General features: G+C 58.2%; 1 protein-coding gene and 1 long non-coding RNA gene across 3 annotated transcripts; both read left to right on the forward strand.

Annotated features, from left to right (window-relative positions):
• Nucleotides 1–22386: 22386 nt before the first annotated feature.
• Nucleotides 22387–27490, forward strand: LOC110598339 (uncharacterized). The gene is made up of 3 exons (XR_013439764.1): nt 22387–24018; nt 24129–25860; nt 26878–27490. It is a non-coding gene; the product is annotated as an uncharacterized LOC110598339 (long non-coding RNA).
• Nucleotides 27491–38262: 10772 nt separating this feature from the next.
• Nucleotides 38263–107931, forward strand: Bmp7 (bone morphogenetic protein 7). Of its 2 annotated transcripts, none has more exons than XM_040274729.2 (7): nt 38263–39224; nt 64428–64620; nt 84431–84630; nt 97302–97499; nt 103606–103682; nt 104975–105085; nt 107299–107931. In XM_040274729.2, exons 1-7 carry the CDS (start codon nt 38807–38809, stop codon nt 107446–107448), a joined length of 1347 nt encoding a protein of 448 aa, XP_040130663.1. In that variant the 5' UTR covers nt 38263–38806; the 3' UTR covers nt 107449–107931. The 2 variants fall into 2 exon arrangements, with proteins under 2 accessions (XP_040130663.1, XP_005327130.1); XM_005327073.5 differs by having other exon boundaries at nt 38264–39224; nt 84431–84579.
• The last annotated feature ends 31326 nt before the right edge of the window (nt 107932–139257 follow it).

Raw genomic sequence — 139257 nt, forward strand, 5'->3', positions numbered from 1 at the left:
CAGACCCACTCCAGAGAACTCTTCTTTCCTTCTATTCCTGGTTATTTGATAGTTTTGAACCTAAAACTGATTTCTGACCATAAACAATGGGCACCCTGTGTTGGTGCTGGTGTCTGCACGCATGTCCCCATGTGCATGTGCTGTGTTGAGGCCTGACAGTATCACCATCTCGCTACCTCCCACTGTCAGTCCTGCACTCAGCATGCCACCTCCTGGGGATGAGGAGCTGAGTCCTCGCACTTAGGCACCTCACAGTCTAAGGGCAGGCAGGAATCGAGGACAAGCGGGTGAACTCTGGGCTGTGTTGGCAGCATGAAAGTGCCCCGAAGGGATAAACATTATTATCCCCACTGCCAGTGACACACACCTGTAATCCCGGCTACTCAGGAGGCTGAGGCCGGAAGACTTCAAATCCCAGGCCCTGTCTCAAAATAGAAAAGGACTATGTCTGAGTAGTAGAGCATCCATGGATTCAATCCCCAGCACCCCCCCCACACACCCACACACACGTGAATTATCCCTGTTTCACAGACGGAGAAACCGAGTCTTGGGGAGACTGCACCCCCAGTAAGTGACAGCGCAGGAGGGAACCTTGACTCCAGGTTCATGCTCTTGACTTTAGGGTGCGAGGCACCTCCAGGGGTCGGGTTAAAGGCTGTGGCCATTTTGTGGGGTTTCTTTGGTGGCAGAATTACCCCTCTTGCCTCAGTTTTCTCCTCTCTCAGCTGAGGGCCTTTGGCAGGGGTCCTTCACTGATCACCCCAAAGAGAAATAGGCAAGAGGCCGTGGGAGGACAGAGGCGAGTAAGTGACACGCGTGCCGGCTCGGCAGCTGGTGGCCTCCCCACCTCTCCCTGCACTAGATCTCTCTGCCCCACTTCTCTGACAGAGCCCTCTGTGTCATCAGCTCTAGACTCACCCAGAAGCTGCAGCCTCCCAGTCTGACATGCGGTGGGTGGGGGCACGGGGAGGAGGCCCAGTGGTGAAGTGGGGTGACCCAGGCTACACCTGCCATCCTGCAGAGAGACTGCAAGGTGCCCCTTGAAAGGGCCTCACTGGAGTTCCTTCTGCAACAGACAAAAATGGGTTGGCAAGTCCCTCCAGCAGCTGCAGCAGGGCCTCTGCCCGCCAGGTGTCCTGTCTCCGCTCCAGAGCCCCACTCCAGCCCAGTGGCTGCTGCACCACCCCTGCTTCAAATCAGCGCCCGGGGCCCCGACTGTGAGAAGGAACCAAAAAGCACATCATGCCCCTCGCAGCAGCCTCCCCAAAAGGAGCTCCTTCATGCTGCAGGCCACCAGCGCTTCTCCCCAGTCTCACTAGGGGACCGTTGTCCTCCAACCTCTGTCCCACCCCCCTGAACCCTGTCTGAAGGCCGCTTGGGGAAGCCTTTAAATTAGGCACAATTATCCGATTGTCATTGGCACCTCTAACACACACAAGGGAAAGGAGGTCAACAAGGATGAGGCCCTTGGAACACCAGTCGGGAGGACATGGCACTGGTTATATTTAAATGAGGTGGTTTCAGGGCTGGGGATGTGGCTCAAGTGGTAGCGTGCTTGCCTAGCATGCACAAGCACTGGGTTCTATTCTCAGCACCACATAAAAATAAAATAAAGATATTGTGTCCACCTAAAACTAAAAAAATAAATATTAAAAAAATGAGGTGGTTTCATTAGCAGATGTGAGGGACATTTAAAATATTATGGATTATTGAAAGAAAAGTAGAGAAAACACCATAAAACATTCTCTGCTTTCTGAGGGTTTACAAGGCATCTTTCTCTTGTGAGTTTTTTTGTTTTGTTTTGTTTTCTTTTTGGCTTTTAAGAAATTATAAGAATGATACGGGCCTCTCATAAAATAGCCACCTGATTGGGGTGTGCACGAAGCAGGACTGGAAGCAAGCCCCGCCCACTGTGGCCCTCTGGCTCCACCCTCAGGTGCCCTGGGCTCCACCTGTCAGTCACCCACCCCTGGTATCATCCTCCTTCTCCAGGGGCCTAGCACTTGGCCTTCCTCAGCAGCTTGGAACCCTTTGGCCTTTGCTCTTCCTACTCTTCTCCTCCTTTCTCTGTCCACCTTGGCTCATTCTGCTGCATCCTGCAGATGGCCCTCTGGACATGTTACTGAACTGTCCCTTAGGTCTTGCCTCCTGCCTCCCCATCTCACCTGTCTGCATTTCCTGCATCGTAAGCCCCAGGAGGGCAGCAGGCTGTGCTCCCCTGGCAGACAGACAGCAGGGGAGAGGCTGGCTGACTGGATGGCTCGGGGGGCATCTCTGTGACCTGGTCATTGGGTTTCATCCCCATCTGGTAATAACAGCAAATAGTTCACTGATGGTCAGAGCCACTCGCTCTGTGCACAAAGTATCATTCACCTCCTCCCTTTTTCACAAGGGAGAAGGTTGAGGCTCTGAGAAGTAGTATAAATAAAATCCCTGGGCTTCAGGGAGAAGCGAGTGACAAAGTACTGGTCTAGGCTGCTGCACAATATTGCCCCAGAGTCAGGGTGATTTGTACTGATGGGTGCATCTATCTGCCTACTCTCCGTAGCCAGCGATTGAATAATAGCATGTGGGACGTCAAGCACATCAATGAAGGAAATTTAAATCTAATTTAAAAAAAAATATCACCCATGTATTTGGAAGCTTGGGTCATTTTATGAACAGAGGCATGGGGTCCATTTGTTTGGAGAAAGAGAGAGCCCACATGCAGGCCCAGGGTCCCAACCAGCCTCCGTGACTGTCCACTCATGGCCACACTTTTCAGTCCATGTGTCCCCCCACTTGCTTTCCTCCCACCAGGTTGTCTTGAACCCCCCCCCCCAAGGCATTGAATCATTCCATCCATGACGTTTTCAATCCGTTTTGGTAGTGAGAACACCTTTGCAGGCCTTTTTAAGAGTCCAGTAGGCCGTTGTGGACTGTGGTCACCCTGAGGTTCACTGGGTCTCTTGAACACTCCCTGCCGTCTGACTGAAATTCCCTGTCCTTTGGTCCCTCTTCCTGATGTCTCGCAGCCGCACACAGTGTGCCCACAGGTCTAAGATGAAGCACACATAGTGTGCCCACAGTTCTCAGATGAAGCACACATGTGCTGGTAGGTGCGACTGCGAAGCCCAGAGCTGTCCCTGGGCAGCACGCGGGAGTGCGCAGCTCCGCCTCACTAGGGTCTGCCCCGGGGATCTCTGAAGCGACTGCACCAGGCGTTCCCAGCACCAGGGTCCTATTGCCACTGGCAGTGTCCCATGCCCAGCTGATGGGCGTGAAGCAGTGCCGCCCTATGGCTTTTCGTCAGGATGGCAGGCAGGGCACCAGGGTTGCTTTCGTGAGCACCTGAAGACTGTGGGAGGGAGGCACTCAGGGGGTCCCCATTTTGCAGGTGAGGCAACAGGCTCTGGGAGGCAGAGGGCTGGACGTGAAGCCAGGCAGTCTGCTCCCGCCTGTGGCCTCTTGGTCTCGGCTTCACTCTGCCTCCCAGGAGCCCAGGGCCAGCAAGTCAATCCGAGGAGGACCCAGGGTCTAAGATCTAATCGTACTTAAGGCTGTTAAGCAAGCCAAGAGCTGTGCTCACTCTCTCATCCAACAGGGAGCTACTGGGCGCCTGCTCTGTGCCAGTCTGAGAACCAAAGTGCCTCTTTCCAGGGCTCACATCCAGCGTGGGGAGATGCAGAAGCCTGCAGCATCTCACAGGCTCTAGGAGAGCACAGCAGCCCAGGCCTGGGGAGTAGTGTCCCCCGGGAGCTCCAGCAGCCTTCTCCACAAGGGACAATAGCACCAATTGGAATGGAGGAGGGAGCGAGCCACGGGGCTACCTGCAGGAAGAGCTTGCCCTGCAGAGGGAGCACCATGTGCCAGGCCTGGCGGGAGAGCCCCTGGGCGTGTCTGAGGAACCGCAGGAAGCTGTGGGAGGTGGATCCCAGTGCTGCCCCCCAAGATTCCCATTCTCTGGTCATTCAGTCAGTCGGGTGTGTTGGTGCTGCCGTGAAAGGTTTGCTGTTTAGCAAAGTCACAGGTCAGGTGGCCTCAGGATATGGAGGTGATCCCGGGGGGCCTGATCTAATCAGGACAACCCTGAAGAGCAGAGCACTGTCTCTGGCTGGCATCAGACATCAGAGGGCTTGGAAGAATTGGAAGAAGGAGGAATCAATGGCCTCTGGCAGGAGAGGGAGGGAGCCATGAGACTGGGAACACAGGTGGCCTCTCTAGGCAGCTGTCCTCAGTTGACAGCCACGAAGGACCTGGGGACTACAGTCCTGCAACCACAAGCAACTGAATCCTGCCAGTTTCCAGAACAAACTTGGGTCAGAACTCCAGTTCCAGGGGGGAACGTGGCTGGCAATGCCTTGGCTTTGGCCTGAGTGGAGATGGCAGCCTTGCCGCCGGGCTCAGCTCCGGCCTGGAGAACGGCCAGCCCCTGGCAGGGGTTGCTTTCAGCGGCTGTCTTTGGGGCAACTGGCTCTGCAGCTTAAAAACGGACATAGAGGCTGTGGGCCCAAGGGGGAGAAAGAGGAGATGGGACCAAGAGGTGGTGGCTGGATCAGGCAGGGCCGTGTCTGCTGTAGGGAGGATTGGGGTCCCCAGAGTCTGTCCATCTATCCCCGTGTGTATGTGAGTCAGTCAGGGCCCTGCTGAGTGAGGGACAGGAAACCGGCACAGACCACGCCACCTCCAGAGCCGAGCACTGCAGGCCGAGCCGAGGCCGGCAGCTCAGTCTTGCTGTCAGGTCCGGGGGTCCCCATGTCCCCAGCTCTCTGCTCGGCTTTCTTCATTTGTCTTTATTCTCAGGCAGGTTCCTCACCATGATGACTGCAACTGTCACAGCTGCTCTGAGTCCGCCTTTTGCCACCTTGGCAGTCCAACAGAGACTCCGCCTTCCCCCAGTGGTTGCCTGGAAGTCTTGGGGATGGTGTGCATTGGCCTGGCTGGGGCACGTGACCTCTGCAGAACCAAACCCCAAACTGAGAAGAGAACAAAGTCGTGGCCTCCCCTGGCCGGGGACCTGTTTCTGGGGTGGGGGCAGAGGCTGTGGGCCCACATTGAAACCCCCGGGACTAAATGAAGGGCTGTCCTGTGGGGGTGAGGTTTGCTGGAATGCTGTGAGCAGCACAAGAGGGAACAGATGTTGGTGGCCACGTCTGCAGATGTCCTGCAGAGAGGCCAGACAGGTCCCCGCCTCTGGAGCACACGGACGGGACACGGGACGACAGGGCTGCTGTGCAGAGACTCGGAGCCTCCTGCTCTGCTGTGCCCTGATCGCCCCTCGTTATCTCTGTGAGATCTTGGCACTCGCAGCGGGAGTCCTGGAAATAGGACAGAACCTGCCTTTACCCTGATTGTTTACAGGAGAAATAAATAGAGAAAATCGGCTGAACAGATGCTTGGGAAACGGAGCAGCCCTGGGAGGCACATCCAGCTGAGGCTTGGTAAACAGGCACACGCTGCCGAGAGGAGCTGCTCAGAAAGTCAGTCCAAGCCCCAAACAAATGAGGACCTGCTGCCAAATGTGAAGCCAGCTGAGGCTCCCCAGCCAGTGAGGAGAAGGACCCCAGATCCGAGGTCGACTGGGGGCCGGGAGGATGGCCGAGGGTGCTCGGCCTGTATAGGGCTGGGGGCAGGTGCTGACTGCTGGGCCTTCTCGTGGTATTTCCTAAGGGCAGTGTTGGAGATGGCTCCAGGAGGGTGGAGCTGGTTGGCTCTATCTGAGAGCCCCTTCCCCAAATACCAGTAATCTCCGTATTACTGTAAAGACATCTCCAGCCTCCCTCCTTCTCAGTGCATGCCTCTGACTCCATCTCTCCCACCTCCCTCTACTCAGACTTCTCCTCTCACGTGGCCTCCTCACTGGTCCTGAAATACACTGGGTATTCTCCTGTCTCAGGGCCTTTGCACATGCTCTCCCCTCTGCCTGCAGCACTCTGTAACACACACAGCCCTATGGCTCAGCCCCTCACTCCTCTGCTCAACGCCACAAGAAAGGGCAGAGCCAGCTCCATGACCTCTGAGAGGCTCTCTGGCCCCAGCCAGTTGTGACCAGTAGGGCAGAGTCACAATGTCCCAGCACAGCACTGGGGGTCCACCAATCATCGAGTGCCCGACCCTGGGCTAAGGGAGGCACGTGCACCCTCTTAGTTCATGCTCCTGATAATCACCGGAGCAAGTTTGTTCAAATCCTCGTTGAACAGAGGAGGACTCTGAGGGCTGACAGCTGTCCAGGGCTCAGCTCATGTTTCAGGGACGCTAAGGCACTTGCCCTCCAGATGTGGAGCTGGAGAACTCACCGCACAGCCGCCCTGCCACCCTGCTGACCTCACAGCCAGGGTATCGGCCCAGAGTCTGAGGCCCTGGCCAGTCAGTGGGAGCCACTTTCCCTCCCTGACCGTGAAGCCCGGTCATCGAGCTGGGCAGCCTTGTCCCTGCAGGGTGGCTCTACTTCTCCAGCCCCAAGAGAGAGTCTCTGTTTTCTTCTGTGCGTGGTCACACAGGGGTCCAGGTGTGTCTCTGGCTTCTGCCTGGGTTCCCGTTCCCTCTCCCGCTCTGCCCTGGCCTTCTCTCTGGATCGTGGCACAGCTGTGTACAGATCGGGTGCAGGCCTTCCTCTCAGGAGCTTGATCCCGGTTCCAGCCCCACCCCTTACTAGCCCATGGCTCTGAGCACGTCTCAGCCTCCCTGAGCCTCATTTTCCCCACCTGTAAAACAGGGCCTAAATGCATTGACCATATAAAGACATGCAGTAGGTGCTCAATAGCAAGAGCACCCTTGGTTCCGAGGCTCTAGTGGCTCCCGATGCCTCTTCTAAAGCTTTGGGTGTCCTTAAAAATGGGGCACAGTACCATCGTTCCCTCACTATTTGGAAAAGCAAAAACAAACAAACATTGCGGACACTCAGTGTTCAGTGATATAAGATCGATTGGATCCGTGTTTTGCATCCATGCAAGTGCCACGGCAAGACAGGAACCAAGTGGTGCCTGCGTAGAATTTGGAAGAAAAACATAGTAAATTACATTTTGGGGACTTCACCTTCCATAGTGTGTGTTTTTCTAGAGTGTTTAAGCTGTTTTATAAGCTTTTTTTTTTTTTTGTATTATAAGGTAGAGTTCTTTTGTAATCAGAAAAAAATCAAGAAGAGACACCAGTTTCGTGTGATGGAATTCACCTCGGAGCTTTGAATCTCTGTGAGTCTGTTTCCCCACCTTTCCTGGCTCTGCTTCAGAGAGTTTGGGGATCCTGAAAACAGAAATCCTCGCGTGACTGGTGTTTTGGGAACTCTTCATTTGCTGATGAATAAAAGTGGAGTTCAGAAAGTCTCGAGGGAGTGACTGTGGTCTTGCCGTCAGGGCGTGGTGGCCTTCCTCTTGCCCTGCGCGGATGCCCTGCCCACCTGTCCTGTCCTTAGGAAGGTGGCCTTATGTGGTGGCGCAGATGCCCACTGGCCCTTAGCCTCTGTTCCGGAGCAGCCGTGCGTGGGTCGGTGGGTCAACCTCTCTCCAGCTCTGGCTGTGCTTTCCTCTACCCACCTGGAAAGCCATTTCCCCGTGCTTAGCTCTCCCTGTGAAGGCGCTGCCCGAGCTGCGCACCCCTCCAATGCAACGGTCCCTCCAGCGTGATTCCTGCGCTCCACACCCCTGCGGGCTCCCGTCCCTGGGTTTGCCTGCCAGCGCCACGTCGGTTTCGTGAAGAAACACGCTCTGTGGCTCAGACCTTCTGGGTGAACTCATTAGCATGGAGTCCAGACAGGTCACTTTTGGGGGAGAAAACAGCAGGCAGGAAGAGGAGTGGTCACACCTGCTGCTGGTGAGGTTCTTGGCGACTGCCCCAAGGTGACAGGGCTCCTCCCTCTAGTGAGTTTAGTGGGGACTTGGGTTGGCATCTCTTTCAAAAAACCTGGCTTGAGGCTCAGCTGTCAGGAGAGGCTCCCGGAGAGCGGGCCAGCTTCCCAGCCGCAGACGCCAATGAATAAAAGTGGAGTTCAGTAGGGGTGGGGGCAGGTCCAGGTGCAGTCCCAGGTTCCAGTGCACGGGCCCAGGGGACACAGGGCCGCAGGCTGGGGGAGGCTTCTCTCTTGAGTAAGGAGCATGGCTCCCGCTGGCCCGCGCTGGCTGTCATTCAGTGCTCCATAGCTCACTGAGTCCTTGCAAAGGGCGCTGGAGGTTGGCACTCTTCTCATCCTCATTTCAAGTGCCAGGAAACTGAGGCTCAGAGACATTAAGGAGCTTGTCTAAGGGTCTGCAGTGAGAAGGTGGGGGGATGGGATCTGAGTGTTGGCCTGTCCCCAACACTCCAGCATTCATCTATCCAGGTGTTCCCCTGGGGCAGGAGCCCGCCCTCCCCCGCAGGTGAGGCTGCACCTGTGGGTGGAGGGGCCCTCACTCCTGAGCTCAGCTGCAGAGGTGGGAAGAGCCCCAGGCCCCTGGCTCAGAGGCCTCCCTGGTAGAACTAGAGTTCTCTGTCAGGAAGCAGGCCACATCCTCAGGACAGAGGGACATGCCACTCAGCCCAGGCATTCCGGTCTCCGGGGGGGGGGGGGGTACAGACAGGGCCTGTTAGTCACACACCAAGTCCAGCTTCCCTGAGGGAGCCCCGGGAGCCTTTTCTGTTGTTGGATGCTCTTCCTGTTTCTGTCCTGTCCCCTTCTTCTGAGGCCACTCTCAGTGTCAGCCTGCAAGACCTCGATTGCTGGGGCGGCAAATGGTGGTGGTGTGACACCCTCTCTGGGGGTCTTGCCATCTGATCAGCCCGTGAAGCGGGAGGGAAGCGAGGGGGTCCTCGCAACGTCCTTCACATCTCCTATGTAGCAGAATGCAGGCCGGGGGGAACCCAGGGACAGAAGTGTCATTTCTGTTTGCTTTGAGACCCTGCCCGACTCTGCCTGCGGATTTCCTTGGCCGGCTTCATATGGCCACTTCACGGTCAATTCCCTGTGGAGCACTGGAGCTGGACGCTAATTAAGTCCCTGGAATCCTCAAAGAAGGCCGAGAAACCAGGAGGCAGCAGCGGAGGCTGGCAGCGGAGGCCAGCAGCCTGCAGATCACAGCCACCCTGGGGCTCACGTGCCTCGTGACTCAGGACAGGGAGATAATCACAGGCGGATCTGTTTTCCTTCTCCTTATCCATTTATCTGCAGCTCCACAATTCCCACCCTCTTTGGCATCATGTGCAGCCAGGAGGCTGTCCTCCTCGCCATGTGCCGATAGATGCCCCTCTGAATTAGCATCTTGCACTGGGCGGCTGCCGGGGTGCGGCCCTGTGCTTGCACCCTGTGGAATGCCACCTGAGGGTTGTGTTTTCTTATGTGCTGGTCACAGCTAATGAAGTCACATTTGAGGTTATGGTGGTCTTCTTGCCAGCGGCTGGACAGTAGGCATAATGCAGGTGCAAGAGGCCCCTTCCAAGACGTCCAGCTGCCTGCAGAGAGGAATGTGGCCAGTTCTTGCTGGGGGCTGGTCCCTACCCTCACCCTGTGCTGCTCCGAAAGCCAGGAGAGTGGGGTAAGGAGTCCACTCCTGGGCGATCTCCACAGCAGACTGTCAGGATCCCCGTGCAGCAGCTGGGGCACGGCAGGAGCCTGTGGAGTGCTCGCGGCTGGGGGCCATCAGAGCCTGCAGTCTCCAGTGCCAGAAGAGGCTGGCAAAGAGCAACCGAACTATGCATCGCACTTTTGAAAAGATCAGGTGCAAGCTAGGCATGGTGGCACCCATAATCCCAGCCACTTAGGAGGCTGAGGCCAGGGGATCACAAGTTCAAGGCCAGACTCAGTGATTTAGGAGATCCCATCTTAAAAAAGAAAGAATGCTGGGGGTGGAGCCAAGTGGTAGATTGTCCCTGGGTTCACTCCCCAGTACCACTCCCCTTACCCACACAAAGGTCAAGTGCAGACACTGCGCTTCACTAGGACCCTCCCAAGCCTATGCCCAAACCTGTATTCCATGACTTGCAAGCCTCAGGCTGACTCACCTGGTTGCACACAAGGACACGGGCTGGGTGGTGCCCAGGTGTCACGTGCGGTGACGCTTTTTACATGAACTTTAGGCTGTTTGAAGAGCTCCCTGTGAACCGGGAGAGCTCCAACCATACACATCCCTACCCAGCAATCTGCAGGTGACGGTGTCAAGGGCACGCTGCTCTAACTCGCTCGCAGGCCAAGTGCAGCCTCAGGGCTTCTGTACGTGCCCTCCGGCAGGGCACACGCTGACTGCCGGTTCCTTCCTGCTTCACAAACGCTGAGCCTGGAGATGCAGCCAGACAGCATGGCTCCTGCATGCTGCTTATACCGCAGGCTGAGATGCACTGCTCCTTGCAGTTCCGACCTGGGCTGCAGCCTCGCCACAGAAGCGCCCTTGCCCGGGCAGCAAGCCGAAACCTGCCTGGGAAGGGCCCACGGGTAGTCATTACCTGGCCCTTGTCTTTGAACCTTGCGGATGGTGGTGTTTACAGTCTGAGCACCTGGCTGAGCAGACCGGCGTTTCCTGGGGGTGGGCCTCATTTGAGGGGTGAAGCCATCAACGAGCATGCTGCAGATGACTTCACAGAGACATCCGAGGATCTGGCCAAGGGCCGGCATGCTCCCCAGTCCTCAAGGTCACTGATGAACATGGGCCTTGTGGTAGACTCAGGCTACAACATCCTGGGGAGAGAGGGTCAAGTTTATAGTAGTAGCCATCAGTGCTTCCTCTGGGCCAGGCCCTTCTTTAAAACTCCCACGAGAAGGAATTATTATTATCCACATCCCAGGAAAGGAAACTGGATCTTGGGGAGGTTCAGAAACCTTCCTGGATCACACAGCTGGGAGGTCTGGTGGGATGGATGACTCCAGATTCCGTATCTGAGCCTTAACCGGTCCACGATTCTCCTCCTTAGGAAACAAGACCACCTCTGAAGGAGAGAAGGGGAGAAGACGAAGAGAGACAAAGGATGGCAGGTGACAGGGAGTGAGCTGGTGGCCTGGATGGTTTGCCCCAGCCTCCCAGAGGAACCAGACCTGTTGGGCAGGAGGGTCAGTGCATAGCCACCTGCAGAACTTTGAGGGCATATCTTGAAGATGTGGTCACCAAACCAGCTTCAAAAGCAGCCGGTCACGTGCTGCATAACGACCTCGCTGTGCAAACCCCACTTGATCCCTGCAGCCCAGGTGGGTGGTGGGATGTGCCAGGTTTGAGCAAGTGCACTGGGAAGTCCACCCACCAGGAAAATCACCCAGTGACGCATTCTTGTTAATCAAGGGTGGCCGTGTGTATGAGTGTGTGTGTGAGTGTGAGTGTGTGTGTGTGTGTGTGTGTGTGTTCTGCCTTTGGGTATCAGCTTATCAGCAGGACTCCAGATTGCAAGTGATAGAAAACCTAATTGCACAGCCCAACAGAACAAATATTGGCTCATGTAACTGAAATTTGCTGAGTAGATGCTTCAGGCAAGGCTATCTCCAGGTGCTCGGACAGTGCTCTTCTCTGCCGTCTCAGGCAGGCACTCTCCCAGAAAGATGGTGGTCAAGGCTGCAGCCTCGTGTCCCGTTTCTCTGTGGGAAAGAAATAAATGCCTCTCCCAGGATTTCAAAGGGCAGCCCATGCCTGAGTGGCACTGGCTCTGACTCACTGGCCTGTTCGGTGTCCATTGCTGAGCAGTCTCTGTGGCTGGGTGGGGATGCCACCCTCTGATTGGCTCCTGCACACACAGAGCCCCTGCCCCGCCTGAACCTCTTGCTGGCCTGGAGGGTGGTCTCCATGCTGGTCCCCCACACTGCTGAAGCCCACTGCTGTAGGCTGGGGCTCAGGCCACAGAGGAGCACCTCCGGTTCTAGAGACTGGAGGTTCTGGAGCAGGGCACCAGCAGGGCCAGGGAGTGGGGAGGACTCTGCCAGGTGGGAGCACACGTCTGCCTGCTGGTGTGGCTCTTGTGTAGGGAGTGGGCAGCAGGTTGGAGGGGCGCTGTTCCCACCAGCTCTCCCCTCACCCTGTCCCCCCCTCCCCCAAAGCCTCCTGGGGGTCAGAGCTGCAGAACCAGGGTGACCCCAATGTTCAGTCCACATCAATCTCCAAAGAAGCACACAGAGGAGGGCGTCGAACAGGATGAGAAGGCAAGGACTCCGTCTCCCACTAGGACTTTCAATAAACAAAGATCTCATGTCCACACTGCTGCATTTCCAGTGTCACCACGGGAGCCACAGAAACCCTGGCTGTCACTCCCAATGTACCACCTACTGTTCCTCCGGACCCTGAGGGGCAGGCTGTTGCTAAGGGCTGCTCAGGAATCATCTCCCCTCCTAGCTGATCATGTGACCATGTAAGAAACAATAGAAAAAGAACACATCCATAACCTTGCACCCGAAGGAGCCCCGTGTTCTTCCAGCCTCTTCCGTGAGCAGAGGCCCTTCTCCATGGCGGAGCTCACTGGGTGTCTCGGTTGTGCGTCTCTGCGGCTTAGTGTGGAGCCATTTCCCTGTATCATGAAAATCTTGTTGTAGGGCTGCGGCTCAGCGGTAGAGCACTTGCCCAGCATGTGTGAGGCCCTGGCTTCGATTCTCAGCATAGGAATAAAGAAAATAAAGGTCTGTTGATGAGATATATATATATATATATATAACTTCATCATAAAGGCCGCTGTGGTGCAGGGGTTTTTGGGTGGTGAGTCTCGTGCCCCACACCAGGGCCTTGAGATCTGGGCACAGGGGCCTGCAGCCCCACCAGGACTGCGTAGGATGAGTTGGGGAAAGAGTTTCAGGTGAAGGTCGGAATCTCCTCCGTGCAGATGCATGAGTCCCTGTGGGTTGTGCCTTACCCCCAGGCCCCGCATGTCCTCACCTCCAGCTGGGCCAAGGGACACACCGTGGGGGGCCTTGCTCAGAGGATGGCCCTGCAGCCCTGTCCCTGTCCTCTCCAGGGTTCTTTCCCCGCCAGGCCCTGGCTCCCTGCCTCCTGGGTGTCCCAGCTGGGGACCACTCAGCCCCTCCCCACCTCTGGGATGTCCCAGAGCTTTCCAGCATGTTCCCTGTGGCTCCCGCAGTGGTCACTCAGTGAGCATCCTTGGGGCATTGTGCTTGGTGCCAGAGAGACCACAGGCAGCAGAGAGACGTGGCCCTGCTCTCCTGGAGAGTCCAGCCGGGCCTGGTGCACAGATGACCATGCTCACACTCACACCAGGTCCAGGCATGTGCTCTGGGCCTTGAGGGCTGCCCTCGAGAGGCTTCCTCCAGGGCAGTGGGGGCTGACTTCAGAGGTGAGGCCGGCGCTGTGGTCTGACCGATGAGAAGTTACCTGGCCCAGGAGGCAGAGCCGAGCCGTGGGCTAGAGGAACTGTGTGTGAAATGCAGGGCTGGGGTCCTCCCTCGAGAGGCTGACGGGAGGGTGTGTGCCCCTTCACGTGGCACACCCAGAAGGCACTGTCCACGAGGAACAGCCCTCCCAGGTGCCAAATCTGCCGGTACCTCCATCTGGGACTTCTCTGCTTCTAGAACTGTGAGCAACACATTTCTGTTGTTTATAAAGAATCCAGTCTAAGGTATTTTGTTACAGCAGCTCAAACAGACTAAAAATCAAAAGATAAACTAGCCCCAGGCATTAGTCATGCTTTCCTGCAGAGCAAATGACCACAAACTGAACAGCTCAGAGCCACACATGCATATGATTTCAGCCTGTGGCAGGAGTCCACAGTCAGTCTGGCTGCTCTCGGCCACCTCGTTTCTTTGAAGGTTGCTATCAGGCCATTGGCTGGGGCCGAGGTCTCATCTGAAGGCACAGCGGGTGTGGGCTACGTTCCTAGCTCCCTGAAATTGTTGTCAGGATCTAGTGTCTCCCAGGCTGTGCAATCCAGGACCTCAAGTCCTTGTGGTGGGACCTTTCCAAGCACAGAATCCCCGGAAGCCCCCATCATCAGGGGGCAGCTGGTCACATGGAGAGCTACGGTCTCCTGTGGCCCAACCAGCGTGGAACACCCCTACATCACTGCCAATTGCTGTTGGTTAAAAGTAAGTCACAAGCCATCAGGTCCCTGGGGAAGGGTTGCACCGGACTTGGACACCAGGAGGTGGGGATGGGAGCAGAGGCTTGGAGTCAGTCATCTGTGCCCAGTTTCAAAGGCACAGGGCAAGCCAAACGGTGGACTTCTCTGCTGAACATTCCAATCTTGGGCAATGCATGGTGTGAGAGCCCTGGAGAGGAGTTTGACAAACAGAGAAGGTGTCCTGAGTCCTGCTGCTGGTGATGGCTGGCCCTGTGGCCAAGGACCAGCCGGGAGGGCCTCTGGGGTCCCCAGCTTCACGGGGCTGCAGAACTCTGGGACGAGGTCTCCGCCCTGGAGTGGCCCCTCCCTCCCAGCGCACGAGGGCGCCAAGTTTATCATCTGCCCAGAGGAGAACAACGGACTTGTTCCCGTCAACGTCTGAGTCCGGCCTCCTCCTGTTGGATGGGTTCCCTTTGTCTTTCTTTCCTGTGTTCTTTCTTGTCACGAGATGAAACACAGAGTTTATGGTCAGTTAGCTCATTAACAGATAGACATCAGCATGCGTAATTAAGGCCACACCTTAAGATCTGCTCCATAAAGAAGCCCACATGTTTTCTCTTTTGATCATGACAATTTCAAAGACATAAAAAAGTGGAAAAAAAAATCACAAACAAAAGTGAGAAAAAAAAAATCATACCGTCGACACCCCTAGCCCCGTAGCCCCGGTTCCATCAGGAACATTTGACTCAGGTTGCTGTCTCTCGTGGCTCACTCCCCGTCTCTCTGCCACCTGTCACTCCATCTTACCTTCTGGACTTGTTTCAGAATAAGTTCTAGACACCAGTATAAGGAAATATAGTTTTAAATGATATTGTGAAAGGCTTCAGATAAACCTGAAGCTCAGTAGACTAAGGTTTTATAGGATCAGGGTGGAGAATTATGTTGTACACTCATTTACGGTTTTGAAAATGTGTATTCCTGTTTAGGACAAGTGTGTTCTCTTTTCCAACTCATCGAAATACATCTGCTAGGTTTTGACCTAGGAATTTTAAAGTAAACTTTCGGTATGGCAAGTGCAGGTGAAAGATCCTTCTTCACAGCCACTCACTCATTCTTGCATTCACTTCAAAACACTAATTGAAGCTGGAAGCAGTGGTGTACAACTGTAACTCCAGCTACTTGGGAGGCTGAGGCAGGAGGACTGCAAGTTGGAGGTCAGCCTCTGCAACTTAGTGAGAAATCTCACAATAAAAAAGGGCTGGAAATTTAGAACCCTCCTGGATTCCATCCCCCAAACACACAAAATAATAAAAATAAAATATAAATAAAACACTAGTTGAAGTCCTGGGAGGTGTTGGAGCTGTTTGAAGTCCTGGCAGCCTCTCGGAACCTAGAGCAGGTGGACAGGTTGCTGGGTGGCAAAGACACTTGGTAAAAATGTTGGGCAACAAGATGAACCTCTGAAGAGCTTCTCCAGCAAGGACATTCTTGTTTATTGATTGGTTTACTTATTGTTTTGTTGTGTGATGATTTCAACAGGCAGTGAGTTGAAATTCTAGCATTTACAGTTTCTGATAATTGTACCAGGAACCCCAAGATATTCAAATTTGTGAATCTCACCATTTCTGATTTGTGTGGCTCTTCAGGTTCTTGACCGCACCCACAGGCTTGTTCTAGGGTGTAGTGCAAGGAACACAGCAAGGGTCCAGCACGCTCGCGGCCCCCAGGGGACCCACGATGACATCCTCAGTGCCCATGACCCAGAGGGCCTGTGTCATTGCATGAACTCAGCATGGCTGAGAATGCTGTGTGAGGGACGGGGAAGGAGGGGCGGGTGGTGGCACCCCAGGGTGGAGGAACCCATCTGTCGCCTCCAGACCCAAAGACACCATGGTTGGAGCGTCCAGTGATCTCGGTAGGTGGCCCCGGTGGGCTGGTAGCACCGAAATCCCACTCTTGATCGCCTGCACCTCTGACCAGCAGACCATCTCCCAGCCCGGCCCTCGGGTCACCCATGGAAAGCCACACTTGGCCCCTGAGAGTCCCTCTGAACGGTATGTGACAACCCTTCCAGGTCACTGCAGTGGAATCTGACCTCTGCGGCCAGCTCTCCCGGCCAGGCGTCCTCCCACCCTCTCTAGGAGCCCGAAGCCCTTCTCCTGTCCCTGGTGTTGATGGCGTTATTTTTAGACGACAGAAGTGCTGTGTCCTCCTGATAAAACTGTGGAAATGTGAAGGTAGGAAGCAGACCCTTTTCTCCAGAAATGGGCTGTTTGGGAATTTCCTGCCTCTCCTGGTGGCTTTTTTTTTTTTTAAACAAAAAAGGGAACAACACCCTCTTGTTGCTGGGTTTCCTCCTGTCCACTCCAGGCTCACCTCGAACGTCATTCCAAACTGACACCTTCTTTGTCAACAGCTGCAGAGAATCCCACCGTATGGAGGAGCCGCGTGCACGGCGCTAGGGGTAGGTATTCAGGTGGTGCCGAAGCCTTGCTCGCCCAGGCACTGCCACACGGGCCAGCCTAACACTGTGTTAGAGGGTATTTGAGGAATTGAAAAGGTGACGCTGAAATCAGAATTGGAAAAATGGAGTCCCTGGTGAAGTAGGAGTGATAATATTCACCCAGCGCTTGCTCTGGCCCGGGCAGGAGGCACTGCTGGCCCCGTTTACAGTGGGGGAAACTGAGGCACAGAGCTAGGAGGTCAGGTGAGATGACGTAGCTGGTAAGGTAGGTTTCGACTTGGGCTTGTGGACCAACAGACTTCCAGGAAGATGGCATCCAGGTGTGCTTCTGCCAACAGCCATCTCCCACCCCCCATCAAAGCAGGGCCCTGAGAACCGCAGCTCACAGTGACCGGGGCCTTATTTACTTATCTCTTTGGATCAGACCATTGGGATCCTCCAGGCCGCCTGCTGGGTGGGGGCTGTCGTGAGCCCACCTTTCGGAGGAAACCCAGGCACAGAAGTTAAGTGCTCAAGGCCACCCTGCGGGTACAAGGGGACTTGGGGGTATGGCATCTGTTTAATATCTAAATTAGGAACACTTCACCAGACGGTGATTTTGAGATGTCCATGGCCATTTATCTGATGATGCCCTGGAGGGTGGCTGGGCCCAGATGTCAGAGTTGGGCAGCAAACGGCTCCAGGGTGAGGCTCTGATGTCCTGGGGCAGCAGGAGGAGGCCAGGTGAGAACCCACAGAGGTGAGGAGGCAGGGGGGGCTGTGCTTGGAGATAACAAGGTCAGCCCTGTCCCAGCAGTCTGGGGCCGTCCCCTTTCAGCCCTCCCTGACTCCGGTGGTGGCTCTCCTGTGGCCTGTAGGTCCTCCTCGGGGCAACTGGTCACTCACACCCCAGTGCCAATTGCTTTACTGGCTAATGAGATCAGCCCTCCCCCCAGATGTCCCCTGGCTATCCGCATGTGCACCTGGGCTGAGAAGAGGACCGCCGCCCTGAAGGCTTAGCAGGAAGCAGACAGGCTGCTTTCTAAGGAGCAAGTGGGAGTGACAACCAAGACACCTCCAGGAGGGCCCGGCACCAGGAAGTGGCCTTGTTCCCAGCCACTGAAGAAGGAGGCGGGTGGAGTCGCCCTGAGGTGGGCCAGAGGAAGGTGCTGGGCCTGGGATGGCTCTGAGGAAAGGCAGGAAGGCCCCAGGCTCCCGGTGGCCTTGTGCCTGCACCAGGAACACCTGGTCTGATGCAACCCGGAGCTGAGCCCATGCCCTGTCCCAAGTCTGTCCTGGGAACCTGGGTCCTCAGCAGGTTCTTAGTATCTTTGTTGAGTCTTGGACTCCGTCTTCACTCATTCCCTTGGAATGAAGATGGACCCTGAGAACTGGCCAGGGGTCCCCCTGCCCACGGGAGGCTGGGTCTGCCTCACGCCACCCCTGCCGCCCCTCACCCCACCTCTAGCTGCGCCCAGCAGACCACAGCGTGCTCCCCGCTCTCTTCAGGTGCTCCTCCTCTGCAGACACCGTCACCCTCCGGGGAAGGCAAGATCCACCCTCTGGCTGACCTTCCCACCCCTCAGCTGAGACGACCTTCCCCCCAGCTCACCGCTCCTTGTGGCCGAGCACAGCTGCTCCCACAGATGCCTCAGCATGAATTTTTAAAAAAGATGCCCTTGAACGAGATGATGTTCAAACCGGGGGGAAAGGGGGTGAGGGGTGCACAGAAACTTAGGATGATTTTTGCAAATTTACTGTAAACCTAAAATTGTTTCCAAAATAAAAAGTTAATAAGCAAAGTTGTTTGTGCCTCCCAACAATCTCAGTGGGCTGGATTCCAGTCCCCACTGGTCCCATGGGTGGGGCAACCTGGGTAGCCAGACCTACTGGCCCCATGAGTCCTGTAGCCCTAGCCCAGGTGAGTAGCCCCAGCCCAGGTGAGTCCCCAAAATGCACACACTGGCTCACGGATACCCCTGGACTTGGCTTCCAAACACCTAGCACAGTCTGCCTCCTGACATGCTGTTGGGAAGGGCTGTGCTGCATGTCTCTGCATCAGTCAGTTCCCCGAGTAGACCCTGAGCCACCGGTTCACATGCTGGGGCCGGGGAACGGGTCAGGGAAAAGAGGAAGCCCAGCCATGCCGCCTGATCCTAGGCACAATCCCAGCCTGGCCTGACCCCTGAGGAGCTCTGGGCTGTGGACACACTGCAGAACTGGACCAGCCCAGAGGCAGGGACTGCACTTTCAATCGTTGGTGGTGGACTGTGGGCCGTGACACTGGGTACTTCTGTCCCTACACCTGCAGGCAGAGCAGCGTGTCGGGCAGGTGCGGCGCCTGGGGGTGTTGGGAGGAGAGTGCAAAGCAGAAGGGTCTCCGAGAACACGGGTCAGAACAGTGGCTCAAGGTCCAGACCACGGACAGGAAGGGAGGGCAGAGGCAGAGTGGGGACAAGCTGCAGCCTACAGGTTTGGGCTGCAGCCCAAGAGAATTGGGGGCAAAGCCCAGGTCAGCTCCTGTGGCCTCTGACTGTGGTGCGGAGGGTGTCCTGGCCCCTGCATCATGAAGCTGATCACATACCTGCACAGGGTTTGGAAAAGCTGCAGGAGGAGCTGGAGAAGGTAGATCAATATCAGCCCAGCTGCCGGGGACCAAGGAGCTGGGCCAGCAGATATGGTCACCACTCTTTTTCTGTGGGGATGTATTCTGAGAGGCCCAGTGGTTGCCAGAAACCATAGACAGTACCAAATGCTATATATCCTCTGCTGTTTCCTGTACATACATACCTCTGATGATCTTTTTAAATTAAAGCACATTGTAGCTTCTCTTTGGTATATCCAAATTGCCAGCATCACTACTCTTGCACTTTGGAGACATTATTAACATTGAACACAAGTGATACCAGGGCAGTCGGTCTGATAACTGAGACTGCCACTAAGCGACTCATGGGCAGGCAGAATATACAGCGCGGATACACTGGACAAAGGCCCAATTCACTTCTCGGGCTGAACAGAACAGGATGGTGAGACACGTCAACAAGCTGCTCACAATGAAAACTTGTGAATTGTTCATTTCGAAAGTTTTCCATTTTGTATTTTCAGATCACGGTTGACTGCAGGTAACCAAAACTGTGGAAAGTAAAATCAAGGATAAGCAGAGATGCTGGGAACCACAGATTTCAACCAAGTCTTCACTTCACCTTCCAGGCCTTATCCAGGAATCTCTCTGAAGTGTGTCAAAAGATGTCGGGGTTCTAACCCCCAGCACCTCAGGATTTGGAAGTAGTCTGGGTGCACGTGTAGTCAGTTGAGTTAATGAGGAGAATCAGGGCAGGACGGCCCTTGATCCAACAGGACTGTGTTCCTCCTGAGGAGCAGGGCATTTGGACCTGGGCACGTGCAGAGGGAAGATGGTGGGCAGCCAGGGAAGAAGAGGTAGAGCCAGCAGCCACCAGCCAGTCTCACTGGGCTTCGGAACCTGGAAGAGACCGGAAGGACCTGCCTGCAGAGTTCTGCAGGGATCCCGGCCCAGCCAACATCTTGATTTTGAGCCCAGCCTCCAGGACCATGGGAAAAAAACACTCCTGTGGGTGAAGCCCCTGCATTTTTGGAAATGTCACAGCAGACACTTAGCGAAGGGGACCCAGGGAAGTGTGGTATGGCTGGTCATGTTGATGCATCCGAAGCTCCACAGCCTCCCAGGTGACGTCACCTCCTGGTAGAGGTCCCTCGGAGCACCCAGCCTGGCCGGGCCACTGTGGCTCCTTGCTTGGGCGAGCCTCCTGGAGACAGAGCAGCAGACTGGACCTGGATAGCTGGCCTGGCTCTCTGGAGCCTCAGGAAGTGTCCAGAGGGCGAGCAGGCCCTCTGTTCCCTTCTCCCCTGTGGCCCGGAGAAGCACCAGGCACCTTCACAGAAGCACGGCCGGGGTGTGCAGGAAGAGACCCGTGCTAGCCCTGGTGGCATGGCAGCACCCGGCCTGGGGGGAGGTGGCCACTCCCAACAGGCTCTGTCCAGCCATCAGCGACACCATGCCCTGGAGAAGCCCCAGCCGGTGGGACGGACAGCCCCCACCCCTTGCCTCCCCATTTCCTCCCAGGGTTAATTGATCGGGATAGTAATCATCCTCCTATGATTTACGGTTTGGAGGGATTAGCAGGCCTCCGCAGAGCTGATAGGCGTTTATTACCTCCTTAGCCATTTAGGTGGAACCCCAGGAACCTCCGCGGTGCACAAAAGGTGGTGAGGGTTTCTGCCAAGACAACGATTAAAATGACTCACTAGCGTGACAGAGTCCCCGGCCGCCACACAGCCAGGAGCATCGGAGGGACGGGCACTCTTGAGAGCCCAGGAATCGGGGTTGTTCCCTGTTGGGGGGATTGGTGGGCCGGCTGCCTTGTGGGGTGTGGGTGTTTGGAGAACCCAGAGGTCCCCACAGTCTGCTCCTTACTGAATCTTCTGCCCGACAAGCACCACCACTGTGCTGAGGACGGGGCTGGGGCCCTGCGGCTGACGCGTAGTAGGCAGACCGAATGTTAATGGATGAAACAGGGCAGAAAGACCACCTTGGAACAACTGACCACCAGGGTTGGAAAGTGGGCCGCGGTGCTTTGGACTGGCCTGGGTTGGCATGCTCTCTGCCCTGCCCTTGCTGTGTGCCTTGGAGAAGCGACCCCTCCTCACCGAGCCTCAGTTTCCCCACCTGTAAAGCGGAGCCGTACCTGGACTTTGATCCTGGGTTGTGGCCAGGGTTCAGGGAGAGAAGTGCCGCGACCTGCGGGACAGCTCAGGGTTCCACCTGCCCAGCACAGGGACCTGCTGCCAATGTCACGTCCCTGCGGGTCTCTTCAGCTGCCACGGGGCCTGCCCAGCTCCCAGCTCCACCCTGTGCGCCTCCCCCTCCCCCAGGCTGCAGGGTCCTGTTTCCCAGGTAGGGAGAAGCGAGGCTCAGGAAGGGTTAAGACAGAGACTCTGCCAAGGTCACACGGCCAGTCAGTGACGTGTGTCCAATTTGAGCCCTAATCTGTCTGAATCTTTGCCTTCGGTATTTACGAATGTGTCTTGCCAGTTGGGAGAGGCAGGAAATGGGCAAAGGCTTCTTACAGAACCACGAACCAAATCTCTCCTGCCCTTTATCTCATTGAATCACCACGGCAGCACTTCAAAGTAGATACTCCGTCTTGATTTATAGCTCCTTGCTCAGAACATGCTAGTCCTTCAGTGGGAGGATCAGACTTGGGGAGGGAGGGAGGCTTTGGAAGCGAACCATGTTTGGGGCCCAGGTCGCTATGGAGCTGTGTGACCCATGGTAAGCTGCTTAACCTCTCTGGGCTTCAGCTTCTCCACTGGATGTCTTGGCATCCGCCTTCCAGGGTGGTCCCAGGCTCAGTGAGTGTGTATCTCTAGGAAGGGCTCTGCCCAGTGCCTGGTCATGGTCAGGGTTGGGCCTCATTTCTGGGGACCATTTGGCAGCAGCAAACTGGCCACCTTGTCATGGCGCGGGGGACCACACTGATCTATGCGGCTTCGCTGCTGGAAACCGGCCACACTGACCTGACCCCACTGATCACTGCAGCCAGCAACACATCTCCCCGTTTCTTTATGGTTTGGAGATGAGTTTATGTCTCCACTATCTTCTCTAGGTGTGTCTGAGAGGCACAAAAGGAAGGAAAGAGTAGTTGAAGGGTTGGAATTCGAAGCCCCCGAGCCTTTGAAGCCCCAGCCAGCCGCCAGCCGCGGTGGACTGCAGTCACTCAGGATTATCAGGGAGAGGAAGGTGGACTCCAGACAAAGCCCTTACCAGGGCGAGGGAAAGTATGAGAGGCATTTGGTCAGATGCCTCGGCGCCCGGCCTGCCCTGAGCGCTGGCCAGCCGGCTCCCCACTGCGCGGGCCTCCCCACGCCTGGGAAGTTATTGAGTCGAAAATAATTCAGGTTGCTAAGTGATTTCGCCCCCTGCGGAGCCCCGAGGAAAGGAATCCTGTCGTTGTTTAATTAAAAAATGAAGGGAAAGAAGGAGGAAGAGAGGGAAGGAGGGAGGGAGGGAGGAAACGTGGGATTTGCCCGTGGACGGCCCGTTTTGGGGGACACCTCTTCCTATCACCTGCCATTGCCCTTGCTCCACAGGTGCCTCCTCCCTGCCCTGGGGGAGAAGGAGGCCTCACGGGCTGACGTCTAAGGGGACGAAGGGACCCAGCGAGAGTCAAGCAGGATTCTGACCCAGGGCCGGCTCCAGCTTCTCGGGTCCTGTGTCCGTGGGGACATGCCCCGTGCACTTGCTGGACTGTGATCTTACTTATCTGCAAGACCCACAGAGCCTGGTCCTGCCCGGGTGGAGGCAGCCCACCACCACCTTGGAAGGTCATTTGGAGGGCGGCACTTCCATAGGCCCTGCCCCGGGCGGTGAGCAGGGTGCGTGGCGGGCTGGAGGTGCGCACGTGTCCGTGAGTGGAGCTTCCGCAGCAGCCACCAGGCCACAGTGGTGCATCTGTGCGTGCTCCCGAGTCCCCGCCGCAAGCAGAAGCTGTGGGACTGCCCCTGTGTGTGGAGCAGGAACCCGAGGCTCCTGGGGCGCAGGGCACGGGCCTGGCGTGTTCCCGGGGGGCCAGAGCAGCCAGCCTGGCTTGAGAGTCTGGGCCCTTGACCGCCTATCAGTCAAGCATCGGGTATCTGCCTTCGTCTGTTCAGGAAATGTTTACGGAGGTTTTTAACAAAGGTGGTGATGAGGAAGTCACTGTCCACTCGCTGGGGCTGGAGAGAAAGCCCAGCAGGTCAAGGAGAGGTAGGGCAGAGGGCGGCCCTGGAGGGCAGGGGAAGTGGGCTGTTTTGATAGGGAGGCCTGCGAGGTGACGTTGGAGGAGGGGTCAGGGCGGCTGGATGTCTGGGGTGGGTCAAGAGAGGGAAGGGCAGTCAGAGAGCGGGGCAGGTGCGGACTGCAGTGTGGACTTGCAGGGCTGGGGTGGCCTAGGCAGAGGTAGCCAGAACCCTGCGGGTGGAGGAAGTGGGCGGAGCCAGCATCCCCTGAGGTCAAGGCAGCGGGACACGGTGGGCCCCACATGCAGGGGAGAAACCAAGTCGACTGCAGAGAAGGTTCTAGAAGCCCAGCTCCCTCACCGGCAAAGTTCTCTTCACCCTGGCGCCTTCCTCGAGCATCCATCAAGCGCTACCGCGTGCCTAGCGCGGACACCTTCCACTTCCCCTCACCAGCGCCTTCGGGACCGGTGATCCGTGGGTGTGGAGAGGGCGGGCCCCAACAACCCACCAGGGTGGTCCCCAGCACTCCAGGCCCCCTGGAGCCTGCAGAGGAGCCGCTACACCCTCAAAGCAGCCAACACCTGTTGACCATGTCTCGGGGCCAGGAGTGCGCCGAGCAGTGGACACTGTGGTCCACTCCCTGGACCCCAGGGGGGGGCCTTTCTCACTCCCTTTGAAGGGATGAGGGATCCCAGGTGTGGAGCCGAGAGGCAGCGAGGGGCGCGGCTGCCGGGGGTCCCGTGCCTGAGACTTGGACGCTGCCTCTCACCCCGCTCTGTTCACAACCCTCCCTACAGCCTTCCCCAGCTTCCTGGAGGAACAGAGGGTGGTGAATAAATCAATGTGTCAAGTGCGACGCAGGTTCCACGGCAGACGGTCCCTGGCGGTGGAAGCAGGTGCGTCTCCGGGGTCGCGGGGGAGGCTGAGCCCGAGCAGAGCTTGGTGAAGGGCCAGCGCTGCCCCCGCAGGCTGCACGTGAGCCCCCCGTCACTTACGGACTTCACAGGACACGGCTCCGCGTGATTTATCCCTCTCAGAGACGGTGAAGTATCGTAACGTGAATTGGACTCCATCTCCCTGTGTAGCTGAAGAAGATTTAGTGCCACGTACAGGTGAACCCCAAAGCCTTTCTTCTGAGAGCCACAGGCTGCCCGTGGTCCGAGGCGCCTGGGAGGGAGTTGCGCTTCTGGGGGTCAGAAGGCAACTTGGCCTTCCCTGACCTCCGAGCCCCGAGGCTCCAGGTCCTTCCACCCTGAGGTCGGCCGGTGCTTTGAAGGGTCTGGGCACCTCCTCCAGCCCAGGTTCTGGGCCCCAGCCCTGTAGACGTGTGGGCAGACCCCTCGCTGTTGGGAGCTGTCCTCTGCCGCTCAATGCGTTAGCCGTGCCTCCACCCCCGCCCCGCAGATGCCCTCTTCCCACCATGACAACCAGAAATGTCCCCAGACCTTGCCACACATCCTCTGTGGGGCACGATCATGCCCTGCTGGGGACATCCACCTAGATGTCACTCCTGGGAGGCACGGGGCGCATTCGGAACCTCACTGACAATTACAGGGGCAACGTCTCTTGTCCACGTGGCCACTGGCTTTCAGGTGCCACCTGGAGGCCCTCAGTGACGGACCTCTGCCCACTAGGGCTTCGTGGGGTGTGGAGCAGGAGGCCAGCTCCTGGCCCAGTGCAGGGGGTGGCCGGTGCCCAGGGCCTTTTCCTCCCTCTGGGCTCCAGGGTCTTCCTGAGCCCGAGGCCTCCAGACAAAGGAGGCGGCGTGACTCCCCGCGTGGTTGAGAGCTGGGCAGGCCACACATGTCGCTCCACTTCACGGGCCTGCCTGGGCAGTTTCTGGGAACCCCTGTCCCCCCAGACGATGTCTGGCGTCACCGGGCGTGCGTGCGTGCGTGTCTTGGTGTGTGCGTGCGTGCAAGGCACTAACACTTTACAGGCACTAATTATTGAAATTGGAGGGACAGTCCTGCCTCACCCAAGCCCTTCCCCTTTTCCATCTTAGACAAACAAAAGGGCCCGCTCTCCTCTGTGGCGGGACCACCAAGGCTGAGCAAAGGGCCGCGGCCCCTCCCGTGGGCTCCCTCGCGCCCTGCCCAGCTTGGCTCTTTCAGGGCGTCTCAATGAGCGGCCTTGTTGAGCGTCCGCTGAGGCCCAGGCTGGAAGGGACCATTAAACACAGTTTCATCAGAACAAAAGAAGTTTTGTTCTTATTGTCCCCCGGCTGCAGTTTGGACGCAGCAGCTGAAAATCTATCTGGACCAAGCAGCAAAGCCGAATCCAGCCGGGTCTCCGAGTCCTGGCCTGGGCAGAGCTGTCTGGACAGATCCTTGGAGCAGATAATTTACGGCTGAAGCAAAACACAGGCAGAGGCCTTTTTATTAGGCCCAAGTGTTTTCTATTAAAAGCCTTCGGAAGCCCCTGGAAGCTGGAGCTCGGGGCGATCGCCTGTGTGCACAGAGCCCCCACCCGAGACCCTGGTTTGGACGCTGCTCCCGTCTGTGGGGACAGTGCCCACGGGGCAGATGCCTGTGGAAGGAGAGGACCGTGGAGTTCCAGGGCCTGCCCTGGAAGCGCCGTGGGCGGGATTTTCTGCTGCTGAGAAGTGCCACCAGGCGGGGGCATTGGTGGCGAACCTCCAGAACCTTCAGGATGCAGAGCTACCCCAGAGGGGAGCTGCTTGGGTGTCGCAGGGGAAAGTGGGGGTGTGCGGCCAGCTCTGTGGGTCATGCGACAAGGTCAGTGCCGATCATCTTTCCGGCAGACTCCCCCCGCCCGCCCCGAAGACGTCATTTAAAATGTTCTAAGTCGGTTCTGGGTGGCATTGGCCGTCCCTGTATTGGCAAAGGGGAGGTCTTGAGGGGGACTGGGTTCCGGAGATCCTCTCGAGTGACCTCTGAGTTCTCTGTTCAGATGTCCAGATGGTCATCCTGAAGCTGCCGGCTTCGCGGGCTGGGCAGGGCCTAGTACAGTCCAGAGCCACTTTCGTTCAGGCTCCTGGGTGAGTTCAGAGGGGTCAGAGGGACAAGCCACGAAGGCGGAGGAGGGCCCGCAAGAACTAGCCAGAGAGCGCCGGGTGCTGAGCCATCCTGCCTGATACGGAGTAAAAATCCCAAAGATAACTCCATGCCGGCAGGAGTCGCGAGACTTCCATCCGGGCACCAGATGGGCAGAGCCAGCTCCACTTCCCCTGAGGAATTTGGAAGTGCCCACGGAGGAAATATCTTTTTATCGTTTTGGTCCTGGGGATTGAACCCAGGAGCACTTATCCACGGAGCCGCGTCCCCAGCTCTTTTTATTTTCATTTTGAAACAGGGTCTCGTTGCTCAGGGCCTCACTAAGTTGCTGAGGCTGGCTTTGAACTCCCCATCCTCCTGCCTCGGCCTCCCCAGCCCTGGGATTGCAGGTCCCATGGCGCGTGGCTGAGGAAATGTCTTCTGTGCCTCTAGCGATCAGATATGATCCTGAAGAGGGTTGTGACACTTCCTGTGGGTTATCTCAGGGACTCTCCGAGGCGACACGCAGGAGATGAGCAAGAGGAGGAATTCTGCCCGAGATGCAGGAAGCTTTGGGACACCGTGGGGTCACCCGGGAGTGGCGGGTTCTGGTTCAGGCCCAGGGGGTTCCGGCCACAGGTGGATCGCAGGGGTCAGTGCAGGGCTGGACAACATTTCCTGTAAAGGGTGGGATTGTCGATCTGTTCAGGCTCTGTGGACTGCGAGGTCCCGGTCATGACTTCTCACCTGACATTGTAGGAAAAGAAAATCAGCCACAGAGAACATGTAAGCAGAAAAGCAAAGACCACGATTCTCCAATGAAACCTTTCAGACGAACCCAGGCAACTGCAGCTGGTCCTCGGCCATTTGCTGGCTCCTTGTCCAGTGAGGGACCTGGTCCCTGCCTCGGATGGATGCTCGTGGTGAGCAGAGGCAGCCGCTGGTTGCTGACCTGGCATCCTTTCTCCTCTTTCCTGTCTACCACAACTGGCACCGTGCCAATTAAAAAGGCTCACCCTTCTGCCTTCCTTGCAGCTAGGCGGGCCTGTGTGATCCTGTGCTGGCTGATATGTGAGGATAAGATGTGATGATATCAAGAAAGGCCATTATTTTCTTCAAACAGTGGGACAGATTCAGCCAGCAGTTGCCTCTCATCCTTCTTCTTTTTGCCATTCATTCTTACTGGAAGGGTGAGGTGATACCTGGAGCTGGAGCAGCCACACTGCATACCATAGGCCAGGAATAGCCAAGCAGTAAGCTTAAGAGGAGGAGGGTACCTGCAGCTCTTTCCAAAAAAAAAAAAAACTGCATAAGTCTTCCTCCTTGTAGAATCCCCGCATGGAAAAAAGTAAATAAACAATCAGACCCGCCAGTTGGCATGACGGGCAGGTTTCTGTTACAGCCAAACACCATTCTCCAGATTGAAATCCTGAGCTCAGTGCTCTGCACACGGTGAACGCGGGACAAGCACTCGGTGCGCAGTGCTGGTCAGGGGGAGACGGCGCACCCTCTGGGGCGTCCTGTGATGGGGTGGCAGTGAGGTGACGTGTTTGGGCACGGAGTTCATTGAACACCTGTGTTTTCTTTTTTTTGATTCAGTGAGCAGTCGGTGGGTAGGGAGGTGCCCAGGGCCACGCTGACGGCCCCTCTGCACAGTGTTCCCACTGGTCGCGACGTGGCTGTGCCTCTCCCTGGGGCTGGTACCTGGAAGTCGTCCACCACGACCTGCGGAGCCTGGTGCCCAGCGGCCGCTCTCTCCTGCCAGCAGGGTCAGGGCTCGGGCCAGCAGCAGAGCCAGACAGGACCTTCCCTCCCAGCCTCCCTTGCAGCCAGGGATGGCCATGTGACCTGCTCTGACCAATGATGGGCAAGGGGCGGTCCCTGAGCACCTGGGAAAGGTCTTCTCCCCAGAAAAGGGAGGCAGAGGAGGGGCTCTACCCACCTGGCTTCCACCTTAACACCCGGAGCTATGGCAGCCACTTGTGACCTTAAGGTGTCAAGTCCAAAGAAGAAAAGCCAACTGCTGCAGGGGCACACTGTGGGGTGATGGAGACACTGGACTGCCCTTTGCTCAGCTGCTCAGGCCCCCACCTTAGTGCCTCTGGGGCCCTGTCTTCCTCCACCCACATCCAATCCATCTGAGGATGTTGGTGACCTACTTTCAAAACAGACCTGGAATCCTGCCACAGGGCCTTTGCACTGGGGCTCCCTTGACCTGGATGTTTCTCCCCAGTGAGGCAAGGCCTCCTTCCTTGTTGCCTTCAGGGGTCTCTGCTCAGATACATCTTCTCCAGAGGGCTGTTCCTGACTGTCCTTGTCCCTTTCTGAGTCTCTGCTCTGTGTCACCGGCTCCCCGGTCTGACACCCCGTGAGGGTAAAATTCCCACAAGCCATCAGGACTGGCCACGCTGTTCCCCCTGGACAAGCCCCTCTGCGCCTGACCCAAAGCGACACTCACGGATCCTCACTGTGTGAGGATGGAGCAAAGCCCTGGAAACAAACCCAAGAAGACACAGAAGTGGGTTTAAAGGTAGGACAGAGACGGGAGGCGCCCACCCCTGGCCCGAGTAAGCCGCGGTGCCGTCTGCTCTACTTCAGCTGACCGGGCCTGCCCGCCTGCCCTGTGCAGAGCAAGGTGGGCCCTGCCCACGGAAGCCCCTTCCAGGAGGTGTGGGGGGCGGGCGCAGGGCAGTGGGGAGCTGGGCAGGGGCTGGGCCAGCAGGCATTCACTGGACAGTGACCAGGCAGGGTCCCCTGTTGGGCACAGGAAGTCCCGGAGCCTGCAGGCCGGTGGGCCTCAGCGTGCGTGTGATGACAGGAGACAGCCGGGCGGGACAGAACTGTGGGGTGGGTGTCCTGCCAATGGGGGGCGCCGATCCCCAAGGCCAAGCCCCGTGCTGGCCACGCAGCCCCCCCCCACCTGCTTTTGTTCTCTCCCTCTGGCCCCTCCCTGGGCCTCCTGTGACCTTGGGGACAAGTGCCCCGTGCCTGACACGGTGGGTCTCACCCTGGGCACTGACCCCCCCGACTCAGGGTGAGCAGGTGGCCGAGCCCCCTCCACCGCTGCCCTGCTCCAGGGGCTGAGGCCTGGGGGCCTCCCGGCTCTTCCCCTCCTGGGTCACGAGCCAGCACCGTCCACCTCTAGCCGTGGCAGGGCCAGCAGTGCTGGGCAGCCTGTCTGTGGCAGGACAGAAGGAGGCCAGCAGACAGGCGCAGAGGGAAGGAGACAGTGGTGGCCCTGGCCCCGGGGCCAGCAGGACTCCCCTCTGGGACACCACTCTGGTGGACATCGGTCCATCCCGGCCCCTTGCTCTTGGCAGACTGGGGTGTGGCTCAGGGGAGAGCCCTGGTCTGTGTCCAGCACCACACGCACACACCCAGACAGGGACAGAAGAGGGCAGCTGGGGGCGCCCCCCGCTCCCCACCACACAAGACGTCCTGGTGGGGGGCCTTTCCTGAGTGCGGGGCAGGAAGCCCACGGGACAGGTGCGGGCATTCTGAGGACCTGAGAGGAAGGGACAGAGCGAGAGAGTGGACAGGGGAAGAGGGTGGCCCAGGGGCGGCCCAGAGGGCGGTGGAGTCCCCACCTGCCCGCGCTGTCCAGGGCTGGGGTCAGAGGAAGGAGCTTGCTGGCCACGCTCACAGCGCCACCGCTGAGTCCCGTCCCCTGTGTCACCCGTGGAGACCTGCCCGGAGACGGGCCTGGCTTCTCATCTGCTGGGACGGCTGCTCGGCGCCTTCCCAAGGCCTGGACCCCTCGGCCTGTCCCCGGCCGGGGGCCACTCCACCGGTCTCTTCCCTTCTCCTTCAGACGTGGAAATGAAAGAACCAAACGTCGGCAAATTGAATTTTCTGGTTATAATGAAGCTTTTGAAGCCCGTGGCGCTCCCCTCTGTTCCTGGGCCCCCCCAGCACCACCACATGGCGCCTGGGAATCAAAGCAAGGCCAGGGCACACAGCCAGGGACGTGGGGGACGTGGGGAGCCTGGGGGGGGCGGGCGGTTTCTACTGGGAAACCCTGGACCTGAGCCGCAGTCCCGGGGTGTCCAGGTGGGGGCCACCACCTCCTCTGTGAGTCTCCTGTGTCTGGGGACCGCAGGGGCTCCCTGGGACGCGCTGGGCAGCTGGGCCCGGGCAGGCCCGATGGAGGAGGAGACCAGAGGTGGGCGAGGCCCTTGTTCCAGGTGGGGAGTCTGGGCCGAGGATTGGGGCCCCCTCACTCCTCCCGAGGAACGAGGGGCACAGTGGTGTCACTTAGACGTGCGGGACCTGGCTCCGGGAGCCACCAGGCCCCAGGGGAAGCCCGCGTCAGAAAGCGTCTCTGGACCGAGCGCCCATTGTTCTGGGGGCTCCCTTTGGACCTCTGTTGCAGCCTGGGCCTCGACTCTTGGTCACCTGGCAGCCTTGTTCCCAGACCTGACTCTCAGAGAGGCCTCTGCCTCCTTCCCTCTTGGCCCCTTGCCTGGCTCTTTGTCTGTGGCTCCTGTCCCTCATTTGTTTCCTGTCTGTCTCCCTCAGCTAAACAGAAGGAACCTTGCATGTCTTTCCACAGCTGCTACCTCAGGGCTTGAAAAGAGACGTGTCACGTGGTGTGCATAAGAAGTGCACATGAGTGAATCAATGAATGAATGAACTTCCAGGGTAGCTGGGCACAGGCACCCAGGGTGTGCACTGCACAACTCTGGAGGTCACCATTCTCAAAGATGAGAGAGTGGCAGTGATGATCAGAGGGTGTCAAGTGCATGAAGTATACCTTCTGATATGGTGGCCCATGCTCCTTTATGATGCCAGCCTGCTTGTCATCTGCTGTGGCCCCACTTGTCCCACTCACAAAGCCTCATTTTCATAGAATGTTCTACCTCAAAAGCCCCAGAGTCTGATAACTCTGATTCCTGGTCTTGCTTTGAGCAACACCATTGGTCACTCTGCCAGCTCGGGATGGTGGCCCTGAAGTGACACCCTCTTGGCTGATCATTTCTGCCTGGGAAAGGGGCAAGGCACAGAGTAGAGTACACAGGGCTGTGCGTCTTGGCCGAGCCTCTGGCCTGTGTGCCTGCCGCATCGAAAGAGCATCAGGCTGCGGGGTTGGGGGTGCCGGAGGATCACAGGCAAACCGCACAGCCCCACAGCAGGTCCCCGGCTCTCAGGAGACGGCGTGAGTGTGCCAGGGGCCCACATCAGCTGACCCTAAGGATCGCCTTTCCCGACCCGTGAAGGGCGAGGGTTTACCAAGGGAGGCGTGAGCGATCAAACCACAAAGGCAGAAAAGGATGATTAAAAAAACAAAACAAGGAGCTGAAACCCAGCGAGGGAGGTGAGAGAAGGGGGAAGAGCAGAGAGGGAAAGAGGCACAGCCTCCAGGACCGGGCGGCTGCTGACCCAGTTCTGTCCTGGAAGTTCTCTCTAGGTCTCCACTTCTCCATCTTTAAGGTGAAGGAATTTGCCCCGTGCAGTGGTACACACCTGTCACCCCAGCGCCTTGGGAGGCTGAGGTGAGGCAGGAGGACCTCAAGTTCAAAGCCAGTTTTAGCAATTTAGTGAGATCCTGGTGCAGGATAAAAAATAAAAAATGGGCTGGGGACGTGGCTCAATGGTTGAGTGCCTTTAGGTCCGATCCCTGGTACCCTCCCAAGAAAACCCCTCCTAAAATGACAGAGCGGAGCCCACAGATTCGCAGGACTTTGGTTGTACCCATGACAGCTTGAACTGAAAAGTCCTAGGCGGGGCTGGCTTCAGGCACAGCAGGCTCCAGGAGCTCACCAATGCCGTGGGTCTGCTGCCTCTTTTGCTTCCCTGTCCCTATCACTTGTTTCCAGGTGGGCTCTCCCTGGAGGGAGGAAAAGTGCTTCCACACTCTGACCTGGCAACCCCTGTGGGAGGGAAGGACTCTTTCCTGGGAGTCCCAGCAAAATTCTAAAGTTGAGTCTTGCTGGCCTGGATGGAATCACACGTGTGCTGAGCCAGTCACATGCACGGGCTGGAACTGGCCCACGCCCACTCTTGAATTGGGGAGTGGGGTGGGGTTGGGGTTGTCCCACCTGAAATACAGGGACTGGGAGTGAGATGTTGGGGGCACTTCCCAGGGTGATTTCTCTGGCCACCCTGGCCTCCAGCCCTGCTCTGTTTAACCAGAGAAGCTCGGTTGCTGTTTTTGTGTGTGTGTTGGTGTCTGTGAAAACCTTCCCGATCAAAAGTTTGAGCCGCTGTCAAGGGAGATGGGTCAACTTGATTGACAGGACTTTCACCACCCCAGCAGCTCCGTGCCCAGGGCCCCTTCCTGCAGGCGGCAGCAGCCATCTCAGGCTGACTGGGCCAGAGAGGAGCTCACCAAAGGATCTTGGGGGGCTCCCAGAACCCCAGAAAGGCCAGGGAAGCAGCCTGGGGCCTCTGTGGCCGGGAGCATGGCCTCTGTCACTGTCTGGCTTGCACCAGCAGCTCAGGAGGACGCCTCTGATTGGCTGGGACTTCTCACAGGCCAGCACCCAGCGGCAGGGCTGGCTGGGACAGCTTGTGCCGTCTCCCACCTGTTCAGCTCCTACCTTCCTCGGGGGCAGGTTCTGCTTCAAAGACGGGGAATCCCCAAACCTAAGGAAGGATGTCACTGTCACGGAGGAGGGAGACGTGAACACTCCTGCTCCTCCACAAGGAATTCTGGGTGTCCATGTCTCTGCAGAGAGGGGGTCTCGTGGAGCAGTCACCAGGGCCTGATCCGCCTCTCGCTCTGTGCCCCTGAGTAAGGAATCGGACGCAGCGACCTTGAAAAGTGCCAAGCTCGGGGCCAGGGGCGTGGGCGGGTGCCTGGGGCAGGGTCTGGATCCATCCTTCAAGCCCAGCAGAGCCCCCCCTTAGGCCAGGGGCCCACTGGACTTGCAGAACCACACCAGTCGAAGTGCCTTCTCTGACATAATAGTTAAAAACAAATTGAGTTCGATGTTAACACAGAAATGTTGAGAGGTGTCACACGCGAACTCAGGTGGCCAGCTGCTCTGGCAGTCAGAACCGTCTGGTAACACTGGAATCACACCCCTGCACTCACGGCCCAGATTGGAGAGGGCTCCAGGTTTCCTGGTCCCCCCCATTGCATCCAGGCTGGTACCCCTTGCCACCTATCATTGCATCTGTGCCCACGGTGCCCTTCGGTGGAATTAGGAGGAAGCACGTCTTCCTAGGGCTCTCCAGTGTGGGCCCTGCGTCTCTGTGTTGGCTACCTGACTGATGCCTGTAGACATGGAGGTGCATGACTGACTTCCGCTAAAGGAGGGATGGGAGAGGGGCTCAGAGGCACGGTGGGCATTCATCCAACACTGACAGGCCTCTGCTAGCACAGGGAGATGTGCCAGACACACCCTCTGTCTTGGAGGCCCTGGAACCAGAGGGTTTTCACGGGGCATCAGTGTGACTTCAGGCAGGTGACCTCCAGTGTTTAGCTGGGATTGCTCACCTGTCCAGTGTGGATAATAATAGTGAATATCTTATAAGGTACTTGGGAGGGACAATCCTTTGATTTTTTTTAAAAAAAATCTAGAAGTGGAGGTGCAGATATTTAATTTTCAATTTGAAGTCTCCGTTTGTTAGGGGTAACCTCAGAGGTCTAGAGCTTTGCTCCTCAACACAGTGGGAAGACAGCAGCTTCAGCAGCCCCGGGGATCGGGTGGCCAGTGCAGAGTGGCAGCCCCACCCAGACTTCCCGCAGCTTGCCTGTGGGAAGCTGCATTTGAACAGATCCTGGGGGCTCCCAGGTCTCTAAGCGCCGCTGAGCACCTGGGCTGTGCAGACAGATGTGGGTTGGGATCCTGGCTCGTCCTGGGGTTGTTATGGGACTTGAGAACCTCGGCCTTCTCTTCTGCCTTCTGGGTGATGTGAGGAGCAGAGCAGGCCACTGGGAGCAGAGGAAGACGTGGGCGGAGGCCTGTAATCACAACAGGAGCTGCTGCAGGAGCAAAGGAGCAAATGATTCCCGCAGGCCAGGGGCTCTGGGTCCTCTCTTGGAAGGAGCAGAGGGAAGGGCTCCTTCCTCAACTGCTCCAAAGACAGTTAATGCTCCAAACCAAACTGGGCTTTCTCCAGTAGAGGAAAGAACAGCGGCCATGACGGTAATGAACAAAACCGTGGCTCCCCTGTGCGCCATCCCCTGGAGACCCATGGTGACATGGCCTTTCTCTGGACTCCTGCCTGTATCTGTCTGTCACCTGTCTTTCTGAGTTTTCTATTTGGAACTGGCCACTGCCACAAGTGCATAAGGCCAAGGGAAGATGTTAAGTCTCTTAGTTCACTGTTTTAAAAATTGTGCAAAAAGCATCCCAGAAGGCGCAGGCACCAGGAATCTGCATCTGCGGTGAAGTGAAGGCCTTGCGCGGGATGGAGAATTTCGTGACAGGTGTGCTAAAACAATTTCCTTTGCAGGGTGGATTTCCTGGCTGATTGCAGGATTTCCAAAAACACAAGGATTTCCAAGTGTGTGCAGGAGCTGGCTCAGAGGTCCAGGTCATCTGGCCCTGGCCAGGTGGGGTGGGTGGAGGGAGTAGACTCCCAGGCCCCCTTGGCTGTGCTGGGTGCCCCCCCCCCCCCGAGCCCCAGGCCTGGCTGAACTCCCCTCTCTTTGCCCCGCTGCAGATGGAGTAAGAGTCCTGCCTTCCTTCCGAGGGTGAAGATGAGGTTCCCACCTCGCAGAACGGTGTGTGTCAGCAGAATTCTTTTCTTCTTTTTATCGCCTTGGAGACATATGCTGACTTGGTCAAAATCACTTCTGCAAGATGTGACGGATGACGGATGAAATGAAAACTCCTGGCCCAGCGCTGGGAGGCCCGCGAGCCCGGGGTGTGGGCCCTGGGCTGGGGCCCCAGACACAATAACACCCCTCCCCACTCCAGGCCATCTTTGATCCTGGCAGAGGCAGGCCCAGGTGTGGAGCAGACTGGGGCAGATCGGATTACGGCCCTGGAGCCCAGAGCTGGGTGCCCTGGCCTGGGGAGCCACAACTGGGGGTGTGCCGGCTGCTGGGGAAAGAAGACAGGCCTGGGGGGGAGTCCCTGGGCCCTGGCCGCCCTGAGCTGGGGGCTGAGGGCCACAGTGAGGAGGGGAAGGCCACGATGGCCCTTTCATCTCTGGGCCCTTGTGGAGCACCGTGGCTCCCCTCTGAGTCAGGACGGTTTGGCTTTTCTCTGCTTGGCTCCTGCCTGCCCCTAAGCAGACCGTCATGAGAAGTTCTGTGGCTGTTAAACTCAGGAGGCTGTCCTGATAGGTCGCGTTCCTCCTTATCCAAGGGGTACGCGTTTGTCCGGGGGGGTTCTTGGTGCCCGTAGTTTCTGAAAGCTCACAGCAGTCTGAGGAGCCAGGTGCTTCAGGTCCCCGTGGGAGAACTGAAATACACCAGGCTGCCCCCTCCCACCCAAGGCTTTCCCCCAACAATCCTGAAGCCTTTCCTGGTGCCCCAGCTCCCACACCAGCGCCAGCTGCCCCTCCGCAGCACAGTGCTGGCCTGAGGTTGGCATCTGCACTGGCTCACAGGCATTCCCAACCGTCAGGCGCAGCTCTGGGGACTTCTTTGGGGGAGGAAGCAGAAAAATGAAAGAAGCTGCCCCTCCCCCAGCGTGATCACAGGGAGATAAGGCTAAGGAGGGGGTGCGGGAGTTCAGAGGGAACCTTATCTCCCCAGGGCTTGGGTATGGAGAGCTCCTGCTCTCTCATGTCTCCAGAGAAAAGATGCTTCTCCGAGGGGGTGAGGGGCCTGGGAGTCTCCCTAGCCAGGACCCTGCACGGCAGCCCCAGCCAACCCCCAGGCCCCTCCCTTCCTTAGGTTTGCCTGTGCTGATTGCCATTCACTCAACAGGTAGTTATTGAGCACCTGCCATGTGCCAGGCGCAGGGGAGATGCACAAAGAACTCCAGAGCTTGCTGCAAGGCCTTCCCTGCCGCTCAGGGAGGACAAGACTGGCCCCGGGACAGACTGGCAAGCATATGTAAATCATATGTAAATTGCAGTGCCCAGGGTTGCTGCCCTGCAGTGGACCAGCCTTACTTGCCAGTGAGATGCCCACAAGAATTGGAGGGTGGGTTAAAAGGCAGAGAAGGCTCTGGAAGGAAGCAATCTCTTTGTCCGGCAAGCCAACACTGGGCACAGGCAGGGCTGGGCGGCAGGCCTGCTCTCTGTCTCCACATCCTCTGCCTGGGATGCAGGTCAGTGGCAGCCCACCCCCATCGCCTCACCATTTTCACCTCCCCCTCCCTGTTGTCACTTAAGACAGGCTGAAGTGCCCTGGCTTTTGAGTTGCACATTCTCTGATGGACACTGGACACCAGTGACACTCCTGCCCCTCCCCAGTAGTCTCTGGGTCAGATCTCCTCACTGCACAATGCCATACCTGGTGTGCCTCCTCTGCCCGCTCCAGCACCCTTTCTGGAGAAAGGTGATGGACAAGCACACCTCTGCCCCAGTCCCCAAACCGAGCTGAAGGCTCCTGCTCCGTCTTCTGGGCCTGAACTCGTTTCTCCATGGAGGCCGCACACCGGCCCACTCTCCACTGTGTCCTCCTGCCCAGCACTGGACTTGGCAGTGGGACTGGCCACATAATGTTTGGGGTCTAGTGCAGAATGAAAATGGGGTCCTTGATTCATTGTTTATTAAGAACTGCGGTGTGGTGACTGTGCAGCAGGAGACCAGGGCAGCTGCACAAGTTGCAGGCCCTGGGCCACCCCGCCTAGCCTCGGTGCTGAGGGAGAAGTCAGGAGCGTGGGGTGGGAGCGGGCCTTTCTGTGGGCCTTGACTGGCCAGGAGCTCAGAATCCGTGGAGTCTCCCAGCCTGAGGCCGATGTAGGAATGGCTGGCGCCTGCAGACTTCAGGTTGCTGCTCCTAACCTGGCCTCAAGCCTCCCAGGCTGCCATGTTATCTGAAAAACCCAAAGGGAGACCCACAGAGCCTCATGCAGGCTACCTGTGCTCAAGGAAACTGTAAAAGACCAGGATGTCTTCCCCAGCCCTCCTGCTCCAGTCCCCAAGAAAGGCCTAGCCAGAGTGTCCCCCAACAAAAGCCCTTTTCCCAAGCTCAGTCCCTCACTGATGGCGCCAGCCTGCCCCAGGATTCTCCATGGAAGCCCAGCTTCTGGGGGGGGGGTGCACAAGGGTCAACCTGGGGTGAGGTTCAGTCTTACAGACCAGGAAACAAGCTCCATGGAGAGGTGATGCCCTCAAAGTCCCCCAGAGCAGAGATCTTCAGTTCTGAGTTGTGAGGGGGTCTGCGTGGTGGGGTAGGCCAACTGTCCTTTGTGATGGACAGAAGATGAGAGGGAAGAGGAGGGAGGTCTCTGGGCTCAGCCCCTGGGGGGCCCTACCTGCAAAAGCTGTGCTCTGGCAGGGTCTGGGGCGGACTGGAAGGGTGGGCTGGGGGACCTGTCTCAGGTTGAGGGAATGGTCTCAAAGCCTGGCAGGGCGTGGGGGACAAAGATTTCTCTTCTGCACTCAATGAATATGGAATGTGTGGCCACAGTGGCTCCCAGGTTCAAGGCACCTCGAGCACAGGAGCTCCTGGGTTTCTAGGGAGGGTGACAGGAGGACAAAGACGACGTCATTCCAGACAGTGAGAGAAATCACAGAAAATCAAACAAGTGTACGTGGGGTGAGGGGAGGAAGCGACCTTAGCTCTGCTGGTCCGAAAAGGTCTCCTGCAGGAAGTGGCACCTGAGGGGGGGGGGAGGGGACCGAGAGAGTTCCAGGCCTGAGAAGGGCCAGCGCGAAGTTATGCTGCGGGAGCTGTGGAGGGGTCGAGTGTCGGGAGTAGGGGGAGTGATGGGAGAACCAAGTGACGAGTCGGCGCCAAGGGTCGCCGCTCCCTAGCAGCCAGCTCCTATTCCCGCGCTTCCCCCCAGCTTTCCTTTCCCCACCGCAGCCCTACTCCGTGGGTCGGCTCAGACCTCCTTCCTGGTCCCAGCTGCGAGTCCCAGGAGGGCAGGGCCGGCACGGATTCCTCCCTCCGCATCCCCACGGCTATCGTTCCGGTACTGGGCACGCGGTGGGCGCTTGGTAAATATTTATCCAGCGCACTGTAAGGAATGAATGAACCCATTGGGCACAACTGGGGGAGGGCGGGGCCGAGGGCAGGTGGGAGGCCGCCGGCGCGGGAGGGGCCCTGGAAGCCCGTCCTCCTCCACCTCCTCCTCCTTCCAGGCCCCAGCGCGTACCACTCCGGGGCTCCGGACGCGGCCTCTCGTGCGATCCAGCGCGTGCAGGGCTGGAGGGGCGATTCCGGGCTCTTGCTCTCCGCGCTAGAGGTCGGAAGAGGGTGGGTCGCCCGCGCCCGAGGGCGAGGGCGGGAGAGGAGCCGGAGGAAGGAGCGCTCGATCGCCGCCGCCTCTCTGCCTCCCCGGCACTCGCTCTCCGGACTCTTAGGTTTGCTGGCTGCTCCTCCCACCCGCGCCCGCCTCCTCGCTCAATCGCTCGCTCGCTGGAGCTGGTTTCCAAGCCCTGTGGTGCGTCCCGGCAAGTGCGGGGCGAGGGGCCCCGACCAGCGCCGAGCAAGGGGCGGGGGTCCGGGCAGAGCTCAGCGGGCCGGGGAGTGGCCATGTCTGGCGCGGGCGCAGCGGGGCCCGTCTGCAGCAAGTGACCGAGCGGCGCGGACCGCCGCCTACCCGCTCTGCCACCTGGGGCGGCGCGGGCCGGGGTGCCGCGAGCCCGGATCGCGCGTAGAATCGGCGCGATGCACGTGCGCTCGCTGCGCGCTGCGGCGCCACACAGCTTAGTGGCGCTCTGGGCGCCTCTGTTCTTGCTGCGCTCCGCCCTGGCCGACTTCAGCCTGGACAACGAGGTGCACTCAAGCTTCATCCACCGGCGCCTCCGCAGCCAGGAGCGACGGGAGATGCAGCGTGAGATCCTCTCCATCTTGGGTTTGCCCCATCGCCCGCGCCCCCACCTCCAGGGCAAGCACAACTCTGCGCCCATGTTCATGCTGGACCTGTACAATGCCATGGCGGTGGAGGAGGGCGGCGGGCCCGACGGCCAAGGCTTCTCCTACCCGTACAAGGCCGTCTTCAGTACCCAAGGCCCCCCTCTGGCCAGCCTGCAAGATAGCCACTTCCTCACCGACGCCGACATGGTCATGAGCTTCGTCAACCTCGGTGAGTGAGGGCAGGAGGGAGGGGTGTGCATCTGTGTCAGGGACGCTTTGGGACAGGGAGGGGACCTCTTCTTACTTCCAGCCCGCCCATCTTTCCATTCCTGGCCGTTTGCAAAACCGCAGTGCCTGACCGAGGGTCTCCCACCCCGGGCCCCAGTGGACTCCAAGCTGAGCGCCCCCTACCCCACCCCAGGTAGTGAGGGCCGGGCTCAACTTGGTCTGTGGGGGTTACTGGGAGGAAGGGATCGGTCCGAAGTCTCCTCGGCATTATGCCGTCGGCCCATCTCCTGGGCAGGAGGCGCCCGCCCGCCCCGCCGCGGCTCAGTTCAAAGAGCCGGGCTGGGTCATGTGAGCTGTCCCGGGCCCGCGCGGCCCGCGCTACCTGGATTTAAAGGGCCCTTTTCGGCGAAGCTGCCTTCCGGCCCCTCCTCGACCCCTCGGAGGCCTGCCTGGCCGGGGCATCGCGGGCGTCGCACTGCCCTCCCCGCCGGACAAGCCCTACCTGCTCCCTCGCGGTGCGTCCGCCTTAGCCTGCTGCGCGCCCCGAGCGCCTCCGGCCCCTCGCCCAGCCGCCGGGCGCCCACCTCAGCTCTCTTGGCTGGAGCTGGGGAAGAAACGTTGCCATTGCGAGCTATTTTAAATATTTAATGATAGGTCCCGGGCGGGCAGAATCCATTTTCAGCGTTTATCACGTGTGGCGCGCAAACCACGGGTTTTAGCCCTGGAGTGGCGCGGGATCTCCGAGCAGCCGCCGCGGGGGTGGCTGGGGGGCCTGGTTCCCGACCCCTGCCTCAAGGACCCCGGGACGTGAGGCTGGGGCTGCAGCGCGCCCGGGTGGCTCCCCCTCCCTCTTTGCTGCATGTTCACCGGACTCGCTCAAACTAACCCCCGGCAGCGCGCTGTAGGACTGACGATCAAATATTTGGTTTCCGAGATAACGCGCCCGGATAGTGCTGTTTCCTGAGCCTCTTTCATTCTACTTGTGTAACTTGCTGCGAAAACCCCGAACTAAGTCAAGAAGGCAAACACGCCCACGGGCGCTGTGTCAACTTGGAAATAATGTTGCTCGGAGCCCCACGCTGGGCACCTGGGGCGTGGAGGGGGCGCTCCGGGAAGCGCGGGTCCGCCTGGAGGCTTCCATTCCAGATAAGGTCCCTGGGGTTCCCGGGAGCCCATTGTCTGTCCTTAATAATAGTCAAAATCAAATAGTGAAATGAGGTTCAGCAAGCAAGGGGTGGGGGAGGATGAGTTGCCAGAGTAACTGAAGGTTGACACTAAAGCAATCAGGTAAGAATGAGGCAGCCCCCTATGATCTGGTTCACAGCCATCTTCCAAAAAGTATGGGAAAGCGCAAGGTGCGGGCTAGTGAGGTGACACTTGCTCTCCTACATCATCCCTGCTCCACTGGAAGAGGACTTGGTGAACTGGAGAGAGATTTTACTGGGCTGGGGGCGGGGCTTAGGGTGATGGGAGCTTGGGTCTGATTTTTCATTGTCTGTGCTGTTGTCTTTGTGAGATTTTAACCTGTGTATTTATTAGCAATAGCCAAAACCAAAGGAGAATTCTAAATCCATGCATATCAATACAATAATGAATGTCAGAGTTCTGTAGTTTTCCTGAGGCCAGGGTTGAGGAGAGTCCTTTCCTGGGGGAGGTGTGTGTGTTGGGGGGGGGGAGGCGTGTATTTATGGCATCTCCTGTTCTGCTTAAGTCCTGTGACTCTCACTGAACACAGCAGGTCCCAGTGGATGCATTCAGAGCCTGGCTAGGGTCATTAAAAAAGTATTTGTAATCCCTGGCTTCTGTAGCAGGCTCTGCAAACCCAGCTCAAATAGTGCCCTGGTGCTTCTGGATCTGCATCCCAGAGAAGGACCAGGCTGCTAACTGGGTACTCCTGGGAACTTTGGGGCAGGGCCTGTTGCTCCCCCCAAGGCTTTGGGAGCAAGCTGGGACTTGCTTGGGCAGGCCAGAGCTGGGTGGTTTTCCTCCTCTGGCTGTACACCACCTTTGAATCCATTTCTTTCATCTTGAAAGGACAAAGACCAGCTTGTCTGAGCCTCTTAATCAGTCGGGCTGGCTTGGGCTTTGTGGGACGGTCCTGACTTTCTCAGGTCTAGCTTTCTGGAACATCACTCCAAATTAGATGGCAGAGTGGCTTTTAACAGCATACACTGACCCTTATTTTCTTTTCCACTCTGTCCCTAAATTAGTTAGGGGAAGACCTGGGCTGCCGTTTGGCAAGAGGCTTCCGGTAGGTGCCCCTAAGGGGGTGGCCTTTAATTTCTGCCCAGGATTTAACTAACTGCCTGTTCTTTCTGTTGTGCATGACTTGAAATTTCTCCATAAGAGGGATTTGAGGGTGACAGTTGGGAGAGGGTGGGGGGTGGGATGAGTCTGCTGGGCCTGTCTTTCCTGGGACTGCCAATCCTGTTGACCTGCAACAAGCAACGTTTTCTAAGGCCAAGTTTATTCTCACGTTGTCCCTAAGAGTGAGAAAGTTCCACATGTTTGTGTCCAGCCCCGGCTTGTTACCATGGGGAGGATTTCTTGGGCCCACCGTGAGGGTCTTGGGGGGCGCCGCTGACTTACTCTGCTGCCCCTCCCCCTCCGGCATACCTCTGCTGCCCGGCCAGGCTGCCTGCCTGGGGACCCCTGCCTGGATTCTGAAGGCTTTTGCAGACCTGGTGCCTTTATTCTTCCTCTGTCTGCAGCCAAACTGGTTTTTGTTCCTATAAGTCGTTCTTGGAATCCGAGCTTTTTGCCAGGCTGAGCGGGATCTAAACTAGAGGGGAGATTTTACGACAAAACCAGGTGCTAGGAGTGGGAACTTTAGGCTGCACCCATGACAAAGATCAGGGTGTGAGCAAGCCCCGTGGCACTCCAGCTGAGCTACAGGAGGGGGCTCACCTCCTCCCAGCCTGGCCCCCTTAAGTTCAATGGCAAGATTTGTAAACTGGTTTGGATTAACAAGCCCCTGACTCCTCTGGGTAGACTTAATTTTGGAATTCAAAACAGGCTACCCTCCTTTAAAGAGTCCCCAGGCAATGGCAACCCTGCGGACTGCCTCTCCGACTCTGAGTCCTCCCCACTCTTTCTTTGGAGAAACCCAGCAGCTCTGTTTGGAATCTTCTGAGGACGCCGGCTGGCATGGGGTGTGCGACTTGTGTTTATCTCTGGGTCAGGTTATGAAGGAATGAAATTTGTTTAATCTTCGAAGCTAAATTGAAAAAAAAAAAAGGAGAAAGTTGGAAACCTATCATTATTGGAGTCAGCGTATAAAAGTGGCTTTTGTTAATGCAGCCTGAGAGGAGGGGAAGGGCGTGTAGTTCTGAGTTTTGCTTTATACCATCTGGCTATCCTTTTTGTTGACAAGTGTTTGGCATTACGAGCTCTCCTTTTGCCCCTTCGGAACAGGCCCTACCACTGTAGAGTATTAGAGAAAGATTCTGTTACAGTTTAGAAACGTCCTTCAGGGAGTGCTCCGCGCGCATGGCCGCAGGCATCTGCAGCTGTAACCTGGCTTGTGTTAGAATTTGGAAGGGGCTGCTCCGCATTCCAGCCCTGCTCGGCCCTCCCTGGTAAGCAGCCAAAGGTTAATATAGATGTCACACAGGCTTTCCTCTTCTTTCTTCCTCTCCTTCTTGCTACAGGAGTGTACCAACAGCTGTGTTTTTAGTAACCCTTTCAAAATCACTTCTTTTAAACCTCATTTTCCTGCTTATATAAATCAAAGATTCTCCCCCCCCCTCCCCTTTTCCCAAGGATACATGTGACCCAGATTTGAACTTTTTGGATCTTCTATGTATTTGCCTCCTGGAGTCAAGGCAAGGTCCGCCTGAGCCCTTGGACGCCAGCTTGGATGGCTGCTTTGGGTTTTTAACTCCAGGTGGTCATTTCTCTTGTGCTGCCCAAAGGCCCAGATAAGAGCTGGTTCCCGGGCATCGAAGGGGGATGATTTCTTTGCATCCACAGAGAGGAAAGCTCTTCTGAGATGCAGCTGGTGAGAGCTGAGATTCAGGCCTCACCTTGGTGCTGCAGACACATCAAGCCTTCGCCCAGATAAACACAGCTGGTGGACGATCCCCTGACCACCGGCATGCCTGCGATGTGAGCGAAGATCACATGTCCGCTGATCTCGGAGGCAAGTGATGATTTCATTCCAGGGAGAGTCCCGTCTAAGTTGATTGATCACGCGTATCGCTTTAATATCTCGCCCTCCCCCCCCCCCTCGGTAAGGTCATATTTGGCCCATGGTGAGCATCAGAGTGTCCTAATGCTGCCCTCCTCCGCCCTTCCCCAGCCTGCCCAGGCATTGCACGCTGGGGATGGGGAGCCCTTTGCACCAAACTGCTGGCCGCGGTCATTTCTGGAGTTCAGTCTTGGGAGTTAGCTGGGGGCTGTCGACACGCTGGTTTCTTGGCGTTGCTGCTGCAAAGCTTCGCCTTAATGCGCTGTGGCAGTGTCGCTGGGTGAGGGCACAGGCAGGGATGTGTGGGACCTGTCATGTTATTGTCAGCAGGAATGTGAGGATTAGCCTTGGAGCTGGTGGTGGGGAGTGCTGCAGCTGTGTACACTTATTATGAAAGATTTAAGCCCCACTGGTAAAATCAATATATTGAGTTGCACGACCCTCTGCTTTTAATTAGTTTAAATCAAATGCGCTGGTGCCATTGTGCCTCCCTTGCCTCCGTGGGGTGAGGAAATACCAATATTTACATAGAAACTGTTAATTTGTGGTGAAAATGATAACACATTTAGCTTTACACACCCCAACGGCTCCAGCCTGATGGATCCCAGATCGGTGTGGACTGGAGGGCTGATGTCATCGGGATGACGGAGCAGGGAGGAGGCGCGGGTGACATCTGGGGCTTGGGTCCCAGATGCCAGGACGCAGGTGGGTATGTTTTCAGAGGCCGGTCCTGGGGAGGCTGGGCTTGCCAAGACTGGCAGGTCAAATACTGGACCCCCCGTCACCCGTCTAAGATCCTTTCCCCTAGCAGTTTTGCAAACTGAGAAGTGGGCGCTTGCTCTGCGTTGGCTGTGAGTCTGTGCTGCCAGCCTGTGGGTCCTGCGTGCTGGGCAGCCCGGGGCAGAGTGCTCTGTTTATCACAGAGTTTTCCTTCCCAATCCCTGCAACCGTTTATCCAGGCAGGAGGGCTTGCTCACTGCAAATGATCCCGTGTACAGCCGCGGCTGTTATGGGAGCCAGTTGCTGAGAGCTCTGTGCTCAGCTGGGATGGAATTCCGGGTTTTGCAGCAAATGGCATTTGACAAATACTATTTGACAAAAAATGCAACTCGGTATTTCTTAATGGGGAACAGACATTTCGTCGTTAACCTTCTCCACGAAAAAATCGCTCGAACCCCAAGTGAGAGGGCACTGCCAGTGAGCCCCAGAGCTGCCCCGCACCACCCCCACCCGGGGGAGTGTTTATGATGGGGGTGTTAGGCGTGCCCGGAGTCTGACACTTCCTGACGTCAAGCCCAGGGTAGTGTGTGCCACACTGTCCTTTCAACATTCGTGTCGGAAGGCGTTGTGGGGAGCGGCGCAAAGCCTGCGCTGATCCTCGTGGAGTGGATTGAATTAATGGCGACTGGAGAGAGCACCAGTTTTAGGGTAATTGCTTTATTGTTTTGGAGCCAGGGTGCTTATAATCCGGTTCCTGTACAAACATGTTTAACGTGTGTTAATGCATTTCCAAACCAGAGCCTCTCAGCACAGCCCTGCTTTTCATTAATTGATGTCGGTAGCATGGTACAGTATTTCAAAGGCCTGGCCAAGTATAGACTGTGTTTCCAATTTCCTTCCTTTCCTGTGTTTGGAATGCCAATGTTAATTTGTTCCCATGCAGCCGCGGGGGCTGCCAACCGCGGCTTTCTATAAAGGGCTTCACAGTGAAGGCTTCCAGTCCTCGCCGATGCTTGGGGCTGCCTGGCCAAGTTTCCTGACACTTTGCAGCTAATTCTGGGTGATATATGGAGTGGGGGGTTGGGGGGTTTCACTGCCGTGTAACGGAAGTTCTTGGTGACAGCCGTGGGTGTGGTTTGGCAGGGAGAATGGAATGGCATCCACAGTGATTCTCTGTAGACAGTCTAAACCCTCGTGTCTGTTTCCACTGGTTGCCTATTAGCTGTGTGACCTTGGGCAAGTTACTTAACATCTCTGAGTTTGTCTCCTCCCTTTATAAAAGCTGGTTGGTAATCTCCTCCTCAACAGATACTGAAGAAGCGCAGATTGTATCACCCGTGCGCAGAGTAGGGCACTATCAATGGTAGCTCTTATTGGGGTGGCCAGATCAAGCTTGGCTTTGATATGTGGGTCCATATTTTTCAGTCTTGGAATTACTTACTCTTAAAATACTGAGGTTAAGCTACTCAGGTTATTTTAAAGATGTCAAGAAAGTAGCCCTTCAGTTGTGTCCAAACTGCGCTTCCCTCCTCTTTCAGAGAGCGATGAAATTCAGAGGACACCAAACTCTTTTGAAGATGAACAGAGTGTAATGCTGACTCTCTCCATTTTAGCATCGATGGGCATTTCAAGTTTTCAGGGCTTGAGGACTGAAACTGAGGAAGTTGGCACTCAGCTCTCTCTGTATTATCATTGCACCTGTAAATAGGAAGTGATTCCAAAACGAAAAGGCTTACTTTTGAAAAATCGCATTACTGAGAATTTCTTCCCTCCCCTTTCTGGACCGTTCCCTTCCCGGAGCGACCCGCACTCTACTTCCCACCCGCGCAGGTGCCTGCAGCCCACCGCTTCTGCAGCAGGGCTGGGGGACAAGGCCGAGCCCTGCTCTCTCCGGCTGCCTGGGACCCTCCGCGCTCCTGTGCTATCTGAGAATCTGACTTCGCGAGTCCAGGCCGCAGGGGTCAGGTCTGTATCTCCCCGGTTGCTTTCCAGGGTCAGTCTTTTGTCGTCTGCCTTTAATTCACTTTGGCTCTGGAGGAGAACTTGCACCGGTTCCCAGCGCGAGGACTCACCTGTTTTGAGGCCTGGGACCAGGGCCCACGCTGTCTTGTAATCCCAGCTCTTTCGGACTTTTGTGTCATTTGGCAAAAATACAAAGCAAAACAGAAGCTCCGAGCGCCTCGCCTGGCGCTGCACCTAAGGGTCCCAGCGCTCAGCACCCGGTGACCTCGCACACCGCCCCTGAGGTGTCCGGTGGGCTCTGTGGCTGTGCGCTGGCCTGTGGTCGGGGTCTCTTCCCCAGGGGGTCTCCCACACACCCTGGCTCCCTGCTCAGGCTGGCGGCCGAGGCTTCCGCTGTTGGCTCTCTGTGCGTCGATGGGACGAGGACATCCCGGGTGGCGTCCTTTGTGTCTGATCCTGCATCCCACGAGAGAACCTTTGAGAGTGCACCCTGAGTGACCCGGGTCCCGCACGGTGCTGCCGTCCTTCCTACTTCCTAAAGCTGGGGTGACGAGGGACGGTGAGGCAGGGGTCCTGAAGAGGAGCCACACAGATTCCTCAGGAATTAACACGACGCTCGCTGACCGTGGCCGGAGGCGAGTGGTGTCGGCACAGATGCCGCCGTCTTAATGAACACACTGTGTTAGTTTAATTTCCTTTGTGGTCCCTAAAGTTCGCAGCGGGATGGGATGCCCTTGGCTTCCTTTCCTCTCCATGTTTAGCCGTTGGGGATCGACCGCCAAGCTCAAGGCCCGGCCCCCAGTTTGGATGATTTTTGAGCCTTTTCTAGTCAGTGTCACTGAAGTGGGACAAGACGCCCACAGCCTCAGTGTCTGGCGGTCACAGAGGTGGGTTTCCATGGCTCAAGTTACGGCTCCACCCAGAGTGGCCCCCCGCCCCCTGCTCTGGCACATCCCGGGCACAGGGCAACGCAGGGCAAGCTCGGGTCCTGAGTGTCACTGGTTTGACTCCAGAGGGAAGAGGTGGGAATGACACTCCAGGTGGCCGGAGACTGCCGTCTGGGCTGGGAAGGGTGAGGGGAGGGTGGCGGTCACTGGGCCGGTCACTGGGCGCAGGCAGGCATGGGGCGTAGGCGTGGGGGGTGCAGTGGAAAGGGGAGCCGTGCTGTTCCCTGCGTAACACAGACAAGGTCTCTGTTCCCCGGTCTAGCCTTGGGCTTGGCAGTGTGCTGACACTGGGCTGGTAGATTTCCATGATGTCTGTCATTTTTTGTATTTATTTAACAATTGTGATTTTTTCCTGCATCCAATGGAGCCCTCTTGCCTTCCCCCAAGGACTCATACCCCCTTTGGAGACCAGTGTTTCTGGAAGCTTCCATCTCACAGGTACTCACGTGGTTTCAGAGGAAAGCTTCTCTCCGTTCCTGCTCGGGAATGCCTTGGCCCCTTTAGGCCCTGTCCCTCAGCTGAGGGGGCTTCAGCCTGGGCCAGGCGCTCTGCTCGGAGGCAGGAGCCCTGTGTGGTCCTGGAGACCCAGGCCACGGCGGCTTCCTCCAGACGGACTGGGTGGTTTCCTCCTCCACGCACCTTCGTCCGCGATGGAGACCTGCTTAGGCTGCCTGGGCCTCCGAGGCTCTTCCCAGCCCACACAGGGTCTTGTGTGGCTGGAGATAGACATGGATTTCAGAGACACCCTCATGTCCTAAGCCACTGCAGTAGGGGACGGTGCTAGGGCGGAGGGTGAGCAGGGTCCCTCCCGTCCTACGGAGGTGGGGTCTGCAGCAGCCCAGTTGGGTGTGGCGGGCAGCGTGCATGCGAGCCCAGCTCTTGCTGAAGGCTGAGCCTTCACTCGGCCCGCTGACCGGGTAGGGCTGTGTAAACAGGGAGGGGAGTGGAGGGGACCCTGGGAACGAAGCCCCCTCCCATGACCTTGGCCTCTAGTCTGTTCTGGTGACTGAGGTGAAGATAAGCAGGCCCCCTCTCCTTCTGGTCACCCATCCTGCCGTGATGACGCCTCTCCCCTCTGTCTCTATGGCTTGGAAATAGATGTCAGGGCAGAGGCCCTGCCCGCCCACGTGTGGGCCCCTCTGTGCACCTCACACCCCTCCGTGGGGAAATTCCAGAGGCAGCTGTCGATGGGCACTGAATAGCCGTGCCTCGAGACTCTGCGTGGGAGAGACACAGGAAGGGCCTCCCGTGTGCCCTGGACACCTGCCGCCTGCGGCTGGTGTTCACACAGTGGCCATGGGTCGGCTGTCCCGGAGCAGGTCTGGGGAGCAATGCCATAGAGTGCTCCCAATGCAGGGGCCTCCTCTTTATTTATCTAGGTAGACTCAAAACAGGAGGTCGAGAGAAAGCCAATGTGACATCCGTCACCTAAACACGCACCCAGGGCACCACGGGCCACTGCCGGCTCTTGGTGGACCTGCCAGGAGGCCTAGTTGGAAGGACCCTTTCTCTCCAGGGTGACAGCAGCCTCTGGGGAGGTGGGCCAGGGAGGGGTGGGGAGAGGTCCTAGACAGATTCTGTCTGCGCCTGTCCAGCTTCCTTTCTTTTAATAATAAGAAAAGGAAGTGCGGTGTGGTAATCTGGGCCTGATCTTGGAACTGAACAGGGACATCAGTGGGAAGACTGGTGCCAGCTGAGAAGAGCCTGTGGTTCGGCTGATGTGGCGCCGGTGCCGATTGCTTAGTTTTGATAAATGCCCTGTTTTCGGAAGACGTGCCTCTTGGGGAAAGGTGTGCACGTGGGACCACGCTGTGCTCTGTCTTTGCCACTTCCTTGTAAATCCAAAGCTTTCCCAAGACAGAAAGCTCGTCTAGAAACGAGAAGGGAGCAACCTGGTTATGGCACCTGGGTCCGGGCGAGGTTTCCCTCTGCGTTCTTCTTTGTGGCGAAGCTTTTCCAGGCCCAGCAGACCAGAAGACCCCTCTGCCGGAGGCGGCAGGACGCAGCCTGAGTGTCCTGAGGTTCTGGGGCGTGCTGTTTCCAAAGCCGGGGGCACGAGGGCCAGTCCTGCAGCGGACATGGGCGCTGGGCCCCACAGGCCACAGTGAGTCCATCTTCAGCCCCATGAACATGACGGGTCTCGGCGAGAGCAAGGGAACCCCACACGCGGGGCCCCGGGACCTTTAAAACTCCCTCTCTGTGGGTGAGACCCCCGGCGGGAAGCAGCCTTTTGTTCACGGGTGGGGAGAGCCCGGGGGTCTCGGTCTCCCTCCTGGCCCTGAACTTTGTGAACGCCCCCCACCATCATCCCCTTCTCAAGTTCCAGTTTCTGACTGACTTGACCTCAAAAGAGAAGCCCTTAAAAAATGGCAGCGGGGCCTCAGAACCTTCCGGGGCTAGTAAATGTTTACGGGACCGAGGCGCTGGCCTGTCGTTTCCTCTCGGAGGAAGCCATAAACGGAGCTGCTTGCCTGTGCCCACTGGACCCGGCTCCTCATCGTCGTCACATTCGGTGGGGAGGGGGCCGGGAGGAGGTGGGAGGGGCCGGGACCCAGGGACTTGGAAGGTAAGTCACTGGGGACATTTTAGCCAGCTGTTCTGGGGGTGGGGTGGGGTGTCTTTGCACCGTGGGGTGCTCAGTGGCATCCCTGGCCTCTGCCCTAGGCGCCAGCTGCACCCCTGCCAGACACTGCCCATATACCCTGGGGACAGTCACACCCGGGGACAGTGGCCCCCACTGAGAGCCAGAGCTGGGGGACGCCTTTCTCCACTGGGGTCCTCTGGGGAGGCTTTGCCTGTGCTGAGCGGGAAGCGTGGCTCCTGCAGAGGGATGGGGCCCAGTGGACACAGCGGCCCTGGACGGACGCAGCCCTGCCCTGCCCGGAACACCCTGAGACCGAGGGAGGCCCGGGTTGTCCTCGGCTCCTGGGATCCCAGGGGTTTCCTGCACCTTTCGCCCGACGGTGCTGAAAGACCATCACGGACACACGGGGTGGCCCCGCTGGCTCCCCTCGGCCTTCCCTGAGGGAAGCTGGGCAGCTGCCCCTCATCGTATCCCCTGGGGCCAGGGTCCTGGGGGCTGGGCAGGGGCGGCAGAGGGGGTCTTTCCCACCTCCCCTCTGGGCCTGTGAAGCTGCTCAAGGCAGGGGACCTGCTGGCGGTGGTTCCCGGCCGTGGGCCACCTCAGCCGCTGCCTGGTTTAGTAGCCGGCGAGCCCAGTGCGGTTTGTGATAAACTGTCCAAAGGAGGTGGACACTGCACAGGGAAAGGACAGGAAGTTCACACACGGGGCTCTAGGTGCAGGTGTCCCCGTGGGCTGCTCTCTGGGGCTCCTCTGCTCCGCAGCCGCAGGGCAGAGTGGATTGTGGGGCTGTCGACGCCCAGGGCCTGGAGGGGTCAGTATGGGCCCCCGAGGATCCGTGTCCCCTACCCGTGGTGGTGACTTCATCTGCCCTTTGGTCCTTTGTGGGCTGGCCCCCTGGGCTCACCTTTCTGGCTCACTTCTCTCTGGAGAGGGCCCACGAGTCCCCCGTGGGCCGTGGGCGCCCCGCGGTGCCCACCTCTGCTCAGTCCAGGCCCATCCCTGTGCGTGGCCGGGAACAGGGGCTCCGGTGGGCGTCTGGACTGAGGCGCTGGGTCTGATCACCTGGTTAGAATCTCACCTCTGCCTCGGGTCAACCCCGTGACCTTGGCAAGTCACTGAGCTGGAGTCCCCGGTTTCTCCCCTGGGGGGGGACGTGGGGCCTGGCCTGGGTGTGGTGCAGACCCCCGTTCCCTGGGGCCGCGGGCCTCGTGGGACCTGTGGCATCAGCCCTGGCTGCCTGCCGTCACTACGCCGCCTGCTGGTGCCTACCTAGCTCCCTGCAGCCGTGCAGGCTGTGTACATGATGGGAGCCCTGGGCGCCGCCTGTCTCTGGGGATGTGGGTCTGTGGTGGCCCTCCCAGCTGTGACACTGGCTAAAAGGGGAAAGGACAGGTCCTGAGGCAGGCGGGGAGCTGTGGAGGGCCAGAGGCCCGCTGTGCTGGACGGCCAGCTCCCGTGGACTCGGATCTGGACCTAGATCCACGGGAGCCACCAGACCTGCTCTAGGTGTCCCCGCTACCCCAGGACCTGTCACATTCAGGCTCTTTAAACACCCCATGAGTGCGGTTCCCCTGGAATAACGCCCGGGTTCCTCCTCATCTCTCGGGTTATTGTCCTCTGACTTGGGGGTGGCATGTCCAGGTCCCCTGCACTCCCTGACCTGGACCTCGCCCTCTCTCTGTCCTTAGTGAGGGCCACCGGCACCAGCCACTCTGACGCCGTGGTGCCCTGTTTACTTTGAGTGTGAGGAAACGGGATCGGGATGACCAGTGGCTTTCCCAGCCTGGGGGACGGCAGGCCTGTCTGCCCAGGAGTCCAGGTCACTGGTGTGTGGCTGAGGGGGTCGGAGTGCCCTGGGCCTCAGTGCCCCTCCATTGCCAGGGGGCTCGGGGCTCAGGTGGCTGGCTCCATGAGGTTGGGGGGCTTGGCCCCACTGCAGGGGGCGCTTCTGGGGGTGGGGTGTCTCTGCACTGGGGGTGCTCATGGCACCCTGGCCTCCGGGGGCTGCGCCTCGGTCCGCTGCAGGGCGCCTTCCAGGCCCGCCTGGGAAGTGACGGTGGCCTGGGTGGTTTCTCCGCCCTCTGAGTCCTGGGAGGTCGGTGTGGCCCCGTCCGTGAGCCTCTGCGTGTCCCTGAGAGGCCTCCTGTCTGGAAGCCTGTGTGATGTCGTTTCTCAGTCCCCGCCGTGGACCTGGGCAAGGGCCAGGGCACTGACACAGCGCTGCACACCCCTCCCCAGGGTCCAGGCTGACAGTGGGGGCAGGATCGAGTGGGCAGAGTGACCCTCTGTGCCCTGGGCATCTGCTCCCTCCTGGGTCCCTGCATGGAAGGTCCTTCCTGCTGCTTGTCTCCAAGCCCAGGCCACGTGGCACCAAAGCCCTTCTCCCCACACCCTGGAGTGTCCCCCAGGGCTCTCGAGTTGAAGGCTTGGTTCCAGGACAGCGGCGTTCAGAGCCAGGGACGTGGGGAAGTGACGGGTCACGAGGACTCGGGGCTGGTCAGTGGGTCAGTCCATGGAGGGGTCAAGGCTGAGGGGACCACTGGAGGGGGTGGACATGGAGGGGGTGGGACCTCGCTGGAGGGCGTGGTCGCTGGGGCCTGCCCTGGGGACGGTGCCTGGTCCCAGGCTCGACTGCCGGGAGCTGGCCGCTCTCCGCCCGCCTCCCTGTGACGTTCTGCCTCACCTCAGAGCATCGGAGCTGTGGCCACGGATGAAACCTCCGAAGCCACGCGCCAGAACAAAGCCTTCCTCCTCCACGTGGTTCTTAGGGATCCACCACAGTGATGGCCGCTGACGGCCACCCTCTGGAGATATCACGAGATGCCCCTGTCAGCTTCTGTGCAGAGGAGCAGTGGCTCATTTAGGGCTTCTTCACTGCGGGTCACATACCGGGGTGGCTTCAGCACACAAGCACATCATGGTCCCCCAAAACAGCAGGTCTTCAGGGGTGTGAGTGCAAGTTTAGGGGAGAGCTCAGTGATTCCATCCAGGTAGCCATAAGCTTCCCCCAAGCCCAGGTCCGACCAGCCAACCCTTGGATATAAGATAGCTGCCACAGCCCCAGACATTGCATCCTCATCCAATCTCACATTCAAGGCAGCAGGAGGAGAGGGGTCCAAAGAGCTCTCCTTCTTGGCCTGGTTTCCCTGAGGTAACTAGAAGACCTCTTGTCTCATGGGCTGAACAGGTTCATGAGGATAGCTCTTGCCACAGGGGAGGAGAGGGGAGGAGAGGAAGCTGGAGCCTACGCAGCGGGAGGTGAGGTACACAGGCTGGACGTGCTGCTTGGGTGGCTGCATTTAAACCATTTACGTTTTTTCTCTCCCTCTGGGGTGTGTGCTGTGTTGTATGTTGGTGGATTTAGGAAGTGTGTGCATGGTTTGGCTCCACTGTATGCACAGACAAATGGAGGCCCTAGCCGATTTCCAGCCTCTGATGAATAGAGTCCCACAGTGAACACGCAGAGTGGGTTGCTGCTGGCCTTGACTGTGGCCCACAGAGAGGCCTCACTCTCCAGGCACACCATAGCTTTATGTGACCGTGCCCGGTGCTCAAGCCAACAGCGGAGGTTGGCTGAAGATCCTCCACGAGGTTGGCAGCATTGTCCCTGGAGGAGGCCGAGGCCAGGGCAGCGCTTGGCCTGAGTCCTGCTGGTGGCTCAGGTGCTTCTGCTTCCTCTGGGCAGAGGACGAGCAGACGGAGGTACCCCCGGCAGGCTGAGGCTCCTCCAGTGCCTGCTAGCCAGGGGTGGGCTGGTGGGAAGAGAGGTCCGCCCTGGTGGAGGTTTTGCACTCGGAGCCCGGAGAGCTTCTCCCAGCAGGCAGGGTCCAGTCCAGGCACCCGGGCGCTTCTGCTGCTCCCCGGGGGCACTGATGCGACGGGGTCTGGGGTTGCAGGAGGAGGAGGACCGTGCTGTTTCCAGGAGCTGATTCTCTGCAGCGTACACTTGGTGTGAACAAAAGTACGTTTCCCAGAATTCTCTGGCTGCAGGCAGTAGAGGTCGATCCCGAGGGCCTTGGTGGTGTGGGGTGGGGAAGGCTGCGTCCCGAGCCTTAAGAAAGGACCCGCGCAGCTGGAAGGCGCTGGCGGATGTGGGGATCGCCCTCTCCACGCCTCCCGTCTCGTTGCTGGACAGCTTCCCTCCTTACTCTGCCTCACTCATTCCCCGCTACCTGGTCTGTGGGTGGGAGGGGCCACTCGCAGCAACCTGGGGTCACAGGAGGAAATCTGCTGGTGGCGGAGGGGCCAGGAGGTGGTGCTGGAAAACATTTGCTTCCTCATGAGGGAGATGGCTGAGCGGGCAGGACTCGCTGTCCTTCCCGCCTTTCTTGCCTCGAAGGGGGCTTTACGGGGTGTGATGCTTGGAGCCAACCCACGGTGGAGCCCAGAAAGTGATAGAAAGAAAAAGTCAGAGTGAACCCGAGATCCTGGGGGTGGGTGGCGCTGCTGCGTTCAGCTCGGGTCTTTTTGGGTGGGAGGTGGCTTGAGTCACATGTTGGCCCATGAATCAGCTGCTGCAAGGTACATGGGACACATCACAGCGCACAGGGCTGGCTCCCGTGGCCGAGTTGGGGGCGTAGGCGTGTCTGCTGTCTAATTATAGAGGAGTTACTCATTATAATAGTAATCCAAGTCGCTGGAATTTGTTGAGGGTCGACTGTGCCAAGCGCCCGCCCACCCCCTGCTGTTATTTATTTATTTATTTAAACTTTTGTGACCTCTGTTTCAGGGGTGGGGGGTGCTATTATGGTCCCTGTGTTGCAGACTGGGAAACGGAGCACCGAGGTGAGTGGCTGGCCCCGGGAGCACGGCCAGTCCATTCATTTGGATTTGGAAGTCCAGTATCTGGGCTTCGTTCCGACACCCGCGTTCCTGGTTCAAAGGTCGGGGTTGGAGCAGCTCGCAGGAGCACCCCGCGGGCAGGCAGGGCCCGTCAGGCTCCTGTGGTGCTGTGGGTTCTGCCTGATGCTCGGTCCTTGGCTTTAACGCTTCTGAAGCCGGACGTCTTAACGCTGGTTGAGGTGTTGGAGTCTCCTTCCAAAGACCTGTTGCCCATCGATGGCGCCTCTTACGCAGAGTGGGGTGACGCACGTGCCCAGCAGACCCAGGTGGACGAAGCCCAGGCACTTACTGCTGATGCAGCTGTTTGTGGAGATGAACGTGTGGACAGCACGGTGTGAGATCCAGAACGCTGGTGCTGTTTGAGGAGTGAGCACACGACCAGCGGGTGCCCAGATGGAGGCACACAGTGTGTCTCAGGGCCATGGGACCCGCACCCGCGATTACCACTGCTCTGTTCTCACTGAACGGATTTCCTGCCTGTTGGTGAACCTGATTCAGATTTAGTTGTCCAAGAATCCTGTTTGAAACGAGTCCTAGGAGCCCGAGTCCTAGGGCTGCCTGGGGTCTGCGTGTAGATGTTCTGGTCACATCTGTGCAGGACACGAAGTGTGACTTAGAAGCTGTTCGCTGGCTGGAGCTCACTCCAGAGACAGGCTGAGGGTCGGCAGTGCTGTTTCGCGGGTGTTTTAGTGGTGCAGACCAGGAACGTGTGGGGTCCTGGGAGACTTCCGAGTCCCCCACAGCGGCCCCGCCATGGCAACCCTGCACCAGCCCCTTCCCAGAGGTGATGCTGACACTCTGGCCACGTTCTGGGGCAGGCTTGGCATTGCAGGAGACTCTTATTTTGAAGGGGAGGTGGGGGCCATGGAAGGCAGCAGGACCGTCTCTTCTGCTGCACCTGCGTGCCCTGGGCCTAATGAGCCTAGGTTGATGGGACCCAGACCTCAGGAAGGATTATAAATTCTCATTTGATTTGATTTGCTTCTAAAGTACCTTGAACCAGCTGTGCCTGCCCAGCTGACCCGGGCGTCTGGCTGCCTGTGGGGAGGGTCTGTGCGGGTCCCTCCTGCTGTTGGGGGGGAGGGAGGGCAGGAGGGACACAGCTCTGCCCCACCAGCTGCTCTGCCACTGTCACATCAACCCCTCACCAGGGGTCTCTGTATGTCCCCATTTCACAGGGGACGTTGAGCCTCCTAGGGGTGGGTTAACTTGTCCTGAGTCCTTGTGGGGGGTTGGCAGAGCCTTCTGTCCACACTGCCAGGTCCGAGGGCCCGTGTGGGACCCTGCAGCGTCCTCAGTTGAGTGGGGTCAAGGGGGTGAAGCTCTTCTCCCAGGGTCCTGGGGCAAGCTGCCAGGCCAGGCACGTGGTGTGGCGTGGTGGTGGACTGGTGCTCACGTCTCAGGGCTGTCAGCGTGTCAGAGACGCCGGGACGCGCTTTCAAAGTGGGCCGAGGCCAGCACCGTGGCCTGGGGGTGGGCTGGAAAGGCGTGTTCTCCGCCCACTCAGGCCTGCTGGGGTGGAAGTGCTGCCCTGGGGCCCAGAGGTCACTGTGTTCCCAGGCCCCAGGGGGACCCTGGACCACACCGGAGCTGGAGAATCCCGGGTCTGTTTCAGTCCTGCAGTGCTGAGTGGCGGTCACTCTTGTCACAGACGGGTAGATGCCCACCTGGCCAGGGGTGGTAGGGCCAGGACCTGCTCTCTGGCTGAGCGCCATGGTGGAACCCGCTGGCCTTCTCCTCCCCTCAGTTGAAATCACAGAGAGGACAGAGACGGAGCAGTCCTCCGGCCAGGCGATAGGCAGCCTCAGCGCAGGTCCTGGGTCGGCAGGTCCTGGGAAGGGAGGACAGGCCGGGGAGGGCAGCGTGGGATGGGGCAGGGCTGTGCGGGGCCTGGGGTTCCCCAGTGTGGCGTGTCTGTCTAGGGACCTGCGTGACGCTCCCCTGCCTGGGCTCGGCAGTGCACGTCCCCTCCCAGGGACCCTGCGACTACAGCAGGACCGTCCTGCTTTACAGAACCAGGAGCCACGGGCCACTGCCACCAGGGCCAGCGGGGCCTGACACCGCAGCTCCAGGGTGAAATCCTCCCTGCTTCCCAGCCTCGACACCCTGGGATGCTCTTTTTAAAGAAACCCCACGTCACCTGTCTCGCTCCTGCAGTGGGACCCCTGGGACCTCTGTTTGCAGTAGCTCATAGAGACCTCGGCCCAGTGCGGCTCTGCGGCCAGTGCTGTCCACAGAACTGTCTGCCGTGAGGGTCCCGCTCTCGGGCTGTCTGGCGTGAAGGCCTCCACATGCAGCTCCCTAGGTTGGAACTGATCACAGTGAAGTGAAGGGACGCTCCCAGGTCCCCAGCCTCAGGGCCACCTCTCCATGCTCAGTAGCCACCTGTGTTTTGTGCTGGGAGACTGGACAGCGCAGACCCAGGGTCTCAGACCTGCAGAGGCCTCGGGCCCAACTGTACGTAGGCCACAATTGGAAGATGCTGGCCGCCGTGTGACATAGCCCACTGGAAGGGAGGGGACTTTCAGAGTGACCACTCCAATCCTTCACTGAGGGAAACCTGGGCCATGCGCCTGGTCACGTCCAGCCAGGTGACACCTGGAGGCGTCCTCGCCAGCTTTCCATCCTGGAGGTCTGTCTGGTCAGCTTGGGGGTTCTCAGCTCAGCCCTGTGACATCTGGGGCGGGTCTCGCTGTCCTCCAGGTGGCCTGGAACTCCTGGGCTCAGGCGATGCTCCTGCCTCAGCCTCCCAGGGGCCTAAGACCACAGGGGCCTCCTCTGTTGTGGGGCGTCCTCTGTTGTGGGGCCATCCTGTGCATCCACAGCAGCGTCCCTGACCTTGGCCACTCGATGCCAGTCCACCCACGCCAGCTGTGACAGCAAAACTGTCCGCAGATGTTGCTTGACGCACCTGGGTGTGGGGAGCAGGGTGGTAGCAGGAGCACCCTGGCCGTGGACCCCTGGCTCTGCTGAGGATCTCCACCGACTTCCCTGTGTCCCCCTTGTTTTCCGTTAGCTGTGGTCAGGGCTAGGACCCAGGGAACCTGGGGACGGGTTCCTGGCTCTGAGTGGGATGCTGCAGGTCAGGTCAGGGCGGTGCCTCGGTTGCCCTGGGGGCTGCAGGTGCGTCTGCGGCCCCTTGGTCTCTCCAGGTGTCTGGGTCTTGACAAACAGCTGGGCCCAGCTCTGGAGATCATCAGGTCTTCCTCCTCTCCCTGCCCGAGCCCTGGGGTGCTCGGGGTTCACGGTGATGTCGTTGTCTAGCAGAGCCGTACACGTGTGGACGCTGAAGCCTTCAGTCCTGGGTACAGTTGCTCCCTGACCCCAGCCCTGCCCAACACCTGTGCCAGCTGCCAGGTCCAGGACAGGAAGGCCACGAGGGATGTCTGGCCGGTGGTCTCCCTGGCCACACCCCTGGACCTGGTCCTGGTGTTGAAGGCGGCAGCCCCTCCCAGTCCTGCAGGGGGAGCTACAGTGCACCCTGGGGTCTGGGTGATGACTGGCGCGTTGGTGGAAGGTTCCAGAGCAGCGGGCAGTTCGGTGGTGGACGGGGTGGCTTGTGTGCTGCTCCAGGCAGGGCCCTGTTCCTGGCTTGGGAGAAGGGGACACGGGTGATGCCACGAAGCCTTCGTGCTGTCGACTTGAGGATGGTGCAGGCACAGGCAGGAGCAGTTGCAGCCAGGGGACCTGGTCCCTGCGGAGGCTTATCCTTCCATGTGGTGTCTGAGGAGATGGACGCTGTGACCTTGAGATGGAGCTTCTGTGAAAGCAGGTGCTGGCAGCGACTCTCCTTGCCCCTACAGAGGCTCTCCTCCCACACAGGGGAGGCCGGGAGGCTTGCCCACAGGGCACAGGGCACGGGAGACCTGGTGCTTTCCTGGTGCTGTGCATCAGTTCAGGCTGCGATGCCCTGCGTGTTCCCTGGGCCCCGAGAAGCATCCTCGTCCTCCGGACTGTGTGGCCAAGTGCTCAGGTCCCCAGGGAGGCCTGACTCACGCTCCTGGGAACACGATGCGTGTCCTGTTGGAGCATTGGCTCTGCGAGCTCCCAAGGCCGGCCTGGGGGGCTGTCTCAGGCTCCTTAATCTTGCCACGTAAATCTCGAATGAATGAACAGCCCTGGTCCAATTTCATACCCCGGAAGCGACAAGGCCATGAGTTGCCTCTCAAGAGCAGGTTGTAAGTTAAGTCAGTTCCGGTGAGTTCTGGTGGGTGCCAGAACCTTCCAGATGAGTCTTCCAGGGAAGGCCCTTGCGTTGGTGGCTTCTGAGTCAGGACTGGGCAGGTTCTGGGCCGCGGGACCCTCAGTTCTGCTGTGGTTCTAGTGTGGACTTCAGCGGGTTCTGTGATCCCTCCTCACTGAAGGCGTCTGTCCCCGACCCGCCCAGGAGCTGAAGAACCAGGAGGAGTCTGAGCTCAAGAGTGAGGAGCACGGGACCCTCACAGGGTCTTGTGGTTTTCCAGATGTCCCTGTCCCATGGAAGATTTCTTCCTGTCCCACAGCCTAGTGGCCTCTTGGGGGCAGGGAGAGGACCTCATGGTCTGAAAGGTCGACCAGTTTTCTTAAGAAACCCGCAAAGTCCAGGACGGCGCTGGCGGGTGACTAACTTGCTTTATCTCTCGCGGTGCCCGGGGAGGGGTTCAGAACAGGTGAGGACAGCCCTGCGTGGCTGACAGTGCCCTCCATTAGCACCAATGTCCCTCGTGGGCAGCTGGCTCGGCTCTTCTGCTATCTTTTCTGTGTGGCTGTCCCCAGAGAGGTACTTTCCAGGGTCTCTGAGCAGCCAGTGACGAGGTCTAGTAAGCAGCGTCCCTGTTCCCTTGACCTGAACTGGCCACTGTTGGGTCATATGCCCTGCCTGGTCCTGTTGCCTGGTCCTGTCCCCCCCAGGCCGAGTCCCTAGGTGTTGTGGTCCTCCATCTCCCACAGGCCCCTGTGTGTAGGGGGAGGAGGATGGTGGTCCCTCTGGAGAGGAGGGGCCGGTGCTGGGAGGGAGCCGCGCGCCTGCGTCCCAGGTGCTGGTGGTGAGTGCGCCGGGCGCTGTCTGGGGCTGGGGAGCTCCTGCTGTCGGTGCTCATTACTGAATGCACATCATTAATCAAATGCGAGGACTAGATGGGAGCTCTGCAGAGAGGACTCTGTTTGACCCAGCAGAGCCGGATGGAGAGGGTCATTGTCCCTGTTCCTAAGAGAACGCTCAAGGCCGACATCTTGTATTTGGAAATCACCCACGTCTAAAGAAGGCCGTTGGAGCTGACCGCGCGACCACGTGCCTGCTGCCCACTGCTTCTGGATGTGCGCTGTGCTGGCTCAGGGCTGCATCTGCAGGGGCCCGCACTTGAAGCAGCTTGGCAGAGCTCCCGGGTTGGGAGAACGGAAGCTCAAGCTTCAGGGGTCGGGCGGGGACCACCAGACCCGGGGACCCAACCTGGCGGGCTTTGTCCTCAGTTCCAAGCTCGCCCACCTGTCCTGAAGCTTCTCACTCACACCCCAGCCTTCTCTGCCTGGTGGTGGGGAGCAGCTGCCCCGTGAGCTGGGTCACATCCTTAAAGTTCCAGCAGAGAAAATGAGCCAAAATGAAAGAAACGCCATGTCTGGTTGAGCTCCCATCCTGTTCCTCAGGAGAAGGGCGTCATGGGACAAGATGGTGGCCTCACCACCCCGTGGCTTGACTGGGAAGGTGACTGGGGACTCTCCAAGAGAAAGATGTACCACCTACCTGTGGCGTCACACAGCTGTGTGCCTGCTGCCCTGCTTTCCACCTGGCTGTGCCCCAGCTCAAGGGGATCCACTGGGAAGGAGGGGAACTATTGCTATTTTCTGACATTTGTAAGAATTTGTTGCATCCATGTGCACCTGTGTATATCAGGGTTCCCACTCCTAATTTTTAGGGTGTTGGATCCAGTTCTGTAAAGAGGTTCTGAATTCTCACACCTGGTTCCCTCTCAGCACAGGCAGCCCGTTGCCGGTCTACGCTGCAGGCTGCTCTGCGTGGGCTATTGTGACCCCCTTGCATGGAGGTCTCTAACCTGCTGCAGGGTTCACCTGAGCGTTTTCTGAACATGCAGGTGGCAGGGAGGTCTCCAGTGCCCAGGGAAGGCCAGATGCTTCTTGGTGACACTGGGGGGTTGGTGTGACTTCCATCTGGGACCCAGATCCTCCTGACATGTCAGAGGGTCGTGAGAGAGTCACCCAGTTCGGAGGCTTCTGTTCCTTCCTGCCTCTAGCCCTTTACTGATGCCTTCTAGCACAGAACTTCCCCTCCCAGGGTCAGTTCAGGGCTTGGCTCAGCTTTTGGAAAGGAAGGGTGCTGGACCTGGCTTTGGGGACGGGCACGGGGCAGTTGCCGTCAGGATGGTGTTTTCTGGAATCCACTTTCTTTGGACTTATCCTTTGGTCTCGGGATTTGGGCCCCTTTAATCCTGGGAAGATGAAAGTCCTTTGTTAGTGCCTGTGAGCTCTCTGGCCCCAGAACTCAAAGGCGGCCGTGGCTCCAGGGCTCCAGAGCAGGCTTTTCTCCACCAGTTTAGACAGATATCAACTCTGGACACTTATTTAACCCCCAAATCCTGGGTAATCAATTCTGGAACTTAAGACAGCATCAGCCACGTTTTTTCACTGTTAAGTACCCGCAAGCTGCGGTGTGCTTTAGTCTGCAAGTACAGCAGGCCTGGGGCGACCTTGGTGCTGGCCACGAATTCACTTTGCACCTGAGTTGAAAGTGCGTCGAGTGTAGCCGTGGAGTGGGAAGATGAGATTTGGAATTTGGTTTGTACTTGGAATCACTCACGGCTCATTTTGTGTGCGCGTGGTGGCGCGGTGAGCTCACAGTGACAGTTTCAGAAAGAACAGGAGGGACATCCATGGTTCATGCATCTCCATGTCTTCAAATAATTAATGAAGGCAATTCACCTAGGAAGCTGTCCCAAAGCTCCCACAAGTTTTTACAAGAAATTTAGTTGCCTACTTTATCTGTGAGTTCCTTTAATTAAAAAAGAAAATCTTTAAAACCTCAATAGCTGACCTGTCTTAACAGCACCATACACATGAAACGTGTTTTGCATAAGCTGGGCGCCGTGGTGCACACCTGTAATACCAGCTCTACCAGGGACTAAGGTAGGAGGATCACAAGTTCGAGGCAACTTGATGAGACCATGTCTCAAAACAAAATAAGAAAGGGCCCAGGAAATAGCTCAGTGGTGCTCTGGGTTCAATCCCCAGTACCAAAAGAAAAAATCAGGTTATACTTAGCTGCTGCAACAACCCCAGGTTTGTGATTCTGTCTGTCTTTGTCGTTGGGTGTGACGTTAATGACTGTACCTGTGTTTATGTCATGCTTACTCAAACGTGGCCTTTCTGTTTGGTCTATTGCAATTCTTGTTTTCTTTTGCAAGTAAACTCGTCGCAGCTGAGCCACGGGGTGCCCACGTGCACCCTGCCTCTCCTGCACTGGCACTCACCAGCCCGGCTCCCTTTTAGCAGCCCTGTCACGGTGGCAAACACGCATTGCTGCCATCTGCCAGGCACTGTCCCAAGTGCCAACTCCGTGGCTCTTGGAGGAAGAGGAGGCTCACAGAGCTTAACCAGCGGCCAAAGGCGCTGACAAGACAGTGGTGCAGCTGACAGCTCGGGCCGCTGGGCTCCGGAGTGTGAAGAGTGTGGGCTGCAGAGCTCAGCATCCGCTTTGCCCGAGGCCTTCTGGAGCCTCACTGGGTCCCTCAGACGGTGGCTGAGCCTGCGCAGTGTGGGGCACATTGAGAGGGGCACTCAGGAGACATGCTTTTGCACCGTGGTTCTTCAGCATCCTCAGTTATTCACTGGAGGGCGCCCACCCCCCTGCTCAGCTCTGGTGGGTCACTGGGTTTGCATTCTGATGGCGTGGTGGCAGGGTCCATCCTGCAGCTCAGAGGAGGCGGTTTGCTGGGGACCCCCTGCATTCCAGGCAAACACCCCACTGGGCTCCTGTGTATGATTGCAGGGCGGCCCCTGCTAAAAGCTGAGGGTGCTCAATGAGAGACTCTGCCAGCCCTCCTCTGCTGGGGTAGGAGCAGAAAGGGACTTCATGAGAGCTGTCTGCAGCAGGGTGCCTGCAGTGTCCCCATGCTCCAGAGCCCTGAGCACACCTCTAAACAGAATTAGCTAAGGGCATGTTCCCACAGTAGCCCTTCCCCACCTCCTGACAGAGTCCCTGAGACTTGAGTTGGTGGAGCTGCAGAGAAATGAATGATTGAAGAGCTAATTGATAGGACCTGGTGTGGACATGGGACCGTGACTCTGGGGAGTCTGACTTGAGCACAGGCATGGATGAGGGTCCATTCAGCTGAGCAAATGTTAGAAGAGAACCCGTTTGAGCAGAGTTAATTCATGAGAGCTTTGGGAATTAATTTGGAATTGCTTTCTGAGTCCTACAACTGGAGACATGAAGAAGGTAATTGGATGCATGTGCGGAGTCAGGGGAGATATCCTGGCTTGAGATAAAGCATCTGCACGTGAGGGTTGTCTGCAAGGGAGGGCCATTTGTTTGTGGGGTCATTTGCATGTAGGGAGGGGGACATTTGTATGTTGGGGTTTTCTGCACGCAAGAGATTGTTTGTATGGAGGGGTCATTGACATGTAGGGATCATCTGCAGGTGGGAGTTGTCTGCCCATAGGGGTCATCTGCCCACAGGGGACATCTGCATGTGGCCTAGAGCCACCATGTGTGGGTGGAGGAGTTATCCCCTGGGAGCCTGTGGGGTATGAAGAGGTCAAGCCCGTGTCTGGTTTGGGTGGGACCTGGGTTTGAGTCCCAGCTCTGTGACCCTGGGAAGGCCACTTGACACCTCTTGGCTCTCGTGCCTTACCCATGTGATCGCTCACCACCTATGGTGGCATGGGGGCTGGAGGAGTAGCAGGAGGCAGGACGGGCCCAGGCTCTTTGCCTGGCCTCCTTACCTTGGGGTCACCTTTCTCCTGGACTGTCTGTGTCTTGGTGTTGGCCACCTGGGAGATGGACGTGCTTGTGCAGTCTAACGTCAGGGCCAGCGGAAGGGGCTGGGCTGAGTTCCTTTCCCTTGTTTTGTCCTGGAGCCAGTTCCAAAGCTCCCGGCTCCGACCTTTGCCTTCCTGCTGTCAGCCCACGGCTGTGGTTGTGGCCCTGGCTGCTGGTTAGAAATATCTGGGGGTGCTTTAAAAAGAGTGCGCTACCAGACCCCCTCCCCAGAGCTGTGGCTCCCGGCTCAGGGCAGAGCACGCAGCCTGAGCTACTGTCCACTCCCTTCCCAGTGCCTCATTCAGGGGCCTCACCATGGGACCTTGAAATCTGCCTGGATTGCGGCATTTACACCATGGAAATTGGCAAACTCTACAGACCAAGGCCCACAGAGCTGGCCAGTAAACGTTTACCAGCCCACCACGGGTCAGGGCATCCTTATTTTTTCAGAAGCGTCCACAGTGACTTATGAGCAGCGGGCCTGAGAGCCACTGGCCTAAGGTCCCCCCGGGTAGGCCCAGTGAGCCCCGTGTTACCCACAGTGGCTAACAGTCATCTAGTCCTGAGAGAAGGCGAGCTGCTTTGCTTCTGTGAATCAGGCCACTCACTCCTCGCAGCATCCCGTGAAGCAGGGTCCTCATCAGTTTTTAAAATGGTGAAATGGAGTCCAGATGGTCTGCCTGCACCTTGTCCAGGGCCACCCTTCTAGTTAATGGCTAAGGGGGGACTTGGACCTACGTCTGAGCTGCTGGAACTTGAGTCTGGTCAGGGCCTCCTGGGTGGTTGTGGGCAGTGCCCACTCTTCCCAGCGGGTTGGATGAGAGTGAGGCTCTGGTTGTTCCTGATGACCATAGGGTCCGAGCTGCAAGTAGGTCATCATTGTAACCAGGGCCGCGGTGGGCGAGGCTGCCTGGGCAGGGTGCTGGACTCTGAGCCGGGACGGGAAACCCAGAGACTCACGGGCACTGCTGTGTGCTTTCCCCCTCCAGTGGAGCACGACAAGGAATTCTTCCACCCACGCTACCACCATCGGGAGTTCCGGTTTGATCTTTCCAAGATCCCAGAAGGGGAAGCCGTGACGGCAGCTGAATTCCGGATCTACAAGGACTACATCCGGGAACGCTTCGACAACGAGACCTTCCGGATCAGCGTCTACCAGGTGCTTCAGGAGCACTTGGGCAGGTGGGTGCCGGGGTCTGGGGGCCGTGTTGCCTCCAGCTACTGAGGAAGAAAGGGTGCAGGCCCAGGATGGGCCAACAGGGCAGCGGCCGTCACACAGCTGCCACCGTGGGACACCAACCACGTCTGGACTTGGTGTCTCTTTAAAAGAGGGTGCATGATGTGTGTCACAGTTTTCTAAAATGACCATGGGGATCATCAGCAAATCTGAGCAGGAAGACAAGAGGCCAGGAGGCCTGGGGTGTGTGGCCCATGCAGGGATTGATGGGTGGCCTGGATCAGGCGGGCCCAGGGGGAGCATCCTGGTGATGGTCTCCCACTCTCTGATCTTCACTCCGAGGCCCCACGTGGTGTCAGGCCACCAGTGAAAGTGGCCATTGTAATAAAATGTAATTAGAGGGAACACAATCCTAATCCCCCCCAAAACATCCAGAGAAGTCCCAGTGTTGGAAGTCCCCAGGTCAGGAGCCAGAGTCGGTGCTCAGAGACTTTAATTTCGGGTTGTGACACTCCTACTGTCCCCTGCTGCTGTGACATGCTAGCTCATGAAGAAGGGTGGTGTTTGCCTCTGATGGTCAGCCCTCGCCCTTCAGGTGGGAAGGGGACGTGTTGACCACAGACAGCAACCTACAATGCACTGCCGCATGCCCGCTGAGTGCCGCTGTCTCGGGGGTCATCTTGACCGTGGATAACATGAAACGTCAGTGGGAGGGCGCTTGCCTGGCATGCGTGAGGCCCTGGGTTCCATCCCCAGCACTGCGAATAAAAAAAAAAAAACAAGGCAACAGAATGAGGCTTGTGTGGGGCGTCCCGTGTCTTGCCTCACCTCACGTCACACTCACGTAGCCTTCTAAGGAAACTCTGCAAAGTGAGAGTGGAAGTGGCCCGAAGCCAGAGCGCACGGCCACCTGGTGAGAACATGGCCACATGGGGACTTGGGCCAGGGTTTGGGAAGAAGCTGGAGCCGTGCCTACAAAAGTATTTCCTTTAAAACTTGTATTTGGATAGATAAGGCTCCCCACCACCACCATGGAGGCCATTCCTGGCCCTGACGTGGCCTCCTCGGGTCAGGGTGGCGCCACGGCAGGTGGTCTCCTCCACACTTGCCTGTCCATCTGAAGTCCTAGACTGTGGGGCACTGGACTCACACGTGGTTTCTGGGTTGTTCCTGTGGACGTTGTATGGACGTCTCTCCTCGAGCCAGGGAGGGGACAGGGCCGGCTCACCAAGGTCGCTTAACCAAGCTGTCAATCCCTGTCAGTCTGACAGGGGACAGAGGGTGTCCCTGTGTGGTTTAAATCTTCCATTCCAGAGGGCCCCGCCCAGGGCCACCCTGTGCTGCTTCCCTGCTGGAGGGGATGGTCCTGGGAAGGAGCTGGATGGCCTGAGGGGCAGGGCCAGTGTCTGTAATCACCTCTGGGTCTTCCTAAAGGCTTTCGGGCAGATGCCCCGGCAGCCTGGCGGGCTGTACCTGGTCCCTAGGCACAGCTTCCAGAGAAATTTCGGATTCATTCTTGGGGGTTTTAGAGGTTTGTCTATCCTCTGACAAACGCCCCAGGACTTTCTTTATTGTTATTTTGCAGAGCTGGGGATGGAGCCGGGGCCTCAGGCTGCTTGGGGCTCCAGCACAGCCTCCCCCCAGGACTCTTGGACAGACTTGTGCTTGATTTTTCTCATGAAGGCCGGTGACTTGGGGCAGGGCAGGCACCCTGAGGCTGTTGGTCAGCAGCACTAACTGGGCCCACTTGTGTCATCCTTGAGCCCACTCCCCCCACCGCACCGACCTCCTGGCAGACTCCCCAGATCTGCCCTCAGCCAGCGGTTCTCTTTGCCCTGCTGCGGACCAGGTGATTGGGCCTGGGGGCGCCTCTGCAGCCCCGTGCTGCTCTTCCCTTGAGGGGTGTCTCCATCCATGGCTCCCAAGTCCTGTGCTCGCCTGCCCTGCTCCACCTGGGGAAGGTGCTGGATGGACGGTCAGGGATCTGCAAGTGGGGCCCGGGCTGCCGACGTGGAGGTCAGGGCTGCTACGTTTGCACAGAGACGTGGGTTCCGTGCTGTATCTGTTGAAGCTCCACTGAGCACCCCACGCCAGGCACCGTTCTCAGAAGTCAGATCACCAGAGCCAGTGAGAGGGGCTCACGAGGGCAGGCCTCATCCCGTGTTGTTTTGGGTACCGGGGATTAAACTCGGGGGCACTCGACCACAGAACCAGCTCCTCGGCCCTATTTGGTATTTTATTTAGAGACAGGGTCTCACTGAGTTGCTCTGTGCCTCGCTTTTGCTGAAGCTGGCTTTGAACTCGAAATCCTCCTGTCTCAGCCTCCCGAGCCGCCGGGATTACGGGTGTGCGTCACTGCGTCTGGCTCATCTAATGCTTTGATTGAGGGCATTATCTTTCCTAGGGAGGCGATAACAAGACCGCAAATTGGGGTGGCTTAAAGCAGCAGGGCTTATTCCTTGAATTCTGGACTGAAGCTCTCAGGGTGCCCTGTTCCTCCTAAAACCTGTCTGGGGTCTTTGCTTATCTCCTGCTTCTGGTGGTGACCACTGGCTGTTGTGCTCCCAGGCTGCACACGGACCAGCCCCGTCTCGGCTGCTGTGGTCATGTGGCTCCCTGTTTTCCCACGGGTTCTCCTCGTCTGGCTCTCCCTCTTCTCACACGGGCCTGGGTGCCACCCATAATGGATTACGCCTGCAGAGACGCTACTTCCAGATAAGGTCCGAGGCCAGGTGCCAGGTGTTAGGACTTGAGTGTCTTAAGGGGGCTCTGATCCAATCCATGCAGCATCCAGAAAGTGAGAAGCAAACACAGGAGCCAGTAAGCAGACCGGACAGCTGTTGGGACTGGCTGGAGCAGGTGTGTGGGCAGGTGTGCCTTAGGTAGGGTGGTCACGGAGGGCACTGAAGGACAAGAACTCTCTGCAGCAGAGGGTGGGGCTGCAGTCCTCAGGTCAGAGGGGCTGATGAGGGTCGTGAGTCTTGCTGAGGGTGAGACGGAGCCTTTACGGGAAGCTCTTTTTTTGGGGAATTGACCTGAGGGGTCTAGACCACTGAGCCACGTCCCCAGCCCTATTTTGTATTTTATCTAGAGACATGTCTGACCCACTCTGGGGTCTCTGCTCCCTGTGCTGCCTCTGTCACTTGCTGACTTCCTAGTCACTCGGTCCTATCTCAGTTTGAGGTGGCTGCCTCCTGCCCCTTACAGGGGTCTAAGGGTGGGTCCTGGGTGCCCAGGTGGGGAGAAGGCCTGAGTCACTGCAGCTGATGGAGGTAAGGTGAGACAGGTGTCTGGGCTGGTGGCCAGAAGTCTGTCTCTGATGGCTCTTGGCTTGCTGGGAGGTCATGCTCCTTGTTAGCAAGTGTCCCAGCAGAGGAAGTGACCACAGGGTCTGGGACAGCTGGCAGGCAGGACGCACCTGGCAGCCAGGGGGCAGAGTCGGAGGCGGGGGCGGGAGGAGGGCTCGTGCTGTGTGGGTTGCTCGGGTTTCTTTCTGTGCCGGAGAGAAGGATGAAGAGCTCCTCGCTTCTCCAGAAACGAAAAGGATAAAACTTTTAAAAAAGTTACTTATTCATTTCCTGAGATTCAGTGTTGACTCTAGAGCATGGATTCGAATCCGGCCACCAGGCACCAGTGTGGCCTTGGGGACCAGGAACCCCAGGGCCTCAGTTTCCTCCTGTATAAATTGGGGGTACCTGGCCCTCCCTCCCAGGCCTGTGTGGAGGGAGAAAGGAGTTGACCTACTCAGCCATTGCCACCTGGGGGGTGCTCACTGCAGGCTCAGCGGTGGCCTGTCATCGTCACCGTGGGAAAGGGAGAGCTGCTGGCTTCGCCATCTCTGCCTTTTCTTTGTCTTTGGCTAAATCGCTGGGCTTTGTGGTCGCTCAGCGGGAGAAGGTCTGAGCTCAGGATGCTCTGCGGGCCTCCAGGCCTCTAGCCTCTCACCTCTGCAGGGGTGGAGCACACCTGTGCTGCCCCTAACCGGGCCCCTTGTCTCAGTTCCCCAAAGAGCCCGGATCCCACCCACCACCCCGGCCGTGGAGCCACCCTGGTCTTTGTGCTGAGGAAGCGGTGGCCTTGCGCCAGCAGCTGCCCAGCTGTGCAGGGCTGAGACATCTGGCTGCCTGGCACGCTCTGCTGGAGCTCCAGGAAAGCCCGGGGGTGCCGGGGATTAGCCGGCTTGGGTCGGCCTCAGCGTCTCCCCTCGTGGGAGTCACTTTCCACCAAGTCCTCTTGATCTCTCGGAATCCAGATTAAATTCCGATAATGAGCTGAGCTGGAGGCCTTCCATGGCCCTGGGCGCTGCATGAGCTCGGCCCCAGACAGCTGGTGAGACGTGGAGGAGCCGCCCTGGGCGGCTGGGGAGCAAGTGGGGCTGCGAGGCAGGTCTGGGGCTGGTGGCCTTGGCTCTGGGCACCTTGCGGAGGGTGGGGAGGTGAAGGGCTCGGTCTTAACCCCGTTCTCTGAATCATGGCCTGAGTCTGGACAAGCTGGGCCTGGCTTCCAGGGGCTGGACCTGCCCGTCCCTGTTGGCTCCAGCTTTGGTTCCAGCTGCTGGGGAGGGTATTTGGGGTGGGGGTCTCTTCAGTCATGAAACTAGGCCAGAGTGCTCCATCCCAGCCTCCCCAGCCCAGGGAGGGACGTGTTGAGAGCTGGCCTCTGAGAACTCTGGGGAAGTGGAGGCCAGCCCCCCTGGCCACCACCAAGGTCGAGATGATGTCGGCAGCTGGATGAAGAATGTCCCTTGCTCCATCTCAGGGATTTTGGCTGCCAGCAGGGTGACCTCAGAGTGGTCTCCTGTGCCAAGATTTTGGATCAGCTGCAGCCTGAGTCACTCCGAGGAAGAGGGGGCTGTTGTGTGCCTGTCCCCCACAGGGGAGAGGTCGGCAGGGGAGGCCGAGGTGTGGCTCACAAGCTCCTTTCAGCCAGGCCAGCCCTCTTGTCCCCGCACTGCCCTGGGTGGGAATGCTCTGTCCAAGCAGCTCCTGCGGCCCACCCCAGGGCACGGGGCCCTGCCTGCATGTGCAGGGGTGGTGGGGGGTCTGCTCGGCCAACCAGCGCCCCAGCCTCCAGGAGCACAAGCACCTGCCCTCAGCTCGATCCTTCTCCTCTTGCAAAGGAGCTTCCTCAGAGCTCCGTGGCCTGGGCCAGTGTCCTCCTCCTCTTCAGGGCTCAGCTCGGCCGCTCTCGCCTGCCCCCGGGAGCCAGGCCAGGGCAGCCTCTGATTCGGTCCGCTGAGGGACTGAGCTTCTGGCTCAGAAAGGGGCTTGAGACCCAGGAGGGCTTGTGAGGCTGGATGCAGTCCCTGTACCCCAGGGCGGCCTCAGGGTGGCCCCAGGGATCCTCACCCCACCCCGTCTTCCCCTGAGGCCTTTTGGGTGGCGATCACGTTATATGCAGGTTCAAGTCTTGGTGACAAGATTCTGGGCAGGTTTTGATCTGACTTTCAGCCCCGTGAGCATGTTGGGGCAGAGAGAGGGACAGCCACGCTCCAGAGCACGTCCCCACCCCTGTGTTGGAGGCATCTCTTTGGGTGCTTACTGTTGGTGACTGTGTGGCGAACACTTCACCTTTGTTACGTACCTTGGGTATGGCCCTTTGAAGACCTGTGGTCCCCGTTTTACAGGTGAACCGACTGGCTCAGAGATGGGAAGTAACTCACCTGAGGTCACGTAGCTAGGAAGTGCCTGGGTGGACTTGAACTCGGGTCTCTTAGATTCCAGCGTCACACCCTGAGCCACAGTAGCACCATGGGCTGGTCTCTGTGGCATCCCTCACCTGGGCTCAAGTGTGTGCTGTCTCTCTGGACCTTGGCTGTGCCTTAGAATCGATGATGCTGATGCATGAGAATCAGTTAAAGCCTGAATACGTGGCAGGTTCCACTGGGCACTGGGGCTTTTTAAAAAGTGGCGATTCCTGGGTACCAGGCTGAGAACTGGCCGTTAAGATCTGCGTCCCACCTGTGGGCTGACGGACGCGCCCAGGAGGTGGAAGGGGAGAGAGCTCTCTGGCCCAGGCCCTGGCCCCTTGGGCTTGCTCTCTCGGAGAAGACTATTTTTCTTCCTCCAGGAGGGAGCCCAACTTGTGGTCCAGACCCTGATTGTCAGTCCCCGTGGCACAGGAAAGGGCTGGCTGCGGGCGGAGATCCCTCCCGGCTCTGGCTCCTGAAGGCCTACGTGCCGGGTCCCACGTCTCCTGGCTTCTGCCCCTTGCCACTACACCTCAGCCCCAGGGCGTGAGCTCGGGTTTGGAGCTGCCTTCTCAGGAGGTGCTGTTCAGCTCCCCAGGAAGCTCCTCAGAGGGTAAGGCAGGAGCAGCTGGCAGTCCCCGCACAGCCAGGACATCCTGGAAGGCTGGGGACAGCCGCCCAGAGCAGGCTTGGTCAGGGCCTCCTTGGTCCTTTCCCCTGTGGGCCCCTTCTATGGGCCCCCCTCCAAAATCCCAGCTCTGAGCTGCTTGGGCAGGAGTGACGAGCCCTTAGTGCCTCTCGGTTCCCCTTGGGGTCCTCTCACTGGTTTGCACAGATCATTCTGGAAGAAGCCTGTGTTCAGCACCACCCAGCTGGGCAGAGACGGCAAGCCACTGTGTCCAACCCAGGGAGTGCTGGAAGTGCCTCTGGCCTGCCCCACTCAGCATCCCGCTGGCTTCCTGTCCTGCGGTCTGAGGCCATCTGGTGGGCCTTGGTGGCTTTTTTGATCTTTGTGCCTTTTATTTCCTTCCGTATTTCCTCTCGAGCCTGGCGTCTTGGGGACGGTGCCGGTGGTGGTGGCGCATCAGTTGTAACCGACTTGTCTGCCCGCAGTGGATGTGGAGTGGGCCTGGTGGTGGCCGGGATTCTGACTCCCCGCAGGCACTGGCCCACCTGGGGCAGGGTGGGTGGACATCAGTCTTGCTGCCCACGTAGGCTTGGCTTGGAGAAGGGCTGCTCTCTGGACCGCTGGGTGGATTTGACCACAATCCCCACGCAGTCCTTCAGCCTCTACTTTGCCACAAAGCGGCCACATACCAGGAGAAGAGTGCAGTGACGACAAAACCTGCCTCCTGTGTGCCCCTCCTGAGTACTTTCCATAACAGCTCCCCGTGGTGGGAAGCCGGGGCAGGCAGGACGGGAGGGGGATCGCGGCCGCAGCCTCCCAGCACCCTCCCCGACGTGACCTCTCAATGCACATCTCCTTGCTCCTCATGGTGACCTTATGAATTGGGACACATTGTGTTTTCCCCAGAAGGAAACCGAAGCAGAGAAGACAAACGACTTGCCCCCTTGAAGCGGTGTGACCTTGGGCAGGTCCAGGCGTGACCTTGGGCAGGCGGTGGCTGAGCTGAGTGGGTGCTCAGCGGCTGTGTGGGTGGCCCTCTGCCACGATGGGCGCTGCACCTGTGTGGGGGTTCCCTCTCTCTCTGTCATCTGTCTTTTATACCTGGAGCTGAGCGCACAGTAGGCGCTAAGACATCTGTCCCGTGGGTGGATGGCTGAACCAGATTATCCTCTGCTTGAGGGTGTGGGCTTCCTGGGCTCACAGATGGCGCTGGTAGGGACATCGTGCTGGCACCAGGACACGCAGGCCAGATACCTGTTGTATGAGTGAGTGGTGGCCAGTGGCTTTGCCCCGAGGCTGGTCCACCCCAGCAAACTTTCCAACTCGACTTCTCTTCCAGAACTGAAAGAAAGAATGTCTTGTTTGCAATCTTTCTCCAGCATCTGAGCTCAATTTCCAAAAAGTGAAAATTGCCTGTAATTATACTACTTTCGATCCTATGCAAGTTTCCCTGTGATGATTATAATTATATTATTTGGAGCTGGTGGGCATCCAGGGGTAGGCTGGCTCTCACTGGCAGCGCGGGGAGATGTCCATGTGTGTACTGTGACCCGGGTTCCTGAGGCTGGAATGTATCTGGGGAGAATGGGTTTGAGGATCGGGCTGTCTGGATAACTTGATCTGGCACTTTAATTCCAAAAGCTCTTCGTACTCGGATCAGGACCTCTGCTCGCCTATAGAAGCCTATTTTTCCAACTGTATTAACATCTGTGTTTCATATCAGGCCTGTAATTGCTTTAGCCTTTTTGGCAGGAGACAAAGAGAATTAATATTTTTCAATTTGGTCATAAGCGGTCATCTGTAGCTGGGAAGAAAAGTGCCTGTTCAAATGTCAACTCTGTAGGGATGGGGAACTCGGGCGTACCAGGAGGACACATGGAAGAAGCAGTGGTGGTGAAGGCCGACCTTGGTTAGGTCAAGTGCAGGCCAGGGGTAGGCCTCTGGGTAAATGCTCAGAGTTCTTCAGAAACTGGCTCTTCCTTTGTCCACGCCAGACAGCCCTGTTTTCTTCTTGTTTCTTAAAAACGACCGTGGCTTTCCATTTTGCCACTCTAAGAACGGAAAAGAAAGCCGACATTGGCCTGCATTCCAGCGCGCCGGCCACCCTCCTCCTCTGAGAGACGCCATGGTGTGGCTGGTGGATCTGGGCCTCTCCTGCTGCCCCTGGGCTCTTCCTGACTCCTCACTGAAGCTGCCACCAATGGAAGCCTCTGGGCCCCTGGTCTCGGGTCGGGTTTCCCCAAGGCCCACACTGAGACGGGAATTGCATGGGGACAGATGCGAATGATAGAAACTGCTTCCAAGAAAGGCCTAGGGGGATAGTGAGGCCTTGGTGTCACACAGAGTCCCTGCAGGGTGACTTAGGCTCACTCCTGCAGGGGGTTCCGAAGACCAAGTCTCACCCCTCCTTCTGCCAGGGGATGGGGACTCAGTATCTATGTCTTTATGAGCCTCCATTTAAGGCAGTGTGTTAGCTTTGGCACGGCTGGCATTTGATCTCTTGGTGGGGCTGTCCTGCCTCCACCCACTAGGTGCCAGTCATACCTCCTCACACAGGTGTGTGTGACCAAGACTCTTCCAGACACAGGTTGTGGCCCCTGATGGAGTAGCAGGGAGCATGTCAATGTGCAGGAATGCCCAGTTTGGATGCCCTTAGGCATCTAGAAGGAGAGCCCCTGGGGCCTGGTGCCCACCTAGGAGGAGAGATCTAGAGATACTGCACAGTGGGCTAAGATGAGGCTGGTAGAGCTGGCCACATGTGTCCCCTTCCTGCCTCCTTTTCATCTGCTCAAGCTGCCGTGCCACCACCACCAACACCACTCAGCTCCATAGCCCACAGACTTCCGTCTGGGGCAGCAGGGCCTAAACTAACCAATGGTTGTCAGAACCACCTGGCAGCACTAATGCCAACTGATCTGATGCAGGAGCTAGAAGATGCTGTCCCTGGGGTTGAGAAACAAGCTCCCAGGACCAGACACACAGCTTGCAGGGCCCAGAACCAGGTGTCAATGCATGCTGAAAATGTGCAGGGGTTTCAAAATGGTGGCAGCAGAGGGCTAAATGGAGTGTGGAGTCCTTCAGCAGGTGGCCCTGCTCGGCTGCATGTCACAGTATGTCACGGCTGAGGAGCAGCTCTGCAGGCTCACCAAGTGGAGATATCCCGTGGTGCCTACATGCATTTGGATGGTGACCAGAGCTGGTGGGTGAATCTGCAGCCCCCCATCCTCCCCAGTTGGCCTACAGGTCTCCATGGGTTTGTGCCCTGGATGCCCAGAGCCCTGTTTGGTTGATTTTCATGCCTGTCCCCCTGCTCTGCCCTCCAGTTGGTTCACGGAGTCACCTCTCAAACTACTTGCTTTCAAGTACTGACTCGATGTGCCTCTGAGAGTCCCTAAAACATGACAGGGTGAGGGTCTGTACTGCTGGGTGGCTGGCAGGCTCTGCAGCTCGAGGGCAGCATCTGGCCCAGCCCCGGTGCCCCGAGTGCAAGATATCTTCCTTCGCTTTCCTCTTCTTGGCACCCCCCTTGCTTGGGGACGCTGTCCTCAGGTTGAGTCTCCGACAGCCCCTGCACCTGTTCTAGGTGTCCTTTGCCATGGAGAATCTTGCGCCTGGTCAAGGCCTTGCTTTCATCTGCACGACCCACGGCTGGGTCCAGTTCCTTTCTGAGTCTGGTGCACTTTTTAGTCTCTGGATTTGGAACCTGAAAACAGCCTCCGGCTCTTCTTCTTTTTTAACGTTGGGAAGATGACGCAGCCTGAAACTGTTTGTGTTGGTTTGTTTATTCCTTGAGTGTTCGCAGAGAGGCCGAGTTTACCTTGTTCTATTTTGGTCTGGAGCTGGAGGCTGGCGGAAATGGGGCAACCAGGGAAAGTCTAGAAAGATCCACCTCCGCACCCCAGACCCAGGCAGCTGCTCTCGCCCGTGGGACTTCCCAGAGCTGTGGGGACAGCTCCATGGGGCTCCCTGCGAGGCCTGGTGGGGGGACTCCCAAGGTCCTGATGTTCACTGAGGTCAGAGCACACAGCCCTCTGCCTGGTTTTCCTGGTGTGGGGAAAGGAGGGGGCCCCAGAGTGACAGGGGACAGGAAACAGGAAAGGGAAGCTGGAAGCCCAAAGATCTGGCAGTTTCCAGATGGGGGCAGTTTGGGGTGGTTTTACAGCTGGAATCCACAGTCCCCAGGTCACAGTGGGACTTGGGGAGGCAGCCTGGGGATGGCCTGGGATTCCGCCCAGCCAGTGTGGATGACCAGCCTGCGACCCGGGAGTTAGGGCACAGCTGGTGGGCTAAGTGCCCCAGGAAACAGGGACTCAGCCGTTTCTGGAGGTGCCTTCCTAATATGAAAACACCTTTTCTCTTCTTTCTTTAACAATAGGAATTATTGGAAGTGAAGCTGGCTGGTGAGGCTGGTGGCCTCCTCTTCCATGAGGAGCCCGGAGGTGCCTGTGTACCAGTCCACATGGCCTCCAGGCCCACTGCTCCGCTGGGTGCTAGGCGCAGGGTGCTGGGCTAGTGCAGTTGTGCTTTGCCAACAAGGAATTTAGAATTGGTAGGGAATGAGGGGACCCAAAGAACGGCATGAGCCCCCGTGAAATCTGGCCTTGGGGCTGCACGGGGGGCATGGGCTTTGAGATGCCCAGTCTCTGGGGACTGGAGAATGGCAGGGGTGATGGAGGTGAGAGGGTGAGGACTGGTGTGCCAGGAAGAGGGAACAGGGTGTGCCAAGGCCCGGGGTGGGCCGGAGTCTAGATGAGGGCCTGAAGGCAGCTGGGGCCGCTCCACAGGGAGGGTGACCAGGGCCCCCGAGTGCTCATCTGGAAGTTTTGACAGTGCCTCGTTCTCTCCCTAAAGTTCCTTGGTCAGTTACACAGTCTCCCTTGTTAGGGAACATGGAGGGAGTTTCGCTTTTAATGTTAAGAGCTCACAGGGGATTTGAGGCAGGGCAGTTGCGCTTTTATCCTATGCGAGCTGCTCTGGGGAGTGGGTCATGGGCTGAGAAGGGTGCAAGTAGGACCCTGAGGCCGCCCCGGAGCATGCTCAGCTCCCTTCACTTCTGCTGGAGGGTCCAGGCCCGCTCCCTGGCCACCAGCCACCTGATGTCAAAGCCTCCGCTGTGAGAGGGCTCCAGGTGTAGGGCCTCAGCCTACTCTAAGATCATTGCTTCTAGAACCAGAGTCCCTACGATGTGGCAGTGAGCTCCTTGCTTTAGGGCTGGGGCTGGGGCTGGGTCAGCCCAGTGGTGAGATTCACATTACACTGGGCTCTGCTCCAAACATCTAGGAGCCTCGGCCCCTGGCTCTGTGCTGGCATCTTGACTGCATTATCCCATGTAATCCATCCCCAGAACGAGCCCATCGTTATCCCCATTTCACAAACAAAATAGCCTCCAGACAGAGGTCGGGTTGCTCAGGACCTCTCCGCTGGGACTCCACTCCCACTTTCCTCCACTCAAAGCTCGTGTGTGATACTTACCATCCCAGGCCACCCAATATGTGACCCGAGGACCACCCTGGGACACCCTCAGAGAAAGGATGTGCCTTCCCCCCAGACCTCTGCTTGCTTGCTTGCTGTGATTCCCTTCCCTCCTGACGCCCCACTCCATCACCCTCCCGCATGCACCAGCTGGGGAGTTTCTAGGCACCTCTTTGCCTGGGGTAGGCATTTCTTTGCAGCAGGACCTGTCAGAGTCTTGGAGTGCTAATGTGCAGTGTGAACCCTCCAAGGAGTGCTGTGTCACCGGTGCTTTGCAACTGTGTTTCACTACGGAGCCTTTTTGACTTCGGGCCCTCTGTGAATGTGTCTTTGAGACCTCCATGAGCTCTGGACCCTTCCTATTGCAGCTGGGGAGAATGAGGCCTGGCACTTAATGGCTGCTGTCTTGCTTTCTGACCCTGACAACAGCAGCCTCCTGGTGCTGGACAGGAGTGGCCCAGGCTCTGCACACATGCCCAGTGGGTTCCCTTGGCAGTGGCTAGCAGAGTCTTGTGGTGGGTAGGAAAGCCGTGGGCTGTCCTAGCTCTGTCTGCGGCGGGAGGATATTGTTCTACTTTGTGTACTTTTCCACCTCTCTCCCAGGGGACTTAATTTTAGTCTTCCTGGATGTGCACAGCCTTAAAAAAGTGCTTTAAAAAGCTCTGGCCTCCCTGCCTTCATCTTCCTGTCTTGGGGCGACTGGTGGAAAAGCAGGGCATTCCCTGAGGTGGAGGCGAGGTGCTCCCAGCCCAGGGTGGGGGAGGGGCCCTGCAGCCCAATTCAGTGGTGCCCGGCGGCCACTGGTCACCAAGGCCAGCTTCCTGGAGCCCTTTGATCCACTTCCAGGCTTTCCTACTTCCCCACAGGCTGCGGTCTGTGCCCTGGCCTGGCTGCAGGTGCCATGTTCACCCCTCAGCCACTGCCACTCAGCCTAACCTCCCGCTGGCCTGGGAACGCTGGCCGCCATCCCGTGATCGCTCCTCTGAGGAATGTTCTTGGGCCCAGCCGCCGTTCACAGCATGCCAGCCTTCAAAATGTCCAGCCTTGCAGTTTTCCAAAGAGCAGAGTGGGGGTGCCCTCAGCACGAGGAGGGGAGCCACTGGAGCTGCTTGGTATGCAGCGTCCTCCACCCGCCTGAAACTCCCCACGCAGCAAGTTCCCGGCACCCGCCTTCCTGCAGCCAGAGCCCTGCAGGTTGCACCCCTGCTCACCTGCTCTCTCCTGCTGTCTCTCTCACCACGCTGCCCACATCCTGCCCTCTGCCAGGAGCACTGGTCCAGCCCCTGGCTGCCTTGGCCCCGCACATCCTTCTGGTGTTCACAGGTCGTCCTCTTACACCATGCCCAGGGCTGGGCCTCCTTTCCTCTTCCTCACCCAGAGGACCCTCTCCCTGAACTTGATCAGGGTTTTCAGGACTTGCCCCCAGCCTCTGGGCCCAGGGCTCTGCCTCTCTCCCCAGCTCCTAGCAGAGCCCCGAGGGAGAGGACTCCCGGGTGGCAGGGATGGAGCCTTATTGCGGCTGTGACAAGTGACCAGCAGTTCAATGGGCTCACCACACACGGGTGAGCTCTCCTACAGCTCTGGAGGGCTGGAGTCTGAAGAGGGTCCCCCTGGTGCCCCGCGCCATGGGCTGGAAGGGCTGAGCGCCTTCTCCAGGCCTTGCCCAGGCAGCACGGGCGCCTCCTCCTTAGCTGGGGCTCAGCTGTTGCAGCCCCTTGGCCTCTGCTGTCACGGCCACCTTGGCCGCTCGCTCGTGAGGACTTCTGACATGACCCTGGGCCCATCTGGAAATCTGGGATCTTCTCTCAGCTCGAAATCCTTTAATCCCACCTGAAAACCCTTCCTCCCATGTAAGATAGTGCACTCGAGGGCCTGAGGCTGGGACGGGGCCTTTTAGGGGCACATTGTGCCGCCCACCTTGTCATCTGAAGCCCACTTTCCTTTCTTTGGTGGCGGGGCCGCTCGACACGGATGGCCACATCCTTCCACCTGCCTCCCCCAACCCCAGGTGGGCCGTGCTCCCCGTGGCTCTCTGCCTGGGCTTGTGCTCCCTAGCTGAAGAGCCTCCTCACTCCTGGCCTGTGCCGCCTGTCTGTTAGACGGGACCGTGTGCCACTCTGCTGGGCAGGAGAGCAGCACTTCAGGGGGTGGTTCTAGGTGCTGAGGCCACAGTCCTGGCCCAGCCTCCTGGAGAGACTGTAGATGGTACCACACTGGACCCTTCCAAGCCCCAGCTTGCACCTGTCCCTGCTGGAGGTGGACTGTGTCCGAGTCCCTAGGGAGTTGCATGGGTGTGGACAGCACTGTTTGATCATCCCACCCACGGTTATGGCCAGGAACTAGATTCTAACTCGCATTTGGTCACTCGCAGTCTGCACACAGTGCAGTGGATCCCAGGTCCTGCTCAACCCCTGAGACCCTGGACACTGGGTGACTGGCAGGAGGCATGGTTCCCACAGCTCTGAAGCTGGGCCCTGAGACAGGACAACCATCCCGAGGGACAAGGCAGTGGGCACTACATGACCCAGATGGAATCCATGTTTCCCATGGCCTTTTAATTATGGTGGGAGTGCCCAGGGCCAGGGCCTCCTCAGACCCCAGACTCAGCTTGGTTTCCAGGGCCCGTGTCAGGGCTCTCTTCCCTGGAGCCGTGGGTATGCAGTGGGCAGTTCCCTAGAGGCCCTGGTCTGAGGGGTTGCACCTCCATCCCACAGTGGAATCTTTCTCCACCTGGGGGGGGGGGAGGTTGTGGGTGAAGGCCCTTGAGGTCACAGCCTCTAAATAGCCTCTAAGTAGCCAGAAAGCAAAAAAAAAAAAAAAAAAAAAAGGACTTCCCTCCTACACTCCAGATTCTAAAATACCCACTTTCCACGGGGTGGAACTTTCCAGGGGAGTGGGCCGAGAGGGGCTGGGAACTGCGGTATGATGAGCGGCTCCTCCGCTGCCCCTCCAGGTGGGGTTCAGCTGCTTCACGTCCCCGGGAGAGGTGTCCTCAAGCCTGGCAACAGTGTCCCAGGCTGGCGGTTAGGTGTTAACGCCACAGTGCCCAGGAGGGCTCTGGTCCAGCTGGGTCATTTGGAAATGATGCTTATGTTTCACCTTTTGGGAAACTGTCCAGCCACATCCCCACCGATGGCGCCATCTCACCTGCCGTGGCCAGTGTGTGGGGCCTCGTTCTTCATTTCCTCCCGGATGCTCGGTCGTGTCTGAGCTTTTTATTCAGCCTTCCTGAGTGGGTCGAGTGCTGTCTTGTAGCCGTGACTTACTTTTTCCTAGCAGCTCGTGACGTTGGACATCTTTTCGTGTGTCCTGTGGCCCTCTGTACGTCTTCTCTCGAGACCGCTGTTCAAACGGGCCCTCCCCGATTTGGCAGTCAGCGGCACCTAGCTGTACCGTGCGGGCTCTGAACTGCCCTCTTCCTCTCACACTTCTGGAAGGAGGAGTGACTACTGGTGGCCTAGAGATCTTGGTAAAAGAGCAGGATGCACCCACCTGAGGTGCGAGGACCAGGAGATCTTTCATTCCTCCTTTGACTTCTTTCATGCCTATTCAACTCTTGAAATTCTCCATTTCTTCTCACACTCATTTGAGCGTTTTATCTTTCTCCAGAAACGCACCCGTGACACGCTGTGTTTTATAACACCTTTTTCCTGACCCCGTGTTCCCCTCGACTGCAAGTGGATTGACAGGTCCTGTGCAGCAGCTGTGCAGGGCATGCTTATCTTGGACAGGCCTCCATGTCTTGGCCAGTCCCCCAGGGGGCAATTTCAGCTTTTGTGTCATAAGCAGCGTGACCCTTGTTTGGATTCTCTCTCTTGGACTTCCTAGGAGTGGCTCAAAACAATGATTTTGTTGCTCAGTAGTATGGGCAGGGCTCAGCCAGTGGTTCTTCTGCTCCGGGTGGTTCCCATGTGGTCCCTGGGGAGGCTGGGCCACCTGCACCTGGGCTGCCTGGCTCCTCTCTCAGTCCCTTCACAGACCCTCATCCTCTGTGGGCTCTACCTTCCCCTGTGCAGTTGGTTTTCCTGACGTGGTGACTCCCCAGGGAAAAAACCAAGAACTGAACAGGCCTTCAAGCCCTGCCTAGACCTGGCAGGGCTGGCCTCCAGGTCCTCCAGTCACAGTGGACTTCAGAGGTGAGAGCAGGTGCCACGAGAGCAGCACGGTGGGGGGGGGCAGACAACAGGAAGTGCTGGATGTTAGCCTCCCACAACTGCTAACATCCTTACATGTTTTGGGGTCAAAGGTGAGGTCTTTGGATGGCTATGTGGTGGCTTGCCTGGAGGGTCTTGGCGAGCTGCGTAACCGCTGGGCCCAGCTGGATTGCACACACATCCTGGGAGCGCTGGCCTCTGGGGCCAGGCGAGCTTCCCTTCTTCCTCCCAATTGTCTACAAGGATGGCCTTGTGCCCGCTTGGCGGAGGAGCAGACTGAGACCCAGATTAGCTGTTCCACCCCCGGATCTGCGCCCCTCAGCACCTGCTCCACCCCATCATGCTGTGAGACAGCAGGATCCCCAGCTCCCTCCGTCTCTGGGCCCCCAGGAGACGGTGGGCTAAGGAGGCCGTGTGGCTTCTGTACCGGCTTCTGGAGCAGGTTTCCTTTGCTGTGGCTCGGTTCTGTCATGAATAAGGCCTGCCACTGTGGGCAGGTGGCTTCCCCTCTTCCACCGTCACTGTCGTCTTGTAAAACGGGACCCGTACCCTTACCAGGGCCTGAAGCTGTCAGGGAGAGTCAGGGAGGGGAGCTTGGAAAGCACCTGGGTTTTCAGGAGTGGCGAAAAGGGAAGATCATCTTCCGGTTCCTTGGCGCGCCTTCCCTACCCTCCGCTCTCCCTGGGCTGGGTCAGGGAGGCCATTGTATTCAAGGTAAATAAAACTGTCACAAAGGGCCCATTCAGCGCTTTCCTGGTTGTAAGGTCTGGCTGCTCGTGGGATGGCAGCTGCCTGGTCCTCTGTGTCTCTCTGTGTCCAGCCTCCCGCCCAGCTGCCTGTCTGCAGGAAAGCCTGTGCTCAGCGCACGTGGCCCGTCTCAGCGAGGCTCCCCTCTCTTGTGCCTTCCGAGGGGGCCTGGCTTCCGGGCGTGCCTGGGACACACTGCACACCATGACTTGGGGCGGGGAGTCGCCTCGTTCCTGCTGGTTCAGGGGTGAGTCAGCGCCAGCCTGCAGCATCTGGCCTCGCTATCCTGGCCCATGATGAGAGTACTCAGTATCGTTTGGCAGGGCGTCCTCTGTGTGAGGCCGAATGCTGTTCCCTCGGTTACCATTCATTGTTTTACTGTCCACCAGAGCCTGTCCAGATATCTGGTCATATTTTCCTACAAATAATGATTTTCCAGAAAAATCACCACCCAGGTTTGTGACTTCTGTGCTAAGGTGTGGATGTTTCCTGTGGGGCGGGAGCCGGCTCAGTGGGGGGGGGGTGTGTTTTGACTTGGACGGTGTCCCTGCTCCCATCTGTGAATTGTCCAGAGCCGCTCACTGGTTCATGGATGGTCTTGGGAACTCTCCAGGGATGGGAAAGTCATCAAGGCACACTGGAGATGAAGACAGCAGGAAATTCTTGTTTGTGAGTTTGAAAGCCGCGTGGACATCCCCTGAGCAAGTTTTGAAATCAGGGCCCTGGGAGAAGCAGAAGGAAATGGGTCGTGAAAAGTCGACTCAATATTTTGATTCACTTTGGAGAAGAAAGTCCAACACGGGGTCTTTAAAATCCCACGTGGCTCTAGAAGGACTTCCTTGCTGCTGTAACCTCTCTGTGTCATGGAGAAGGACGGGCCTCTGGCGCATCAGGAGGGCCTCCAGTGTGGCTGGCTGGGGATGACGTGTTGTCTTGTGTGTGGCTGTTTGTTGGTCCTCAGACTAGAGGCCACTGAGCACTCACACACTGGCCCATTGTCTTAGTTCATTTGTGTCATTCTGGCAAAATGCAAGAGACTGGGTCATTCATAAGGAATAGAAATCTATGGTTCACAGTTGGAGGCTGCGAAGTCCCAAGCCAAGACGTTGGCACAGTCGATGCCTGGCCAGAGTCTGTCTGCTCCAAGATGGCACCTTCTGCGTCCTCCTGTGGTGAAAGGGGGAAGAACAAGAGGGACTCCCACCTCAAGCCCCTACCGAGGGCCAATCCATGTAGGGGGTGGCTTCCTCGTGGCCTAATTGCCCCTGACAGGTCCCACCCCTTGATACTGACACCTTGGGAATTAAGTTTCAACATAGGTTCTGGGAGGGACACTAATATTCAGACCAAACCCATGATAGAATTCAACACTTTCTGAATCGAGTTCAGGACTTTCTGAATCTGAATTAAAGGGTGGGGTTGTAGGGGCATGGGGTGGGGAAAGCCAAGCCCCACCGTACCACAGAGTGTGACTTGACCCGGCCAACTAAACTCTCCGTCTCCAGACTTTTGGAGGGAGACGTGTAAAGAGGGCAAAGAAGAGCAGGATCCCCGCCCCACCCGTCCTGCACCATCACACCTGCCTCCTCCGCGTTTGCTTTCTGAGCCTGGTTCTTCATCCCCGTTGGGGCTTCCCTGAGCGGCCTGTTCATTCCCAACGCGTTGCTAGTGAGTTCCGAGTTAAAATCATCAGAGACACTGGCTGATACAAAGACTTGTTTCCTGTGCCGTGCTTGCTGATGTGCCTGGGGAATGTCTAAGGGACTGTGGCTTCAGCAGAATGGTAATTCAGCTGCCCTTGCACACTTAGAGGTCTCTAGGAATGATGACTGGAGGTGATTGGCAGTTGTTTGTAGGAAGAGGGGACTGGGGCCAACCTGAGACATGTGCCTCATCCAAAGGGGCATGGCTGCTTGGCTCCAGCAGGAGATTTAGTGGCGTGTTTTGTAACAAGCTACTCCAGAGCCAAGGTAAAGTCCACAAGCTCTGTCTTCATGTGACATTGCAGGCTTGGGCTTGCAGGCAGCCTGGTTGGGCTCCACCTGCCTGGACCCTGTCCCAGTGGAATAACCCTGGGCAGACAACTCCACCCTCTGAACCTCAATTTGAGATCTGAACAATAGCATTGGCAATATTATCTGCCTTGTAGAGTTGTTGTAAGACTCAGTGACACGATGCTGGTCAGACATCTCAACTCAGAGCTTGGCACGCGGTCAGAACTCAGTTAAGAGTTGCCACATCCCACATCTTTAGGTATGAGCAGAGAAAATTCACCTTAACCCCAAGGAAAGTTAGTTAACTCCAGGGATGATAGAGACTACCAATGCCCCGGGGCAGGAGCCAGACTGGTGGAATAAATTACATTTTATTCATCAGACTGGAGCACGTTCCTGGCCACCTGTGGCCTCTGACTCACTAGACTTCTAGTTGCTACCCACATAGTCGTGCCACTCCAATCCCTGGCACATGGCACATTAGGGGTTCCAGTATTTTAACTGAATATTGCAGGACCCAAAGTATTAAAACGGAGTCTTTGCAATTAAATGCTCACAAGAGATGTTATGAAGACCTTGTATGCAGAATACATCCACCTACCCACCCGTCCACTCATCTAGCTATCCAAACCTGCACCCACCCATCTCTCTGCCAATCTACCCACCCACCCACCCCATTCACCCATTCATCCCATTCACCCATTCATCCCATCCACCTTCCTGTGTACCCATCCATCCACCATCTTCCGCAGGGTGAATTTCTGCTGTAGTAAGTGAGGAATCGTCACTTTCCGCCCCAGGTCTGTCCCAGCCACATGCAGCCTACAGGCCTTGGGTGTCTTGATGACTCTTCTTGCTGGAGCCCCTCCCCCAGCACGTGGTGGAATGAGATTTCCTGGCAGCACCTGCGTCCTCTGCGTGTGTCTTTTTGTGATTCTTCTGCGCTCCCTTTCCCCACCACGACTCCTGAGAGCCCTCTGTGCCGGGGTCCTGGTCTGCTTGGTCACTTTTGGGAAACAAGTGGCCCCCGTCGTGGCTCCCTGTCCCGCAGACTCTGTTCTCTGTTGGCTTTGGGGAAACTGAGCGATGATGGGCTAACCGTGGGCCTGTGTCTCTCCTCCTCTCTCACAGGGAGTCTGACCTCTTCCTGCTCGACAGCCGCACCCTCTGGGCCTCTGAGGAGGGCTGGCTGGTGTTCGACATCACAGCCACCAGCAACCATTGGGTGGTCAACCCAAGACACAACCTGGGCCTGCAGCTCTCCGTGGAGACTCTGGATGGTGAGTCCCCGGCCACCGCCACCACTGGCTCTGGTGCAGCCCGCGCTCTGGGTGAGGAGGTCCGCGGCTGTGTGTGTGCTGTTTGCTCCTGGAGCAGGCTTTCCCACCCCTCCCCCAGGACTCGACAGCCCCTTCCCCTCACAGGGAGCCAGCGAGCTTGGCCACAGGCCTCACGGCTCCGTGGACCCACATCCGTGGGGTGCCTCGTGGTAGAGATGCAGAATTAGGGCTGCCCCAGGACTCCTCTGTCAGCACCTCACCTTGGAGGGCTCTGAGGTGAGCCCTGTAAACACAGCGGTCCAAGCGCTTGTGCAGCTTCTCCACCTCGTGACGCACGGCAGCCTGGGCTGGCCCGGGCACTGGAGCACATTCAGTGGCACCCGTGGCCTCTCCCCCTCTAGGCTCCATAGTGTCTTCTGGTCTCCCCTAAGTGCTTACAGACATTGCCAGACGTCCTCTGTGGGACAGAATTGCCCCTGGCTAAGGACCATTGCACCTTCCAAAGCATTAGTGCCCTTGATGTGAGTGGTTCCGAGTCCTCAGTCCTGGAATCCATTGTAGCTGGGCCTCCCGGGCACCTGTCCTCCCTCACAACCCACCTCCTGTGACAAGGGCACAGGAAGATGAGTGGGGAGCTAGTGGTGGGCCGTGCCATTTCTCCTCCCCACAAATGGTGTTTCTAATTAAATGGGAGTGGTTTCTGGGCATGTAGCTTCTTCCTTCCACCAGTTTTAAGGAAAAAAAATGTTTTTTCATTTATTTTGGAACAGGAAATGTAGGCCCATGACCTCATAGTCAAACAGCATGGGAGTGTGTGACAGTGAATACTTTCCCTCCAACTTCCTTCCCTCATCTGCTGAGTTCCACTTCCCAGAGGCAACTCCTGTTTCCCTGTTACTAAGTTCCTTTTCAGCGATGCTATCTGGGTATTCAAGAGCTTCCACAGAGATTCTACTTTCCTTTTGTTCTTCAAATGATGGTGCAGTGTGTTCTTCATCTGACAGCTTATCTTGGAGATGGATGCTGTTCATCATTAAGAGGTTCCTAGTTCATTGTAAGACTTACATGACTTCGTAGGGTCCATGTCCTCTCGCCTTCCCTCCCCGTGTGACTTGGAACAACTTCCCCGACCTGTCAGAGCCTTGGCTTCCTCATCACCACTATGCAGGTGACAAGAATCTGGGCCACGGGGTTGTTACGGGTCCATATGAGACGAATGTTTACAATAGTGCCTTCATGTGTATGGGGACTCCCCAGGGTTCTTGTGAAAATGTGGATTCTGAGTTGGCTGGACTGGGTGAAGGTCCTTTGTGGACAGCCCCCAGGGCATGCCGAGGCTGCAGGTCCCCAGATCATACTCTAAGTTCGGAGGACTTAGAACATGACCTGACTACAGGACCCACGAAGGAGAGCCAGAGTTAACAGAGTTGAAGCTATTATTATTATTGCCTTTTGGGGTGGATGCCTGGGGCTTTCCAATCTCTTGCTCTTACAAACAGGTCGCAATAGCAAACCCAGGCAGGCAGGTCATTTTCCAGTGGAGTGGGTGTAGCTCTAGATGAATTCCTGAAAGCGACATTGCCTGTTGCTGCTGTGATATTGTCAGTTGGCCCCGCTCCTATGCATCCATGAGCAAGCCTGCTTCCCTCCTTCTCTGCTCAAGTTCTCCGTCTTGCCCACCCTGGCTAGCCTGATGGAGGACCGATAGCACCTGGGGTTCCCGTTGCTTTCCTCTCCCGGGGAGGGAGGTGGAGCATTTCTCCGTCTGCACCATGGTGTTTCCTCTCTGCACACCCCGTTCTCACCCTCTGCCGTGCGCTGGTCTTTTTTTCCTCTACTTTGGCTCTTTGCCGCTCAAGCAGCAAATATGTCCCCAGGGTTTGGCTCTCTTTCTACATCAATGATGCTGGATTTTGCCAGGTGGACCCAGACACCAGAGCTGGTTCAATCACTGTTTCCTCTCTAGTTCCTGGGCTCTGCCCCTTTTCCTTCCTGTCTGGGCCCACCACTGTGATCTGGAGCTTGGGGAGAAAATGGGCCAGAGTCTCGAGGGTGATTTAATCAAAGAGGTGTCTCTTCCTACCTCTTTCTCAGGGACGTGGCAGTAGGAAGTGGGGAGCAGGAACAGTTTACAAGGCCTGTAACTTGGGTCTGGGTGAGAGGAGGGAGTGCCCTGAACATCCGGAACGCCCCTCTGTTGAGTTTCAGTACCCTCACCCAGGCCACAGGCCATGCCGGGGACCATGGAGCAGAGAGCCACACTCTTGCCCTGCTTCCCAGGCCTCTCTCTCTGCCGAAGGTGCCTCACTCCTCTCTCCATTCTTCACCCCCTTTCCATGTTCCTAAGACTTGAAAGGGGGCTCTAGAAAGAACTGGAGTTTTCCGTTGCCCTATAACTGAACCTTGGTGGTCATAGTCAGCCCACAGCCCATTTGGGGCACCTGGGAGAAGAAAAGGACACACACACACACACACATACACACTTACTTTACTATTTCATATGTATAAATATGTCCTTTTGCAGTGCTGGGGATGGAACCTGGGGCCCGGCACAAGCTGGGCAAGCGCTCTACCTCCCAGCCCCACCCCCAGCCCTCGTATTTTTAAATGACTGGGGAAAACGGGGAGAAGAACGTCTGGAGACCCGGGAGGTGACGTGCGTGGTGACGTGCCAGTCTGTTGCCCTTTTGACCAGGGCCGTTTACTTGGGTGCTTTAACAGCGAAGTTGAATGACTGGCACAGAAATGTTGTTTCAAGGAAAAGATTGTCGAGTCTGTTCTATGCCAGCCTTTCTCAAACTGTGTCGGTGGGTGCCCCAGGCACAGGCAGAGGGCTTCGTGGTCAGCTCGTGGGACGAGTGCTAGCTGGAGAGAGTAAACAGGAGGCTCTGAAGGACATATCAGAGCCTTTATTTTGCTTGTGTCCCTTGCAAATCTCTAGACCACAAATATGGCATGGAGGAATTCCAGACTCACCTGGCCACAGAATCCTCCGAGCCTCCTTTTCCTAAAATGTCCCTGGGAGCCTACAGGGAATGGGTGAAAGTAAAGAGGGAGTGGAATTTGAATCCCCTCTTCCAAGTGACTATTCCTCTGGACTTGTGGATGCTGGCTAGCCCTGCCCACTTGGCCCAGCAGGTCCTATGTGCCTGTCCGGCTGGTCCTGCTAGCTCGTGTGGCCCAGGGCTGATTTTTCTCACAGGTGACCCTGACCCCGTGATCAGTTCCTCCTGATGTCAGGCCGGTGCTCCCCTCTTTCCTCCAACACCAGATTCCTTCTGTCCCTCTGGCCTCCAGCGTCTGCTCCACCCCACACTGTGGCTGAGGCTTGTCATCTGCTGGGATAGCACGGTGCAGGGCCCAGAGCTAGGGACTGCCCTGGCTCCAGCCCCAGCCCTGCTGTTTCTAGCCCTGTGACCCAGGGTGAGTCACCGAGTGTCCCTCATCTGGAAAATGGGGCTGATAATAGTTTCCGCCTCCCGGGGTGGTTGTGCAGGATCAGATGAGCTCATGCAAGGGAAGTGCTTAGTTGCTTAACACGTGCTGGCCACAAGCACAAAGGGAGTGACACATGGTTTCTGGTGACGCTCCCCGTCACCACGCAGGGGGTGCTGTCATTACCATGCCCACAGCACGGGGGGAGGTCCGAGCACCCGGGAGCCCTCCAGAGCTCCATATTCCCCAGCCCACTATTCCTGGTGGCTTGGTGGCCTCTAGATCCTGTCCACAGGCAAGACACTGAGGGCTGGGGAACCCGTCCAGGTGCCATGCATCCCTGGGGGCAAGCTTGGTGTGGTGGCCCTGGTCAGGAAAGAACCACCCCCTCAGAGCGTCAGGGGTACAAGGCCAGTTGGCTGTGAGCTTTTGGACTTTGGGGGATGAGCTGAGAGGCCAGTGAGCCCAGCATTCCTGAAGGCCAGGTGCATGGCTGGAAAACTCTGTGTCCCATGGTGCTTGCTCCCAAGAGTGCTCATCAGGACCACCTGAAGGCACCCAGCTTCCAGGAGCCTTCCCTACACCTCTGTCTCCCTACAGCGGAGAGTCCCTGAGGATGGCCCGAGAACGTGCCTTTCCCCATCAGTCTCTTAGGCAGCGTAGGGCCTTGTGGGTGATGGCATCCTGGAAAGACTGGGCCCCGTGTCTGGGACATGCAGGCTCCGCTTGGGTCCTGGTCCAGGCCTCCTCATTATTGCCTACACAGCTGAAGGCCCTCAGGGTCTGCCCTGGTGACCTTCTTCACTTTGACCCTGGGAGCCTCCCTGCCTTGGATGGCACCTGGAAAGGCCAGGAACCTGGAGAGACTGTGCCAGGGCTGGTAGCACGTGTGCCTGGTCCCCACTCAGGGAGGGAGGAGTCACTAACTTGCTCTGGGTGGAAGGAGGGCTTGCTGGTGGTCAGCTGCCCCTTGGTCTCAGTTCCTGCCCATGCCTTGGGCAGGTGGATGTTTCTGGTGACGCTCCCCGTCACCACGCAGGGGGTGCTGTCATTACCATGCCCACAGCACGGGGGAAGGTCTGAGCACCCGGGAGCCCTCCCGAGCTCCATATTCCCCAGCCCACCATTCCTGGTGGCTTAGTGGCTCTAGATCCTCTCCCCAGGCAAACACTGAGGGCTGGGGACCCATCCAGATGCCATGGATGGTACCTGAAGAGGCCAGGAACCTGGAGAGACCCAGACCCCTCAATCCCCAGGGCTTCTTCAAGAACTTGACAGTGGCCTGCCGGCAGCCCTGCTCACCAAGGGCTCCAAACCAAGCTGGGATTGCACAGGCTTCCTGCCCATCTGGCCCTGGTGGAGTCTTGGGCCAGAGGTGCCCTTCTGAGACCACCCAGGAAGCTGCGCTGCTCCCTCTCCTCCCCAGCTGTGGCCCTCCTGTTAGTCACAGCCATGGCCCAGCTGGGCTCCACTCTGGCCAGCAAGCTGACCGCGTGGGAGGGAAGCCTGTAAACCCCCAGGCACCAGCTGGGCAGCATGGCCTCATCCCCTGAGGGCAGCACCTTGGGACTGGGGCTAGTTCCCCACCTGTACCACGGCCTGTGCTCCCACATCTGGGCCAGCCATGTTCTGCACCCCCAGTGGGTGCTGGGGATGGGGGCAAGCAGAGCATGACCAATCAGGGCAGGGAGGAGAGGTGGGTGCCCTTGAGCAGGGACTCCCACGGACTTTGGGTCCTCCACCAAGGGGTGCAGCAGCCGGAGTGGCTCCTGGGGTCCCCTGGTGTGTCCCTGCCTGCCCCCTTCATCTGTTCTTAGACTCAGCATCACTTGCTCTGCAGGTGGCCTGCAGGAAGAAGAGGGTGGGCCCTGGGGGTTACTGAGCCCTGGGCGGCTGCACGTCTGTGCCCATGACTGTGGGTTTGATTAGCATTTCTCTGTGATGGTGGTGGATTTATTTAGTTCTCACAATTACCCTGCCCGTGCAGCCCAGTTGTCACTGCCACGTTGGGCAAAAGAGGAAACCGGGGCTGAGAAAGCTGAGTCCCCTGGCTCCCGGGGTGGACCCAGAACACTGACTCCTGCCCCCTCGCTCTTCACTGGAATGTGGTCACCAGGGACCAGGCGTGGGTGGGGCTCAAGAGGGCAGTGCCCAGTAGGGTCTGTAAAGTCATCTACACCTGCACCCCGCGAATGCTGGGTCCTTCTGGCTGTCCTCAATGTCCTCTTCCCTGGGAAGAAAAGATCCTTTTAAAGAGCCCTCACTAGGGCTGGCTTCCTGGAGGACCATCTGGGCAGTGTGTGACTTCCCTGAGCTCCTCTCGTGTTTTTTATGGCCATGTGGATATAAAGATGGTTATAATCCTGGCTGAATTAAACATTAAAACATTTCCTTTGATACTAAAAGTTCATGTTTTGTCTTATGTTTTAAGGGACGTTAAAACATTTTCACGGGCCCTCAGTGTACATTGGCTTCCGGCCCCGCCTGTGCTGGGCCGGGAGCAGCACAGATCTCTCCTCCACCTCATTTGGTTGTTAGAAACAGCTTCCTGCATCGGACAGCCTCTTGGCCCATGTTGGAATCACATATATTCACTCAATAAACCGCCTAAACAAGACTTAAGCTTTGGCCGTCACGTGGCTCACGATCTTGCAGGAGGGGGCCGTGAATGAGGGGCCACTCTGTGGAGGGGAGGGCCGATGCTGTGCCCGCTGTCCTGCGCGCTCTTCGAGGGTTTCCTGCTGCTCTCCTGGGGCCGATTTCCACCTCCAGAGCCCGCTGTGGGCGATGAAGACCTCTGGAAGCTTGTGCTCCTTGGATCCCAAGAAGAGAACTCTAGCATCCCGTCCTGGCTCATGGGGTCACCTCCCCACTCGCCCTGTTCACAGAAGAAATCACTGGGAGGTGCAGGAAGGTGGCGCCTATCAGCCTCTCTGATGAAGAAGATGCTCTGGTGGCCCCGCCTGCCCCCCTCCCTCTTCCTCAGGGACCCCCTTCTGCAGCACCTGCAGGCGCATGCTCTACACGGCGGAGCTCCAGGCCAGGAGGCATCTTCTCCCGGCCCCACCGCTGCCTCTGGAAGTGGGCACCCTGTGCACAGCCAAGCTCTGTCCTCTGGCGTAGGAGAGCATGTGTCCCGCTCCTCGACCCTGGTGCCTGGCTGCAGAGGGGTCCACGGGCCGCGCAGTTCAAGTGTGGTGGTCAGGGAGGACGCGGAGGTGAGCCGCTGGCTCATGGCTGTGCACACCCGGCGCCCTTCAAGGGGCTGCTGATGCCCGCCCCTGGGCAGCTGGCCCCCAGGTGCCTTCGCCTTGTGATTTCTTCACTTCCTGTTTGTCCAAAAGCCGGAGAGGGAGCGGGAAAAAAAAAGCCCGATGGCCCAGCAGCTGGGGTGGGTCCTTCCAGGGCTGGGTGGGCAGCCGTGGCGAGGACGGAAGTGGGTCACGGGGCCAAGCAGATGTCGCAGTGTTAACTGTGTTCTCACTTGTCGCTCGGGCTTTGGCTCATGGAGAGGGGTGGTTGGACTTGAAGAGTTTCCCACCGCTAATGAGGAACACTTTTATGCTGGGGCCTCGGAGGGGCAGCTGGTGGCCTCGGGCCTGGAAAACAAAGGGACCAGAGGAGAGCCAAGACGCTGCCCTCTCTGGGGTGGGCTGTGTCCCCTCTTGTCCTGAGAGGCTCCGGCTGTGCTTCCTGCCTGCTCTCCGGGATCTTTCCCCAGAGCTTGCCGGCTGCCCCGGGCTGGGCCACTGCTCGGCCCGAGGGGCTGAGGTGTACCTGCTGGACTCTCCTAGACCCCTGTGTCCGCCTGCCTCAGCTGTCCGTGAGCCTTCCCTCGATGCCACGGCGGATCTTCCTACTGCTGGGGCCTCTGCAGGCACCCCACCTCCAGCCTCGAATCCTTTCTGGATTGGGGGGCCCTGTGCCAATATCTGCCTGGACTCATTGACAGATGGTGCGGGGGGTGCAGTGTGTAGCCTCGCGTCAGCTGCACCCTGTGTGAGCTCGTCTCTGCCCCTGACGAGTGCAGGCGCCCTAGGCAGCCTTCACGCCCATGACCTTGTCCTCCCCTGTTGTGAACGTGGGTCACAAGTCACAATTCTTACTTTGAACATGCTTAGCACAGTGCCTGGCACTGAGAAAATGCCTAGGAAATGGTTTTTATTCTCGTTGAGGACCAGCCATGGAGAGACAGACGGTACCCAGAGGGCCCAGACGTGCGTGATAGAACACGGGCGTGTCCCAGCTCAAGACAGGGATGGTTTCCTCCGTAGGCTGGAAGCAAATTGGTCGAAGGTTGGTTGGCAGGGAGCTGCCAGTGTTTTTGTGGTGCCTAGGGTGGGCATCGGAGGCTTGGAGGGTCGGGCATCTGCCTGCACAGCAGTAGCCTTGGTGGGAAAGCAGAGTCTGGTACCCACCATGTGCGCTGGCGGTATTCCAATAAAACTTTATTTGAAAAAGCAGGCGGTGGCTGGATGTGGCCTGACCCCCTGGGCCAGTCATCAGTGCCAAGCCTGTGCCTTTCTGGCCCACCATCCTGAGCGTCTTGTCCTGGGGCACTTCACTCGGCAGAAGGGCTGCCTCCTTGTCCCCAAGGACAGAGGAAGGCAGGGTAAAGGACATTTCTCAATCCCTGTGGCTGCCTTTTAGGAGGAAGACACTTCCAGAATCCTGCAGTCCCAGGCCCAGAGGCAGGGAAGGGTGGGAGGGAGAGCGGGGCCAGGCGGGGCACGGCGTGTGGTCCACAGCTCACGCACCTCTTTGCATCAGGCCTCTGCACTCAGACTGAGCCACCAGGCGAGGGCCCGGCAATGGCTTCCCTCGTCCCTAAAGACTGGAAATGTGAGACACCCAGAGCGTGCAGAGGCAGAGGGGGACAGGTGTGTGGGAGACGACTCCCGCTCCAGACCAGAAGAAAGGAAGGGGCGGTTCCCTCAACAGCCTGTGCCCAGCTGTCCCTGATGATCACCATCAGAACTGGAAAGAGCCCCAAGACCTCAGCTGTGAACGGCTAAGCAATGTGTCCATGCATAGCGTGGGACACCCTCGGCCATGCAGAGGACCAACAGGGGCACTCGGGACCTCGTGGATGGACCTCAGAGTCCTCATGCAGACTGATGTCAGCCGACACAGGGCCTGGGGAGTCCCAGCATGTGGAATGTCTACCACATGCCCCGTCAGGGGGAGGCTCTCCACCAAGACCTTTGCCTCCCAGGGGACACGTGACAAGTTCTGAGGCATTCTTGGTTGTCACAGCTGGGGGTGCTGCTGCTGAGCCCCCTGCTATAGTGCCAGGATGGCCCCCTCAGAGCCATCGGGCCTACTGTCCCTGGAGCCCACCCTCTCTGGCTTGTGTCCTCCCTGTCCCCAGGTGAGCCACACCGTCCTCAGGCCTGGCATTTGTCTCCGTGTTCTGATTTTGTGCCTGCTGCTGCTGTGCCACTCACATGCAGCTGGTCATGTGACGCTGGGCTCAGTTCTCCTGGGCGTGTGCCGAGGAGCTCTGGTGGGTCACATGGGCATGACACGGTCAGCTTCAGGGGGACATGGCCGGCCTACTTTCTGTGTCCCTGTCTTTGGTGAAGGTAAGTGAACCACTGCCAGGTGTCTTTCAGCCACACCTGCTGAGGGTCTGCTCCTGACCAGGCCCACCATGGCCTGCACCGATGTGCCCTGTCCTCAGCCACTTAGAAAGGGGCAAGAATGGCCCCAAACATCGGCTTGGACTCCATCACGGGGGCAGGTCATTCATCTTGCTGGCCGGCTCGAATGTGCCGCTGGTTTGACCATGACCTGGTGACATCAGGAGAGACCCTGCCTCTCTGCTGCTCCTTCTGCTGGTCAGCTTTTGTTGATCCTGCTCTCCCTGTGGTTGCTAGGTGGTGGCCGATGCTAGGACTCCCTCCATTTCTCTTCCCTCAGTCCTGTTTGTAGAGAGAAAATCACTTCTGAAAGTTAGAGTGGAAAGTTTCCAGAAAAGAAACTTCCAGGGCACTTCTCTTGCCTTCACTGACTGAATTGGGTCACATATTAATCCCTGAGCCAGTGACTGTACTAGAGGATTAGTGGCCTCTTATTAAACCTCAGTCCCACCCGTGAGGCCAGGTGGAGTCGGCTTTCAGCACAGCTGCCTCAGTGAAAAGGGGTGGGTTACCAGGAAAGGGACGGGCAGGGCTTTTGCAGATGAGGAGCTCGAGGCCCTGCGGGCAACATGTCCAACCCTTGTAGGTCTCCTCTGTCCCCTGACCTGCTGTCGCTCAGCGGAGCCTGTGGGTCCCCGGCCAGGTCCTCCCACGGTGCTGTGGACTCCATTCCCAGCACTTGGACTTAGGGTGTCTGGAACGGCACCAGGTTTTCAGGTCAGGCATTTTTATTTTGCTCTAAAATCCTTCCAGGGGGGAAGCATAATTCCTAGGGGCTCAGCTTTAATGGTTTCTTTTATAGAATCACTCGAGTTATAGGTGGATGAACTCAAGGAAACCCTGCTTAAGAATGCAGGACAGCCGGCGCTAAGAGGGGTGGAGGCCAGGCCACGGCGGACGGAGCGGGTTTGTTTCTTTAAACGTGAGCTGTTAAAAAGCCAGAGTGAACCCCTGGTGCTGATCTGGTCTTGAGAGATTTCCTTGACTCCTGGCCCGTCTGGGGGACTCCAGGCAGAGTTAATTCCAGATGTGGATGGGCCAGGGCCCTATGGAGACATTGTTCTTGTGGCCTTGACCCCTCTTGCCTCACCTTGGGGCGTCCTAGCTTCAGTGGTCAAGAGTCCTCGAGAAGCCGGGCGCAGTGGTGCACGCCTATAATCCCAGAGGCTCAGGAGGCTGAAGCCAGAGGATTGAATGTTCGAGGCCAGCCGCAGCAACTTAGTGAGATTCTGTCTCAATTTAAATAAATAAATAGGAATTAGGGTGTAGCTCAGTGGTAAAGTGCCCCTGGGTTCAATCCCCAGCATCAGAAGAAGGAGAAAAAAGATTCCAGATTCTCGGTCAGCCTGACTTGGGTTCAAGTTCTGCACTGTGGCTCCAAGTTGTGTGTCCCTGGGGGCAGCACTCCGCCTTCCCAGCTGTCCCCATGTTAGGTAGGCTTTGTCTTCATCGGAAGCTTCTTTCTCCCCTTGGAGCTTGTACCCCACCCCAGACCTGACACTAAGTACGATTTCCAATGATCTCGTCCTTGTCCCAGCCCAGAGACTGACAGTCGGTGCCCAGGCCCTGACTCAGGCTGTCAGCAGAGGATGGGACACGGGGATCACTTCCTCCACCGGATGATCCCGTCCCCTCCTGGTGTCCCCTTCCTCCTGCCGGGATTCTTCTGGAACCTTCCTTTGAGGCCTTCCTGTGCAGTCTCTCCATAGGCCCCCACCTCTTTGTGGAAGAGAAAGAGCCCCTGGGCCCAGCGTGTTCAGCCACACGCTGTCCCCGGGCAAGCTCATCGCCTCTCCTGAAACCCCTCGCTGGCCCTGCCTGCTGCCCTCGCTGGCATTCGACCACTCCTCTGAGCTCCGCACGTGCGCTGTGCCCAGAGGTTGGCTTTGAACGCAGGTGGCTGGCCTGAGCCTCCCCAGGCCAAGCGTCTCTCTTTGGCTGGATCCATAGCCACGCTCAGACTGGGACCTTGGGCCACCTGCCTGGCTGCTCCCCTCGGGTGTCAAGTAGGGACTCCAGACAACGTCCCCTAACCCAACGCCTTCCCTCTCCACTGCCCAGCCCTGCCTTGCTTTCCCTGCCACGGCAGACGAGCGGCCTTCCTTTCTCGGGTCCCCAGGGAGCGTCTTGTCTCTGGTCTCCACATCCTTGGGCACGTTCCGGGAGGTTCCCTTTCAAGACACCCAGAACCTGCCCTTCTCTGCTTGGGACGTCATGTTCTCGTTGAGATGTTTCCATTGGGGGAACTGGGTGAAGGGTACGTGGGGCCTCCTGTGGATTTCCCCCAACTTTCAGTGAATCTAGACTTATTTAAAAACAAAGAGTGAAAGTAAATTCCAGATACGGGTTTAAAAAACGAACCTGGGGAATCCGACCTCTTCTTAGGGACCACTCAGCGCCCAGGCTGGGCCTCCTTCACCTCTGTCCGGGTGGTTCCTCCCCCTCTTCCTCCTCCCTCTGCTCCTGTCCTTGATCTCTGAAGTCCAGTCCCCAGGGACAGACCGAGGTGGTCTTGTAAGAAGCGGTGTCTCCCCCTCAGGCAGTGCCTCGGTGGCCTCCCTGGGCTGTGGGAACACAGTTCCACAGCCTGGGTGGCTCAGGACAGCCTGGCTTTGTTCCCTCACTGCTTGGAAGACCCACATCCGTCACCGGGGTGTCCGCAGGGGGATTCCTTCCCAGGATCCAGGGAGGGATGCTTCCGTGCCCCCCTGCTGAAGGTGCTCCCGGCAACCCCGCATCTGGCCCGTCTCCCTCCCTGGTGCCTGTGCCTCTGCCTTCACCTGGCCTTCCCAGGAGGAGAGCCTGTTGGATCAAGGCCCATCTGGCCTAGTTTGGCCTTTCCTTGAATTACATCTTAAACACCCTATTTCCAAATTGTCCTCTCCTGAGGCTCTGGTGGGACCACTGCTGGCCCGGTGGACAGTCAAGGCAAAAGCTTGCTGCTGCCCACAGGACCGACACCATCGGAACTCCTGCTGCCCCTGCCCACTACCCACCCCGCTGCAGCCCTCACCCGTGGCCCTCCGCCCACCTCCAGACAACTGCCTCTGGGCTCCCTCTGTCTGGAGGGGTCTCCTCCTCATGGTCCTCAGCTCTCCGCTCCAGTGGTCTCTCTGCAGTCGTTAGGGCTGTTGGAAGCTGTGCCCACCCTTCTTGGCACAGAACAGGAATGGCCCCCTCCAAATTAGGTTGACTATGTGACCCACTTTGGCCATGGAACTGTGTGGTGACCACCCAGACTTGGAGCTGCCCTGTGTGGTGGTGTGCACCAGGGTAGTGGGCAGGAGCTTGCCACTGTCCACGTAGCACTGAATGGGACTTAGGTGCACCTGGTGTGGGACCCTCTGCCAACTGCAGCCTGCCCCTCCCCTGCCCATTTTCCTCCACACCTACCGGTCCCACTCAGTACCCCGGGGGTCCCTCGGCCGCCTCCCCCCTGTGCAAAGTCAGGGAGTGGGGGCTTTTCTCTTTTGCCTGTAGCTGCTTCCAGGCTGCTAGGACAGTTCCTGGCCTGGGGTTGGCTGCGGCCAGGACTGGTGGGTGGCAGAACCATGGATGAAGGGCAGGGGAAATGATATCTGCAGCACGGAGCTGCCCTGTCCCTCCCAGAACCACCATCTGTATGTCTGGATGCTTCCTCCCTAGGACAGAGCGTCAACCCCAAGCTGGCGGGCCTGATCGGGCGGCATGGGCCCCAGCATAAGCAGCCCTTCATGGTGGCCTTCTTCAAGGCCACCGAGGTCCACCTCCGCAGCATCCGGTCTACTGGGGGCAAGCAGCGCAGCCAGAACCGCTCCAAGACGCCCAAGAACCAGGAGGCTCTGAGGATGGCCAGTGTGGCAGGTACGTCCAGGGTGGGTTGGCACAGGTACCCGAGGACCCCAGGGCCCCACAGAGCCCCGGAACGAGAACCACTCCAGGTCAGTGTGGGAGCTCCACAGGCGGCTCCGGAGCAGACACAGCCAGAAGCAGACCCACATCCTTGCCTGCCCAGAGCCTACCAGCTTGATTATTAATAAAGCTAATAAATCAACTTAGAAATGCAAATGGAAAAGTATTAGCATAGCATGATGCAGATTGTGCAGATTTGTCCTTAGAGAAAACAGCGGCCACACTGACACCTCGGAAGGGGAGTTAGGAAGACAGGCAGTGGGCGTGGGTGGGAGGGGAAACGGAGGGAGCTGTTGGCTGTATCTTTCACTTATTTCCTAAAATGAAAAATATTGAGAACTTGTGACCAATTTGATTCCTTGAAAAAATAATATGGGTGGAAAGTGTTTTTGTATATTATTTGGTATACTTTTAGGTTTGTTTGAAATGTTTCATTACGATAGGAGAAAATTTAAAAATAGAGACACCTGTAAAAATAGAGACACCCAGAACCTCCAGAGGCTGAGTCAGGAGAATCATGAGTTCAAAGCCAGCCTCAGCAAAAGCGGAGTGCTAAGCAACTCAGTGAGACCCTGTCTCTAAATAAAATATAAAATAGGGCTGGGGATGTGGCTCCGGAGTCAAGTGCCCCTGAGTTCAATCCCCCCCCCCCAAATAGAGGTAATATCTTCATTAAAAGAAATTAAAAGATTAATGAAAGTACTAAATGTAAGGCATCCCCAAAGGACATTTCTAGGGTGGCAGCATCCAGATCCTTGCTATAGAGCGGGACAGTTTTTAGCACATGAGGTTTTATAGTTCTTGAGGCTCTGAGACTCCAAGGTTTCCTGTTTTACAGAGAGATAAACTGGGGCTCAGTTTAAGTTAAGTAACTTGTCCAAGGGCACGGAGTAAGTGGCAGCCCTGGGATTGAGCCCCAGGAGCAGGCTGGCTGTCCACTACACTGGAACCATGTCCCTGTTTAGAATTGCCTGGAGCTATCTGCCTGTCCTAGATGAGCCTTAGTGTCCCCAGTAGTCCTCTTGAGGGGTTTTGACGATTCCCCAGGCATTTGCCAAGTCCGTGCATGAGCCTGTCCTTGTCTGGGGCTTTGGGAACATGGCTGGCTGGCACATGGTCCCTTTCCCCACAGGCTGACTGGACACTGATGGTGTCTGGTGGCGTAGGTTGCTGGAACCCAGGATGGTACATCTTGATCTTGGTTTAGGAGCCAGAATCGCCTTCCCAGCCCTGTGGTCACCTGTGGCCACCCCCACCCTCACCCATCTCATGCTCCCCTGCACGTGGAGCGGTCCTTGTCCTGGTAGGAGACGCACCTTTATTTTCTCCCAGACTGAGAGGAAAATGTCAATTAACATCTCTAGCAGACAGTTTCCCAGGGACTGTGGTGGTGGCCACCCAGATCCTTGGAGCCCAGGTTATGGCTGAAAAAAAAAAAACCAAAAACTTCTGAGCCCCCCTTTCCAGGTGACCTGAGCCAGGGAGAGCAGGTGACCTCTAGCTGGAGAAGGTGGTAATGGACTCTCCCCAGAACCCCCAGAAAGAAGGCAGCCCATGACACTTAGACTTCAGCTGGCGGCTGTGCTGGACTTAACTCCTGTGCTGCCAGATGGGCAATTAGCGTGACCTGGGGCTGCCCTGTGTGGTGGTGTGCACCAGGGCAGTGGGCAGGAGCTTGCCACTGTCCACATAGCTTTCTCCTCTGCTGATGGGCTGGGTGTCCCCTGAGCTTAGCTCCCAGAGCTGGGACCCTGGTGGCTGCCAGGAACAGTCTGAGGCACAAACCTGCCCTGGTCAGCAGCTGTGGCAGCTGGGGCCTCTGAGCACACTCCCAGGCCTGGGCTGGTCCATGGAACCACCCAGAAAACTGGGGTGTTTAGAGGTCTTGTGGCGAGGCGGCAGCAGTGGCACCCCCCAACCCAGCTTCCACTGCCAGTGGCCCCTTCCGCCTCACCCAGCCCCTCCTAAAGTTCATTTTACTTTCCCAGGGAGAGGCAGCCTGCTGGGCCGAGGGGCACTTTTGAGAGCAGGACTTCCTGACCCCAGTGGGCTTCAGTGGCCCAGGTGGCTCAGAGTGTGTGCAGGGTTGTGCTTGGACTCCATTCGTGCCCTTTTTTAGGTTTCTTGAAAGGGTCTGTGATTTGCTAAATCGAAGATCACCCGATCTGTTCCTTCACATCAGGGGCTCCTCCGAGCTGGGCCTTAGGGCTGGGGCTCAGTGGGGAAGCTCTCCAGGCCGGGCAGGAGGCGGGCATCATTATCACCCTGGGTGAGGAGAGGCCCAGGATGGGGGACAGTGGGACTCCAGCCCATGCCAGGGGCAGGCAAGGCTTCCCCTGGGAAGTGAGGAGGAGGTGCTGAATGTGGCCAGGCTGTCCCCAGGGTTTGGCCAGGCAGTGGGACCTGCAGCTGCAGGGCCCGTGGCGGAGGCTCCCTGGCATGCTGAGGCCGTGTGGCTGGGGCAGGTGAGGAGCAGGTGTGGATCCCCCCCTGCAGGCTGCAGCTCAGGTTTGAAACTCAGCCCAAGAACATGGAGAGGTTTCTCAGAGCTCCACGCTATGTGCAGTGGGGTGGGAGAAGTTCTGGCTGCTCTGAGGAGGGGGGTGGGGTGGGACACGGGGCTTCAGCCAGGGCCTGGGGGCTTGGCCGAGGCTTTTGCATCCTAGCAGGCTGGAAGTGCTGGCACGTTCCACCCAGCTCTGTCCTGGAGCCCTATCAGAATGAGGGGGCAGGAAAGAGGCCTCGAGGTCCTGGCCTCCCAACCCGATTCTCCATCAGATCCTCACCAAGTGTCCAGGGACGGGGCCCTCACTCCCCATGGGGCAGCTGCTCCACCTGCCACCTCCCTCCTTCCTGTGGATTTCAACTCCCTGGCCTTGTTAAAGCTCTTCTAAACACGGCCTGGAAGTTTAATTAAAAAAAAAAAAATCCCAGGTCTGGGCCCCACCCCAGACTTCATAAGCCAGTGCCCGCCCCCGTGCATGGGCGTGCGTGCCCTGTGTCTTGGAGGTGTGCCCATCTCACGTGATGTGACAGGCTAGGAACCCTGCTATGGGGCCACACAAGCTGAATCCTTTCTCGCACGCAGCTCTTGTGTGTGGGTTGGGGACACAGGCTGCAGCCTGCCGCCTGCCATGGAGCTGCTTGCCTGTGAGCCACCCCCAGGGCCCAACGGCTCTTCAGATGGCGTGCTTGGGTGGAGGACCTGGGCCCTCGCCCCACTTGAGCCCAGTGCCCTGGTGATTAGCCGCCTCCACCAGACGACCCGTGGGGGTGGCAGCTGGGTCTGCGCACTGGTCGAGACGTGCTGGCTGCTTGGGCAGGGCCTCGTGGAGGTGGAGGCCACCAGGGCAAGTGGCATGTGCTGCCTCTCGCTCTGCTGTGTAGGCAAGTGGGGCAGGACTGGAGGGCCGGGGGCTGGGAGCCTTGCTTGGCTTTTCTGCTACGAGGTCCTAGTGAGACACAGGAGTTCCAGCCACTTTCTCTGGGGCCATTCGGGATCCCAAGAGACCAGAAGTGCAGAGCAGGTGTCTGGGGTCCCTGATGGTAGTGCCAGTGTCCAGCCCCACAGCATGTCCACACCCCCTGTTGGGCTTGGGGTTTGAACATTGAGTCAAACGTCATTGTTTCAGATGTGGTTGGGGAAGTGGCACTTGGGCCTAAGGACCCCTCCTCTGCTCCTGGCTGACAGTGTTGATCTTCCCTGGTGCTGAGCCCTCACGTCAGCTCAGGGTCTTCCTTTACTCCGGACACCATGTACTTGGCAATGTCCCAGGCCCGAGCTGACGTGCTCAGACCTCTTTCTCATTTGGGGCACTTCAGTCAGGCTCCTTGGCGTGTAGGATGCTCCCCACCTTCTGCCTCGCCCTAGGTGGAGGGTGGAGGGAGCTTCCTATGACCCCGCATTGCCACAGCGAGGGTGCCGATGGAGATCTCTGGGCAGCCAGGGGAAGCCGCCTTTCCAGCTCCCTGGGCCCTTCTCCCAGGGTGCCCTTGAGCTCGACCTTTGTACTTGAGTGACAGCCTGGCCCCCACCCACTTCTCACTAACCTAGGATTCCTGTGGACGGGGGAGAGCGGGTGTTGGGGGTGGCTCCCTCTTCATCAGACCCCCTCGTGGTGTGTCACTGGTTTGAGGGACACAGCCGTGATACTCAGTGGTTAAGAGGTGTGCCTGTGTGCAGTTTTAAATGTCCCTCGGGTGGTCTGGGAGCGTGGTACGATCCTCCGTGTGAGAGCCCTGGCGAACTGCTGCGAACACTCAGGCAGCTGGCCTGGCGTGGAGGTGGCCACTGAAGCCAGCCGCTGGGAGAGCCCCCACTGGCCTGCAGGGCTTGCTGTGTGTGTGGGCCTGCACCTCCAGGGCATCCCCGGGGAGACTCAAGCAGACCACACTGTCCACGGTGGGACGTGGGACGAGCCTGCGCTGGCAGCACCAGTCGGGATGGACTGCCTGCAAATTCAGAACCCCACGTCCCGTGCTCGTCAACACTAGAACATGCACTGCCCACAGAACCGAGGGGAGGTTCTGATCCAGGAGCTCAGCAGTGGAATCGCGGCCCCAGCTCTAGCGCTCCCTGCCCTGCCATCTCAGCAGCGCTTCATCTCAGGGCCCTGGCTACCCAGAGCCGTCGGGCCCTCATTATTCTTTTGTTGCCAGGCAACAGGAGAAAGCAGGGCATCTTCCCGTGGGTCTTCCTTAGGATGGAGGGCCCTCTTTGCAGAACCCCCAGGCCCATAGTTTGAGCTGAGCTCCTTGCCCTTCCTGAACAGGGCCTGCCTCTGGTGGCAGGACGTGCTGGCGAGCTCAGGCCTGGGTGTCCCAAACAGTCACTGGGAAAGGGGAGGTTGCCATGAGGGGCCAGTACCAGATCTTTCAGGGGCCACACTGGGTCCATCAGAGAGGCGTGGGGACACAAGCACCTGAGTCCTATAACCTGGGTCAGGTAACGCAGCAAGCTCCCCCTCACCTCCTGGGCCTGCCCTTTCCCTCCTCTCAGACGTTCTCCGGGCCACCTTGCCCACTGGGACATTCATTCTCTGGGCCACCTGGCCCACTGGCATGCTCAGCCCCGAGAGCATTAGAGGGGTGTGTGAGGCTGAGGCTCTGAGCCTCCTTTACATGTGCAGTGTGGACTCAAGGCTTTGGAGATGCAGCGGTGACTTCACAAGGCCTCTTTAAGGAGGTGACATTGGAGCCAAGACTAGAATACACAGTAGGAACCAGACTCAGAATGGAGGAACACGCACTGGAGCCTTCGGGCTGTGAGAACGGCTCAGCACAAAGGCCCCCATAAGGAGCAGCCTGTGGCTGATGGTTCAGGAGTCAGAGCCACCCAGGCCTTCCAGGCAAGGGCCGGAGGTGGACATCACTCTGGGCAGATAGAAAGGTGGAGGATGGGCAGGTCATGGTTAAGGAGAAAGCACGCCCAGCCGCAGGCAGAAGCGGGCGTTCAGAGCGTGCGTGTGCGAGGCGTGCGCAGACTCTGCAGCGGTCCCGAGTGCCCGGGCCTGACCTGAGGCTCACCAACGTACGCTTCTGGAAAACCCCGGGGCACTGTGGCTGCTCCCGTGGGAACCGCAGTGGGGTGTGTGCTGGCCATCAGTGGTTTGGCTTCTGTCATCTCTTCCTGGTGCTGTGGGGGGACTCTGTCCAAGGTGTTTCTGCACACCTCTTGTCCCCCAGATGGAAGAAAGTCTAGGGGTGCTCTGACCTCACTCCTAGGCCGCACAGTTGAAGCAGACCCCTCTGAGCAGGGCTGTGCAGCCAGGTGGGGTTGCTGTGGGGTTTGACCCCTCGTGGACCCACGTGCACATGCCAGCATTCCATCAGGGAAGCCAGTGTCCAGAGGGGTCCTGAAGGTGCTCTGGCTGAGCTGGTGGGGGAGAGGAGGGGCCGGGCACCTCCCCTGGCAGGGACCTGCGTGGGCAGCACCAGGCCAGATCTCCCAGCCGCCCTCTGGCTGGAGTGATCATGCTCCCACTGCGTCACGCGGAGGGACGTGAGCGTGTGTGCTTTCCTCCCTGGGTGCTGCTCCTTCATCTCCTCCGCCACACAGAGAACAGCAGCAGTGACCAGAGGCAGGCCTGCAAGAAGCACGAGCTGTACGTGAGCTTCCGCGACCTGGGCTGGCAGGTAAGGGCCCCGCGCGCTCCCTGGGGCAGCGCCCCTGTATGCACAGGAGTCCCGAACCTCATCCTGCCGCTCAGGCTCCAGGTGGCACGTGGCCTAACCAGGGAAGAGGCTGCGGGCCAGGGTCACGGGGATGTCCCAAGAAACCCCCAACAGAAATGTGAGCTTCCACCCAGATCCAGGAGCCCCAATACTGTGGACTCTGAGCCTCATGGCCTTCCCGCCCCTCATTCCCATCCTGTGACCTCTGTTTCTTTGTCACATGGCTGGGCCCTGTGTTAGTGGGCGGGATCCCCTCTGCCCACCCCTCCTCCCCTCCCAAGGTTCCACGGGGCTGATCCCTCTGGAGCCATTGTGGGGCAGGGTCCTGCAGGCCGGCAGGCGTCCTCCACAAGTCCTTATGGTCACTCACCCAGCACCTCATGGACACTCGTGAGTGTCCACAGCCCCTGGGCCTGCTGTGGGTGCTGAGGTGCAGCCAGGAACCTGGTCATGTGTCTGTCCCACGGAGGTCATGCACTGACCCAAGATCCTGGGGCAACTCACAATGTTGTTCAGCCCATGGGGAGCTTATAGTTCAATGGGAGAGTCCAGATTCTTCCATGGGGACTGTGCCCAGACACCCACAAGGCAAGGTGCATGCAGCCAGCTGGGCACCCTGCTGTGAGTCTATCCTTGGGACCAGTGACAGCATCCGTGTTCCAGGGAGTGTTGCGGCAGCATCCGCACTCCAGGGGTCACGGCTGGAAGATTTTGTGCCCCTGAGAGTCAGTGACGGGTGCATGGATTGCTGGACAGTGTTCCTGGGCTTGCAGACTCTGGAGGCAGCGTGGGGTGTGCTGCTCACGGAGCTGTGCACACAGGTGGTGCACGCTGCTGGACTTCCCCCACAGTGCGGAGGGTCACTGACCTCTCCTCCAGGCGGGTACACCCAGGCATGGAGGGTTGGCTTACAGTAAACTGTAATGTGTCATCACCTGGCAGGGACAGTTGGTTCCTGACTGGTCCCCAACACTAGAGTCCTCTCTGCTGTGCCACCTCCTGTCCAGGAGCACAGCCCTGGCTCTGCCTGCCCTCTGGTGACTCTGTTTCTTTCTGCTGGGGCTACTGGCTGCTCTTGTTCCTCCTGCCTCTTCTGGACCCCCCTGTTTGGGGGCATGGCAGAGCCCTGAGCCCGTCTGGCCGTGGCCCACGGGAGGGGGGTGTCCACATGGGAGGCAGGGCCCCGCTACTTAGGTTTTCTGTGTGGTTCTGAAAGTGGCCAGCCACTCCCCAGCCACTGCCCTCTCCTGCAGGACTGGATCATCGCCCCTGAAGGCTACGCGGCCTACTACTGCGAGGGGGAGTGCGCCTTCCCTCTGAACTCCTACATGAACGCCACCAACCACGCCATCGTGCAGACACTGGTGGGTGCCGCCGGGTGCTGTCCGGGGGGGGGGGTCAGCTGGGGCTACAGGCTGTGGGACCTCAGGTCTTGCTGTGCTGCCTCCAAGCCAGAGCCTGAGATGCTATCTGGTGGGTAAGCCCTTGGCTCTATAAAAAAAGATACTAAAAATTATATTTTACGACTTCATTGGAGTAAAGATGATCATGCGTCTGGATGTGAAGTTCCTTCCTTTGTTCTAACTTTAACAGTAGAACAGGTTCACGAGCTCCCAAAAGCTCAGGCGCTGGTTACCATGCCTAACCCAGAAGTGGGCCTGGGGCTGCCCGTCCGTCAGTCTGGACTGCGCTCTTGGGGTCAGATGACTGTGCTGTGTTGAGACAGTCTTGTCTGCAGGCTCTCTGCCCACCCCAGCGTCTGGCCATCCCTGGGGAGGGGTCAGTTCGAGAGTGTCAGGCCATTCCTCTCCAGGCCCTGAACATGGGGAGGCAGCCCTTCCAGGGCCTTTGTTGTATTGAGGGTCTAGAGTATATAGACCCCGTGCCCAGAGCCAGGGGCACTGCAGGGAATAACCCTGAGGGGGTCCCTGGCCTCTGGCTTCATTGTCTAGTGTGGAAAACAGTTCAGTAAACACATGGGGAGATTTCAGAGGGGAAGAGCGTACCAGGAAGAGGGCAAAGAGGGTCATGTGGTAGAGAGCTAGGAAGCCCTGGGCTAGTTCACGTTCATCCACAGGGTCACTGGGAAGATTCAACATGCTGTTGAGGTCCAAGCTCGTAGCTCAGTGCCCAGCAAACAGAGATGCTCAGGACATGCCATTAGCACTACTCTACCCAAATTAGCAAGAGTGTTCGGAGATCGGCACTTTGTTCTTTAGCTTGGAATCCCAGGTGCAAGGATCTCGTTATCTGGCTCCCTGCCACCAAGGCTGACTGGGCTTTCCCTGGCAGCTGGTCATGCACCTGGCTGCAGTGCTACTGCTGACCTGGAGCCCACCGCCAGGGCTGCTCCCTCTGCCGGCTGCTGCTTGATCCTGGGCTTCATGCCTATGCTGCGACCTGCTTCTCTGCTCGTCCTGGCCGGCGAGTTCAGTCCTGGAGAACAGCTCATCTGGTCCTTTCATCTGGTCCCTTGGGGGCAAGAGCTTTTTTTTTTTTTTTTTTTTTTTTAAAGTATGTGTTTTCCAAAGCCTTTTCTTCCCTGGATTATAAACTTGAAAGCCTTTTTCGGATTGAAGATCCTTAGCTGGAAGCGGAACGGCCCTCCCCTGCTGGGCCTGGGCCTGGAGCGTCTTGCTGCAGGGAAGGGCTGCCTCGGGACCCTGGAGTGTGGGGGGCATGTCCCCGTGCTGCCTTGAGCTCATCCATGTGCTCTTCCAGCCCTCCCTTCATGGCCCATGGGACAGGGTCCTGGTGGCCTCAGTCAGATGAAAAGGGGCTCTTGAGTGACAGTGAGATGATGCTCTGTGGTCATGCTTCAATGAGGGTGACTCCCGGTCCTCAGGGAGTCCTGGGGGATGCTCACAGAGGGATGGGCTGATGTCTGGGGTTTGCTGTAAAAATCATTCAGAGTGCAGGGTGGGGGAGGGAAAGATGGACAAGGGCCCATCCTCGAGGATGTAGGAGGCCATGTCAGGCCTGAGCCTGGAGGCTGTGGGCAGAGGCCCAGGTTTCTGCATGTTGGCCTAGCATACCTCCTGTCCTTGTGATCTAGAACATTCTAGAATAGCTCCATCTCTGGCCGGTCTGGAGCACTGGCCACATCCTTTGACCTGCGGTCAGCTTGGGTTGAGTGGCAGCCTCTCCCTTCACTTTGCCCCAGCTCCCCCTCTCCCTGTGGCCTACTCTGGGACTTGGCTGGTTGGTGGCATCATGTGGTCTCTGCAGGCATTTGGGGGTTTATTTTGCTCCTTTTCCAACCCATGCTCTGCCCAGGTCCCGATGCCCACAAGCAGGAGAAAGCACTTTCAGGGGCAGGACACAGAATACCTGGCCCCAGATGGCCCATCCTGCTCCTGGCATAGCAGCTGTATCTTGTGAGGATGCCCTGTGCCGTGGTCCCCTTATCTGCAACACGGGGACAGTCCCAGAGCCAAGGGAGTGTGTATAATGTGCTGAGGTCAGGGTCTTCTTGCTAATGTCATCTGGGTCATCTTGCCCAGGCAGTAGATGTCCCTTAGGGAGAGATGGGGGCCAGGCCCGCCCCTCACCACGGGCCATGTTGGGTGTGTTGCAGGTCCACTTCATCAACCCAGACACAGTGCCCAAGCCCTGCTGTGCCCCCACCCAGCTCAACGCCATCTCCGTCCTCTACTTCGATGACAGCTCCAACGTCATCCTGAAGAAATACAGAAACATGGTGGTCCGGGCCTGTGGCTGCCACTAGCCCCTCCTGGAAGCTGAGCCTCTGGGGCCACGTTTTTCTGGATCCGCTGTGTCACCTCCCAGTATCTCTCACCACCTGCCTTGGTTAGGAGCCAACGGACCAGCTGCCTCTTTTGAGAGTTCCCTTCCCCTCCCCAGTGGTAAAGGTGTAAGAGTCTCAGGGTTGGAGAGCCAAGTGGCTGTGGATCAGTTTTGCCTCCGCAGCCTCCTGTGGACAAGCTCCTACAAGCTGCTGCAGGCAAAACCTAACAGGAAAGAATCTCTACAAGGAAGATCTCGCAGCCACAGTCATGGGCTGTGCCGTCCCCACGGGGCTCCGACTCGTTGACTCTGGAGGCCATGAGGAGACCAGGAGACCATCCGCCAGGCCACCAAACAGGGAGGAAGGCATGGCCAGGGGTGGGCCCTTGTGGCTGAGCTGAAGGAAAACTGGTGGGAAGGTCCTGTAACAAATGTCACAATAAAGCCAATGAATGCAAACGGCTAGGACGTTACAGATATGTTTTCCTCAACAGTCTATCCCCATTTCTTGATTTATTCTGACTTCATAGAAGCTGTGGCCACTGGAGGGTGGGAAGTCCCCAGTTCCATTCCTGTTTCAGTCTGAGCCTGCAGGGCCCCATGTTTACCCAGATCTGCCCAAATGCAGCTGCAGGGAAGGACCAGGAGCACCCGGAAGTGGCCATGTTGGCCCAAAGGAGAAGGCGTGCTGTGGCAGGGATGGACTTGGTGACTGGTTTCCCCTGTGAGGACGGAAGCAGGGCAGAATTGGGCTGCACCCTGAGGTTGGGAAGCACAGAGGAGACGAGTCCGCCGGCCTGCGGGGAGCAGAGTGCGCTCCTCCTCTGGGTGGACCCGTGCTCCTCTCTGAAGCCGGGCCTGCGGGGGCACTGTAGCTTCCTCTCTTCACTTGCTGACCCCTCTTAGAGGGCTCTGCAAACAGTCTCCTTGAAGTAGGCGAGAGGCACCTGGTGGGAGGGCTGAGAGGCTCAGGTGCGCTGGACGCCAGCCGCCAGCAGGAGGGTGACCTCCCGAGCATGTATCCTGCTGGGGTGACAGTTCTCACATGGTTCTTGGTGCACACCCCACCTTTGCCTTGGCCGATGGGCCCCCCAAATGCTGTTCACAAGTTTCCAGCTGCAAATGCAAGGCCGTGGGGAGGGCGTTGCCTGCCCCTACAGGAAGGGGAGAGCTGTCCAGGCAACACCCGTGGCCCTGCAGAGCCCGGGCTGCTGAGGGGCTCGGTCCTGTGCCTCCTGGAAACATCGGCTCTGCTTTTCTTTTTTCTTCTTCAGTAGCTTGGGCTGCAGCCTTTGCTGCCTGGTTGTTGGGGGAAGAGTGTTTTTGTTGCAATTTGCTTTGTTTAAAGGCAGAGCAGGGGCTTTTGTGTGACTCCCTCTTGGTTCTCGCCGCGGCTCCCGGCCTCTGGTGAGCATGGTGTACACTTCAACCTGTAAATAGCTGTGATGAGACAAAGAAGTTATTTATTTCCACCTGAAGCTCTTCTGAAACCCTCCTCGCCCCTCTCCCTCGGGACCGTGAGCGCTGGCCTTCCACCTGTATGTCTTCTTATTTAAGACTATTTATTAACCGTTGGATCAATGTACCCACGGCTGTGGCCGAACAGTCCTCAGTGAAAATTCTGTACAAAGAGACAAAATAAAAAGGGTTTTGATTTGTAATAAAAGGAGACGTTTGGTTCTGGTTCTCGGGCCGCGTGTCTGTGCGCACCGCTTTCCTGGACGGCGGGGCGCTCTCCAGCTGCTGAGGACCTGGCCTTGGCCTGGCCGCGGGGGTGTGGGGTGCGCTGTTTATCACACAGGCCTGGGGGCAAGGCGCTGGCTCTTCAGTGTTTGGTGCAGCTGTGTGGGCTCCGGGAGGGACGTGGAACCAAACAGCAAATGTGCATTTGGTCGTCGGGGCACGGAGATCCTCGGTTGGATTATAGCTCAGCTGTCAGCAGCTGTTTCGAAGAGGCAGGGGGTAAATTAGCTGTGTTTACTGCTCACATAGTTGAAAGATTCAGTCATCCCAATAAAACAGAGGCACAAGAGAGAGAAGGGGGGCACACACCCAAAACTCTGAAGCACCGCTGGCCGCAGGGCCGGCCTTGTCCGGCTGCCTCACTCGGGCAGTTCAGGGGCTGCGGTGGAGCCCGGCTCTGGAGGTGCCCGGCTGTGGACCTGGTGAAGGCGGGTGTCCAGCGCCTGGCTGTGCTCCGGGTGGCCCTCAGTGGGCGTGGGGAGCAGATTGTGGCTGCCTTTTCTCCTCGAATCTGCAGCCCAGGCACCTGACGCTTCCAGCATCTCAGCCCGCTGCGGACACGCCGCTCTCTCCTCCCCTGTTGCCTCAGACCAAGCTCCTAACAAGTTCCAGCCCCTGCGATTTCCAAACGCTCTTGACATTATCCTGACGTGCAACGTAGCTTTTGTTCTATTTTCCAGGCCCAAGACCAGAGTCCCAGGCGGAGGCCCAGATGCAGCTCTGCAGACGGGCCTCGTCCCTCGCTTGCTGTTTACACGTTTCTAAAAATGTGAATTTGTTGCCAATGGGTTTTTGAAAGTTGGGGGTGAAAAAAAATCCCTTCATCTGGCTTCTCTTGAGCCATCGGCAGATGTGACCATCCTGGGCCCCCTTCCCGCGCAGCAAATTTTGGGCTGAGCAGAGGGACAGCCCAGGCCGCAGTCCCCACCATGAGATATGGTCCCGCTCACCAAGGGGCAAGGCCCAGTGGCCATTTAGAAAATGGTAGACAAATTCATCTGCACCCATGTCCCTGTGAAGTAGCAAAGTATCAGGAGAGGACAGAGCCGGGGAAGGGCCAGCGCCTCTGCTCCCTGGCTGGCCTGCTCCGGCCCTGGGCAGGCCCTGGGCAGGCCCTGGAGGCGAGCAGGCCCTTCCACCCCTGGCTCCCAGCCCCCTGTTCGCTCGCCCCTTGGATTCTTTCCTTGTCTCTTCTCAGCCCTGCTGCCTGATGGGCACAGAGAGGTGATGGAATTGCCCCAAGTTCCCCAGCTAATAACCGCGGGAACTGGAAATGCGCCACCAAGTTTGGGTTTCCCCCTAGAGCTCCCCTAAGTTGACATCTCCTGGGGCTGCTCTGGAAAAGTGGGGGTTCCCAGGCCCCAGCTCCAGCCCTCCGATGTCCTTCCCAACCTGAGTGTCAGTCCCTAGTCCAGGCTGAGTTCCGGACCACGTGCTCGGGACCTGGTCTCCCTCCTGCTTCCAGGCTGTGAGGGCCTTCCTCTGGGGGCATGACCCCCCTGGCTTTCCCAGGGCTGGGCGATGGCCTCGCCGGTCATGGACCTTGCTCATTTGCAGACCTGCCCCTCTGTTTTCTGTGCCTGGTGATCACCCTGCGTGGATCTTGCTGGGCACTGGGAACATTGCCAGTGGCCATCGGCCGGCTCTGTAGGAGCTTCTAACGTGGCTGTTTGAGCCTCCTCGTTCCAGATCTTTTGGAGAAGGTGACCATGAGTTTCCTGGGGCTGCCATAACATTTTTCTACAAACTGGTGACTTAAATATTTATTCTTGCAATTCTGGAGGCTGGATGTCCAAGGTCAAGGTGTACATGGGCTGCGTCCCTCTGAGGCTCAGGGGCAGGCCTCCCCGTCTCTTCCAGCCTCTGTGGACTCCTGACGTTCTTTGGTTGGTCGCTGTGCCACCCGCCTCTGCCGCTGCTTTCACGTGGCCCTCTTTGTGTTTGCTCTGTCTCTGATAAGGACACTTGTCATGGGACGTAGGATCCACCCAGATAATCCAGGTTCATCTCATCCCTAGATTCTTCACTAATCTCATCTGCAAAGACCTTTTTCCCGTGTGGGGTCCCACTCACAGGATCCAGGGCTCAGGGGTGGACAGACATGGTTTGGTGACACCGTCCAACCCGCTGCAGTGAGAGGACAGGTCGCTCTCCCAGGCCACGCCCCTACCCAGCCTCCCCATCTTCCCCCACCCCCCACTGGTGGTGCACTCCGGGCTGGGCCAGGAGCAGGGCTGTGGGGCTCAGGAGGTGTCCAGGGGACCTGGCCGGCTCTGCAGGGCGAGGGTGGCCCTCAGGAGCAGGGACTGCCCCACAGACCTTCCTCTGGCTGCAGCTCCTCGGCTGACTCACGCTGTGTCTGCGCCAGGCACTGCTCTGGGCAGTGGACAAGGGACAGAGCTCAGCATCTGCAGGCAGGAAGCTGCTCTCGGGCGACCAGTGAACACACGGCGGCACCGCCCGCTTGTCGGGACCCTTCTCCATAAAAATAAAATAAAAATTCTATTTTATGATCCCGTCGGCATGAAGACGAATATAAACCAGGCTGAATTCTATTCATTTATTTTCTTCTGATTTTAAAGGTCATTAAAGTATTTTTTGTGGGCCCCTCACAGCACCACGACCCGGGCACGGCCCACCGTGTCGATGGAGACCCCAGGCCCAACGGCAGCTGAACACCACGTCGGGCCGGGGGTTGGGGAGCCACTTGGAGGAGGCCCTTTCGTGGAGACCTGAGTAGGGGACAGAGGGGGCCTGTGGAGGGGACGGTGGCCAGAGGGAGGGCATCTCCACCTGCGGGGTCCACAGGTGTGGAGGCGGAGGTGCTGCTGGGCAGGAGGGAGGAAGGGTGAGATACTCGAAGTGAGGCCAGTCAGGCGAGGGGACACTGGCCATGCACGAGCCCTGAGGCCACAGAGGGCCTCTGGCTCCATGTGAAGTGCTCAAGGTCAGGGACGGCATGATGGGGAGATGGGAGGGCTGCCAGGAGGAAGTGGCACTCTATGCCTTCTAATCACCTCATCCCCTTGGGAGGCAGCTCTGTGGCGGGCAGCGGGGGGAGCACTCAGGCCTCTCCCCCTCGAGGTGGCAGGAACTGAGAGGACAGCACTCACCTCTTCTGGGAAAGACACCTGCCGGCTTCCTAGAGAAATTCACTGAGATGGAGGAGCTTCTCCGGCCACAGAGCAAGAGCAGGGTGCCCAGGGCAGAGGAGCACGGGCCTGCTCAGCACAGAGCCTGCCCAGTTCCTGAGTTACCTGCGAGCCCTCCACCTTGGGCAAACTACTACCCTTCCTGTGCCTCAGTTTCCTCATCAGTGAGATGGGTTTGGTGCCCACCCTTATTAAGGATGCCACTAAAATGCTAGTAGCTTGAAGAAGACAGAATCTCCCCCTTAAAAGGGGCCTAAAGGTCAGCCCTTCAAGGTCGGGATGGAGCTGCCCTGTGTCCTTAAGGACTTCGGTTCTTCTTCTCTTTTCGCTGTGCTATCTTAGTTCATGGTTTCGTCCTCACTCTGTACTCAAGGTCCAGGAAGGCTGCCGCAGCACTTGCCTTCACAGCCAAGTTGGGCTGTATGTTGCCTTGGTAGCCATCCCAAAGGTCAGACCAAAAGGCCCATTTGGCTCTCATTAGCAAAAATGCAGTCACAGGGTCACTCCTAGCTGTAAGCAGGACCGAGAACTCCAGGCATTTATCCCAGAGGCAGTGGACACAGCCAGGTCAGGGTCCTGTGACCATCAGAATTCTATGGATTCTGGACCTTGACGATTAGCTGTCCACCCTAGTCTTCTGTGCAGTGTAACAATGACTGCAAGTTCAGTGTCTTCCATCACCACCCACTTGCCGTCTTAGGAGCCCGTGGACAGGAGTCCAGGCATGGCCTGGCTGGGTTCTTTGCCCAGCGCCTCACAAAGGAGAGCAAGATGTTGGCAGCATGTTCCCTGCAGCATGGGGGCCAGGTTCTGGCCCAGCCTGTTGTCTTGTGCTTGTGAGACGGGAGGTCCTCGTTTTCTTGGGGGTATCAGTCAGGGCTCCCCTTCATCTCTGAAGGGGGCCTGCTCCTGGGCCCTCGGGACACGACAGCCTCGCTCAAGGGTTCACCTGACTAGGTCAGACCCACCAGCATGACCCTGCCATAGGTCAAAGCCAACAATTAGGATCACGCTTCAGAGTGATGGCATCATGCTCACACCAGGGGGCAGTTTTCTTTGGGACCAACACCATGTTCACTGGGGCTTTATACAGAGGACAGGGCTCTTGGGAGGCTCCTTAAAACTCTGCGGCACCTAAGTGACACCACCCACCTGGGGATCTAGAAGGCAGAGATCATGCACCATCAGTCCCTGATGACCGTAGACGCTCCATGAAATAATAGGGCCCATGGCTGAATCCAGGGTCCTCCTACCAAGAATCCCCCAGCTCACCAGCTGTCTGAGCAATCTGACTGGTAAGTCTTACGCACCCGAGAAGGGTCCTGGGAAGGGCAGTGGAATGTCCTATCTGCAGGTACGGAGCACAGGGCCAGCCAGCTGCTCCCTGGAGGCAGGCACCTGCCCACGGCTTGCCTGCTTCTCCCCTGAGAGCTCCGAGTGCGCCTGGCCTTCCACTTCAGACGGTGGCCGCGGGTCAGGTGACGTCACCGTGGGTGGCTAGCTGACAGTGGTCTCCTGGGTCTGGGCCTGGCGACCATCAGTAAGAGAGGGGCCTCTGGGTGGGGAATTCAGGCTTCCCTGACAATTCAGGGCCCCCACAATCAGGTTGGAGTCTGTCTGTCCCCCAAGGACACGCGCCGTGACCTCTCCAGACGTTTCCCTCAGCCTGCGCTTCCATCCCCTTGGCTCAGACCCCTCAGGGCTCTGGCGCTGGCCTTTCTTGGTCCTAGATTTGAGGAAATAAAAATAGAAGAGGAAAAACACACAGCCCTCCAAAGCCTTGGAGTCTCGACAGCTGCTTGGCCCGAGGCGGACTGTACCGGACCTGGCCAGCCGAGCTGCCCGCGCCTCCCAGCCCTTGCTGGCTCTGAGGTGGTGGACGGGGCGGGCAGGGTCAAGCCCGACTCTGTGATGAAGCCCACCCACGAAGCAGGCCGTAGGTGGGTGTGAGGACCAGGGCCGCACACAGGGGGCCCGCCCAACCCCAGTGGCCAGTGGTTGGCCAGCCAGGACACTGGCTCCATGCTCGGAAGGGCCCAGTGTGTTTCCACATCCCACGGTGGCTGTCTTGAATCCATCAGTCACCCTGGGACAAGGCGCCACCTTTTCATTCTGACCTGAGCCCCGCAGCCTCTGCCGAGACCCTGTGCCCAGTGCATGGAGCCAGTTCTCAGGGGCCAATTGGCTTCTGCCATGGTCGTCATTCAATAAGCACATTGGGCATTTGCAGACTCAGACGGTGTCCTAGGACAGAGGACACCCTGTGGCCAGCAGGTGATGAGGCCCCTGCTCTTGGATGGCACTATCCGTGACAGAGAAAGGACAAGTGAGACCTTAAGTAGTGAAGCAGAAGGCTGGGCAATGGCCAGGCCGGGCAGGAGAGTGGTCAGGGCCCGGGAGGGAAAGCACCCACCTTGGGGACCCGGGGCGAGGAGCCAGGGGAGGGCAGGGCCATGCGCCCAGGGCTGTGAGGACAGGGCTGCATCTGCCGGGCCCAGGAGCCTGAGCAGAGTTGCACAGGGAGACGGCGGGGAGGAGCCGCTGGGTCAGACGGGCGTCCCAGCCGGGCACGGCTCGGGGTTGGACGGTTTCCTGTGGCCGGCCGGCCTGGGCATGGCAGGCCGTGCAGCAGCACCTCCAGCCCCTACCTATTAGATGCCAGTCCCATCCCCAGTTGTGACAGCCATAATGTCCCCAGACAGGGCTATCTGTCCCCTGGTGTGCACAATGGCTCCCAGATGACAGCCCTGCATGAAGAACTGAGAGCGTGGCCAGGAGGCTGCGGCCACGGGGGGAAGGGGGGAGCCTGGAGAGTGAGGGGAGGGGTCCACTTCCTGAGGGACCCTGAGGCCTGGAGCCAGGGAGCTGGGCCAGGAACCCTCGGCTGCCCCCTGGAGGCCCTGAAGACGGCCAGCCTGCCACACCGGTGACCACCTGTCGGCGTCTGACCCCAGGTTCCCCTGGAGGACAGAGGGAGGGGGGCAGCTGTCCATTATTTCAGGAGAGAAACTCCTGCAGCAAGTAGGGTCCATGAGACACGAGACCTTGATGTCCACTAAAGGAAGAGCCTGGACCTCTGGGAGCTGAGGCCCCGGGCACGCATGGCCCTGAGGCTGCAGGTTCCCCTCTGTGGCTCTGACCACAGTCACGACCTCTTAGGGACCTACAGGACGTATCCCTGGCTCACAGCTCTCCAAGTCTCTCACCTGTCAGGTGAAATCTCAGGATCCACCCTCCTGGCATCCTCGGCCACGAGGGACCGCAAGCGAGCACCTGAAAAGGAGCTGCAAGTCTAAGGAGCTGGCCCCCTTGTCCACTGGCTCTTGGGCCTTTGAAGCCAACACAGGGCCCCCTCCCTCCTCTCTCTGGCCCTGCTCGGTCAGTCCCCAGGTCTCTCACAGGGACACTCTGATGGCGCTGGACTCAGCCACACAGTTCAGGATAATTTCCTGGCTCAAGATCCTGACTTCATCACACCTGCAATGTCTTTTTTTGAAAGGTCTCATATAATAAAAGCGTCTATTTGTTCTTCGTCCAGGGCACGGAGCTCCTACAACCCTGGGAGTGTCCTGACAGAGGGGACGGGAACATCCTTCATCATTCATAACCCACCTTTGGCCACACCTGAGCTTATGCTAATTAGACGACTCTTGAATGGCCAATGAGCACCGCCAATCCCCCACGACTGTCAGTCACACTTGTGTAATGAAAAGCCCCTTGGAGGCTGGGCAAGGTGGCGTAGGCCCATAATCCCAGTGATTTGGAAGATGGAGGCAGGAGGATCACAGGTTCAAAGCCAGTCTCAGCAACTTAGCAAGGCCCTAGATAACTTAGAAAGACCCATCTCAAAATAAAAATTAAAATCATCTAGGGATGTTGCTCAGAGGTTAAGTGGCCCTGGGTTCCATCCCTGGTACCAAAAAACAAAAACAAAAACAAAAATATCCCTTTGCACACGGCGCAGCTTACTGGACGAGTCTTGGGGACTATGTGTCACTATCATTATTAACAGACTGGAAATTGAGAGACCCAGGCCCTGGTCCTCAGCCCACTGAAGTGCTGGCCTTACTTGGGGGTGTTCACCGCATCGTCCCCTGGGCTGTGCCAGGCAGGGGACGCGCCTCAGAGGGCTCCAGTGGAACCGTGGCCTTGGCCGCTGGCCTTCATTCCAAACCCCGTGCCGCTGCCCGCTGCCTCCGCTTCTTCTGTTGCTGTTCTGGAAAGGAAGTGGCTGTGGGCGTCGAGTGACGCATCTGACCTTAGAGCCGTGTTTGCCCAAACTCACGTCATTGTTTAATGCCACAAGCAAGCCGCGGAGTCACAGACTAAATAATCCCCGGAGAAGTTGACGTGCGCGTGAGGGAGGCGTGGGCGAAGGCGGGTGGGTGCAGGTGGAGGCTTCGCCCAGTCAGCTCAGGGGTCCTCGTCCTCCAGCTTGGCCCCAAGGGCACAGGTCCCCCTCAATGAAGTCAAAGAAATCCTGAATAAAAATGGTTTCAACTGCTTTCAGCAGCACAGAGTTCACCTGGACCTCTATTTAGGAGGTTGTGGCCTGTCACCTTAGAGATTCCCTCTGGCCTGAGTTAGGCAGCAATGCTTTGCCCTTCCACCTTGAAGGTCACCTTGGCTGTGGGTGTGTGCAGGGTGGGTCACCCAGAGGTGCTGCGCCCGGGATGGAAATAGTGACTTTGAACCATTTCCGTTCCCAGCCTCCTGATGGTGTTCCCGCCCACCGGAGCCTCCCCAGCCTCCAGTCAAGTGCTATTCTTTGTGGATTCTTGTGTGGGGTGTTGATGGAGGAAAGGATGACAGATGAGCAGGGCCTCCATCCCAGCCTGTCCTCTGAGTGGTCCCTAAAATAATACCATTAGTGAGGCCAGGGCAGAGCTCCTTATCTGTGGGCGGCCTGCCGATGACACTGAGCAGACGGGCGAGGTGGGCCTGGGCGTCAGGCGACTGCAGAGGCCTTTGCTCCCAGTGGGTCTGATGGCATTCCAGGGGCATCAGGAGTCTGGCTGCAGTGACTATGTAGCTGATTACGCAGCACAACGTTGGCCCACAGGCTGGCATCTGGCGTGAAATCCACCCAGCCACATGCACAGGGACCTGTTCCACCCCACCCAGAGCCAGAGCTGGGACTGGGCTCTGCGGACATGGGGGGACTCAGCCTCCCAGCCTCTGCCCACCATGACCTCCTGGTCCCTATGTCAGCCAGGTGGTGCCACCTTCAGGGTCATGCTGTGGCACCTCCTGGCTGCTGAGAGCTCATCATCAGGGTGCTCCTGTTGTGCACATCTATCATTCCAGATGCTGGCTCTGGAGGCGAGGAGAGGCACGCAGGGAAGGTGGGAAAGTGCCTGAAGTTCGGCTGCTCGTCTCCCTGGTGCATGCATCTTGGCTGCACTTATTTCCACATTTTTTCCTAACCTTAGTTATACTCTTCTGTTAACTTTTGTTTTAATACAAAGGGGATTGTATTCTATTTTGTATTCTCCTCTTCTCACTAGATCACAGGTGTGGTTCCAGGACCATAGTCCAGTTTCAACACCCTCCTTGAGGGTGGCCTCTGGTCTGATTGAGCAGGCACCTTGGGGCCGAGCCATCTGGGGTTCACACCCAGCTCCACCACTTACAGCTGTGTGACTTTGTGCAAGCTACTTAGACTGTGTATTGGTTCTCTCACATGTAAAATGGGGTTTGCAACCATTTCTAACCTTGTAAGAGTGTTGTGAGGACTAAATGAGTTAATACATAAGGTGCTTTGAAGTTGCTGAGTCATCATTGTCCTCAGTCACCACCTCCACCATCACTGCCATTCACCACAACCATCATCACCACCACTACCACCATCATCATCACCACCACCACTACCACTACCACCACCACCACCACCACCACTACCACCATCATCACCATCACCACCACCACCACCACCACCATCACCACCATCACCACTACCATCACCACCACCACTACCACCATCATCATCACCACCACCACTACCACCACCACCACCACCACCACCACCACCATCATCACCATCACCACCATCACCACTACCATTACCACCACCACCACTACCACTACCACCACCACCACCACCACCACCATCACCACCATCACCACCACCACCACTACCACCACCACTATCATCAACACCACCACTACCACCACCTCTACCACCACCACCATCACCATCACCACCACCATCACCACCACCACCATCATCATCACCACCACTACCACCATCACCACCACCATCACCATCATCATCACCACTACCACTACAACCACCATTACCACCACCATCACCACCACCATCACCGCCACCATTACTGCCATCACCACCACCATCATCACCACCACTACCATCACCATCACCACCACCATCATCACCACAACCATTACTGCTATCACCACCACCACCACCATCACCACCACTACCTCCACCACCATCACCACAACAATTACTGCTATCACACCACCATCATTACCACCACCATCACCCTCACCATCATCACCACCACCATCATGATCACCACCATCACCACCACCACCATCATCATCACCACCACTACCACCATCACCATCATCATCACCACTACCACTACAACCACCATTACCACCACCATCACCACCACCACCACCACCATCACCACCACCATCACCACCACCATCACCGCCACCATTACTGCCATCACCGCCACCATCATCACCACCACTACCATCACCATCACCACCACCATCATCACCACAACCATTACTGCTATCACCACCACCACCACCACCATCACCACCACTACCTCCACCACCATCACCACAACAATTACTGCTATCACACCACCATCATCACCACCACCATCACCCTCACCATCATCACCAACATCATGATCACCACCATCATCACCACCACCATCATGATCACCACCATCACCATTGCCTTCCCTTTGCCTACTGTTCTCCACATACGTGACACTATTAAAAGGCTTTGGGCAGGGAAGTGAGTGCACACTGAGTGGATGCAATCAAGGGGCCAAGCAGAAGCCAGCTGAGTGGCCACACTTGAGCAGGGGGTGGCTGCCCACAGTCCACCCTGTGCTGGCTGCTGCAGAGTGGCCTGGAAACTCAGACGTCCCAGGGAGCTGCTCGTGTGCCAGAGATCCAGCCCTGCACCAAGCCCACACTGCCAGACACCCACTTACACAAGGCCACTCCACAGCTGGGGACCAGAGGCCAGGAGAGGCCCAGGAGATGCCCAGGGCCTAGCAGTGAGGAGGAGGCCTTTTGGTCAGGGATAGGCTCTCCTTTACGATCCTCGGGCCTCGCTGTCCTCTGAGCCTGTGTTCTCTCCTGTAAAGTGTGAGGCTGATCTCATGAGGTTGGTGCCGTGTTCATTATCAATTAGCACCTTAACAATCTGGACCAGACACGAAGTGCTCTGGCTGTTCCCAGCAGTGGTGCTCGGTGTTTACTATGTCCACGTCTCTGGGTTTCAGATTTCCCACCCGCACAGAACGTAAGCATGTGTTTCTCCTTGTGCCCACAGCTCAGACCCTCGGATGATCCTTCCCCCTTGAGTCCCCATGACAGTCCATGGGTCCCGGGGATGGAGTCTCCCTTCCTGTCTTCTCACCCTGCACCAGCACACTGTGCATCCACTGAGATTCTGGACCTTCCCGAGGTCTGGGGCGATTGTGGTCCAGCCCTGTCTCTGGCCCACTTCAAGTCCCCCAGGAGACCTAGAGCTGGTCCCCTCCACCTGCTTGGGCCCCTGCAGAAGGCTGTCAGCAGAGTCAGCAGATGGGCCCTGACAGCTCCCAGCAGGCTTGCACCCCGGCAGGTGCTCAGGGACAAGCCTCACCTTTAGGTTGGGTGGTGAGCGCTCCCTGCTGGCTACCGCTCTGCTCCTCATGCAGGGTCCTGCTGGCCCCTCCAGGTCCACAGGCAGGAAGCTGCCCCATCCCAACCCTAGCCCGATCCAGTCACGTCCCCACTGCAGGAAGCCCCAAGTACACCCCCTCCCCAGGCTTGCTGCCTCCCCCCACTGCTTGGGCTCCCACCAGCCTCTTCCTGGTGGCCTTGGTCCTGCCCTGAGCTGGCCTCTGCCTGAGGCATCTGCACTTCCCACCTACTGCTTGGACCCTGTGACTCCCTACGTCCCTCACACCTGTATTTTGTAGGAGAAAATCTGGAAGAAAATACATAAATTGTTGATATTGTCCTCATAGCTGATCAGGGGTATTTGTTTTCTTCTTTTTGATTTTCTGTAGTTTTAGGACTTTCTCCAATGAGTAAATATTTATTTATATTTAAAGAAACATTTAGATACACCTGAAATATAAGTATGTAAGACAAAAATTTATAGATGGATGCATTTTAAGGAAGCAGACACTTTGGTGGCCTCCTGTTGACTTCACGGGCAGGGGTCAGTGCCCCTGAGGCCCCAGGACCCTCTCCCTGTCCTGTCCCCAGCTGCCACCTGCCCCTCCAGTGTTCAGCCTCATCCCCCAGCCACAGCGGCTCCTCCCTGCGGGCCTGCTTGGCCAGGACTGGCACACACATTTCTGCTGATAGAACTCCACCTGGTCCCTTCCACCCCTGGCCCCCACGAGTGCTCATTCTGCTCTTAGGCTGCACCAGGGAATGTTCTAGAAACAATGCATTCAGCAGGAAGCAAGACAGACAGGACCTGCTTTCAGATGCTTGTAGTGCGAGGAGGAGATGGACAAGACTCACTCCACAGCAAGCAACAGCTCGTCAGCCCTGGGGAGCATGGCACTTCCCAGGGAGCTGGCAGGCAGGGCCACAGTTCTCTACTTCTGACAGGTGGCCTTCAGCAGAGACAGTGACAAGGGGACTCACTGTCACCCTGCATGCATAGCCTTGTTCAAAGGGAAGCAGGATCCCGTTTATTCAGAGTCTTCATCTCCAGCTTTCTGCTCAAGTCTGAGAGCCACGCAAGAAGGGCCTGGAGGTGAGCCTGCCAGCAGAACAGGTCAAGAGACCATCTTCGTCCCTTCCAGCCCTCCAGTCCTTGCGGCTCCCCTGCAGGTAGCAGCTACCTGGCTTCTCAGGATGGGAATCGGCTTTGCTGTTCCAGAAAGTTCTATTAACGGGCACGTAGTCCGTGCCTCTTTTCCTCAGCTCCTTTGGAAGGTCAGTTGCAGCTCACTGTGCTCGTTCCTGCACGTGCTCCATGAGTGGGGGCAGCCAGGGGTCCCCCTGCCACTTCTCGAAGTGTGTGGTGGTCTCCTGCTTCTGCCTGCTGAGAGCAAGCCACCGTGGGCACCGTGGGCACCGTGGGCACTCCCACGGTCTGGAGAGCCCGTGCGTGCTTCTGTTGGGTGTGACCCCAGGGTAGCCCTGAAGGTCAATTTTGCAGTTTGTCCACTGCTGCGGGTTCTTCCACCTGCTGTCCAAGGGCATGGGTGACCTGCGTCTGGCCAGCAGGGCGGGGGGCTCCAGCATCCTCGCCAGCACACGACCCCATCTTTTTCATCTCATGTGTCCTGGTGGGCTCCTCCTGAGTCTTGGTTTAGGTTTGTCTTTGTTCTGTCTGCGACGCTGGGGATGAAACCCGGGGCCTTGCCCGCGCAGGGCCAGCCCTCGACCTCTGAGCCCTGCCCCAGCACTAGGCCACAGGATTCTGAATTTCCTGATTTAAATTTACCTTTGGGCGGGATCCTGATCACACTTGGCTGTTGAGCGGCATGATTGGAACCAGAGGCAGGAGGGGGGCCTGCTGTCTGCCTGAGCTCTCTGGGGCCGAGGTCTGCAGGTCTGAGCACGGACGTCACCAAGCCTGGGCCTGGGGTGGCTCTGACGCTGCTCCAGCTGACCTGGGGCCTGAAAGCCGCCCGGGACCTCTGCCCGGCTTGGGGTCGGCTTCCACCACAAGAGCCTGCTCCCAGGAAGACAGCTGTGAGGAGGGGCGTTGGTGGACTCAGGACTCATGGACGGTCTGCTTCCAGGAACAGGGAGAGAGGTTAACCACAGGGTTGAAAATCAGATATGGAAAGGTGGGAGGTGGAGTAAAAATAGAATTGGGGTGAGGTGTTGTTGAGGGCAGCAGAGTTAAGGTGACGGTATGTGTCGCGGGACCATCAACCCACGGCCAGAGCCACCGGTCAGATCTGAGTGTAAGGTGGCACCCTAGGGGCCCTGGTAGGACGAGTGGCCATCTGGTCAACCGGGATGACTGGCTTTCTCAGGAGGCCAAAATGTTCGGGCTCGAACCATGAGAGTCTCTGGTGTGCAAGGTTGAGTTGTCCACCGGGCCCTGGTGACGTCACCTGAGCCCTGGATCCAGCCACCCCAGGCCTTGCCTGTGTATCCCCATCAGGACTCTTGTATTTTTTCTGTATAGAAAACTCCTTTTGTTTCTTTTCAAACTCCGTCCTTGTGTATATAATCGTAAATAAAAGTTGAGCTGAAGAGGTCGTGAGCTCTCAGTGGCCTACAGACGGGCACCTTTTATCTTGAAGCTTACTGTCCAGGTGCTTGCTGGGCCCTTGGAATCTGGACACGTGTGCCCTCCTGGGGAAGCTGCTCTGACTCCTTAGCTCTTCTTTGTGACAGACACACTCTTCTTTCTCCGTGTCCTGTTCTAGACGTGTCCCCTGCGGTGATCTGTATGTTCCTCCTAAATTCCCGTGTTGAGACAGTGACTCCAAGGTGGTGGTGTAAGGTCTGTGGGCGATGGGGTCTTCAGGGGAAGCCCAGGTGGAACCCCTCGCCCGCCAGCCCCAGGCTCCGTCTCTGGACCAGAAAGCAGCCTCCACCAGACACCGGACGTGCCGGCCCTTGGTCTCGGGCTTCCAGCCTCCCCATGGTGAGGAATTGTTCTCTGTTGTACATGAGCGTCCTCAGGGCATAGGGTCGCATTGGAGCAGGGGAAGGCAGAACAAAGACTGGGATCCTGACGCCGCTGGACAAGTTAGATAATGTGGACGGTGGCCGTGGGACGACACCACATGCTGGACCAGGGCACCACCCAAGCTTGCTTGACTTGGAGTCTATAGTGGCCTTTAGACGATGACCCTTGGTTTCCTTCATGTCCACTCTCTTGTCTCATCCCAACTCTCCTAAAGAACCCCAAGGTCAGGCACCCAGGTCACCTTTTGGGGGGTCTTCAATTTGCTCCTCCTGGTTCCTTCCAGTGGCTCCCAGGCCTGCTGAGCTGTGGGGACCTACTGCCACCCCCTGGGACAGACCTGTGCTTCCCTCTGCCCTTCCCTTCCTGGTTCCTGGGCAGCCAGAGTGGGCTCCCAGCGGAGGCCGGGGTGAGGCACGGAGCCGACATTTGAAACTGTCAAAACCTGAGCCGGGACCCTGCGTCTCTCCCCCTCGGCGCAGTCCTGCCTGGGAGTGGTCTTGCTGCCCGTGGGTGAAGGCCAGCAAGGCGAGACCCTGCCCCTCCGGGCTCTGGCTGGTGTCCTGCTGTGGCTGTCCGGGGACTGGCTGTCCTGACTTCTGTCACTTGCATTTAAACTTTCCCTTCTTTCTGCCACCTTCTTTGTCCCCAGTTTTCTGGACATGGAGCACTGTGCCATGGCCCCTCGGTTCCCTTTTCTCTTTCTGAAATTCCCAACTGCTGGAAGTCGGGTCCCAGGAGCAGCCCGGCTGTGTCCTCCTGTTCCCTCTCGTGTCCTCTGTGTGCTCTTCGCCTTCTCGGGAGCCTTCTTCACCTTCACCTCTCCCCTCCTCCGTCGCCTCTCGCAGCGGGCCCTTGCTCCTTGGAAGATCTCCTTTTCTTTGTGACAACTTCTCCTTCTCGTTCCATGAATGCGGTCTTTGGTGTCGGCGAGGACATTAACGATGGCCTCTGTGGGTTTCTAGAGAGCATCTCCTTTCCCGGTGCCTGCCCTCTCAGCCTCTCTCCCTCCTCTGCTTGCTGGTTTCGGGTTCCCAGGACGAGGCAGAGGCCTCGGGTTGTCCATGTGACCAGCGCTTGGGTCCTGTCTGGCAGGGCTCCTCCCCTCTCCCGGAGCTGCCCTTGGCTCAGGGGACCCCAGGGCTTGGGGCCTCCTGCCGTGGTGCTGGACGCCCTTCCTGAGCGTCCTCCTCCTGTGGCTCTGTGACCTGCTCCTGCATCTGCTTCACAGGACCCTGGGGGTCCCTCCGTGGGCCACATCTCTTTATCTACCCTGTTGACCCTTTGGCTTGTGCCTTTAATGGACAATCACACGCTCCCTTTGAATACAAGTCTGGGGAAGAAAACACATGTGTTCTGTTCCTTCGGGCCACAGAAATCGGGTGACCTAGAATCCTGGTTTGCCTGGGACTTGCTGGTTTAAAAATTGCAAGTCCAGCGTTCCCCCAAGTACTCACCTCTTGCCAGTTGTCCTGCCCTCCTGTCCTGTGCTCCGGGGTCTGAACCTGCCCTGCTCACTCCACGCTCCTGGCAAAGCCACCGAGAGCAGCCATCCGGTCCAGGCTGCCCTCGGGATCACTCCTGTCAGACACAGGCCGGTGTCTGGAATAGTCCTTGTATTCCTGGAAACCCTGAGCATAGGTGGCGTCCACGGCTGTCATTACTGAAATTGCCGGCTGCAGCGGGTGCACAGGTCCCGTGGGCTCCTGGCCGGGCAGCCCCCGCCCGCGCGGCCCCTGTCATTATAAGACATGTTTCAAATTGTTCCAGTCCCAACAGGACCTATGGGGGCAGAGCGCGGGCTGGTCATCAGGGCCGGGGACGGCGGCAGCCATGGAAGAGTCTGGGTACACTGGGCCAAGGACCGGCAGAGGGTGCTGGGCCAAGGGCTGGCGGAGGGTGCTGTCTCTGTGTTGGGACGTGAAGCTGGGAGGGGGCTAGACGGGCCTTTCTGGGCACCCCCGGTTCCCGTGGGGATGGGCGTGTGGGAGAGGCCCTCCAGGGGACTGGCGCTGCCCACGTCCCATCATTAACCAGCATCCAGATGAAGTCCCTGGATGGAGCCCAGCGAGCGTCAGGGATGAGCTGAGCTCCACTCTGGCAAGAGGAAATTCCTGTCTGCAACGAGGGTGGGTCCCGCCCCCATGTGGCTTGATTCTCACGCCCTGGACACTTCCCGGCTGGGCCCCTGGCCACCCTGCCTCAGTTTCCTTATGGAAAAAGTAGGTGTAACTCTAGTGCCCACCGCACAGGGCTGCAGTGAAGCTGTAAGAGAAAAGGACCCCCAGTGCTGGGCACGCTGTGGCCACAGGCACCACGGCCCGGCTACCATGGCTCTTGGTGTGACCGACACTTTTATCTGGCTGTTCTCCAAGGACCCAGTGACTGGTGGCCGTGTGCACCTCCCCACTCTGCTGCAGGTGGCCGTGGGGACCCAGCAGGCCCAGGAAGGGATAGCCTCTTGCTGAGGTTTAGCAGAGACCACCATCAAACGAAATTGGACTCATCATCCTGCCCGTCCACCAGACCCTGCTCCTGCCCGGCCCTAGCCGTCCACACTGGGCTGAGGTGTTTCCTGCAGTCCTGGGCGAGGGCTGGACACGGCCAGCCAGAAGCCTGTCCACCCACCTCCCGCAGGCGGGCGATGCTCCAGCTTCTGGCTGGAGGTGCTGATGGGGGTCTAGCCCAGTGTGGGGTCTCGACTGTGGAGAGGCAGGCCCAGGGGTCAGCCAGATGTCCACATCAGGGGGCATGGAGAAAGGTGGCCAGGAGCATCCAGGGTCCCCATCTTCTCTGACCCAGAGTGTTCTAAATGGGGGCACTAGCCCTGGGCGGGAGGCGCCCTGGGCGGGAGGCACCCGGCGCAGTCTCTGGGCCCTGCGCCCTTGTTCTTTCTGACCAGCACGCAGCACGCAGCACGCAGGGTCTCAGTCCCCTGGGGAGACTGACCGGCACCCATCACAGGAATGGCCAGGAGGAGGCCAGCCACGAGCTAGGGACAGATGAACAATGGAGCACCTGCTGCAGTCGTGACAGGTGCCACCTCAGTGGGACCCAAGGACAGAGCTGACGGACCCCGGCCTCCCCGAGATGAGGCTGTCCCTCGCTCCCCCGTGCCCTGGCCTCCCAGCCCCGTCCCTGGCAATTCTCCCACCTGAGCTTCCTGAAAGTCCAGGGGCAGGCAGGGCTGGCTTGAGCTGCAGAAGAGGGGCAGAGGGGAGCAGGTGAAGTGAGCGCTCCCTGCAGGGGCCGGGGTCGAGGGTGCACAGCAAAAGAAGGGCATTCCAACATGAGTCCATTTCCTTTCTGTCTCTGTCACCAGTATCTGGAAGAAAAATTTTGAGATGTTGATGAATGTTTCTCCTACCTTGACTTCCTCCCTGGGATATGGATGTGACGTCTGGAGGCACAGCCACCTTGCTGCAGCTGTGAAGTAAGAACCAGACGGTCAGAGAAAGACACAAATAAATATGTGGATGATACAGAGAGAGAAAGGAGGAAGAAGGGGACAGGGAGGGGAGGCCAGTCACCCAAGTCACCACAGCTTTATTGGCATGTCCACTGCTCTGGGAAGCTCCCTGTCTGGAGCCCTCTGTCACCTGCATCCTGAACCAGGCCAGAAGTCTCTTCACCTCCTGGCTCAGGCAGGAAGCTGGGCCTTCCCTGAGGAGGGCCCACGTCCCACGTGTCCCACTAGGGACTCTCTGGCCTGTTTCTGCCTTGGCAGGCAGGGGGAGTGGGCAGCAGAGGGGCTCCTGGGCCTGGCGCTTGGTTCCTCCTCATGGGGCTGCCACTGGGGCCAGTCCCCAGAGGGCTCGGGAGGAGCGTGGTTTCCTGGGATGAGGAGCGAGCACCGAGTGGGGCCTGGCGCAGCCTTGTGACCCGGCCCAGGGCGTGCGCCTGCCTGTGGGTGGCGGGCTCCGTGCTGAGCTCGCGGTCCTGGCGCGTGGCCTGGCAGAGGTGCGTCTTTACTGAGGCCCTGCTGCCCCCAGAGCTCCGTTCCGTGGGTTTAGGACCCTCTCGAAGCCAGCAGCCACCTGGGGAGCGCTTCACTGCCCAGAGAAACCCTGTGTCACACGTGGCCCTTGTCAGGAAGGGGGCTCGAGCCCTCTAAGTCACCTGTTGGGATCCCCACGCCCTGTGGTGGGGTTAGCACTGGGCCTTCTGGGAGGCCACTAGTCCAGGGTGGTGTCCTGCATGGGATTGGGGTCCTGTGGGAGCCCTGGTGTCTCTCTGAGGACACAGGGAGAAGTCAGCCACTGGAGCCACCAGAGCCACCCGCTGCACCGGAGCTGGGACCCGTCTCCGGACACACAGGCTGCAGCTCAGAAGCAGCCAGACCCGGTGTCCAGCGTGGCCGACTCCTCCCAGCCCTGGCCACCGCCTCTGCTTTCTGTGCCTCTGGATTTTCCAATTCTGAAGTGTTCCCCAGCGGCGGGGTGGGGCACCCTCATGTGTGGCCTTGGTCCACTCCCTCCTCCAGGTCCCACCCGTCTTGTCACCCTCGGTGCTTTGCCGTCGAGGCCCAGTCATGCCCACAGGACGGACAGGCTGCAGGTCCCTCACCTTCCGCAGTCGACGGCACGGGCTGTCCTCCCTCTGGCTGACGGGAACTGTGCTGCCGTGTGTGTGGACAGCGCTCGTGTGGCCTGCATTTCTTCTCCCTTGGGTTTGCGCCTCGGGTGGGTGGCCGGCGTGGTGACCGTGCTGGCCCCTGAGGTCTTTCGAGGCTGCTTCCTAGGCGGCTGCTGCTTATTCTTCTTGCGGGCAGGTCAGAGTCTCCTGGCCAAGGCTCGCTGCTTCCCAACTTATCGCTGGAGCCCTGTGGGTGCGACCTGCCACATCCCCGTGGCTAGTGACTGTGACGCCAGGCACCTTCCCTGCCTACAGACCTCCGCAAGTCCTCGTCAGAGAGCCGTCTGTGCAGACCCTGGGCCGGGTTTTGGTGGGGGTTGTCATCTGTTGGCAAAGCCCTGGTGCAGGCCACGCCGAGCCGGCCCACGATGCTCCGGCCTGGCACTGCGCTCCCCTCTCACTTGCAGAGGAAGAACCGAGACCCAGAGCGTTTCACTGGGAGCAGCCACAGGCTTTCCCAGCCCCAGGGCAAAGTGGGAACGCAAAGCCCCTGTTCACAGGTCACTAGGACATTCAAGGCAGAACAGGACAGCGTTACAGGGCTCGCGGTGCCCGTGTGACTGCACAGCCAGGCACCAGGAGCTGCCCGGGCGCCAGGCCTGCTGCCATGCCAGCAGCGCCCTCCGGGTGCCCCAGGGTGAGGCCGAGCTGCACCAGCCCTCACCACCCAGCACGGAGTCTGCCACCGCCTGGCTTGGGGAGGCCTGTGCTCAGGAAGGTGTAGCCCTGGCCCTGGCCACAGGTCCCCTTGTCAGAGCAGGGCTGGAGCTCATGCTGTCAGCAGGGGCTGGAGTCATCCGGGAGGCCTGTGGGTGGGGTGAGGCCAGGGAGTGAGGAGGCCAGCCAGGGACGGGGAGTAGCTAAGGGCCTGCTCAGAGGAGGACGCGGCTGTGGGGACGCAGGGGACAGGCACTTCAGAGTGCAGGGAGGTGAGACACTGATTCCTCAACTCTCCTCTCTTGCTGAGGCCACTCTCGGCACGGACCTGCCTTTCTGGGGTGTGCCTGGCTGGCCACACGTGGTGCTGACCACCTCCCTGCTCCAACGACCCCAGAAGGTAGATATTGTCCTTCCTATTTTATAGGTGGGCAAACTGAGGCCAGGAGGCTGACTAGCCGGGGCGGCTGCCCTGCCATCGTGAGCCTGGGTCCTCTGGTCCGGGGCCCGGCTCCCACCTCTGTGGGCCGTGGCACCTGGTGCCACTTGGCTTGTGGTGGAGCAGCTGTGACCCTGCTGTGCCCCACTGACCCTGAGCCCGGCCAGCCCCCTGGGCTCGGAAGTGCAGGGAGCTGGGGGTCCCCAGGTTCTCAGCATCATCCCTGTGTCCCCCGCTGGCCCTGAGGGACAGGGCTGGGGCTTTGTCACTGCTCTGTGTGCTTCCTCGGGCCCTTCCGCTCCGGCCGGGGCGGCGGCCACTTTGATGTGGTTTGGGCTCCTGGTCCAGCATCTGGCCTGCACATGGGGTGGCTCTCAGCTGTCCTCACTGTGTCCCCCCTGTGCTTCTCCACAGCTGTTCGAGGTCCTGTCATCCCCCAGAGTCCCTCTTCCCATTCGGAGCTCTGCGTGTGGGGGCTGGGGCGGGGTTCGGTGGCCGCTCCTGGGGACGCGGGCACCTGGCTCCCAGCCCGCTCTCATGGCAGCAGGACAGCGCTGGCTCTCACTCGCTGCCGGGAAAGGCTGCCAGTTGGTGGGGCTGGCCCCACACCAGGCCCTGGGCTCAGTGCCCCCAGGAGCCCAGCTGCGCAGCGGGCCGCCCAGCACCCTGCCGAGTGCTCCAGGCCCCGAGCTCAGACAAGCACCTGGCAGAGTGAGGGCCAGGCAGGGGCATCCAGGCGAGGGACAGGCCAGCTCTTGGCTACCCCCTCTCCTGGGCCCACGGAGCCTGAGGTGAGGTCCCCTGGGGCTGTGCACCTGCCGTCAGGACCTGCATCGGGAAGCCCAGGTCTTGCCCCAGCTTCTCCTCGGGTGGCAGTGAGTGGAGCTGAGACCCGGCCTTCTGCGTCCCCACCTGCAGGACTGCTGGGCAATCCCAGAGTGCCCACTGCAGCACCCAGCACCCAGGAGCTCCCAAAAGCCGGCATGGCACAAAAGTTTAGAAATAAGCGGTCATTGGTGCCGATTGGTGGTCCGCCTTTTAAACTCAACTCGAGGAGCTGGCCACGGGAGGAGGGCTGCTCCGCCAGGAGCCCGCGAGCAGCAGAGCTGATGCAGTCGGTAGTCAGGCTGGACGGCCAGTGCCGGCCTTTGCAGTCGGGAGTCGTGTGCCCTCGAGACGTCACTCCACCTCTCTGAGCCTCACTTTTCCCTTTTATGAAATGGGAGTGAATGAGCAGCTGAGCAGAGTGCTGGGGTGAGAGTGAGATCAGCCAGTCCTGGAAGCGCTAGGTCCCCCCTGGCGCGGAGCCGGCTGTCGCGATGAGTGGATCATTTCTGTCTCGGTCATTCTCGCCGCCAGGACGCCCTGATTTCGTTAGTCCGACTGCTCATTAAGTGCAGTGGGATCCGGGGAGCTCTCAGCTCTGGGATGGAAGTTGAGAAGGAAGGGTTTTCACAAACCCCGAAAGTGCCCGAGGCCACCCCAGACTTCACACCTGCGTCTTCCCCTTGGCCAATGGTCTCCGTCCGGCCCCGGAGCCAGGTCGTGAGGGAGCCCTCAGGATGGCTGTGAGCCAGACATGGCGGTGGTGGGAGCCAAGCCCACCCACCACTCTGCTCTTAAGGTGAGAGAGCTGAGCGTGAAACAGATCCAACACTGCCCTGCGGTTCAGAAGTCAGCCGCCACCAACCCTCGGCTTCCTTGCCTGAAAAGTGGGGGGAAAATAGAGCGGTTTTCCTGAGAATCCCGCGTTGGCTGGAGAGCGTGGTCCCAGCCTGGAGACCGGCGGGGAGGTGGCTCCATCACCCCTACAGTTGGCCAGGAGTCCGGTGCCGCCCCAGAGGGTCCAAAGCCTCCCGTGTGGCTCAGCTCCAGTCCCTGAAGTCCCCCTATCACCCAGGTGCAGCACAGGCCCTGGCTGCAGTGCAGCAGTGGACACTTAAAGTGACCAACTCTGGTACCTTGCTGCATGGGGCAAGTGGTACCAGCCTCCTCCTCTGCTGGTGTTAAAAATAGCCCCAGGGGTTGGGGTCAGCACAAGAGGACCACCACGGATCTCAGCACCATGGACCAAAGCCTCAGAGGTCAAGGCTGCTGGAGCCTGAGGCCCTTTAACTACGTGCACTTTTATTGACTTGCTTTTAAGAATCATTTAGCGGCTGGGGTTGTGGCTCCGCGGTGGAGCATTCGCCTGGCATGTGCGAGGCGCTGGGTTCGATTCTCAGCACCACATAAAAATAAATAAATAAAATAAAGGTGTTGTGTCCAACTATAACTAAAATATATATATATATATATATATTTTAAAAAAAGAATTATTTAGTGAGTTGCAAAGAGCAGACATTATTTTATAACAAAAAAAGAAAGCACCTGAGTTAAACAGATAGCGAGGTTGTGCCCTGAGCTCCAGCTGCGATCCTCCAGGCCTCTCTCGTGGCACGTGGCGGGCCAGGGGGACAGCACTGGGCGGGGCCCCAGCCCTGTTCACTGCTGCTTCATCTTGGTGCATTTGCACTACGACTGGGACCCCTCATCTGCAAAGTGGGCAGAAGTCTCTCACGAGGAGCCAACATGACCCAGGAGCTCCGTTCCCAGAAGCACACCCAGGAGGATTGCAAGCAGGGGTTCTCCTGGAGGAGAGTGACTCGGGAGGCCGAGGCAGGAGGATCCCACGTGTGAGGCTGGTCTGAGCAACTTAGCGAGACTCTGTTTCAGAATATAAAAGAAAAAAGGTCTGGGGTGCTGCCCAGTGTTAGAGCACCCCCGGGTTCAGTGCCAGAAAAAAAAAAATGAGGTTTAACCAAAATCTGAATCTGAATGTCCACAGCGGCAATAGCCCAGAGGAGGAACCAGCCCGACCCGTCCACTGGTAGAAGAAAGGACAGTCCACGGCTGTTACGCTGCCCACATGGCAGCAGGAGCTGCACCCTGCAGCGTGGCTGAGCTTTGAAAACAGCTGCCCAAGGAAGCCAGCGCAGAGGACCACGTGGTGCCTGCTCCCAGTGGCAGGCAGTGCCCAGAACAGGCAGATCCAGGAGTCAGAAGCTGACCTGGTGGCCAGGAGCCAGGAGGGGCGTGGGGAGGGGCTGCTGCATGGAGACGAGGGTTCTTCTTGGGGGGACGAGAGTGTTCCGGAAGTTGACGCAGAGGAGGTTAACCTTAATAAAAACAAGGCCAGCACCACTGTCCTAGGGAGTCGCTGTCACGGAGCCCCTCTGTGCCTGTCCCTGGCGAAGCTGGCCTGGGAGCCCCGCTAGGAGCAGAAGGGAGCTCCCCAGAGGCCACGTGGGATCACCCTCTCTGCCCTGTGCGCGGGAGGCCTGGCTCAGGCCCTCTCTGCCCGGGGACCTGGGAAGCCAGCAGCAGCCCCAGCTCTGACCCCCTCCAGCCCCGGTTGACATGGAGGCCCAAAAGGAAATGAAGGCCCCGCAGGGAAATGGCGAGAAAGCAGGCCGAGGGCCTGCAGAGCCGTGGAGCCCTTTCTTCACCAAGACCAGCCCAGGAAAAATAAAGCTGCTCCATGCGACGGTCCTTTTCCCATTTAATAACGAGCCCTCGTTAAAGTGCGTCCCCAGCAAATATCTAACCTTAGCACAGCCTGTGCACTGTCTGATAGCAGTCGGGGTTCCGGGGCCAGCTCCTGCCTCCGAAGCAGAGGCTGTGGAGCCCCAGGCAGAGGCTTAACCTCTCTGTGCCTCGTTCCTCTTCTCTACCTACCCAGCTGGGGAGTAGTGACAATTTGATACACAGTCTTTGGGCCTGTGTCTGGCACCACAGGATGGATGTCAGGTCTTCCTCAAGACACTGTTGAGTGACGGCTCTTCATGAGAAAGCAAGCCCTATTTTCCAGCTACCAAATGTGGACTTGTGGGCAGACTTCAGGTCCCTAGTCCTGCAGGTGGTTGGACTTCGGCAGGGAGGCGGGTCAGGTGATGACAGGCCAGGTCTCTCTGGGCATGTGGGGAGCCAAACCGTCCCTGCTGGGGCCATTCCTGGCCTCCACCTGCCACATGCCCTCCCACCCGCCATGGTCACAAAAGTGTCTCCAGGCATGGCCAACTGTCCCTGGAGCCGGTAGGACCTTAGCTGAGCGGCAGCTCTGCAGAGGAGAGAACAGAGGGCCGTGGCTGCAACGTGTCAGGCCCTCTCCGTGGCTGGGGAGTCTGGGGAGCTGCACTGGGGTGCGTCTGAGGACATCTCACTGCAGAGAGGCACATGCTTCCCGGTTTGGGGGTCACAGGGGACCCAGCGTCTTGGCCTTGGCTCGACAGCAGTCTGCGGTGACGTCAGGCCGTGGCACCTGCGGCTGCTCCCTCCATGGGTCATCTGTCCAGTGTCCCCAGTCTCCAGCCAGTCAGCTGCGCCCTCTCTGTCCTCACCCACACCCTGGCCGTGTGACACTTAGCATACAGTGGAGATCCACCTTCTCTGTGACGTAAGCAATCCCCTCTGTCGCAGGATTGTTAGATTTTTTCTAACACATTAAATTCTAAATACATAAAATAAGGAGGACATTGTCGTCCTCCCTGAAGCCACCACATGGGCCACTGGGAGAATTCAGAACGGCCTCCGTGGACGGAGGGGAACTCACAGGTGGGAATCCCTGGGACATGGGGTTTCGTGGTCAAGTGGTGACTGGGGTGTGTCGGAGCCAGGCTCAGCTACAGCCCCATGGGCTTCTGAACCAAGCCTGGGGCTGAGGCGCCTGTCCTGCCCCGCCCTCCTTCACCCCCTGCCGTGCCATGTGGACATGACGGAAGGGCTCCTGCCCTTGATGGACGCTGTGTGGGACAGCCCCAGGCCCATCGTGTGGGAAGCTGGGCCGGCCCTGAGGCCCCGGCACCCCCTGCAGAAGCCTCTCCTGAGTTTGGGTGGCAGGACAGGCTCACGGCCCAGCAGTGAAAGCCTGTGACCTGCAAGGACTGAGGAGGCCCTCAGGGGGGTGCTGCTCAGAGCCCCGGCCACCACGGGGCACGTCCCAGTGTCCTGGCCCCTCCGAGTCCCGTGAGCAGGGAATGCCATCGTCAGCAGAGACCACCGTCCCCAGCCCACAGCTCTTCTGGGAGCCCGGGCCCCAGGAGGGTGGACCCTCAGCTGAGTGGCATGGGCAGGACAGGTGACCTGTCCTGGGCCCGTCAGGGGCTCCACTGGGATTCCCACCTGGAGGAACCAGAGCCTCGGGTAGAGGTGCCATTGAGGCCGGCTCCACCCTGCAGACCTCCCCTGGGCTCCCCGGGCAGTGCACCTGTGCTCACACCCCCCGACCCCCTCTCTCCAGCTCCTGAGAGCCCTGCCCAGGTGGCCCAGCACAGAGGGGATGGGGAGGCAGGCCCTGCAGGCACCTCAGGGGCCAAGCCCTCGGCCACCAAGATAAAGACGTTTTCACAGGATGTTTTAAAAAATCAAAACCAATGCAAAGAAATTCCACCATGAGCAAAACACCAAGACTGTAAGAAATAGAGCCATCTGCAGCCCAGATCGCATGGTGCTCACTGCCAGCTCAGGGGACAGCCAGCTCAGGGGATGGCCAGCGCAGGGCACAGCCAGCTCAGGGCACAGCCAGCTCAGGGGACAAGTCAGGGCATAACTCTGGTCACAGCTCAGGGAAAAACTCAGGTCAAAGCTGAGGTCACAGCTGAGGTCACAGCTTAGGGCACAAGTGGGTCACAGCTGAGGTCGCAGCTTAGGGCACAAGTGGGTCACAGCTGAGGTCACACCTCAGGGCACAGCTCAGAGGAAAGTGAGGTCATAGCTGAGGTCATAGTTCAGGGCACAGCTGAGGTCAAAGCTGAGGTGTCACAGCTCAGGTCATGGGTGAGGTCACAGCTGAGGTCACAGCTCTGAAACTGCATAGGGCACACGTGAGGTCACACTTTAGGGCAGAGCTGAGGGCACAGCTCAGGGCACAGCCCAGGGCACAGTTGAGGTCTCAGATGAGGTCATAGCTCAGGGCACAGCTAAGGGCACAGCTGAGGTCACAAGTCTGGATACAGCTGAGGTCATAGTTCAGGGAACATCTGAAGTCAGAGCTGTGGTCGCACCTCAGGGCACAGCTGAGGTCACAGTTCAGGGCACACCTCAGGGCACATCTGAGGTCACATACCAGGACACAGCTGAGGTCACAGCCAAGGTCACAGCTGAAGTCATAGCTCAGGGCAAGGCTGAGGCCACAGCTCAGGGCACAGGCCACAGGGCAGCTCCATGTCCCTTGGGAGCCTGAACCCCAGACTTCAGTGCACTCACCAGGTCTAATCTGACTCCCGCATGCTCTGCAGTCCTCCCTTCTTAAACTTGAGGCTCCAGGCGAACGCCTTGGTGGCCTCGCTGCCCAGCCCTGGCTCAGTGAGCCGGCCCCCGCCCCTGCACTCAGCCCACCTCCTGCTCCCGCAGCCTGTCCTCTTCTCCTGGCTGCAGAGCCCGGCGCCCAGCCTGCTCTCCTAGAGGAGCCCACGGGACTGTGGACGCACACCAGAGCCTGCCCCTCTCCTGCCTGGACCTTCCAGTGGAGGCCAGCACACGAGGGCCAGCTGGGCTCTGCCCCCGAGCCTCACAGCTGCTCCTGGTCCTCCACCCTCCCCTCCCCCAGTTCCAGCACACGGAGGACCTTGCGGTGGGGGACTCCCCAGCCACCCCTGCCCCGAGCCTCGGCGCAGCTGCAGTCCCTTCTGGAACATTCCGCCCCTAGTGTCCACCTGGCTTGGCCTCCTCGCGGCCCCCAGGCTCAGCTCCCGTGTCTGCCCTGCCCCCTCCACGCTGGGCCCTTGGGTACTTCCCACCCTGTCACCCCACAGGGTGGCATCATGACCTGGAGTTTCTTATTTGTTATTCTGTTTCTTATTGGTTCAAGGTTTTTGTTCAGAACGTATGGTCCCCAAATGTAGGAACCCAGTCCGTATGGTCCCCTGTGGATCCCTGAGCCCAGCCAGGGCTGTGAGTGATTTTAGAATGAACCCACAAGTAAATGAAGTCGTTTTCAGATGAGGACAGAGTCCCCAACTCTGCCCAAAGCTCCGAAGGCCTTCGCTCAGCGCTCCAGCCCGGAACCCCTTTCCCCGTCAATCCCTGGGGCATCCTGCTGGGGGGTTTCTGACCCCCCATCTCTCCAGCTCCCCACGCACTCAGTCTGGCTCCGATTACCGGCTTCTGCCACCCACCCAGACCAGCAAACGTGGACCAGCTGTGTGCAGGGACTCGCCTCCGCCTCCGCCCGATGGTGTGGGAATGTCTTGAGTTAGTGTGAATAGGCTCTTAACATTTATTTTTCCCCCTTTGTGCAAAATACCTATCATTAATTCTGACTTGCGAGATCAAACAGTTAACAACGTGTTGATCCTGGCTTCCCCTCCAGTGATGTATGGTATCATTCCGCAGAGTTATGGGGGCCCATACTCTCTTTGACAAATGCATCCGAGTCCGTGAGAGAGGGGCCACCAGCGTCCCGGGGAAGGAAGCAATTAACAGCTCCGCTCCGAGGCCTCCCAACGCCACTGCGTCATTCCTCCACGTTTTATTGAACACGGCCTTTTTCTTGGGCTTTCTGGCTTTTATTTTATTTTTTTATTTAAACCAGTGGAAGTGAGCGTCTCGAGTTCGTTACTTTGAGCAGCGTCAGAGGTGGACGGGAGAAAAGGCTGCTGTGGGCAGCGCCGCGTCCTTCACCCTCTGCGCAGGCACTGCCAGGTGGGCATTCTGTCTGTGGACTTTCTTTCTCGTGGGCCTTCTCCGTCTTCCCAGGGAAGACTCGGTGGCTTTTCAGCACTTTGCACCCCAATACCAACGGTTTCAAAAGCACACCCCAGAGGCTCCAGGGTCCAGGTGAATGTATCAACCAGTCACGCTGGCTACGGATAAGACACTGGGGAGGGGTAGTGTCAGACCCAGGTCCAGTTGGAAGGGTCCGCCACCACTCAGACTGTGGCCATGAATCAAGAGAACCTGAAAATTTAGATTTTTTTTCCTTTTTTGGGGAAAAAACTTAAAAACCTTCTACAGGCCAAACAAAAGCAGAGCCCAAGGCCACCAGGTCAGGAGGCCTGCTCTCTGGCCGCGCTTCTAAAACTGCAGTGTGTTTGGCTGCAGGGCTCACGTCAGTGGGTGACAGCTGGAAAGCCCTGGAAGAAATGAGGTTCATCCTCTGGAGAGAGTCGTTTTATTAGAAGGTTTTCTGGGGGAAGTTTGTGGGATTTCACTGATGGACAATGAAATGCGTCTCTTTGGTAGTAAAATGAATTGAGACGTAGCACAGACTGCAGAGAGAAGAACAAACTCACGGAGAACACGGAAGCTCCCGGAAGGTCGGGCAAGGTGGGCTGGGGAAGCCCCAGGCCTGGCCGGCTCTCTCCTGTTCTTGCTCTCCCTGAAGCCTGTTGGTGGGACAGTCGGGAAGGCAGGGACACTGTCCTCCTCCTTGCATCCTGGGCGGGTCCTGACCCCTGTGGAGTCCCAGCCAGGAATTCTCAGTGCCTTTCAGCCATGGCTGTTGTCATTGCTCAGAATCCAGGAAAGGAGGCTCAGCGGGGCATCCTAATGCCAAAGGCACAAGGACCTTCTCACCTTGTCACCCTCCACCCCCAGCTCCAATGCTCACTCACTGTCCCTGGTGGGAGGGTGACTTATGCCAGTCCCTGTGCAGGGCTCCTGGCCTGGGGCTGTCTGGGGACCCTCTGGCTCCCCCCTTCCACAGAGATAGCTCTCCTCCCACCTGCCGTCGGGCCTCCCCAGCCTCCACCCTCGTCCAATCACCACCTGGAACAGAGGTAGTTGGGTCCCCTGGCTGTCCCCTTACTACACAGGGCAGAGCCTGGAGGAGGAGACATTGCAAGCTGACCTTGGAGTTCACATCCTGCCTCCGCGAGAAGTTGGTGCGTTTAAAACCACCTGGAAGAGACAGCGGGATCTGCAGCCATGGTTTCCTTGGCGGACTTGCTCTGCAGCCGCCCTGAGCCTGTGGGGCCGTGACCACAGATTCCAACAACTGCAGACTGGAAACATTTGAAAGAGTTGAGTTTGCACAGACTTCTCTTGTCATCAGTGTCTCCCAGCCACACACACAGCATTGACATTGCATCAGGGGTCACAAGTCACCTCCAGGAGATCTGAATAATGCGGGAGAGGATGTACGTCGGTTCCATACAAATGCTAGGCCACAGTAACAAGAGACCGGGGCGACCTCAGAGCTGGGGGCCCCCACGGAGACCGAGGGGAGACTGTGCTCTTGAGCATCTTCTAGCTCTTGCAGGGTTTGCTTCCTCTGGGAGGCAGGACCATAGATGATGCTGGGTATGTGCCGGCACACAGTAGGAGCGCATTGCGATTGGCAGAAATTGAAGCATGTGAACTGGCTTCCTGCAGCTGCTTCAGCAGATCCATTTCTGGCAGAGCTTTGAGGAGACTAGGGGTCTGACAGGTGATTTATGGAGCCGTGAATCAAACACTAAAACAATTTTCCTTTTTTTTTTTTTTTTTCCTCTCTCTTTTAGGTGGGAGTGGAGAAGCAGGATCTCTTGGGACAAATAAAATCTCTGAGCTGGCGTTTCCACCCCGGGACCTGGTGCTGCCCAGAAGGTGGGCAGTGCTGTCGCAGGACCCCGCCAGTCAACTCGAGGATGATAGTTTTAATATTCCCCCAATCTTGCAAAATGTGCATCCAATTAACCACTGCTGAAGGGCCTTATTTATAAAATAATACCTCTGTGGTCAGGTTGCACTTTTTCCATTCATTTCCAGTGCACGGAGCTCAAGTTGCAGATTCGGCCTGTGATTAATAGAGACCAACGTGGGATTTCTGCTGGCACTGCAGCCGGGCAGAGTCCGGCCGGAGTAGATTTCCAGGGGGAACACGAAGCCAGAGACTTCTCTTTTTCTTGTGGCCTCTCGTGAAGAGCAGCGGGTGAGAAGTACTTGGGTGGGGGAGGAGGTCATGCAAGCATGAGAGACGAGGCCTTAAACTTGGACAAGGAAGAGCGTGAATGTCGCCTGGTCCAGGCCACCCCCCATGCCGTTTGCCTAGTGGGGTGAGAAGGCTCCCTGGTGCACCAGGGTCTGCGGAGAGCCATATGGCCAGCGTGGCGTGGGGCTGATGGGAACCCAGCACAGGGTGCAGCCACGGACGAGCTGCCCAGAAGCCTGAGCTGTAGTGGCCAGCCTGCCTGTTGCCTCTCCCTCGTCCTGGCAGCCGTGGACACTATGCAGACCAGGGGCATGTGCTTATTTGATAAGCAGGCAGTGGACTGGATTTGACCCTCGGATTCCAGTTTGCTGACTCTGGTTTAGTCCAGTGGGGACTGAGAC

Source organism: Ictidomys tridecemlineatus, chromosome 5 (assembly GCF_052094955.1).
Source record: "Ictidomys tridecemlineatus isolate mIctTri1 chromosome 5, mIctTri1.hap1, whole genome shotgun sequence".
Lineage (NCBI taxonomy): Eukaryota > Metazoa > Chordata > Mammalia > Rodentia > Sciuridae > Ictidomys > Ictidomys tridecemlineatus.

Bases quoted from the DNA above. Each gene is read 5' to 3' on its own strand.
- Bmp7 (XM_040274729.2), top strand. From the start codon at position 38,807: ATGCACGTGCGCTCGCTGCGCGCTGCGGCGCCACACAGCTTAGTGGCG. The intron at 64,621-84,430 runs GTGGGTGCCGGG...CCTCTCTCACAG, and splicing joins CTTCAGGAGCACTTGGGCAG to GGAGTCTGACCTCTTCCTGC. The intron at 84,631-97,301 runs GTGAGGAGGTCC...CTTCCTCCCTAG, and splicing joins TGGTGCAGCCCGCGCTCTGG to GACAGAGCGTCAACCCCAAG.